Below are 144,179 nucleotides of genomic sequence, written 5' to 3'. Positions count from 1 at the left end.
TATGTATAGTATCTTATCTGAGTGGATAGCATGCAAAACAAAGCTTTTATTGTACCTTGGTACACATGACTATAATAAACTTAAATCTTTAATAACTTTACATTCAAAGTAGAGAATTCCAAAGATTCTTGCTCCCCGAGAGGAGTAAATTCCACCTTCCATCAGCTTTAAATGTTATTAATGTATTTTGAAACCATGTTCTCTCATTCTAGGTTAGCCCTCTTGGCATGAACTTTATCAGGCCGTCTCAGAACCTACCAATTCTACTATGACGTTCAACCTCCGTTATTGGTAAAGATATTATTTTCTCTTTTTTCCCTTTCAATGAATTTGATAGGCTGAAGTGTGTTTACTTCAATGTATGAAGTGTTATGGACCACTGATCAGGGAGAATGGTGTAGCTGCACTTGGAGAGGACATTCTGGAGCACTCGTCCAGTGAAGCGATGTGGTTTAGAGCCGAGAAATAAGAAAGGTGCAATTACTGTAGTCAGTTTAAAGTATATGTCTCCCAATATCCCATGGGGGATAGAGTAAAAGATACGTAGGCCTTAAAGCAACAGGTTGTTGTATTAGGTTACTTTAATTTCCCCATTATTGACCAAGATTTTCATGATGCCAGAGGCTTAGATGGAGTAGAATTTGTTAGTTGCAAACAGCAGGATTTCTTGAACCAGTATATAAATAGTCCACTCAATGTTTGAGTTTCATTGGGGAGTATTTTGGAACAGTGTAAGTTTTTGGTTAGTTATGCCTAAGGACGTGTGGATCTTGGGGAAAGAGCTAAATTGGGAGAAGGATAATTATGACAGTTTTTTCAGGAACTGGGAAGAATAGTTTATAAGCAGCTGGTATCAGGCAACTCCACGTCTGAAAAAGAAACAAGAAACTGCAGATCCTGTTTTACAAACTACTCCTCAGACTAAATCTATCTGAAGAAGGGTACCAACCCAAAATATTTCCTGTCCATGTTCTCCAGAGATACAGCCTGACCAGCTTAGTTACTCCAGCAATTTATGTATTTTTTCGACGTTTGATGTGAGAGTTATTTAAAAGCCAAGTTGTTCGAAATCTGCACCAACATCTTCCCGTGTAGAAGAAAGACCAGGATGGCAAGGTTCGAGAACCATGGATGATGAAAGTTGCAAATTTAAGCAAAAAAGAAAAAGGAAGCATATGAAAAGATTCAATATTAATTCATGGAGTTCAATCCAAACGTGTTAAGTGTTGTTCTTTAGGAGGTCGATTGCAAGGGGAAAATATATAAATAATGGCATGTCCTTTGATGTGCAGAGATTTTGGGGTCCAAGTCCATCACTCCCTGAATGTGGCAACTCAAGTAGATAGAGTGATAATGAGGGGTATGGTATCGACATCACTGGCCAGGGCAATGAGTATAAGGGTCAAGGAAGTCATGATGCATTTTTATGGGACTTTGGTGAGGAGCACTTGGAGCATTGTGTGCAGTTCTGGTTGTCCCATGCTGTGAAGGCCTTTGAAAGGTTGCAGAGGAGGTTCATTAGAATGATGCCTGGATAAGGGGATATTATCCACAGGGTGAGATTAGACAGACTTGAATTGTTTTCTCTGGCATGTGGGGAGACCAGATAGAAACGTATTAAAAAATTGAGAGGTTTAGATAGACAATCAGAACTTTTTTCTCCAGGATGAAAATATCAAATACTAGAAAGCATAGCTTTAAGGCGAGAGGGGCACAGTTTAAAGATGATGTGCAGGGCTTTTTTTTTTAGCAGAGTGTGGTGCGTGCCTGGAACGCACTGCCAGGGATGGTGGTGGAGGCAGACGCAGTTGTGACAAATAAAATACTTTTGGTTAGCATTTGAATATACAGGGAATGGGGGGGGGGGAAATGGATCATGTGCAGGCAGAGAAGCCTTTGCATCATGTTTGGCATGGATATTGTGGGCTAAAGAGCCTGTTCCTGTGCTGTACTCTTCTATGTTCTATGAAGCTGCAATTAGATGATTTAGATGATCTGATACTTATTGACAATCACTAAACTAAAAATTGCATGTTTTGGTCCTATCTAAAAGCCATATGTGTGATGTCAATAATTTTAACTTAATAGTGCTATTGTGCTATTTAATTAATTGGCTGGTTTACCTATATTCATTAAAAATATATATTTATATGATCGTAGGTTCTTATTGAATCGAAGGTGTCTGTTTTCAACAGTTTATTACAAGAGGATTTGATCATTTTGTAAACCATGCACAATTACTTTTGTAACAATTAAAAGTTTAATCAGTAATTGGAAACCTATATTGCTTTTGGATCAATAATTGAATACACTAAAAGTAAATTTTAAATCTGAGGGTTCAATTGCTGAAGTAATATGTAAATATGAGAATCGTTTTTATAAGCAGTGAATCCTATTGGATTCTGGAATATGTGGATAAGCATTAACTAAAGGTTTAAGCACTGAATGAAACATGTTAGCGGACCCATTAACCAAAAGATGATCTGTTGCGTCACTATTTTGTTAACTACTTCTCAAGTAAAATAAAAAAATAAAATGGGAATAGAATTCAACCTTTTAAATTGCTGAAAATGTATTGGAATTTGCAAGTCTGGTATTAGGCAAGCTAAGGAGTTGTCTTTTTTTTCTTTTATCATTTAGAGTTCCAACACATTGCTCTCTGGCTTCACGTGGTCATTGAACGATAAACTATTCGTGGATCAGCTACATAGTTCTGAAGTCTCAGGAGCACCCAATGACAACCTTATGCCTCATAACTATCATCGTCAGCTGCAACACAGGGCAGGTAGAGGAGAAAACACACGAATTGATGCAATGTACCAAGTTGTGCCAGGAAATCTGCCTGCAGCTCGGGAAAAACAGTCCAAAGAAGCAAAACCATTAATATGCTCTGTTTTGCTGGGTGTGTTACTGATAATTGCAGCTGTAGTTGCATGGTGCTATTATTCAGCATCGCTGAAGAAAGTAAATAGTTTTAAGATCGAAGATTTGGAGCTCTACGAGGATGGATTTATCATCAAGAAGACTGACAGTTCAGTTTTATTTGAAATGGGCTTCAGGTCTGCTCCTATTAAACTTGAGTCATGTTTTCAAGATGAGACTGGAGTTTGGATAAATTGCACAAATGCTGATAAAGAAGTGGATTTTTTTATTGAAACTTTGAAGCCCAATGGTACCATAACTTGCTACAACATCAAATGGAGAACTGTGGTACTAGACTCTGCTGTTGAACACTGCATGTATTGGGCAGGTGGATATTGGTATGGAGGAGCCGAGACTAGTTCACAGCACTGGCCTATCAAACTCTCAGGTGTAGTATATCCAAAGCCATATGTTACAGGTGATGTACATTCATTACGTGAAGGCTTTGGTGGAATTATGGAAAGATATTGGATCTCAGATAGGTCTGTAGCCATTCGAGTTAATGATTCAGTCCCTCTACACATTGGTTGGAACAGCTCAAATAGAGAAGCATTTTGTTTGCACGCTAGATACAAAGATTCTCCATTTAAACTACCAACAGGACAACAACCATTTGTAGAGCTAAGTTATCAAGTCTGTGCTGGTTCTGATATGAAAATTGTCCACCGATATATGGCCAAAAAACATTTCAAAAAGCCTGAGAATACACCTTCAGAAAGTATGTTCATGTATCCACTATGGTCAACATGGGCTTTGTATAAAGCAAAGGTTGACCAGGATAAAGTGTTGCACTATGCAGAAAAAATTAAGAAATATCAATTCAATTGCAGTCATATTGAAATAGATGATCGGTACTCCAGTACCTACGGTGAATTTGACTTTGATCCAGTGAAGTTTCCAAATGCTTTGGAAATGCTGCAGAAGCTGAGCAAAGATGGATTCCAGGTGACCTTGTGGGTCCATCCGTTTGTTAACTACAATTCACCAAGTTTTGTTAAAGGAATTGAAAGATCATATTTTGTGATGGACACCAGTGGGAGACTTCCTGGTCTTGTGGAATGGTGGAATGGGATTGCAGCTGTCTTAGACTTCACCAATCCAGAAACTAACGATTGGTTTCAGAAAAAATTGGAGCACTTGAGATCAAAGTATGGGATTGTTTCTTTTAAATTTGATGCAGGAGAGACCAGTTACCTTCCTGTAGAATTTAGCACTCAGAAGCCTTTATCTGATCCCAGCATATATAGTAAACTATATGCTGAAGTTGCATCTTCACACTGCAAACTGGGTGAGGTGAGGATAGGATATAGAACCCAGATGCTTCCTTGTTTTGTTCGTATGATCGACCGTGATTCTGTTTGGGGTTATGAGCTTGGTTTGAAGTCTCTGATTCCAACGGCCCTCACCATGAGCATCTTGGGATACCCCTTCATATTGCCGGATATGATTGGAGGAAATGTTTATCCAAATAAAACAGATGGATTTGATGAGATTCCAGACCGAGAGCTTTATATACGCTGGCTTGAGTTGTCAGCTTTTCTTCCAGCCATGCAGTTTTCAATCCCTCCTTGGCAATATGATGCTGAGGTTTTGAGGATTGCATCTAAATTTACGCAACTCCGAGAAAGAGTAGTTGGGCCTCTTATATTCCGACTAGCAGAGGAAGCCACTAAAACTGGTAATCCAATCATCAGGCCTCTATGGTGGCTAGCTCCTGAAAACAAAAAGGCACATAAGGTAGATACGCAGTTTCTGATAGGAGATGATTTTATGGTAGCCCCCATTCTAGAAAAGGGTAAACGAACAAGAGATATCTTCCTTCCAGATGGTAAATGGCAGAGTTTCAATGGAACCATTTTCGATAATACACTGGTTCTCTTAACAGACTATGCAGTTGGTCTTGATGAAGTGGCCTATTTTACCAGAATGATTTGATTTAATTTTGGTTAAAATTTGAACTAATTCAAATAGTTTTTTTTAGCAAATGCATTTTAGATCCACTGTTTGCATCTGTGTTCCGACGTATGTAATTTCAGGATTATTCACAAGCAGACATTAATATTTTGCTTGGTCTCTCTTAACTGTGAAGTTCTGTAAAATAATACTTGTACTTTGAGTTTTTAATGGGTTTTTTTTCCTGAACTGAACCAATTACTATTTTTGAGCAAAGCATTTTGCAAAGAAAATAGCTTAATTGTTCATTTTAACAAAAAAACAGATATTCATATTCTGTTAAGAATCGTATAGCTGCTGTGCGGTAATGGGAATAAAAATTAATTAGATATTCCATTTGATAAATGCAAATAATCCCAAATCTTTACACTTTTAAAAACAACTTTAAGCAAAGGACCAATAATCATTCTATGTATTTAAATAATTTGGACAAGGTTAGAGGCAGTTAAATCAAAATTTGATGTAAATTGTGAAGGCGTATCCAGCAGTTAATGGAATATAAAGATTTGGGAAATGGGAAATTGTGTGGCAAATGTAGTTTTGTGTATTTATATTTACAGCAACACTTTTGAAGAAAGATTGGTGAATCTTTCTCCTTTTGAAGACATTAGTTAAATTCACTTTCAAAAGATGTATTATACAGGTGGGGAAATGACATTTAAAAAATGTATTTTCAGGTAAATTAACATGAAATTCTGAGTCGTAAATTTGGAAATTGAATATAGAAACAAGTGAATTTAAGCAAACGTTGCTGAGGTGAAAGTACTGTAAAATCGTTTGATACTGATTTTAAACTTCATGGGAATGACAGGGGTAAAGCTGTATGAAAAGTAGGGGGAAAAAAGCATCTTTATTCACTTGATTGAGGAATCTATTCTGTGTTAAATCATGGAAAGTAGGTTGAGTGGTCTCCCTGGATTTTCAGACAGGAAATTCAGTTGCTCATTCCTGCTCTGCGATTCAGTAAGATTTTTTACCTCAGCAGTCCTTTTCTCCATTCACCCCATATGCCATGATTCCTGTAACATCTCAACATTTGTTATCCTCTCGCTTGGAAAATACTCACTAACTGAGTCTGAACAGCCCTCTTGAATAGAAAATGGTACAGCTTCATTTCCTACATAGGGAATAAATTTCCTTCTCATCTTTATCTTGTCCCAAATGGCTGACAGCTGCTTTTCAAACTGTGATTCCAGTAAAAGTTCAACTAAATGATGTCGGCAATATTCCCTGAGTTTTCCAGTTTGGTTGTGGAGTTTGAAATTTAAAATTGATCTCTGCAATCTACCAGATTATCAGCTTTTATCAAAATAGCTCAGGTACAACTTGCATTTGTATAGTGCCTTTAATTAAAAATATATATCCTGGGACATTTCTCCAGTACACGCCCAAACCCATTTGACTTCAAAATCATTCAAGATTTGAGGATCACCAACCAAAAAGGTCAATCAAAGAAGATAATTTTTGAAAAGGTTGATGATTGATTGATTTGGGGAAGCACTTGGTGATGATCATGGTGTTTAATTTGAATTAATTGTTCAGAATTCATTTTTATCTGAGGTGTTAAATTAACCATGAATGGAAATTAAGTTTTATTTGTCCTTTTTGTTTTGATTTTTAACAAAGCAATAACTTTTTAGTAAATCAATAAGTTGTTCAATTGGAATTAATAGTAAAATATTGTGAATAGGATTTTGTGTTACACATGAAAGGTATCATTAATGTTTTTACCCATGTTAATTGTGGAGTCAACATGAGGAATAATCCTGTTACATAATCTTATAACTAAATTTCAAGCAGTTAAGTTGTCAAAATCTGTGTGAGAAACCCAGTGTTACTGTAAACCAAAGATCAGTTTATGTATGTATAAAATTATTGTATCAGACTTTTTAGAAGAATACAGAAACTATTATGAAATTAATTATGGGATTGTTCTAGTATTTTCCTAACAATTACACACATTGTGAAAGTTGTAGGGTTAAATTGCAGTATGTAGTTAATAATAATCCCTTGATAAAGTGTTAGAGTTCCAGTACATTTTTCTTTCTTGCATATTTGATCAAGATTTGGAAATTCTGTTATTGGGGTAGTATTTGATTCCAAAGGTTTGTCTTTTCAGATATATAAATATTTTGGTTTTGTTTATTAGGCGTTGTGGTAGAGCTACTGCCTTACAGCGCTAAAGACCCGGGTTTAATCCAGAATACGGGTGCTTGTCTGTACAGAGTTTGTACTTTCTCCCCGTGACCTGCATGGGTTTTCTCCAAGATCTTCGGTTGCCTCCCACCCTCCAAAGACGTACAGGTTTGTAGGTTAATTGGCTTGGTATATTGTAAAATTGTCCCTAGAGTGTGTATGGTAGTGTTAATATGTGGGGATCGCTGGTCGGTGTGGGCTGAAGGGCTTGTATCTCTTTTTTTTTTTTAACTTCTTAGTCGCTGCCTCTGTATGTGTTTCCCATGTTGGGTCTTCTCCAAGCTAATTTGCGATGGATGACCAATTTTTTTCCTGATGACTGAAGAAAGGTCTCAACCCAAAACGTCACCTATTCCTTTTCTGCAGAGATGCTGTCTGTCCTGCTGAGTTACTGCAGCTTTTTGTGTCTATCTTTGGTTTAAACCAGCATCTGTCAGCACTTGTCGCAATTAGTCACTTTAGGAATCCTAGAACTCAGTTTCTCTAACTCCTTTCAGGTTCCTCAGGATGGCAGCATTGTCTCTGTTGTTAGTTCCATTAAGATCAGAGCACTGATATCCTTGGTATGGTCATGTGGAAGTATATCCAGGGTTGATCTAGTACTTGATTTTTTTGTGTGTATGGGTTTCAGTTTGGTTGCTTTGAAACTGGTAAAACATTTATTAATCTTTCCTAACCAGTTGCACATAGTAATTATGGCCTAGGTTTCATGCAGGCTACCACATACTTTTTCAGATCCCGTGTGGAAATATGGTTGGATAGGACTTTGCTTTATTGGTTATTTGATAATCTGATATCTGATGATCTTGGGGATCTGGTTTTACTCGTCTCAACTAAAATCCAACAAAGACAAGTGCAGAACAGATCATGTTAAATGTACCCCATTTGAAGGTGCACATCCATGCCTAATAATGTTGACCAGTGTTGGGGAGAGTGGGTCATCTATCTTGGTTAGAATAACCTTGATTCCAGCACGATTGTTGAAATTGTGTAAACGTCATCAATGAAGTTAAGCCTCTGATATCTCTCCTCTTAGTGAATGCTGTTGAGGACTTTATGATCACCTGAACTGAATGCATTGGCCAAATCAACAAAAGCTCTTGCTTGCTTCATGAACTTGAATTTGATCCCTGCCTCATTATCTTGTTTTACCCCTGAGTGGCTGCAATGAAGTCTTTGTGTTTAGCAGTTGAGGTTCAATGTTTCACTTAGTCTCTTTACAATGAAATTGGCTCACAGAATAAGCCCATTGGGAATTATAACACTTAAATATCCTTCAAAAGTTGATAAAACTTGAAGAACAGATATGTTCTGCTTCCACTTTAGGTATATTTGCTCAGGTGATTTGCAGGAGTAGAGTCTCCATTGTGGCCAAACTGGTCATTGTGAATGTAGCAACAGAATCGGATCGGTTTGAAGAAAGGTTCTAACCGAAAATGTCACCTATCCTTGTTCTCCAGAGATGTTGTCTGACCCACTGAGTTACTCCAACAATTTTGTGTCTTTCCTTGGCCATTGTAAATACATGAGTACATTTCTCACAATTTACCTCATTGAATAATGTGGAACATGGTCTCACCTCACACTACCTCAATGCATTGGAGTGACTTGGACATATGGTGCTTTAGGAAAGTACTCATCTGTACCTGATGACCTTCCATTCTTACATTGAATGTTCACCTTCCCCTGTAGCCCATTGTATGCCTTTATTATTCATGTTGCAACGGCTTGGTGACAAAGAGAGTAGGGTGCTGTGTATCATCTCCTTGCTTTTCTGTTTTGTGGCGTGTATTTTTTGCTAGACCTGCAGGTTGTGATGAGTGTTAACGTAACACATGACATTGTCACAGAATGTGGCTGCAAGCACTGCTGTGATGTGATATCACAACGTTTAAAAACCATTTGGACAGGTACATGGATATCGATACAAACCAAACGTAGGCAGGTGGGACCAGAGTAGGTGGGGCATGTTGATCGGTATGGGCAAGTTGGACTGAAGAGCCAGTTTCCATGCTGGGGTTACTTGCTTTGGCTTTGCGCAAACAGCAAAATTAGGTAAATAGATGCTAATCCAATCAGCTATCTTTTTTGAGAAATTCCTTTCCCCGCACAGATAAGGACTTTATTTCTTGGAGACTACTGGGTGATATTGTAGGTGTATAAAATTACGAGGGTAATAAATAGGGTGAATGCAGAGTGTCTTTTACGCAGAGTAGGGGAACCACAATCCAGAGGGCACAGGTTTAAGGTAAGAAGGGAAAGATTCACGAAGAACATGTGGTGGAACATTTTCATGCAGAGGGTGGTAGGTATATGCAATGAGCTGCTGGAGGAAGTGGTTGAAGCAGGTACAGGTATTTGGATAGGTACATGGATTGGAAAGATTAAGGGCAATGCAGGCAAATAGGACTACCTTAAATGGGGCATCTTGGTTGGCTTGGACAAATTAAGCCAAAGGGTTGGTTTCTGTGCTGTATGACTCTGCCTCTGTGACTCTGATTGAAGTTTCAATGTCACCCCCTATATTCATGGGGGGGGTTTGCTTTAGTCAATTGAAATCATTGCAGAACCCGCAAAGAATATGATTTGCTCTGACAACAAACATATCAATGTCTCCTTGGAGTCCATACCATCTACTCAAAAGCTTTGTGGAAGATGCCAGTCGTGCAACACACTGTATGGTGAGGCCTTTTTATGGAGCTCGTCTCTATCTGAAGTCTAAACCCACACCCCAGTCACAGGGCCACCGCGACAGAAAGAATCAGGAGGTTCAGGAGTAATGTCTGACCATTTACAGTAAAACTCTAATTTGCTGCCCAGCTAGACAATAGACAATAGGTGCAGGAGGAGGAGGCCATTTGGCCCTTCGAGCCAGCACCACCATTCAATGTGATCATGGCTGATCATTCTCAATCAGGTTCCTGCCTTCTCCCCATACCCCCTGACTCCACTATCCTTAAGAGCTCTATCTAGCTCTCTCTTGAATGCATTCAGAGAATTGGCCTCCACTGCCTTCTGAGGCAGAGAATTCCACAGATTCAGCTAGATGGAAACTTTGATGGTTAGGCATCTAACTTACCAGTGTTCGTTATGGTGCTCCCTTGAAGCTCTCTGGATTCACGTGAAAATTTATTCCACATTGCAACATCTTTTTTAAAAGAAAGGTGAATTAAAAGCATATTAGGGTATTTATAGGAATGCAGTGGTCTGGAGAATCCAGTCTGGAGAATGTCGTCTGGGTCCATCATAGTCCTGATTGTGCTGGAATAATATACTTTTTGTTGGAACAACCCACACCCACCTGACAGGAAAATACTGTTGTGTCTGATTGAAGATTACATAACTTCACCTTATTAGATGCATTAACTTGGTGCATGCTACTTAATATGTCTGATAAACATGCTCAAAATCATACTGCCAGACTAATTCTGCTGCAAGGATGCCAGACATTGTTGGCTGAAATCCAAATAGTCAATGCAAAAAGGACAAATCTCGGTGGACAGCCCGTTGCAATGCTGAGGTGTTCTGTATGGGAAAACTGTCATCTTTAAAATGAGTTGTTAAAACTGATGTGCCACATGGCACAATTATGAACAAGAGTTATGGAGATATCCCAGGTATCCCAGCCCAATATTTGGCACTAATAAAATGGCAATGATCACATTTGGTAGGAGAATACTATCCTTAAATGCATTAATGTGTGTTCTTCTTTGCAATGGTATCCACACCTCAATGTGATTCATTGCCTGAAAGCTGCTTTGGGATAACATGCAAGCGAAGGAGCCAAATAAATGCAAACATGTCTGTCTTTGTGTTCTGAATAGTTAAATTACTCCTGTCTGCGAACTACGAAGATTGTGGCTAATGATTGTGGAGCTGTTGATCAGTAAGTCAGTTCAAGGAAAGGCAGCAAGATAAAATGCAACATTTTCACTTAAAAGGGCAATTTTAAAACACATTATAAATTTCTCACAGAAACAAATTTTGTTATCCATAAGCACAGTATTTAATGCTGATTTAGAAACAATATGATAGTGTTTGTTTGAGTTTAGAAGATAAATAATGTCTTCCTTTTTATTAACTTACTGTAATAAAGTTACATGAACCTGTAACATTCAGTGTTTAAAACATGATATCATAGGATTCGCAGGCCTGGTAGCAAGCAATAGTGTATTAGTAGCAAATGTGTTAGATAAGCATAAATGATGGGTTTAGTGATAAGCTTTTTTGCAACAGTAAATATAAAATTTATGATTTATGTTGACTCCCTAATTTGTGTTTGTATTTAATTTGGATTAAGATACTTTTAGTACACTGATTAATAAAGTCTCAAGGTCAAATATTGTATACACTGTTCTGGTGCGTTTAGTTGTAACCACTTTGTAAGAGGTCTATTGTGATTTGTAAATATGTTCAGTGATGTGAGCAGTTGTAGAATTATCTGATTTTGTCTGATTTTGTCTGATTTTGAATCCTGATACTGTTAGCGTTTAACATGTTTCTCTTAAAATGCATTGACGAGAGTGAAGAATAACACCTGGCAGCTTAAATGTACTGCTTCTAAATGTACTGCTTCTCAAAATCCTTTTAATAGCAGTTACACTGTAGTACTAAACATTATTGCACTGCAATGATCAATGATACTTTTTTTAATTTTCACGCTGGTAGTTTAACTGAAAAGATAAAACAAAAGTTGAAACTAGCATTTAAATGCCTTAAGAGAAAAGATACTTTAAGTAACTTAAGATGTAGTTAAAAAGCACAATTCTTCATGTATTCTAAATGTATATACAAGTTTAATTGTAGTGAAAGTTGAGATTTTTCTGTGATAGGGATTTGGTTAACATGATATGTGGCTGCAATTTAGGAACAAGGAAATAGAAATTATACCTCATTGATGTCCATTTTAGAGGAATTGTCATTCATTGTTACATCACAAATGCCTAACCTAATGAGGGGTCTTGATTTGCTGGACTCATTGTTGATGAACAAGAGTGATTTGTCAGGCACAAGCTGGGTGATTGCTCTTTACAAATAAGCTTTACACTCCGCTGAAGTTGGAAGCTCTGATGGTGGAAAAATTGCCAGCACTTATCTTTTTTATAAAATTGAAACAAACCTCTGAAATCCGCAGCATGAAGTTAAATGCCAACTTCCGTAAGTTTCTCTCTGTTTTATCCCATTTCTCATTGAATGTTATTGTAGACTTTACAGATATAATCTATGAACTTCATTATTTTTTAAGCACCAGACTATCTGTAAATAAAATGTTGATTCCATTTCATTTAACCAGGTTTTAGGTTTTCATTGTATTTCATTTCAGTTAAAGATACTGCTGCATTATCATTCTGACCCTGGAGATTTTTTGAGTGCTTTCATTCCCTCTATTCAATATATTTTTAAGAACATAATTTATTTGGTTCTGTAATGAAATGGTTCAGCTTTCCACGTCATTCCATGTAAATGTCCCAAGTTTAACTTATTAATTATAAATCTGCAGTTATTTTCTGGTTTGTCTGAGGATGACAGCTTGCCGAATATCACTGATCCTGGACACTTCAGCATCCCAGTTCAAATCATCAGACTGAAAATAACATTGGAATTGGAGAAATCGATGCAGAGACTGCAAGAAATTGTCATTTGCAGCTTTCTTCAAACTCAATATTGTCCATCCACAAGGACAGCAAAATCCAGACAATTGTGTTACTCCAGAAGGAACACTCTGATTTGAAGTGCTAAGTTTGTCTGCAGTTTTCGTTGTGTATAAAGGAAAATAAACCTTGTTTTAAATTAAACGTTTGAGAATTTTTACATTTGTCAAGATTTGCGACTTTTTTAATGCGTTCAGAATTAGTTTGATTTGTCTCATGATAGTGAATCATAACGTAGTAAGTATGGCACAATCAAATCTGAGTTTCTCCCATTAGAAGGAACACAAAGCAAATGTTATACTGCCAAAATAAAGAGAACATGTAAAATCGAATTCTTATTCAAAATGTATTATTTATGGCTATATTGAGGAATTTTATGATATAAAATGACTTGCAATTTTGAGTTCATTTGCAAATGTGGTTAATTTTTAAGTTTGAGTCTAATTATTGACATATTTTTAAATTCTTATAAAAATATTGAATAATTCCCAAATTCCATTGTTAATAACATTCTCAACATGTGCATTTTGGGGTAATTTGACTGAAAATTTGTACCATCTTCGTCTCCCCTTTTCCAATACAGTTATTTATCTGTCTAGGAAAGAACTGCAGATGCTGGTTTAAATCGAATGGGTGACGTTTCATGTCGCGACCCTTCTTCAGACTGATGTCAGGGAGTGGTGGCGGGACAAAGATAGAATGTAGTCGGAGACAGGAAAACTGGTGGGAGAACTGGGAAGGGGGAGGGGATGGAGAGAGAAAGCAAGGGCTATCTGAAGTTAGAGAAGTCAATCTTCATACCGCTGGGGTGTAAACTACCCAAGTAAAATATGAGGTGTTGTTCCTCCAATTTGTGCTGGGCCTCACTCTGATAATGGAGGAGGCCCAGGACAAATGTCAGATTGGGAATGGGAGGGGGAGTTGAAGTGCAGAGCCACCGGGAGATCAGGTAGATTAAGACGGACTGAGCGGAGATGTTCAGCGAAATGATCGCCGAGCCTGCGCTTGCTCTTGCCGATGTAGAGAAGTTGACATCTGGAACAGCAGATACAGTAGATGAGGTTGGAGGAGGTGCAAGTAAACCTCTGCCTCACCTGGAAAGACTGTTTGGGTCCTTGGATGGAGTCGAGGGGGGAGGTAAAGGGACAGGTGTTGCATCTCCTGCGGTTGCAGGGGAAAGTACCTGGGAGGGGGTGGTTTGGGTGGGAACGGACGAGTTGACCAGGTAGTTTCAGAGGGAACGGTCTCTGGAAAGCAGAAAGGGGTGGAGATGGGACTATGTGGCCAGTAGTGGGATCCCGTTGGAGGTGGTGAAAATGTTGGAGGATTATATGCTGTATATGGTGTGAAAAGGAGAAGTAAAAAAACATGACTCGCAGTGCTTCCCGGCTTATCCTTGTGAGCATAGGAACGATGGAGCAGGTGGATAATGGCATCCTCCACCCCCACCTTTGATTGGTAACTGAACTGCAGGGGGTCCTTGTAGGGTTTAACCAGGAGTCGCAGGTGAATGAGTACCAGCCTCTCAAGGGACTTAAAGATGTGTGGTGGCAGCGCCACCAGTTGTAATCATTGGAGGAGCTAGGGCGTGTCCTCTTTGTTACAGGAACCAGGCATGATGTCTTCCACATCACAGAAACCCTCTCCTGGCTGCGCGAGATAACCACTTATGAGGTGTTTGCGCAGTAATCAACCAGAACCAGGCTCAGGCTGAAGATATGCTGGAGTACTCCGCACAACCTGCTGGCACATGCCTCTAACGTGTCCAACCCCTTAATAAACTTATACGTTTCGATAAGATCTTCTCTCATCCTTCTAAATTCCAGTGTATACAAGTCTAGTCGCTGCAGTCTTTCAACATATGACAGTCCCGCCATTCCGGGAATTAACCTAGCTGCACGCCCTCAATAGCAAAAATATCCTTCCTCAAATTTGGAGACCAAAACTGCACACAGTCCTCCAGGTGCGGTCTCACTAGGGCCCTGTACAATTGCAGAAGGACCTCTTTGCTCCTATAATCAACTTCTCTTGTTATGAAGGCCAACATTCCATTGACTTTCTTCACTGCCTGCTGTACCTGCATGCTTACTTTAAGTGACTGATGCACTAGGACACCCAGACCTCGTTGTACGTCCCCTTTTCCTAACTTGACACCATTCAGATAATAATCTGCCTTGCTATTCTTACCACCAAAGTGGATAACCTCACACTTATCCACATTAAACTGCATCTGCCATGCATCCGCCCACTCACACATCCTGTCCAAGTCACCCTGCAACCTCATAGCATCTTCCTCACAGCTCACACTGCCACCCAGCTTTGTATCATCTGCAAATTTGCTAATGGTACTTTTAATCCCTTCATCCAAGTCATTGATGTATATTGTAAATAGCTGCGGTCCCAGCACCGAGCCTTGCGGTACCCCACTAGTTACTGCCTGCCATTCTGAAAGGGACCCATTAATCCCCACTCTTTGCTTTCTGTCTGCCAACCAATTTTCTATCCATGTCAGTACCCTACCTCCAATACCATGCGCTCTAATTTTCCCACCAATCTCCTATGTGGGACCTTGTCGATGGCTTTCTGAAAGTCGAGGTACACCACATCCACCGGCTCTCCCCTGTCAATTTTCCTAATTACATCCTCAAAAAATTCCAGAAGATTAGTCAAGCATGATTTCCCCTTCATAAATCCATGCTGACTCGGAACGATCCTGTTACTGCTATCCAAATGTTCCGCAATTTTGTCTTTTATAATTGACTCCAGTATCTTCCCCACCACTGATGTCAGACTAACTGGTCTATAATTTCTCGTTTTCTCTCTTCCTCCTTTCTTAAAAAGTGGGATAACAGTAGCTACCCTCCAATCCACAGGAACTGGCCCTGAATCTATAGAACAGTGGAAAATGATCACCAATGCATCCACAATTTCTAGAGCCACCTCTTTAAGTACCCTGGGATGCAGCCCATCAGGCTCTGGGGATTTATCAGCCTTCAGTCCCATCAGTCTACCCAAAACTTTTTCCTGCCTAATGTGGATTTCCTCCAGTTCCTCCGTCACCCTAGGATCTCTGGCCACTAGAACATCTGGGAGATTGTTTGTATCTTCCTTAGTGAAGACAGATCCAAAGCACCGGTTCAACTCGTCTGCCATTTCCTTGTTCCCCATAATAAATTCCCCTGCTCTGACCCTGCGGGACATGACACTAAAACACCCTTCACTCTTGATTTGACTCTTGAGTATGTTGGGGAGCAGGGCCCCTCCATCAAATCTGTTTAAAAAAAAACAGATTTAGCTTGTTTAACTCAGAAAGTAGGGCAGCCTCTGTTGAAAGAAATGGATTGACAATGTTTTGAGCCTGGAACCTTCTTCATGGTCTCAGAATCAAAATTTAACATTGGAACACATTATAACCAGATATGACATGTTTATACCATTAAGTTACAATAATTTATTTTATCACATTACTGTATCCATGAATGTGAGAGATATTTGAAATCAATTTTATTAGGGTATTTGCCAAAATGCCATGAGAAATGAAATGAGTCGAAAATCATAGTGGGGAATCTGTTCTCAATATATTTCATGTCGATCGAGCACAATTACTAGAAAGCAATTTTTTTATTGATAGATCATGACTAAAATGTTTATGTGGACACGAGGGAGCAAAAGCTTTAGACATGAGGGTACTGGGTTTTTACCAGTATATGTTAGGTTTTCTTTGTTATCAAGTTATTTTACTAATAAATGCAGCTTTGTATCTTGCGGTGTTGAATTGCACCCAATTGAGTAAAACCAGTTCAATGGAAAACTAAGTCTGCAAAATTTTCAGATATTTAGATATTTTAAAATGTTATTGGAACAGAGGAAACCGAACTGCATCTTTCTCTGCTAATGTTGCTTGACAGTAATTTACTTTTTTTCTGTGTGCGGCTCCCAGTGATGAGTGATGAAGGACGAGTGGATTACAAAACGAGTTATACAAGCTAGTTTGGGCAATGTCATCCTTACAAATCAATATGAGGAAACCACCAGTGTTTTGGAGGCCAAATTGATGACAAATGTAACCTTGAATGCTTTTTAAAAACTCTCATGATTGGGCTCTGTATCAGATTTGGCAGCTTACTTATCCACCATGGGGCTGGGACATTTAGGAAAGTCTGCCTTCATCGGAGGTATCACCTAACTTTTTTAAATGGATAATTTTCCATTTTAAATAGATTCAAGGAAAGGGGTTAATTGTGTCTTTAAAATAATTTTTGGTCAATCCCATATTAGGTAGAGTAAAGGGAATGATACTGAGTGCAGGATATAGTTTCCATCATTTAGCACCAGTTCCAGGGACAAAGTCCAATATCTGCAATAGGGCAGTGGAGAACTAGATAAAACTCTAGCTTACGGAAGAACTGTTCAGTAGCCTGATGACAGGGGAAGCTGTTCCTGAGTCTGGTGGTGTGTGCTTTCGAGCTTCTGTATCTACTGCCTAATGGGAGTGGTGTGAAGAAGGAATAGCTGGGGTGGGACAAGTCTGATTATGTTGGCTGCTTTTCCAGGGCTGTGTGAAGTGTTGATCGAGTCAAAGGTGGGATGTCTGGTCTGTGTGATGGACTGCGCTAAATCTGCAATTTCTAATTGTCGTGGGCAAAGCTGTTCTCAAACCAAGCTATGCAATATTCTGACATTATACTCGCTGTGGTGCATCTGTAGAGATTCGTAAGAATCATTGGCCGAATTTCCTCAGTCTCCTTGAAGCTCTTAACCATTTCTACTGCAGCACCATTGATGCTGATTGGGTCATTTTCCACCACACTTCCTGAAGTCAATAACTAGCTTCTTTATCTTGCTGACATTTGGGATGAGGTTGTCCTGATCTAACCATATGGATACAACAGCCAAGAAAGTACACCAAAGTGTCTGCTCCCTCAGAAAGCTTGGAAAATTAGGCATGTTTCCAATGACTCTTGCCAAAATCTGCAGATGCACCATGGAAAGCATCCTATCTGGAGATATCTATCTTGGTATAACAAGTGCTCTATGAGACCACAGAAAATTGCAGAGAATTGTGAACGCATCCTAGTTTTATCACACACATAGGTTCTCTGCCTCACCCTACCATTTCTCCATCTACCCTTCACACTGTTGCGAAAGATTAATCAAGGATCACTCGTGTACCACCAGATTCGAGAATAGCTTTTTCCTCGTTGTTATTCGACTCCTGAATGGACTCTCATATGGTCGGAATGAATTTCAGAATCTTCCAATCTAACTCATTGTGACTCTTGCACTTTAAAAGAATCTGCACTTTTTCTGTAGCTGTACACTATATTGTGCACTCTTTATTTTCTCTTCTGCACTACCCGATGTACTTGTGTTTGGGATCATTTGCCTGGATAATGTGCAAATTCAGTAGATTCTACTGGTCAATAAATTATGTATCAATTAGCATTTGCATTGTTTGCTACTTTTCTTTTTGGTACCAGCATTGAACTGAACTACCATTATCAAGTTCATTTGTCACACCAAAGGAAACTAAGGTTCAGTTGGCAAGACTTACCATTTGTGAACTAATGTCGCTATACTTCGTCTTTTTTTAGTTCTCTATATTCCCTAACCTAATTTAAGGAGGGTTCTCCTAATCTCTAATTAGAACAATTCATTGTCACAGGAAAACCAACAATTTGAAGAATTGTCACTGAGGGTTTTAGAAATAAATCACTGGTTGCATTAGCCATTTCCTTAAAGCTGTGCCACGATATTACAGCCAATTTATTTTCTTCCACAAAATGGGCATCCAGTTATGTTGCAAATGATGCAAGTACTCTCCCTAATTATAGAGCTACATGGAAAAAGAGGAATTGGTGGTTCCTTGATTCCAAATGGCCCTTTAACACCTTTGTCTGTCACTTTTCAGCCTCATCAGAAATGCACAGAAAATAGTTGGTTATTTGGCCTTTAGAGGTTGCAATGCATTTTCAATACATAAAATAACTAATCCTCAATCTCCATACACCTGCTATCTCCTCAGACTTTGATACCTTTTGTATCTTGAGATGTATCTAATACATTCAGCAACTCAGCCTCCACTATCTAGTGGAAGAAAATTACCACTGCACACAGAGTTAAAAATTGTCTCTTCATCTCAGTTCTACGTGTTTACCCTAAGATTGAGGCTCCTTGTTCTATACAGCACCCTTCCCATACCAAGGGAAACAATCTGTATTGATCGGCTTTTAGATGGACAAACTGACATGCAGGGAATGGAATGATATGGATCACGTGCAGACTGTGGAGATTGTTTAACCTGGCATCACGTTCGGCACGGACATTGAGGGCCAAAGGGCTTGTTTCTGCACTGTTCTATGTTCAATGCGATTAGCCCTGTAAGAGTTTTTGTTTGTTTCAATAAGCCCGCTCTCATTTTTCTAAACTCTAGGGAATATAAATCTTATCAGCCCAATCTCTCCTTGACAGTCGACCAAAGCAAGAAATAGTCCAGTGGACTTCACGGGATTTCCTGCACGACAAATATACAGTTCATTTGCTAATAAGGTTAAGTCTGCACACAACAGTCTGGGTGTTGGCTCGTCAAGGACTTGTATAATAGTAGCAAGACATTTTGCTCCAAATAACTAAGGCCAACATACCATTTGTCCTCTTCATTGCTTGTTGTTATCATGTTTGCTTTCAGTTGCTGATACATATGTTTGCCAAGGCCTCTTTGCACATCAACATTTCCCAATCAGTCACTATTTAAATAGTATGCTGCCTTTCTGTTTCCTTTAAAAAGTGAATAACTTTGCTGGACTGCATTTGGCAGGCTGTTACCTAATCATTATAATAATACTGAAATTATATTTGTTTTGATCGGTCTATGTGTGGAGGACCTCCTACTGACTTCTGTTACCATTGACCCCACATCAGCAAATCAAACCCAGCTTCAATACCCAATTAAGCTTTCTCAGCCTCACTTTTTGAGCTTGCTGAATCACCCATATTTAAGTGATTTCAATTGACAAGTCTCTTAGTAACAGGCTTCCTAATTTTAATGAGGCAACTTATTTGTCCAACTCAGCTGGAAGTTGCAAACATGTGATTTTGAAAAATAACTTGATTTATTTAAAAGAAAATATTCTCATCTCTTCCTCGTGTTGTGAAGAGTGTGCACTGCGGACTGTTGATTTCAAACCACTCCATCATGCTTTGGAGGTTTTCCAAAGGCTTAAAGGAATCTTTGCAGAGTAATTGTGTCAGCCATGATTCGTCAATCTTCATTTTCATGCCATTTGGCATCCTTTAAGTTTTGCATCTTTCCTTCACCAGCCCCTCTCACCTGGTTATTTTACGAGTAATGTGTAGGTCATAGAACAATACAGTACAGGAACAGCTCTTTTGGCCCGCAATGCTTGTGCTGACCATGATGCCAATTTAAACTAGTCCTATCTGGCTGCACGTAATCCATATCCCTCCATCCCCTGGCTGCTCATGTGCCCATCTGAATGCCTCCTAAAAGTTGCTATCAGAATTGCTTCCACCCTGGTAGCGTATATCAAGCACCAATCGCTCTCTATGTATTCCCGGAATGGCGGGACTGTCGTATGTTGAAAGACTGGAGTGACTAGGCTTGTATACACTGGAATTTAGAAGGATGAGAGGAGATCTTATCGAAACGTATAAGATTATTAAGGGGTTGGACACGTTAGAGACAGGAAACATTTTCCCAATGTTGGGGGAGTCCAGAACAAGGGGCCACAGTTTAAGAATAAGGGGTAGGCCATTTAGAACTGAGATGAAGAAAAACTTTTTCAGTCAGAGAGGTGTGAATCTGTGGAATTCTCTGCTTAAGAAGGCAGTGGAGGCCAATTCTCTGAATGCATTCAGGGGAGAGCTATATAGAGTTCTTAAGGATAGCAGAGTCAGGGGGTATGGGGAGAAGGCAGGAACGGGGTACTGATTGAGAATGATCAGCCATGATCACATTGAATGGCGGTGCTCGCTCAAAGGGCCGAATGGCCTCCTCCTGCACCTATTGTCTATTGTCTATTGAGGCTATCTACCCTGTTCATACCTCTTACAACTTTATAAACTTTATAAACTTTATAAACTTCTATCAGGTTGCCTCTAGGTCTCTAATGTTTCAGAGAAAACAATCCCAGCCACTCCTTTTAATTAATACCCTCTAACAACATCCCAGTGAACCTCTTCTGCACCTTCTCCAAAACCTCCACATCCTTCCTGTAATATGGGTGACCAGAACTACACACAGTACTCCAAAAGTGGCATAGTTTTACACAGCTGCAACAAGATTTCCCAACTTTATACTCAATTCCCCCACCAATGATGGCAAGTACACTGTACACCTCCTTTACCACCATATATATTTGTTCTGCCATTTTCAAGGAGTTATGGGCTGGCACCACAAGATCCTTTGTAATTCAAAGTAGCCATTTAATACATAGAACAGTACAGCACAGGAATGGGCCCTTTGGCCCACAATGTTTGTGCAATCACGATGCCAAGTTAAAGTGATCTATAATGCCTGTACATGATCTATAATCCCACCCGCATTCCCTGTACTTCCAGGTGCCCATCTAAAACACATGTAAACGCCACTATTGTATCTTCCTCCACCACCACCCCAGGTAATGTGTTTCAGGCCCCCACCACTTTGTGTAGAAAAACCTGTCCCACACATCTCCATTAAACTTTCCCCCTCTTACCTTACAACTATGCCCTCTAGTTTTAATTTCAGTGATACAGTGTGGAAACAGGCCCTTCAACCCACTGAGTCCGTGCCGAACAATGATCATCCATGCACTAGTTCTATCCTGGACACTGGCGACAATTTACAGAAACCAATTAACCTATCAACCTATCAATGTGGGAGAAAACTGGAGCACCCGGAGAAAACTGGAGCACCCGGAGAAAACATGCGATCACAGGGAGAACATACAAACTCTGTACAGACAGCACCCATAGTCAGGATCAAACCCAGGACTATACGCTATAAAGCAGCAACTCTATCTCTGTACCGCCCCGTGCTGGGCATTTCCACCATGGGGAAAATGGTTCTGACTGTCTACTCTATCTATGCCTCTCATAATTTTGTATACTTCTATCAAATCTCCCCTCAACCTCTGTCATGTATATAATGTAAACTTTGCTCTTGTAATTGACTTCCCAAAATACAACTCGTACAAACAACAGAAGTCCCAGCACTGATCCCGACTGAACACCACCATCTATTCGGAATAAGACCTCCTTAATGTCACGGCGGTCACGGTGGTGCAGCGGTAGAGTTGCTGCCTTACATCAAATGCAGCGCCGGAGCCCCGGGTTCGATCCTGTCTACGGGTGCTGTCTGTGCGGAGTTTGTACGTTCTCCCCGTGACCTGCGTGGGTTTTCTCCGAGATCTTCGGTTTCCTCCCACACTCCAAAGACGTACAGGTATGTAGGTTAATTGGCTTGGTATAAATGTTAAAAAATTGTCCCTAGTGGGTGTACGATAGTGTTAATGTGCGGGGATCGCTGGTCGGCGCGGACCCGGTGGGCCGAAAGGGCCTGTTTCCGCGCTGTATCTCTAAACTAAAAAGATTAAGGCCTTAGCCTTATCCATAACCATCTGAAAACTTTACCTTAACCCAGAATGTAAAAACAAGGAACTGCAGAAGTTGGTTTATCAAGGAAAGACACAAAATATTGGAGTAAATCAGTAGGTTAGGCTGTACCCATCTCCCGCTCCTCTGCTAAGTTAGAATAAATCTCCCTGCAACGATAATGGTTCCCTTCCAGTTTAAGTACAACCTGTCCTTCTTGAAGAGAGTCCACTGATCTATGTACCTGAGGCCTCACTCTCTGCGCCAGACTCTTAGTCATGCATTCAACTGCCCCATCTTCCTATTTTGTGCCTGATGAACACGTGGCTCAGGGAGTAATGCTGAGATGACAACTCAAGAGGTCTTGTTTTGAACTTACTACCTAACTCCCTAAATTCTTTTTGCAGGACCTCATCTTCCTTCTTGCCTGGATCATCAGTGCTAATATGGACCATGACCTCCGGCAGCCCACCCTTCATCATGCTCTGAGATGTACATGATCCTGGCACCACAGAGGCAATTCCCCATCCTGGAATCTCACTGGCGGCCCTAGGAATGCCTCTCTATGCCCCAGACTCCCTTATCATATATCTATACACTGTAAACGGCTTAATTGTAATCATGTATTGTCTTTCTGCTGACTGGATAACACACAATAGCTTCTCACTGTATCTAGGTACACGGGACAATAAACTGAACTGAACTAAGTACTCCATCACTATTGCTCATTTTGTCTTTGGCCGACCCTTCTGAACAACAGCGCCAGTTGTGCTACCACGGATGTGTCGACTGTTGCAATTTTCTCCAGAGAGACCATTCTCCCCCCCACCCAATGACCCCCCCCCCTCAAGAGCATCACAAACCGTCCACCTATTGCTTGTTGAGTTGTTCCTTATCTGGTACAACACATTTTCAGTTCCATCTGGGGACAATTATTAAATACCCAAAAGACTACAGCAGTTCAAGATGCCAGACACAGGAACTGCACATACTGGAATCTTGAGCAAAACACAAAATACCGGAGTAATTCAACGGCTGGCAGTATCTGTGGAGGACATGGAGGCCGTTTACAGTCGAAGTCTGAAGAAATTACTCTTTGTAACACTTTGTGTTACTTCAAGAAGACTGTTCACCATCATCTTCTCAAAGGCGAATAGGACGTGTGATACCTAATTGTTCTCACGTTGATGAAAGACCATCGATCTGAAATATTAACTCGGTCTCTTTTACATCTGTGGAGTATATTTTTAAGACATTTTATTTATATATATTCAATTAGTGAACATGTGCCAAATCCCGTTCAACAACAGTTAATTTTGCAAAGTCCTCTTTTTTATCCTGAGAGGATCATTTTTAGTAAGAATATTATCGCAGGGGCCAAAGCAACAACCATTGATCTATGATGTTCTGATCACAATAAAAGAGTCTAGACGCGTTTGTCCACCCCTACTCCGGAATTGACTCAACCAAGCTATTCAGCAATTCTGTCCACGTTACTGTACAATGCAAGTTGCAGCACATTTATCTCCAAGAAAGTAGAACTTTACAAACAAAATCTCCCAGTTTGAGACGGAAACTAATGGCGCACCTTTACTCTGTTTCGATGAAAGTTATGGGGAGAAGTAATTGAAACCTGTTTTAATCAGTGTAATTGTTTATCAGTTGAGCAACGAAAAGATTCAATCGAGGAAAAACATTTGAGTCTTCTTTCTGCGGCATAATTGCAACAACGGGAGGTATTTGTTTCCTCAACCACAGACTTTACTCAGCAGGAAGATCCAGAGGAGCTGAGATGAGGCTTGTCACTTTGGTGCTTTTTGTCCTCTGTTTTATTAAAGTGACTTTGTTTGAAGGTAAGGCGAACTTCTCCATTAATATTTAACTTCGTGCAGGATGCGAGATTGAAATGTGGTCTTAAGGAACGCGGTTCATATCTGCTATCTGGCATCGCGTCATCTCAGCCGAATGGAGCCAGCGTTTTGGGGGAGTCGAAAACTTGAAAAGTAACCAATTGCGATAATGTAATGTGCTTGAGGTGCAGACTTTAAAAATCTATTGAAAAGGCTATCATAGTTATCTGCTGAGCTGCTTTAACTGATGATTGTTCTGGGACTTCTTTAACATTGTGGTGTTTCTTGCATCTTTTTCCCGTTTTCCAAATTAAATCACCTGACACTTACATTTTGCTAGTTATGTACAAGGCGCATTCCGCCTCGCTTATCTTTAGCTTCCGAAATTCTGCAATTTCCCTTTTCACGGTTTACTATCTTCCAAGTTACATTTCAGTTTAGTTTAGAAGTTCAGCATAGAAACAGGCCCTTCGGCCCACCGAGTCCACGCCCACCATCGATCACTCGTTCACAATAGTTCTGTGCTGTCCCACTCCCTGTACACTAGAGGCAATTTACAGAGGCCAATTGACCTACAAACTCGCATTGCTTTAGGAAATCGGAGCACCCGGAGAAAACCCACGCGGTTACATGGAGAACCTGCAAACTCCACACAAACAGCACCTGAAATTTTAAGCTCATTACAAAAATGCACGTCAGAGTAGGAGGTGGTCCTGATGCTAATATTTTGGGGGGGTGGGGGGGGGAAACGTACATTTGCCTCCAATCATGTAAACTCTTTTCTGCAATGTTCCCCATTTTAATCGCTTAGGCTTCAATGTTGCTAAATATCCATTATGCAATATTTAACCAAGTGCTAATCACAAACCAAAAATCATGAAAATGATTTTGAAATCTGAAATAAACAAACAGAAAATGTTGGGAACTTCAAACAGCATAAATGGAAGGGATAGGAACAAAGAATGTAATGTGGAGAACTTAGGTCACCCACTTCGGTAGAAATAAATTGAGGGGCATAATACTTTTAAATGGTGGGAGGTTTAACGGTAATTTGTATTTAGATGGATGTAATTATCCTTGGTGCATGAACCACCAAAACTTAACATTCAAGTACAGTGACCTCTAGACAAAGGAACTGCAGATGCTGGTTTACAAAAAAAGATTCTTACAAAGAATCTGAAGAAGGGTCCTGACTTGAAAGACATCTACCCACGGCCTCCATCCAGAAATGCTACCTGACCCAATGAGTTACTGAAGTACAGAAACCTGTTTGGAAGATAATTGATGTCTTGGATTTTATTATGAGTTAAAATACTGGATTGGGACCAGGCCACTTTTGAAGGTATTGGACAAGAGCTTGCTAACATTGATTGGAATAGGTTGTTTGTGGGCAAAGGGACATTTGGAAAGTGGGATGATTTTAAAAGTGTGACAATGAGAGTTCAGGGCATGCATGTTCCTGTTAGAGTGAGGGGCAAGGCAGGCAGAAGTAAGAAGCCTGCATGACAAGAGAAGTTGAGGCTCTGGTCAGGAAAAAGAAGGAGGCCTGGGACAGGATTAGTCAGCTGGGATGAAGTGTATCCCTGGAAGAGTTTCAGGGATTGAGGAGCACACTTAAGAAGGAAATCAAGAGGGCAAAAGATAACTCTGGCAAATAATATTAAAGAAAATCCAAAAAGATTCTATAAGTACAATAAGGGAAAGGGAGTAACTAGAGAGAGACGATGGCCCCTCTGAAACTAGCGTGGTCATCTCACGAATCTGATTAAGTTTTTTAAAGATGTGACCAAAAAGGTTAATCAAGGCAGAGTTGTAGATGTTGCATACATGGACTTCAGCAAGGCACTTGACAAGGTCCCCACATGGTGTGCTGCTCTGGAAGGTTAGATCGCATGAGATCCATGGAGTGTTAGCTGACTGGATAGAAAATTGGCTTCATGGAAGAAAGCAGTAGATGATGGTGGAAGGTTGTTTTCCAGACTGGAGGCCGGTGAGTAATGGTGTGCCTCATAGTTTGGTGCTGATCCCATTGGTGTTTGTCATCTATATCAATGATTTGGATGAGAATATACAAAGCATGATATCTAAGATTGCAAATGACACTAAAATGGGTGTAATTGTAGATAGTGAAGATGGTTGTTAAAAATTGCAGCAGGATCTTGATCAGTTGGGCAGGTTGGCTGAGGAATGGAGTTTAATATAGTTAAGTATGAGGTAGTGCATTTTGGAAAGTCTAACGAGAGCAGGACCTACACCAGTATGGCAGGGCTCTGGGGAGTGTTGCAGAGCAGAGGGACCTGGGCGTGCAAGTACATTGTTTCTTGAAGGTGCCATGACAGTTAGAGAGGGTAGTCAAAAAGGCATTTGGCACATTAACCATCAGTCAGAATATTGAGTATAGAAGTTGGGAGGTTATGTTGCAGTTGTACAAGACATATGTGAGGCTGCATTTAGAGCATTATGTTCAGTTCTGGTCACCCTGTTGTAGGAAGGATGTTGTTAAGTTGGAAAGGGTGCTTAGAAGATTTACGAGGATGGTGCCAGGTTACAAGGGCCTAAGCTATAGGGAAAGACTGAACAGGCTAGGACTGAATTCCTTGGAGCGCAGGAGGACGAGGGGTGATCTTAAAATAGTCTACAAGATCATGAGAGGAATAGATATGGTAAATGCATAGAGTCATACCCAGTTTAGGGGAATCCAGAACCAGAGGACATAGTTTTAAGATGAGGAGGGAAAGATTTAATAGGAGTGCAGCTAGGAATGGATATTGGAGGTGTTTAGTATAGAAGATAACATGGTGCAAATAGTCAAATGGTGCAATCAGATAAGAAAGGAAGGAAGAGAGTGTGGAACCAGAGGTGGGGTGGGTGAGTCCAGGGGGGGGAGACAAATGGCGGACACAGGGGTGAGTGATGAGAAGATGGGGAGGTAGTGGAGCAGAAAGGAACTGTGTGGCAGGGGTGGGAAGTAGTGGAATAGACAGCATACACCAGAGGCAGGATGGAAGGTGAAGCAGGGTAGATGAGATGGAGGGGGCATGCTTTACCTGGGATTGCAGAATTCAAGTCAGACAGAGGTTTACGTGCACCTCCTCCAGCAAGCCTAGGGGGGTGACATGGTAATGCATTGGTTGAGGTGCTGCCTTACAGCGCCAGAGTCCTGTGTTTGATCTTGACTATGGGTGCTGTCCATATGGAATTTGTACATTCTCCCTGTGACTGCTTGGTTTTCTCTGGGTGCTCCATGTTCCTCCCACACTCCAAGGACGTACAGGTTTGTGTATTAATTGGCTTTGGTAAAATTGTAAATTGTCCCTAGTGTGTAGGATAGTGCTAGTGTATGAGGTGATTGCTGGTTGTCGTGGACTCGGTGGGCTGATGTTTCTGTTTCTAAAATCAATGTTCATCCTGTTGGATTGTAAGCTACACAGGTGGAATGTGAGGTGCTGATCCTTCTGTTTGTGTGTGCATTGGGGGAGGCTGAGGTCACACAGTTTGATGTGGGAATATGAAGGGGAATTGAAGTGGCTTGCAACTGGGAGCTCCAATTGGCCCTGGCAGACAGAGTGCAAAAGTTCAGCAAAAAGGTCGTCTGATCTTCGCATGGTCTCGCGAATGTGCAGGAGGTCACATCAAGAGCACGGATTGCATGAGACGAGGCTGGAGGAGGTGCAAGTGAACCTCTGTCCGACTCTTGAAGGGCTGGGTCCCTGAATGGAGGTAAAGAAGGAATTGTAGGAACAAGTGTTGCACCTCCAGCAGTGGAGGTTGGGAAAGAGCCTGAGGAGGGAGAGGGGTGGGTATGGAGTGAAAAACAAAGAGTCACAGATCCAAAATCCAAACCAAAATCACATTATTTAAATACATTTTTGGAATTGTAAACTGGTTTATTCGGGCATGATTATTTAATAATGGCAAAAATAAATTGATTTTTAATCTCTAAGTTTAGGATGAACATAAAATACAACATTTGATAAAGTCATTCACATCCTTCAGAATGTTCGTACATTGTTATGTAACCAAAAGCATAATAGTAATTGAGCATGGACATAGATGTATATCGTTATTAGTTATATGTGCAAATTGTACAGTTTCATGTAAGGAACAAATGGACCATAAATCTCCAATGATATCTGTCCATGTTACACTAATAAATATGTTTGTCTATTTTGTCACATCAGTGTATCACACTTTTAAATATTATTCTTATCAGAGATTCCAGGATTCAACATCAAGAATGTTCGGCTGGATAAATGTATCCATGCAAATAGTCAGAACAATCGAGTGTCTCTCACTGAATGTAATGAAAATTCCAAACAGCAGCTTTGGAGATGGGAGTCCCGCCTAAAATATATTGTCAGCCTCAAAACCAACCAGTGTCTGACTGTTCATAAACCCAATGAACTTGGAGCTGTGAAATTGGAACCCTGTGATGGTCGCCACCTTCAGGAGTGGACATGCAGCAAACGGGGTCATTTAACTCTTGAAGGCTACAGTTTGCACCTTAGTGTAAAGCACAAGACAGACAAAGTGCATGTTTCACAGGAAAAAGGCAAATTAAACAAGTGGCGTACCTTGAAAGATGAAATCATCTGTACAAAGACGGATCAAGTTTTGCAACGTGAAGGTACTCCAAATATTTTGGTTTTACAATCAATTATAGTGGCAACTAAGATTTAGACATTGGCAGAATTGACCTCAATCATAAGAGTATTATCGAAAATATTTCAGCCATCATCCTAGAGATCTCTAACATATGTTCAAATTAATGTTAAGATTATCAGCAAACAAAAGACCTGACGACATTCAAAATGTTTTCTGTTCTCTGGAAAAGTCTTAATATTTTATGGATTGATACCATTTCTAGTTTTATTTCATTTTAGAAGAACTTTAACTGGGATTAAAATATGATTTAAATTTGTGGATAGGTATTCTGTGAGTAATTATGTTGGCCTCTGATTTACAGAGAGAGATAAGTTTCCGAACTTTGCCTTAGTAAAAATTGTTACTTTCATGTAAATAAAATTTGTTAAATCAAACATTTATAGAATTGTAGAAAATTTGTGACACACATGACCATTCAGCCCATCATATTTAAGCCAATCAAATAGGAACTTTCCAGACATAGTCCCAATTTTTAGCCATAATTTGTTTTCATTTTCATGATCCTAATAAAAAAAATAGCTCTTGCATGTAAAAAAAATAACTGCACGAGAAGGAACTTAAATATATCCTTCCAAAATGTTCTTGTTGTAACAACATGTTTAACATCATAGTGTGGCTCAAAGAAAGCCTCTTGGACCACAACCCATTCAGAAAAGCTATTTCTTGGACGTTCCCCACATTGGAATTTTCTATCATTCAGGGCCTGGTGGTATGTTGGAGTCATATTATTCCAACTCTGGTTTGGGGTTTCTGAAAATAGAGCTATAAGCATAATTGCTTCAAAAATATATTGCATTTTAAGCCTGTTTTCATATTATATGCACATATTAATTTTATGTGAGATTGTCGACTTTATATACTGATGCATTCCTATCTTCTTCTTGCGTTTGAGGCAGCAGAAATTATGTAACGCCCTCCAGGTGCTGTAGCCAGTGCAATGTGCTGTTGTCGAGGGCCATGAGGTCTACCCCTCCACCAGGGGGACGGAGGACAGTGCAGTCGAAGATGACGTGCTGCGCTGTTTGCTGGTCTGCTCCACACACGCAGGTGGCTGATGAACGCAACCCCCAACGATGCATGTTGGCGTTGAACCGGCCGACCCCTGTACGGAGCCGGTTCAGGGCGACCCACTCTTTGCGGGGCATGTCCGAGCCGGGTGGGGCTGTGGTGTTCGATGTGACAGTGAATTGAGGAGGTCGCGATGTCTGTTCCCAGTTGGTTCTCCATGCTCCTAGTATGTTGAAACCGGAGCCACAGAGGGTCGCGCTATGACGGGAGAAAGGGTGACGAGATGACAGGCGTTGAGGTCCCAGTTGCATTGAATCCTGGGCGAGGTGGTGCAAAAGGTGTTTGGCGTCCGATGGGGCCTTGCACACCAGCCTATGAGTGAAGACCTCTCTGTGAAGCTTGGCGGGTGCGATACCTGCGAGCACCGGCAGGAGATCCATCGGAGTTGGGTTAGGCAGCCAGTGATGATCCGCATGGTGTCATTGAGGGTGGCGTCTAGCTTGCTAGTATGAGCGCTGCGGCATCATGCTGGGGCGGCATATTCAGCGGCGCTGTGCACGAGTGCAAGAGCACTGGTTCGAAGAGTAGATGTCCTGGCGCCCCATGACGATCCAGCCAAGCAACGCAGGAGGTTGTTCCGTGCCGAGACTTTAGCACGGAGAGCTTCAAGGTGTTGCTTGTAGGTCAGCTGCCGATCTAGATACACACCAAGGTATGTAGGAAATGGGTTGTAGGGTACGGGTGACCCATTGAGGGTGACGGTTAGCTGGCGTTGAGCTTCCTTGTTGTTCAGGTGAAAGGGGTGGTTTTTGCCATACTCAGTTTTAGTCTCCAGGTCTTAAGGTAGCCCGCGACAAGTTCCATATCCGCCGAGATCACATCCTCAACATTTGACCAACTCTTGTCCGAGTGCAGTAGGGCCAAGTCATCTGCATATCCATACTGGCGCGAGGTCGTGCGTGGCAGATCGCTGATATAGAGGTTGAAGAGCATGGGGGCCAGTACCGAGCCTTGGAGGACTCCGTTTCTTAGGCGTCGCAGTCGGCTAGATTGTCCGTCGCTGGTCTTGAGTACAAAACTGCGGTTGGCAAGGATGTTAGCAAGGAACCGCACTAAATGACGGTCAGGGATGGTTCGGAGGAGCTTCAAGATCAGGCCCTGGTGCCACACTGTATCATAGGCGGCGGGGGAGGTCCACCAGTGTGATGCCCACCTTGTGACCCTTTTCGAAACTGTCTTCGATGTCATTGGTCAGCTTGACTATTTGGTGGGTGGTGCAGCGTCCACGACGAAATCTGGCTTGTTCAGCGGGTAGTTGAAGGTCAACGATTGGATTGAGCCGGGCCAGGAGAAGCTGTTCGAGGAGCTTGTATGGGACACAGAGGAGTGAGATGGGCCGATAGTTCCTTGGGTCGTCTGCAGGCTTGTTTGGTTTTGGTAGCGCAATGACGGTGGTTTTCCGCCAGATCTTCGGAATGGACTGAATGGACCGTTCAATGCATTCCTATGTATACAAGCTACTCTTGTTTTTATTCTGTGGTACAGAAATATTTTAGATCGGACTTCAAATGAAGAGGTTTTTAAAGTTAAAGGCTTAGCATAGCAGGTGGCATTTGTCGAGGGAGAAACATGGTGAATGTTTTGGACCAAAAACCTTTTATCAGAACTGGTAAAATATAATGATGAACAAATTTGAAGATGCAGAGAAGAGATGAGAACAACATTCTTTATCATTGGCCTCTCTCTGCTGACCAACAATAAAGTTCTCTAACCCTGTGATAGTTGGACCAGTGCTTTTTCTCTCCTTCCTTGGAAGACCCTCGATGTTTATCAGAAGAGCAAATTGCAGAGGATGCTATAAATAAGAAATAAAACTGAAAATATTGAAAATGGCAGCAATTAATGTAATTTTCTTGAAATATTAACCATAATCAAAAACTAGGAAAAATGGTGAATACATTTGTAGGATTCTGCACATTTCTGACCATCTGCTTTCTTTGTTTCTTTTCTCCAGCAGTCCTAGTATTGTATTTTTGTCACAAACCTCTTGTGTGTTGTTCTTGATGATAGCAGATATGCCTTACATAGTCTCATGGCTTTGGAGTTAACATGATGTTACCTTTCAATATTTGAATTGGTCCTTCCGTAAGAGCCATACAAATGGAAAAGAAGAGGCAAAAATGGTGTATGCATGTAGTTAGATTTGTCCTTGCCTTCAAGATGTTATATATTTTGAGCGAGACTTTGCTGAAATCGAGTCTGAAGAAAGGTCTCGACCCAAAACGTCACCCATCCCTTCTCTCCAGAGATGCTGCCTATCCCGCTGAGTTACTCCAGCTTTTTGTGTCTGTCTTCAGTTTAAACCAGCATCTACAGTTCCTTCTTACCCAGTACTGCTACAAATGGCAGTGCCATCTAGGACCTGATGAAATAAGATGATCAACTATGCACTCTTTTACCAATCATATTGAAAGATTGCAAGATAGACAGATTAAGATTCAGATTACTGTAGTTTATTGTAGTATACACCAGGGTACAATAAAGTCGCTTGTTTACATGAGTTCACAGAGTAAACAGTATATATGCAGTAATGATAAATACTACAATAAATATGATTGAGTGCAAAATAGCAGAATAGAGCTAGGTTGTAATGCAAAATCCAAGTAGTCCAAAAAACAATTTTGAAGTACAATAATAGATACAGATTAGTTTATTGGCACATCGAAACATAGAAAATAGGTGCAGGAGGAGGCCATTTGGCCCTTCGAGCCAGCACCGCCATTCATTGTGATCATGGCTGATCATCCACAATCAGTAACCTGTGCCTAACTTCTCCCCATATCCCTTGATTCCACTAGCCCCCAGAGCTCTATATACACAAATGATGTGGAATTAAGAGTAAGAATACTTGGCAGCACCTGAGTGAAGGAGGTGTAAAAGAGATGATTAGTTCAGGAGTCTGATAGCAGTTGGAAAGAAGTTGTTCTTAAGTCTGGATTTCTGAACTTTCCAGCTCCTGTAGCTCTCCAAGAAGGCGAAAGAGAGAAAAGTAAAATGGCCAGCGTGAAACGCAACTTTGGTGATACTTCCAGCCTTCCTGATACAATGCACCGTGAGGATGGACTGGGCTGTGTTCAGACAGTCAAGGGATGGGCAGTCGCTATACCAGGCTGAGTTGCATCCCATCAGAATATTTTCTACAGCACATCTGTAGAGGTTTGACAGAATTCCTATCAGATGCTGATGTGTTTTTGATCATTGCATCAGTATGAAGATGCCAGGTTCGGTTGCTGGAGATAGGATGATGGTCTACGAAAGTGAAGCTACCGATCATCTCTACAGTCGCTCCATTCGTGAAGATGGGGCTATGCTCACTCTTTTGCTTCCTGATGTTTAGGTTGTTGTCCTGACACCATGACACAAGGTTCTTGATCTTCCTGTATTTCGTTTCACTGTCGTTGCTGAGCTGTAGTCAATGAATGCCCTACATAAGTGCTATTATTATCAAAGTGATCTAGAGCTGAATATAGTGCAAGCGAGCTGGGGTCCTCCACAGATCTATTTTACCTGTACACAAATTGCAAGGGATCTATATTGTCTGGAAGACTGGCACAGATATGGGTCATCAGCAACCTTTCTTTGCACTTCATTATTGGCGACGAGAGAGCCCTCCAATGCGAGAGCAGTGGTTATTGAGATGGCTTCTTTTATTTTTCTTGGGGACTGGAATGCTGGAGGTTTCCTTGATGCAGATGGGGACAGTAGAACGTTGAAGTGAGTGGTTGATGATGTTGGCAAAGACATTGGCCAGTTGACTGGTGCACAATTTCAGAACCCGTGCAGGGACTCCATGCAGGCTGGCAACTTCTTGAGAGTTTACCCGCGTGAAAGCAGATCTGACTTATGCCACAGAGATGTAAGGCACAGAATCAACAGGGGATGGGAGGAAATACCTTGGTGGAACTTTGTTTCTTGTTCAAAAAAGACATAAAAGGCATTGAGTTCACCCGGTAGAGATGCATTGTTGCCAGGAACCTCCCTCAATTTTGGCTTGTGGTCTTTGATGGTATTCAGCATCTGCCACAGTTGCCTGGTGTTAGTTTGATTGAATTGAACCTCCAGCTTGCTTTGGAAGTTTCACTTGGTTTCCCTGATTGGCCTGTGACGATTATATTTGGCCTTCTTGTATGATGTGAAATCATTCTCCTTGAAGCCTTGGATATGGACTTGAACAGGGAGTGAATCTCCCTGTTCATCCAAGGTTTCCGGTTAGGTAAAACACCTGGATTTTCTTTGATAGAACACAGTCATTGACGCATTTCTTGATGAAGCTGGTGACGACTGTTCACCTCAAGGCAGTTCTAAAGTAGATCCACGGCTTCTTTGGACCACTGCTGTATTGCTGTTTACATCGGTGCCTCATGCTTCAATATCTGCTTGTAAGCTGGCAGGAGCAGCACTGACAGATGATCAGACTGGCCAAAGTAAGAGTGAGCGACATAACAATAAGTGTACTTGATGGTTGTGTAGCAGTGGTCAAGAGCGTTAACACCCTGTTTGAATCAAGAGACATGCTGATGATAATTGGGGAGTACATTCCTGACATTAGCTAGATTTAGGTCATTGGCAATGATGAACAAATGTTCACTGTTTCCAGTGAGTTGATCACCATATACCTTGTCCAGTGCCACCATGGCATTGGCTTGGAGTTGTACGTAGACCGCCAACAAGATGGTAAAGGTAGACACAAAATGCTGGAGTAACTCAGCAGGTCAGGCAGCATCTCTGGAGAGGAGGAATGGCTGCCTGACCCGCTGAGTTACTCCAGCACTTTGTGTCTACCTTCGATTTAAACCAGCACCTGCAGTTTTGTTTCCTAAACAAGATAGTAAAGGTTAATTCCGTGGGTAGATTAAAAATACGATATTGTACAAGACAATAATGGAGAAGGTAGGCAAGTTATAGGGGAAATTGATTATCAAGCTGGGTGCAGAAACAGAAATAAAAAGCCAAGGACTGGAAAAAACACTTTAAATTTCAAAATTTTCAATTTCCAATAACTAAGAACTGGAGGAATTAAACCCCATTTTTGTTAATTTTCGATGCTTCAAGGTTGATTGGCACCGGTTAATGTTTATCACATTGAACTGGATATGACATTATAGTCTAGACTTTATAGAGTCTTAGAGTCATACAGCATGGAAACAGGCTCTTCGGTCCAGCTTGCCCATGTCAACTAACCTGTCCCATCTACGCTGGTCCCACCTGCCTGTATTTGGCCTATATCCGACTAAATCTTTCATATCTATGTACCCGTCCAAATGCCTTTTAAAGGTTTTATAGTTTCTGCCTTAACTATCTGCACCGGCAGCTCATTCCATATACCCACCACCTTCTGTGTGAAAAATTCCTATTAAATCTTTCCCCTCTCAACTTAAATTTATGTCCACTGTTTGTGATTCCCCTACACCGAAACATAGAAACATAGAAATATAGAAAATAGGTGCAGGAGGAGGCCATTCGGCCCTTCGAGCCAGCACCGCCATTCATTGTGATCATGGCTGATTGTCCCCAATCAATAACCCGTGCCTGCCTTCTCCCCATATCCCTTGATTCCACTAGCCCCTAGAGCTCTATCTAACTCTCTCTTAAATCCATCCAGTGATTTGGCTTCCACTGCCCTCTGTGGCAGAGAATTCCACAAATTCACAACTCTGGGTGAAAAAGTTTTTTCTCACCTGAGTTTTAAATGGCCTCCCCTTTATTCTAAGACTGTGGCCCCTGCTTCTGGACTCGACCAACATTGGGAACATTTTTCCTGCATCTAGCTTGTCCTGTCCTTTTATAATTTTATGTTTCTATAAGATCCCCTCTCATCCTTCTAAACTCCAGTGAATACAAGCCTAGTCTTTTCAATCTTTCCTCATATGTCAGTCCTGCTGGGTGAAAGACTCTGTGCATCCACCCTATCTATTCCCCTCATGATCTTGTACACCTCTATAAGATCACCTCTTATCATGCCCAACCTCTCCCTATAGCTCATGTCCTCAAGTGCTACCAACATCCTCATAAATCGTCTCTGCACTCTTTCCAGCTTAACAACATCTTTCCTATAAGAGGGTGACCAAAACTGTACACTGTACTCCAACTGTGGCCTCACCAATGCCTGTTACAGCTGTGACATAACATCCCAACTTCTATACTGAAAACCCTGACTGTTGAAGGCCAATGGTGCCGAAAGCCTTCTTGACCACCCTATTTATCTGCGACACCACTTTCAAGGAATTGTGTACCTGCATTCCTAGATCTCCCTTCTCTACAACACCCCACAGAGACCTGCCATTTACAGTGATGGTCCTGCCCAGGCTAGACTTCCCAAAATGCAAAACCTCACATTTCTCTGCATTAAACTCCACTAAGCATTCCTCTGCCCACTTGCCCAATTTATCAAGATCCCGCTGTAACCTTTGATAATCATCTTCACTATCTATAATACCACCCACTTTAGTGTAATCTGCAAACTTACTAATCATGCCTTATACTTTCTCATCCAAATTATTGACATAGATGACAAACACCAAAGTACAAGGCGTGATTAGTAAGTTTGCAGATGACACTGAAGTGGGTGGTATTATAGATAGTGTGATATCATGAGAGGTAGAGTCGTAGAGGGAGATACATTTCCTCCCGGTGGATGCAACAAGGACTACAAACCATCATGGCTGCCAGCAAAAGACTACAAAACCCATAGTCAGCAGGGCTGCCTGCCCTGCTGACACTGATCGCTGCTGACACTGATCGCTGCTGACACTGATTGCTGCTGAGACTGATTGCTGCTGAGACTGATTGCTGCTGACACTGATTGCTGCTGACACTGATTGCTGCTGGCACTGATTGCTGCTGACACTGATTGCTGCCCAGCTGAACCAGATGAGCTGATTGCCTCAGTGAGAGAGCTAAAAGGGAAGGGAATCAGTGTATTTAAAAAGAGAGACAACGACTGGAGCAGAGAGAAGCAGTGTTTGAGTTATATTTTGTAAGAAGGCAGCAAGCTACAGCTTTGATTTAACTACCTGTTTTGGTTTTGTGTACCTGTCTGCAAACAATTAAGTTTACCTGTTTTTGGAAAAGACTAAATATATGGAATTTAAGTTTGAAAACAAGAACTTTTCTGTCTTCATTTCCGGCACCCACACCTCCCAACCTTCAAGAGAAAAGCTCCCGACCTCTCAAGGCATCACAATAGTGAAGATGATTATTTGGACTGGAGGCCCAGCACTAATCTATGAGGCACACCAATAGTCGCAGGCCTCCAGTCCAAAAAACAAATACACATCATCACCCTCTGCTACCTTCCATGAAGCCAATTTTCGATCCAGTCAGCTAGCTCTCCTTGGATCTAAATGATCTAACCTTCCAGAGCAGCCTACCAGGCGGAGCCTTGTCAGGTGTCTTGCTGAAATCCATATATATACTTCTACAGCTCTGCCCTTATCCACTCTTTTGGTTACATCTTCAAAAAACTCAATCAGAATCATGAGACACTGTCTCCCATGTACAAAACCATTCTGACAATCTGTAATCAGCCCTTGTCTATCTAAATGCACGTATATCTTATCCCTCAGAATACTCTGTGATAACTTTCCAACCACAAGTGTTAGACTCACTAGTTATATTTCCCAAGCTTTTCCTTGCAGCCCTTCTTAAATAGAGGCACAACATTTGCCACCCTCCAGTCTTCTGGCACCACACCCGTATTTAATCATGACTCATAAATCTCAGCCAGGGCACCTGACCACTTTCTGTGCAATTTGTGGTCTATTACTACTTCACAAATACCCCAACTCCATGCCGTTTAGTTTCTTCCAGTGTGAAGTGGAAGGCAGGATGTTGTTGTGACACATTGGTGATCACACCCAAGATATTTTTGTTTTAAATCTAAAGTTGATGAATAATTTCTACTTGCATCAGAGTGATCCTTATCAGCCTCGACATTTAATTCAAGCAAAATTGGATCAATTTTAGAGATTCAGCATTGCCAGTTCTGAGAGAAGCAGATTATTTACAACTTGTGTTATATTTCCTATTTTTGTAAGTTTAGATTTTGTCGCTGTTGGAATTTGTTGCTAGTGCAACCAAATCTCCTTAAGATGAAGAACAAATGGTCTGAAGATGGTTCTGTTTATTTAGTGGGCTACAAAAGCGAGTTCTGCTTTATTAGACCTGCTACGGTCAGGCAAACGTCTCCGCTGTCACGCTGTGAAAACAGAGAGGATGAGACGGAGTTTCTTCCCACAGGCCATCAGGACTGTTAACTCTTATATCACCAGGGACTAATTTACTGTATTCATTTATTTTTTTGTGTTGTGTCTTTTAAAAAAAAAAAATCTATTCTGTTTGGTAGTTTTAGCACAATCCGCAGGCATTGCCACTTTCATTTCACTGCACATCTTGTATGTGTATGTGACAAATAAAGTAGACTTGACTTGACTTGACTCACTTTGTTCTACTTGTTGTTGCTATGGCGAAAGCACATTCTCACAAAGCCATGCTCAATGATCACCCTCTGTTGATTCAAGACAAAGTTCTCTTTAACTCGATGACGGTTCCACTGCGGTTTCTAAAATAAACAGAATTCTTTCATTATCTTATTTTGAAATAAATTGCTCTTTATAATCTTTGGAAACAGTGAACCAGGGATTAACTGTTAGATATTATAACCAATAGAAAAACTGAAAAATAATTGTATTTTCAACAGAAACCATGCTTGATTTGTAATGAGAAATAACTTATTAGTTAAGATATTACTTGGTTAAATGTGACTGGCTGCTATTTCATAGTCAAAGACAGATATAGCATGGAAACATGATCATCAGACCACTGAATCCATGTGATCATCAAATACCTACTTACACTAATGTACGTTACTCCCATTCTCCTTGCATACTATCAAGCATACCAAGTTTCCACCCTTCACTTACACATCAGGCCTAGATTACAGTGTAAAATTAACATTCCAATTGCATATCCTTGGAACATGGGAGGAAACCGGAGCACCTAGAGGAAACCCACACAGTTACAGGGAGAACATGCAAAAGTTAGTTTTGCATATGTGGCAAATTAACATAACTGCATCTACAACATAGCTTGCTGAATTGCTTTCATAATAGATAGTTTTCACAATACTTAATGTAGACTGATATTAATTTAACTGAAATTCAACTTTTTAACTGTCATGGAGACACAAGGAACTGCAGATGCTGGAATCTTGCAGGAGAACACAAAGTGCTGGAGTAACTCAGTGGGTCAGGCACCATCTATGGAGGACGTGGAAGGACAATGTATTGGGTCGCAACCCTTCTGGTGCCGACATGAAAGGTCACTTATCCATGTCTTCCAGAGATGCTGCTTGGCCCACTGAGTTACTCCAGCACTCCGTGTTTTTAACTGTCATATTTGTTAAATGTGATTTGTTTCTAAACCCTTCAGTTATTTTCCAAGATTTTATGTGAATAGTTGCTCAAATTGTTCCTTTCCTAATAGTGTTCTCAGGATACTTCAACCAGCATTAGCAATTCACAACGTCCAAATCTGCAATGAAAAATTAATCTCATGTCAAGAACTAAATCGGAAATGATTAAAAGAATAACATGATGCAATCAGTTCCACATCACAATGGGAGTATAAAAAGTCAGATGATATAAATGCACACTTACCCCCTACATTTACATTTTCATTATCTTAAAACCATCTTTGAAAATGAAATCCATTTTGACAGGATTCATGTTCTAATATCAAGGAACAGCTGCAATATCTTTTTGAATTAATGTATCTGAATTGAGAAAAGACCATTTGGATCCCTTTGGCTGGATTTGTTAGTCAATTTTGTGTGTGTACTTCACTTCACTTCCGGGGGTAAAAAAAAACTTATGAATAGTCTTTAGAAATGAGCTCCAGATGGATGAACTGGCAAGTCCAAGGAGATTTTGCACATGCCCAGTTATTTGACTCTTGCATTTTTAATATTTCAAAATAAACTTTATTCATAAGTAAAACAAGAAATATTTAAAAACGTGCAAGGCATTTTATACATTTACAGTGTTGTTCCATCTATGCATTCATAGTGTTATTGGATCTATACATTTGCAGTGTGAGCACCTTTTGTAGATAGACCATCATTGTCACCAGTATGACCCCTTTTGGCAAAACTAAACTTCTCATGTTTGACAGGCTTTTATAAAAGACTTGGCCCTCAATGTTGATGGCAGAAAGAACTTGGACTGCAACCCTTCCCCACAAAGCGTTTCTGTTGCTGCACCAAGTTTCAGTGCATCCCATAGCACGTGCTCCTGCAACCTGGATTATGCCAGTTGGCAGCATTCCTTTCGGACCTCTCGTTGTATTGGAAGACCAACAAGTTTGGTGTAGACCAAAGTGTATCAGTCAGACTGAGTGCACTTTGAGTTCAAATGTAGAGCAAATTGTCTTCAATTCTGCTGTTTAAATGCCTCAAAGCCAGAATATGAGCGGCACAGCGGTAGAGTTGCTGCCTTACAGCGCCAGATCCTGACTATGCGTGCTGTCTGTATAGAATTTTTACGTTCTCCCCATGACTGTGTGGGTTTTCCCCAGTTGCTCTGGTTTCCTCCAACACTCCAAAGACGTACAAGTTTGTCGTTTAATTGGCTTCGGTAAAAATGGTAAATTGTCCCAAGTGTGGAGGATAATACTAGCGTACAGGGATTGCTGGTCGGCACAGACTCAATGGGCAGAGGGCCTTTTTTCCTAATTGTATCTTTAAACTAAACTAAACTAAACTAAACTAAAAGTTTGAATTTTCTAGTTAAAGTGAGTCACATTTGACAAAATGGGCCACAGTTTAAGAATAAGGGGTAGGCCATTTAGAACTGAGATGAGGAAAAACTTTTTCAGTCAGAGAGTTGTGAATCTGTGGAATTCTCTGCCTCAGAAGGCAGTGGAGGCCAATTCTCTGAATGCATTCAAGAGAGAGCTGGATAGAGCTCTTAAGGATAGCGGAGTCAGGGGGTATGGGGAGAAGGCAGGAACGGGGTACTGATTGAGAATGATCAGCCATGATCACATTGAATGGCGGTGCTGGCTCGAAGGGCCGAATGGCCTCCTCCTGCACCTATTGTCTATTGTCTAAAATGTTTGAGCTCATATTTTTTAAAAAGCGCTGAGATGGCACTGCACAGACCAGTGCCAGTAATGCATGATTTTTCTGGACACATGTCATGTAAGCACTTGGCCCTGGAGACATCAATTGTGATACTTACAGCTGGTAGAGTTGCCGCTTCACAATGCTATTGACCCGAGTTTAATCCTAACCTCGGATGCTGTCTGTGAGGAGTTTGCATGTCCCCCCTGTGACTGTGTGGATTTCTTCCACGTGCTCCGATTTCCTCTCACATCCCAAAGAAGTGCAGGTTTGTAGGCTAATTAGCCTCAGTAAAACAAAATAAATTGCTCCTAATGTGTAGGGAGTGGATGACAAAGTAGGATACATAGAACGCATGTGAATGAGTGATCAATGGTTAGTGTGGACCGGAGAGCCAGTTTCCATGCTGTATCTCTAAACTAAGCTAAATCATCACATTAAACATGAGGTTTTTCTTTGTTTGTTTATGTAATGTGGATGTCTGCGACAAGGTCAGTATTTATCGAAGGTATTTATTCACAAAATGCTGGAGTAACTCAGCAGGTCAGGCAGCATCTAGGAGAGAAGGAATGGGTGACATTTCGGGTCGAGATCCTTCTTCAGACTGATGTAGAGTAGGAGGGCAGGAGGAATCACAGAGGGGGAGAAGCAAGAAAGCATGTTGCTAAACTATCGTCGAAGTGAGGAGGAGAACTTCTTCAAAGTAGACATACCTTGAGGAGAAATCACAGTGGAGCAGCAAGTTGTGTAGGAAAATAACTGCAGATGCTAGTACAAATCAAAGGTATCACAAAATGCTGGAGTAACCCAGCAGGTCAGGCAACATCTAGGAGAGAAGGAATGGGTGAAGTTTCGGGTCGAGAGGTCGGGAAGTTGGAGAGAGGACAACCATTGGCTGAAAGTTGATCATTTAAGTGTGAAGTCTGGTAAATTGGACAATCAGGCAATTTAATTGGTGATATAAGCAAGACTTGCAAAAGGGTGCAGCCCTGTCCGGGTGCAGCCCAGTGAGGGAAGTGCCCTGTGAGAAAAGTGCGAGTCTTTGGCTGTGAGAAAAGTGCGAGTCTTTGGCTGTGAGAAAAGTGCGAGTCTTTGGCTGTGAGAAAAGTGCGAGTCTTTGGCTGTGAGAAAAGTGCGAGTCTTTGGCTGTGAGAAAAGTGCGAGTCTTTGGCTGTGAGAAAAGTGCGAGTCTTTGGCTGTGAGAAAAGTGCGAGTCTTTGGCTGTGAGAAAAGTGCGAGTCTTTGGCTGTGAGAAAAGTGCGAGTCTTTGGCTGTGAGAAAAGTGCGAGTCTTTGGCTGTGAGAAAAGTGCGAGTCTTTGGCTGTGAGAAAAGTGCGAGTCTTTGGCTGTGAGAAAAGTGCGAGTCTTTGGCTGTGAGAAAAGTGCGAGTCTTTGGCTGTGAGAAAAGTGCGAGTCTTTGGCTGTGAGAAAAGTGCGAGTCTTTGGCTGTGAGAAAAGTGCGAGTCTTTGGCTGGGAGAAAAGTGCGAGTCTTTGGCTGCGAGAAAAGTGCGAGTCTTTGGCTGCGAGAAAAGTGCGAGTCTTTGGCTGGGAGAAAAGTGCGAGTCTTTGGCTGCGAGAAAAGTGCGAGTCTTTGGCTGCGAGAAAAGTGCGAGTCTTTGGCTGCGAGAAAAGTGCGAGTCTTTGGCTGCGAGTCTTTGGCTGCGAGTCTTTGGCTGCGAGTCTTTGGCTGCGAGTCTTTGGCTGCGAGTCTTTGGCTGCGAGTCTTTGGCTGCGAGTCTTTGGCTGCGAGTCTTTGGCTGCGAGTCTTTGGCTGCGAGTCTTTGGCTGCGAGTCTTTGGCTGCGAGTCTTCGGTGAGGAGGGTACAATTGTTTTAAGCCAGACACAAGGTAATGGCGGAAAAGTTGGTGCAGTGTGTTTCCTGCAGGATGTGGGAAGACAGGGATGTCGCTGGAGCTTCTGGGAGCTACACCTGCAAGAACTGTGTCCAGGTGCAGCTCCTGAAGGGACGTGTGGTGAAGTTGGAGAGGCAGTTGGATGACCTCAGGGCCATCCGGGAATGCGAGAGTTTCCTCGACAGGACCTATTGTGAGGCTGTCACGCCAAGGGTCCAGGTCGAGCGAAGGTGGGAGACTGTTTCAGGGGAGAGTGGACGAAGACTGCAGGAGACCCCAGTGGCTGTGCCTATTGCAAATAGGTATACCCTCTTGGGAACTGTCGGGGCAGAAGACGATTCCAGTCCGAGTGGCGGACCTGTTGGCAAGGATACTCGACAGGGGAGACCGAAGTCAGGAAGAGCCGTAGTGGTCGGTGACTCCATCGTCCGAGGGACGGACAGAAGATTCTGTGGCAGCAGGAGGGACTTGAGGATGGTCTGTTGCCTCCCTGGTGCCAGGGTTCAACACATCACGGACCGGCTTCAGAAAATCCTAGTGAGGGAAGGCGATCAACCTGAAGTCGTTGTGCATGTGGACACGAATGACGTCGGGCGGAAGAGGAAGGAGGTGCTACAGCGGGAGTTTAGAGAGTTGGGAAAAACACTGAGAAGTAGGACGTCGAAGGTGGTTATCTCTGGACTGCTACCGGTACCTCGTGCTGGTGAGGCCAGGAACAGAGAGATAGAGGGTATGAATATATGGCTGAGGGGCTGGTGCAGAGAGCAGGGATTTAGATTTCTGGACCACTGGGATCTCTTCTGGGCTAGGGGTGACTTGTACAAAAGAGACGGGTTACATCTTAACAGCAGGGGGACAAACATTCTGGCAGGCAGGTTTGCTAGTGTGACACCTGTGGCTTTAAACTAAGTAGTGGGGGGGAGGGGTTGACAAATTGTGAATATGAAGATGAGGTAAAAAAAGGGAATACAGGAGATATTGCAAAAGACTCTCGGAAGAATGGGAACAGAAGTTCTAGAGGGGAAAAGAAATTAAGGGCAGGGCCAATTGTGACCGATGTGAGAGGGGAGGTGAATACAGGAGTTAAAGTGTTGTACTTAAATGCGCGTAGTATAAAAAATAAAGTGGATGAGCTTGAGGCTCAGTTAGTCATGGGCAAGTATGATGTTGTAGGGATCACTGAGACATGCTACAAGAGGACCAGGGCTGGGAACTGAATATTCAGGGGTACACAACGTATAGAAAAGACAGACAGGTGGCCAGAGGGGGTGGGGTTGCTCTGATGGTAAGGAATGATATTCATTCCCTTGCAAGGGGTGACATAGAATCAGGAGATGTTGAATCAGTATGGATAGAAATGAGAAATTGTAAGGGTAAAAAGACCCTAATGGGAGTTATCTATAGGCCCCCAAACAGTAGCCTCGACATAGGGTGCAAGTTGAATCAGGAGATAAAATTGGCGTGTCACAAATGTAATGCTACGGTGGTTATGGGAGATTTCAACATGCAGGTAGACTGGGAAAATCAGGTTGGAAATGGACCCCAGGAAAGAGAGTTTGTAGAATGCCTTTGAGATGGATTCTTAGAACAGCTTGTACTGGAGCCTACCAGGGAGAAGGCAATTCTGGATTTAGTGTTGTGTAATGATCCTGATCTGATAAGGGGACTAGAGGTAAAAGAGCCATTAGGAGGCAGTGATCACAACATGATACGTTTTACTCTGCAAATGGAAAGGCAGAAGGGAAAATCGGAAGTGTCGGTATTACAGTATAGCAAAGAGGATTACAGAGGCATGAGGCAGGAGCTGGCCAAAATTGACTGGAAGGAGGCCCTAGCAGGGAAGACGGTAGAGCAGCAATGGCAGGTATTCCTGGGAATAATGCAGAGGTTGCAGGATCAATTTATTCCAAAGAAGCGGAAAGACTCTAAGGGGAGTAAGAGACACCTGTGGCTGACAAGGGAAGTCAGGGACAGCATAAAAATTAAGCAGAGGAAGTATAACATAGCAAAGAAGAGTGGGAAGACAGAGGATTGGGACTCTTTTAAAGAGCAACAAAAGTTAACTAAAAAGGCAATACGGGGAGAAAAGATGAGGTACGAGGGTAAACTAGCCAATAATATAAAGGAGGATAGCAAAAGTTTTTTTAGGTACGTGAAGAGGAAAAATATAGTCAAGGCAAATGTGGGTCCCTTGAAGACAAAACAGGGGAATTTATTATGGGGAACAAAGAAATGGCAGACGAGTTAAACCGTTACTTTGGATCTGTCTTCACTGAGGAAGATACACACAATCTCCCAAATGTTCTAGGGGCCGGAGAACCTAGGGTGATGGAGGAACTGAAGGAAATCCACATTAGGCAGGAAATGGTTTTGGGTAGACTGATGGGACTGTAGGCTGATAAATCCCCAGGGCCTGATGGTCTGCATCCCAGGGTACTTAAGGAGGTGGCTCTAGAAATAGTGGAAGCATTGGAGATCATTTTTCAATGTTCTATAGATTCAGGATCAGTTCCGGTGGATTGGAGGATAGCAAATGTTACCCCACTTTTTAAGAAAGGAGGGAGAGAGAAAACGGGTAATTATAGACCAGTTAGTCTGACATCAGTGGTGGGGAAGATGCTTGAGTCAATTATAAAAGACGAAATTGCTGAGCATTTGGATAACAGTAACGGGATCATTCCGAGTCAGCATGGATTTACGAAGGGGAAATCATGCTTGACAAATCTACTGGAATTTTTTGAGGATGTAACTAGGAAAATTGACAGGGGAGAGTCAGTGGATGTGGTGTACCTCGACTTTCAGAAAGCCTTCGACAAGGTCCCACACAGGAGATTAGTGGGCAAAATTAGGGCACATGGTATTGGGGGTAGGGTATTGACATGGATAGAAAATTGGTTGACAGACAGAAAGCAAAGAGTGGGGATAAATGGGTCCCTTTCGGAATGGGAGGCAGTGACCAGTGGGGTACCGCAAGGTTCGGTGCTGGGACCCCAGCTATTTACGATATACATTAATGACTTAGACGAAGGGATTAAAAGTACCATTAGCAAATTTGCAGATGATACTAAGCTGGGGGGTAGTGTGAATTGTGAGGAAGATGCAATAAGGCTGCAGGGTGACTTGGACAGGTTGTGTGAGTGGGCGGATACATGGCAGATGCAGTTTAATGTAGATAAGTGTGAGGTTATTCACTTTGGAAGTAAGAATAGAAAGGCAGATTATTATCTGAATGGTGTCAAGTTAGGAGGAGGGGGAGTTCAACGAGATCTGGGTGTCCTAGTGCATCAGTCAATGAAAGGAAGCATGCAGGTACAGCAGGCAGTGAAGAAAGCCAATGGAATGTTGGCCTTCGTAACAAGAGGAGTTGAGTATAGGAGCAAAGAGGTCCTTCTACAGTTGTACCGGGCCCTGGTGAGACCGCACCTGGAGTACTGTGTGTAGTTTTGGTCTCCAAATTTGAGGAAGGATATTCTTGCTATGGAGGGCGTGCAGCGTAGGTTCACTAGGTTAATTCCCGGAATGGCGGGACTGTCGTATGTTGAAAGGCTGGAGCGATTGGGCTTGTATACACTGGAATTTAGAAGGATGAGGGGGGATCTTATTGAAACATATAAGATAATTAGGGGATTGGGCACATTAGAGGCAGGAAACATGTTCCCAATGTTGGGGGAGTCCAGAACAAGGGGCCACAGTTTAAGAATAAGGGGTAGGCCATTTAGAACAGAGATGAGGAAGAACTTTTTCAGTCAGAGAGTGGTGAAGGTGTGGAATTCTCTGCCTCAGAAGGCAGTGGAGGCCAGTTCGTTGGATGCTTTCAAGAGAGAGCTGGATAGAGCTCTTAAGGATAGCGGAGTGAGGGGGTATGGGGAGAAGGCAGGAACGGGGTACTGATGGAGAGTGATCAGCCATGATCGCATTGAATGGCGGTGCTGGCTCGAAGGGCTGAATGGCCTACTCCTGCACCTATTGTCTATTGTCTATTGTCTATTGAGACCCTTCTTCAGACTGATGAAGAATTTCCAGGCCAGGCCAAGAAAGGCCAGTATTTATTGTTTGTCCTTAATGAGTTGCTGCCTTTAATCACTACACTCCTTCTGGTGCAGGCACCGCCACAGGCTGTTTAGTAGAGAGTTCCAGAATAAACTGATCTGAATCTGAAAGTGAATCATGATGCGGGAGTACTTTCACCTGAAACAATAATGTTCTCGTTAATATATTGCAGCAGGATTCTAGGTCATAATTGATACTCCACTGCACCCTTGATCATCCCTGGGTTGTGTCCACCAGAGAACTGAATGTCGACTGGCCCAACAATGGCCATTAAATGCTTTGAAAGTATTGAAGATAAAGCTTTAAAATTAGGAACTACTGATGCTGGAAATTAAAGCAGCAAGCTATCTGCCAACTAATGCGAGTTAAGCAGCATTTGTGGGAGGGAAGGAATTGTCAATGTTTTGGGTCAAAACTATGTATCAAGACTAAAGGTGGAGACGGAAGATAGCTAGTATAAAGAGGAGAGGGGAATGGTGACAGGGGTTAGGGGCTTTTAAATTATTTTGCTGATTAAAAAGAATTGCAAACGTGTGCTTTCCCCAAATTATTGTTCCCATTAACCTTTATTATTCCCAGTGTGTCTGCCTGCTGGGTTGCAGGGAGGAAACATTGAATTTCATTTCTGAAAATGAATAAAATGCTGAAAATCTGAAACCAGATTTGAAAATGTTGGGAAAACTCAGAGGATGAGGCAGCCCCTGAGTAAAGAGAAACAGTCAACAATTCGAGTCTGCAATCCTTTGTAAGAATAGTTTGCTCAGATTTTCTGGCCTTTTCTGTTTGTGTTTTGGATTTTATCCCCTGCACTGCCTATAGTTTGAGCAATCTATCAAGGGCCCGTGCTCAACATGCTGTTCCCAGGGACATTGAGACAAACATTGATTGGCGCTGGAAGATTATCAACTCATTCTCAAACACACTTCGGTCTGCCTCAGAAGTTGTCCTCAACTGAATGTTGCAGGTTGCCACATTCCACAATGCGGAACTACGTGGGTAAGGGACACAATGAAGTTCAGTACAGCCACCACAAAGGCACTGTGGGGGGAAGGCACAACATGGGACCCTTCCTCTAATGCACACTGAAGGGCTGGAACATACGTAAAAATCTTCAATTGCTCTTGAAATAGAAAATAAATTGGTGGTGGTCTGACACAATGGAATAATGTCGTGCTGTCAATACTGGTGTAGGAATGACTATATATTAGCAAACGTTAGGAATAAAGGTTGGTGAAAAAATCTGTTGCTGTTACCATTTAAGTATAATGACAATCTAATCACCAAAACCAGTCTGCCTTATTGACAATGGCATCTATAATCGGGCAGCTGTATGAAAATTAAAAATCACTTTCCACATACAGTGCCTATAAAACAAAAAGATAAAGATGATTTTAAAACATTGTGCTGGAGTCATTGGCAGTTCTGAAGGGAACCACCAGCAATTATCTATTTAAACAGTTGTATATCCAGAGATTATAGTTGTTATTATAGAGTCATAAAGTCATAAATTGATACAGTGTGGAAAAAGGCCCTTCAGCCCAACTCGCCCACACCAGCCAACAATGTCCCACCTACCCTTGTCCCACTTCCCTGCGCTTGGTCCAAACCTGTCCTATCCATATACCTGTCCAACTGTTTCTTAAACGATGGGATAGTCCCAGCCTCAACTACCTCCTCTGGCACCTTGTTCCATACACCCACCACTCTCTGTGTGAAAAGGTTACTCTGTGGCGCGTCGGTAGAGGCCCGAAATAAAGGCAAGGAGCCAGGTATTTTGGGGGCCTTATGGTTTATTACACGGTTATCAGACGGGTCGAGTCTGCCGGAATGGCTTCGCGCCCAAAACCTTGTCCTTATATATGTAGTACCGGACCACCCCCCTGGACTGGTCCATTTCCGTGCCGAGGGGTCGGTAGTGGTATGGCCCGACCCTTGGGAGCCGCCACAACCCCTCGGAATCCTATTAAATCTTTTCCCCTTCACCTTGAACCTATGTCCTCTGGTCCTCGATTCCCCTACTCTGGGTAAAAGACTGTGCATCTACCCAATCTATTCCTCTTTGTCACTGGATTCCACATGCTGAGAAATAAGATGGATTCAAAACCGTTTAACACAGAGCAATTGTCCTTCAGATCCTACACAAAGGATTTGAGACCCCATTCATTTTACTGGGGATTTGGTAATAAGGCAAAGAGGATCGTAAGTTGCATTGTAAAACTTATTTTGATACGTATAATGTCTTCAATTGTGTGCTTTAGGTTATTTTACAATTTTTAAAAAGTTTTAATTATCTACTTCAAATGTAATAGTTTAAATGTTTTTGAATATTAGAGACTTTTAAAGAAATCAAAAGTCCTTCAAGATGGCAGAGGTGGGGTAAGGCTTCGCCAGCTTACAAAACAATTAGATTGCTTTGGGGTGGGACTTCCACAGTGCGCCATTAAAGGCTTTGGTACACTTAGACCTTGCGGCTGGAGTCTTGGATGCTCTGGTCCAGCAAGATCGGCCTTCTGATGCAGATTAGGTAAGGCCTTGTGTGGGGAGACTGATGGTAACAATTCCCATAGGTTGGCCAGTAAGATGTACCCCAATATACAAATATTGGCACAAAGACACAGCTGGTAGAGCTACTGTCTCACTGTGCCAGTGGTCCGGGTTCAATCCTGGCCTTGGGTGCTGTCAATGTGGAGTTCGTATGTTCTCCCTATGACCGTGTAGGTTTCCTCTGGCGTTTTGATTTCCTCCTAAATCCCACAGACATGCGGGTTTGTAAGTTAATTGGCCTTTGTAAATTGTCCTGAATGTGAGTGGATGAGAAAGTGGGATAACATAGATTCAGTATGAATGGGTGATCAATGGTTGGCATGTACTTAGTGGGCTGAAGGGCATGTTTCCGTTCTGCATTTCCAAAAAAGCTCCTTCAGTGCCTCTTCCTCCATCAGTTTCTCCTCTGCCAGTAGTTAAACTGAATTTTAAAAAGTGCTCCAGCTCTGTGAGGAACAGTCACTTTGTCCGATACTTAGGAAAAACTATGTTTTTTGTTTAATCTTTCAGGAATGGTGCAAAAAGCACTTCGGCTCAGTGCAGTATGTGACATTTTCAGGCAGGACGATATAGCAATAATGTAACGAGCCTGATTGTCCGTGAATAACCTTATTCCCTAACCTACATTGATCCCTGTGATGCAAAGAAATAGGTCTGTGTGCCAGGAGGCAAAGTTTCTCACTTTTAATAGAATTTGACATTTGCTATCTTCTTTTCAGATGATCATATTCAAGTTTTGGAAACTCAGACAGCAAGAGTTGAAAAATCAACAACAATCCCTGTGACTAATTTTGCCACAGAGACTTTCTATTCTATATTTGAAAACTTCACATACGCTAAAGAAAATGATAAAACAGTGACATTTAAGTATGCTGATGGTAAGACAAATAATCTCGTTTTTTTTAAAGTGCTTTCAGGAGATGGCTTAAAGTTTAGTTACAATAGCCTTGAAAATCTGTGACCTAGGCAGAATAATTCTGCTGTACATTGGCTAAGGGAGCAGAAAAAAAGTTTAAAAATCAGCTGTGGCCTGATTCTGTAGAGATAACAAAATTTAGTCAAGACCAGTTTGGGTAAAACTATCTTTCACCTCAAGCACGTGAGAGAGAATTGCTTGAACTTGGAGCTGGGGATTTCCTCAGCTCCTATCTCTCCAATGTTGAGCCATTGCGACAGACCTTGTGCACAAATCGTGTCAATGATGAATGGATTGCCAAGCAAGGCCTCCCCCTTAGTGACTAATATTAGATATAATTCCCTCATATCAGATACAAATGAAGTCAGTAGCAAAGGTTACCATTGCACTCCGTGTCAACAGGAAGCCAGGGCAGTGTATTTATGGCTTTTGTAAATTGTGTGTATATAAACATAGCACAAAAAGTAAGGAAATTTGTGTTTGGTAGATTATTTCTTTGTTGTAACAATGCTTCTTGGCAATAAATCTTATACCGTTGGAAAGCCTGTTTATTTCCCTTTTAAATGGTGCCACATTTGTAAGGAACATGCATTTGTGGGATGAGCAGCAGAGCCGAGTATATGGGTTGCGCCCATGAAAAATCTGCCAAATCTTCTCTGCCAATGCCAAACAGCTTATTCTGCTGTTGCTATTGACTCATGTTTTGTGCTTCTGGTACCCCCAGGTGCTGACAATCAGGTGCCTGATTAGCACCTGATTGGCAGCATCTGTGAGCATGGGCCCTGCTACAGTGGTCAGTAGGTGTCTGCTCCAAGAATCGGCATGCCACGTTTGACTGATCTGGATAGGGCCCGTGCGATAGGGCAACTTCAAGCTGGTGTTCCGCAAAACCAAGTTGCGGCATTATTTGGAGTGAGCCCTACTACCATCTCCAAAGTGAAGGCCAAGTTCCAAATAACGGGGGATGTCAGAGACAGACAGCGAAGTGGGTGTCCCAAGAAGACGACACCCGAAGAAGACCGTTTCCTCATCCTGTCAGCACTTAGGAACCATAGGCTGTCTTCTACAGATTTGCAGTCAAGGTTTGCAGGACGATATGGCCGACGGCTCTCTGCCCAGACAATTCGGAACAGACTGCACGCAGCCGATCTCCGATCTCATAGGGCTGCCAGGAGGCCTGCCATGACTGCCCTTCACCGTCAGGCCCGTTTGCGCTGGTGTCTCCCTCACTGGAAAAACGAGGCTTGTCATCATTGGAGGAAATCTCAATGCAGAGAGATATCGAGATGAGATTCTGCAACCAGTGGCAATCCCATATCTCCACAGTCTGGGACCGAACTCTATCTTCCAAGATGACAATGCTCGCCCCCACAGAGCAGGGTTTCTCAGAGACTACCTCCAGAATTTGGGAGTGGAGAGGATGGAATGGCCTGCCAGCAGTCCTGACCTCAGCCCCATTGAACACTTGTGGGATCAGCTTGGGCGTGCTGTTCGTGCCAGAGTGACCAACACAACCACGTTGGCTGACTTGCGACAAATGCTGGTTGAAGAATGGGATGCCATCCCACAACAGTGTGTGACCAGGCTGGTGACCAGCATGAGGAGGAGGTGCCAGGCTGTTGTGGCTGTGTATGGTTCTTCCACACGCTACTGAGGCTCCTGTTTATTAAATGAATAAATTGTTAAATTGCCAATATGTCTTGTTTCTTCAGACTTCAATCATCCATCCACCAAACAACACCGAACAAGAGTCAATGGCAGAATAAGCTGTTCGGCATTGGCAGAGAAGATTTGGCAGATTTTTCATGGGCGCAACCCACATACTCAGCTCTGCTGCTCATCCCACAAATGCATGTTCCTTACAAATGTGGCACCATTTAAAAGGGAAATAAACAGGCTTTCCAACGGTATAAGATTTATTGCCAAGAAGCATTGTTACAACAAAGAAATAATCTACCAAACACAAATTTCCTTACTTTTTGTGCTATGTTTAGTTCATAGAACATGGTACAGCATAGGAACAGGCCCTTCAGCCCACAATATCCCTGGTGGACATGATGCCAAGTTAAACTAATCTCATCTGCCTGCACATGATCACTATCCTCCCATTTCTTGCATATCCATGTTACTTTACAAAAGCCTCTGAAATGCCATTATCGTATTTGACTCCACCACCATTCTGGCAGCGAGTTCCAGGCACTCATTGCTCTCTGTGTAAAAAGACTTGTCCCACATGTCTGTTTCAAATGTTTCCCTTCTTACCTTAAAGCTATTCCTCTTGTCTTTACATTCCACTCTGAGAAAAAGGTTCTGACGGTTTATCCTATCTATGCTTCTCATAGCTTTATTTACTTCTATCTGGTCAACCTTTGACGCTACAGAGAAAACAATTCAAGTTTGTCCAACCACTCCTTATAGCTAATATCTCTCCAAAGCCTCCTCATCTGTATAATTGTAGAAACAGAATTAATCTCAATATTTCTACTGTTACTAATGCTCCAGATCAACCTGACATACTATAGTCTCTTGCTTCCTGGATTTTAAAAAAAACTTAGATGTGGGAAATCAGAAAAAACTGGAAACATTCTACAAGTTGAGCAGCATCTGTGGAAAGAGAAACAGAATTAATGTGTAGGAATGAACTGCAGATGCTGGTTTAAATCGAAGACAGACACAAAAAGCTGGAGTAACTCAGCGGCTTAGACAGCATCTCTGGAGAAAAGGAATAGGTGACGTTTCAGGTTGAGACCCTTCTTCAGAATTTCAGAGTTAATATTTCAGATTGAAGATGTTGATGAGAACATAGCAAGATTTTAAGTTATAGAAAAATGGAGGAGGAATGGGTAGGACGAAAGGAATAGCCACGATAGGGTAAGAAGAGGATTGAAGTGCAGAACAATAGTGGTTAATGATTTAATGTAGACAGTGGAGAGTGATATTACAAGCAAAGGCGTGTGAAATACAGGTCTGTCAGTCAGACCCATAACCTATTGATATTATTGGAATGTTTTCTCTCTCGCTCCATTAACATAGTCTGATGTTAATGATTGTTAATGTTTACCGTGCCAATTCGATATTACATGTTATGCGTTTTGTGGTATTTTAGTTTTAAATACAAAAGCTGGAGGGAGCAGGAGCAGGCCATTCAGTCCCTTGAGCAGCCTGTTACATTATTTAATAAGAACATGGCTGATTGCAATTTGAACTCTCCATTCCTACCTATCTGCAATAACCATTCCCTCCTCAGCTTATCAAGAATGAATCTACTTCTGCATTTAATATATGTGAAGTGTCTGCTTCCAATGTCCTTTGAGGAAGAACGTTCCAAAAACCCCTTCAATGCTCTTTGTAAATAAATTCACCTCATCTCTGTCTTAAGTGGATGACCCTTTATTTTTAAACAGTGAACCTTAGTTCTCTATTCTCCAACATGAGGAAACTTCCTGTCCATGCGGTGCTGGCTCAAAGGGCCGAATGGCCTCCTCCTGCGCCTATTTTCTATGTTTCTACATCCTTTTTGTCAAGACCCATGGACAATCTTCAACTGGATGGTGTATACTCCTGATAGAGATTGTTTGATCTACACATGTTATTTTCCATAGATTACATAGGTACAGTTAACATAATTGTCTCTATCCTTGAAGGAATGACTTGGAAAATTGTCATGGTGATTCTTGGCGGGATAACATTTAGTCTGGGAATAATTGTACTGATTCTGAATATCATTCATGACAAGTAAGTGTGATAATATTAATGCTATTGGTGAGTATTCATTGCATTGTGCAAAAAGTTGATTTGAATTAATGATGGATTGAATGTGCCACTGATTTGACTACCAATAGTTTTGTGTCTCAAGCAATGCTCCAGCCCCTCAAGAAGAGGTGGGTGCAGTCTCTCTTCAATTCTTTCAGTTTACGGGGCAACTTGACAGCGACATTTTCATAAGTTCATAAGTGATAGGAGCAGAATCAGGCCATTCGGTGCTAAACAGTGTATATCCATGGAGAGTAAAGTAGCCTTTGGTGGGCAAAGGTTGAAAAATTAGCTTCTGTGTTTTCAAATCTTCCATTTATGTTTCTGAGCCATTCTCTGGTGGATTCGGTCCCTGAACAATGGAAGATCTAGCTTTGGGGGGCCACTTTGAGAGGGGGGGGGGGAAACAATGGAGGACCCAGCATGGGGGGGACCGCCATGAGGATGGCGAGGAGAACAAAGGAGGGGGGGGGAGAACAAAGGATGAGCCGGTGCGGGATACTTTGTAACTTTGTTAGTGCTGTTTATGTGGTGACTATTTGCATACCATAGGTATGCAAGCAAAGGATTTCACTGTGCCTTGTCACATGTGACAATAAAGAATTCAATTCCATTCCATTCCATGCAAATCTCAGCAAATTAATTCTGATGTCCACACAAAATGTTAATGTGCACTAATGTATGTATTCTGGAATTCCCATGAAAATAAAAGGATGGACGGTAGAATAAGAATGAGAAAATAGAATTCTCCCCATGGATTAACCAGTATTTGTCCCTCAAACAGCATCATTAAAACTGGCCGTTTATTTCTGTCTGCGATTTTGCTTAGCGTATATTGAATGTTGCATTTTCCGATGGCAACTTCAAAAACAATTCAGTAGCAGTAAGGTTTTCTTTTTTAATGTTTCAGGGGTACTTTTATATTATATTTTAAAAATGCTTAATAATAGATAAATACAGTGAAGTTTTCTGATGCATTTTTAGGTTGGTTCCAAACATACAGGGAACCACAGCATAAACCTGGCCCTAATTAGAGAGCCCATGACAATTAGAGAGGGGGGTTATCTTCTGGCTTTGCACTCTTGACAATGGGCATAATCACTAAAAGAGTACAATAAATTGTAACTGTACCATGCATGTGGTTTTTGAACATTATGTGCATGCATACTTGCATATCTTACAAATGATATGTAATTTGTAATTATAATTTTCTGTTGAAGCCTTGAGCTTCTCCTGTGTGGATTCCATAACACTGGTACAGACCGTATATTTACTGGTACAGACCGTAAATTTACACTTCAATGGAAAATTATGAAATCCACATCCAAATTCCTGATGCACCTCTCCTCCCAGAAATCTCTACCAGGAACATGGATAGATAAATCCTCCAATTCTCGAACACTGAGGTTTGTGCAGAATTTCCAACTTAAAAGGTCTTTGTAAAGGCACAGGATGCATTTTGGTGCTTGATGCATTTCGTACAAAGGAACAAATCATTTCTATTCCAGTCACTCCGTCTAAGAACTGGAAATCTGCCACTTGTGCAGAATAAAATTTTAGTTCTTCACAAACAGAATAGACGGAGGGGGGGAAGAAATGGCTCAATCAGCACTTTACCAAGCTGAGTGGAGAGGTCATGTGGCTCTGTGGAGTCTGGAGACTGGTCACATGTAAACTTTGTTTACTCAGTATATGTTCTCCTGCCTACTTGAAAACTGAACAAAAAAATTGGCACAAACTATTAGTAATCATTATAAAAATGGGAACTAAATGAAAGGAATATGACACATTTTAAAAATGTGCATTTGGTTTGAATTGTATTATTGTCTCCTTTTATTTCTCCATTACTGGAAAATCACACTCGATTAATGTTGATGCGTAACACTTTGATTATCAGTGGAATAAAGTGACACTCGTATTTTGGTAAATTGAATTATGTTATATTTACTTTTTTTTTCTTTTTTTTTCAAAAATCATGATGTTTAAATAGGAGTGATTAATACTGAGCATAATGGACCAGAAAGATTCTTGTTGCCTGTGTGATGAAAAACTGCTGGTACAGCATTTAAATAGCTGCAGTAAGTTATCCAACCTCATGCCCTCCTGACAATTGCAAAGGCCATCATAATCCCCACAGGACTAGCCTTCATAACCATAGATGTTTTGTCCTTTTTTATCTACGGGCCAAGCACCTGTTACAGGCTTTACAGCAGAGTTTATTTGGAACTATCAAGCAGATCCTGGCCTCAGGTTTCACTCTGGATACCTCTACATATTTTAAATAGATGCTTCAGTACAGCATTGAGCATCTGTCACATTGTTCACAAAGGTCTCTTAAAGATGAAACATTGATCCGTGTTCCAGATTGACACTCCAGGTAGTTGTAAATAATCCAATGAGGTGAAACGCAACAAAAATCTGAAGTAAGTGATGTACAAAGGCCCAGTAAAGCAGCAATCTAATGAATTGGGAGATGCACAAAAGCCACAATGGAATATCAGAATATTCCACCTGAAAAAATAAATAAAATCAATGAACTGCAAAAAATGACAAAACTTGCAAGCAAGGTAAAGGCTAATAGTAAAGTTTTAAACCTATATATATATATATATATATATATATATATATATATATATATATATATATATATATACATATAGGAGAATACACACATATATATATATACTGTATAGGATACACATAACATCCCAGAAATACCTGTGAATCAAAGGGGCGGAGGAACTTCAGAAAATGACTGAATAGTACAAATTGGTCCATTGGAATGGGTGACGTTTTGGGTCTTGACCCATTGACCCCAAACGTCACCCATTCCTTCTCTCCAGAGATGCTGCCTGTCCTGCTGAGTTACTCCAGCATTTTGTGTCTATCTTTGGTTTAAACCAGCATCTGCAGTTCCTGCAGTTCCTACACACTAAAACTAGAGGAATTTGATTTAAGCTGAGAGGGTAAAGACTTAAAAGTTCATGTTCATAAGACATAAGAGCAGAATTACGCCCGTTGAGTCTACTCCACCATTTAATCATGGCTATCTTACCCTCTCAACCCCATGCTCCTGCCTTCTCCCCATAACCTTTGACATCCTTACTAATCAGTCAATCTCCACTTTAAAAATACCCAAAGACTTGCCTCCATATCTGTTTGCAATGATGAATTCCACAGATTTACCACCCTCAAATTCCTCCTCTTCTCCTTTCTAAAGGTACATCCTTTTATTCTGTGATGTTTGGAGCTTGAGGGGCAACATTTATGGAGTATGGAGGGTATGGAACCAGTTACCAGAGGACGCTGTAGAGGGAGCTCCAATTGCAATGTTTAAATGACATTTGGACAACTACAAGCATAATATTCAGAAGGGTCTGAAGAAGAGTCTCGACCCAAAACGTCACACATTCCTTCTCTCCAGAGATGCTGCCTGCCCTGCTGTTTCTCCAGCATTTTGTATCTATACTCTAGTTTCAGACTCCCCATCCCGAGAAAAAGAGTAGGAAAAATTCACATAATCGATGATCGTTGCAACCTTGTATATCTCTATAATGACTCCCTTCAACATCATGTAGACTTAAGGAACTGCAGGTGCTGGAATCTTACATAGAACACAATGTGCTGCAGTAACTCACTGAGTCAGGTGGCGTCTCTGGAGGACCTGGATAGATTTGGGTTGGAACCCTGAACATGAATATACAACGTTTCGGGTCAGGACTCTTCTTGGTCAATTATATGGTGTGTTATTATAAATATTAAGATGGCAACCTGTTTTTAACTTCATAATTTCAATCAGTTTAATTATAGATTTTAAGACCAGTGGTAGAACTTAATGTTCATAACACAATCCATATGTTTCATTGATACTTTAAATATGTATTTCTTGACTTCTCTGAACAGTAAGAAATTAAAGGCTGGAATTGTCGCTGACGCAGATGAGAAAACGTCTTTGACAACTGGACTCAAACTCCAACATGATGTTTCTCGTTCCCCATCATTAAAACACGGAGAAATACTGATTGAATGGAAAGATGGCAAGATAACATCCCTTTTTGATCACAATTGAGATAATAACTATTAGCTTAATTAGAATCAGAGAAAGTTATTGCATGTATTTGAATGAGACAGATGGAGCAATGGAGTAATGCCTTATACTACAGAATCTTTATTTAATGCAAATGTATCCTGCCCTTACTGTCTGATTGATAGTGCTGAACAATGCCATTATTTAAATTTTGTGGTGGGGAGACGGATATGGAAAGAATTTTAAATCTTCAAGGTACTTGACTGGTGTCACTGACTTTTAATTCTTTACAATGTAGCTCTGCATTTTGACTGCTACTGCAACTGTCTTGCCTAGCCTGAAGTGTGGGGGAAATATTAACCCTAGTATTAGTGAAACCATCAATGATAAGTTATAAATGAAAAAATAAACAAAATCCCACAAAGGCACAGTGAGTTACAGGATGAACACTGAAGCCACATTAACCAAAAGGTGCTAAGTTGCATTTGTTTGAATCATTTGAGTGGTAATAATCATCCCTTTGTCTCAATTTCAAGGAGGTTACAGTGGCCCACAGTTTCTGCAACTGACAAATTTTCAGTAATCCATACTATAAATGTGTGTTTAGCTGTTAGTTGAGGGTAAGATTATGTTTCATTACAATACTTTACTTAATTTGCGTGCACTTGTTGTCAAGCCTCACAAATCAACAAAGACCATTTGATTGAAACATCAAATGATGCCTTTTATCAGTGATTTTGGAAGGGCAGAAAATAGTCAATATCTCTCAGCGGGTCGGGGTAGGTGTGGTAGAGTTAAAGAATACAGTACAAGAATACAATAAAATACAAATTTTAACTAGTATTTTTAATTCCTAGATTTATGCTGAAGAAATTAATGCTGCCTCTTCCTGATGATATAGATCATAAGCAACTGGAGACAAAGCCAGTGAAACTAGCCAGTTTCTCAAGGCTTGATCCCCATGCTCCTCCACATAGATCTTTCGGAATGAACAAGTTCAATTAGCTTACTTTGTTGCTGGCTGAATGTGCTTCAGGGGGCCAGGATCTTGTGTAAGAGCATCGGTTCTTTTTTTATATTGGAACTTTCCCACTGTACATTCAAGTACTAAACTTCTATCTGGATTAGCCCTTGCACAAATGATACATCTGCAGAAATGTTCATGTTAACTCCAAAATTAATTTTAATTATAAATGCCTGGCATTAGCTCGTCTTTTGACATTGACAGCATAGAGTCATAGAATCATACAGTGTGGAAACTGGCCCTTCGGCCTAACAAGCCCACATTTGCTAACAATGTCCCAGCTACATTAGTTCCACTTGCCTGCGCTTGGGCCATATCCCTCCAAACCTGTCCTATCCATGTTTATCTATGTTAAATTATATTCTTCAGATACATCCCCATCAGAAGGTGATCACATAGTCTTTCTTTTCCTTTGGGATTACTAACACAACAGAAACCTTAGTGATGACTTGTAGATCTTGAATGATAAATGGTCCTAATGTGGATCTTTTTGAGATTGCATTCAGCAGAGACATTTCTGTTAATAATATCTCTTTGACTTTGATAACTGAAACTATCCAAACCTCTTACAGAACTCTATCTTGTTAAATAATCTGTCATGATGGACCAGTATTATAATCTCTGCTCTACTGTACTCCATTTGTCTTAATGCAGTAAATTAATTTTCAACTTTGATTTTAGGAAAGAACTTGCAGGAAAAGCTTTTTTGTTACATCTGACATTCTAGCTAATATTGTATTTTATCTATAAAATGTTTTAATATCTGCATCACATGCATGTTAAGTGAAAGGAAAGTTGAAGGAGTTGATTATTATTAGTATATACATTGAGAAATATTCAATAAATTTGAAATATGACAATAATACAATATGAAAATAACAAAGATTCCTTGATATCTGTAACATCAATTATTTAATGTGCAAGAAGTTACTTCATTTTATGAGCAGTATGTTCCTGGCACCCATGCAGTTCACCAAGAAAGCAAAATCATTTGTTCATTCCTTGCTGGAATATGGGTCTTTGTGCTTGTGCAGAACTAAATGTTCTGCCTGGTCCACAGTTTACCTATCCTGAGCACAATTTTCATTTATTTTGCACTTTATTATTTTGTCTTGCTGATATGGATGATTTGAAATATGGATAAAGCTGTTAGTGCTTCACTGCTTGGAGTGAAGACTGAGATGAGTGGCAGTAATATAAAGCTTAAATAAACAAATCTGATTCTGTGCAGACTGTTACGGAAGCTCCATCTAAACCATGTAAATGCTCCCAATCAGTTAAGGAGGAATGTTTAGTAGTTGCTGGAAAGCCTGCCTGCCTCAGTGTAAATCTAGTTGTAATAAGAGATAATCCAGACTGATTGTATAGTGGTAATACTCTTTTGCCAACATATTCTCGAGTGCTAACAGTCCCAGGAACCCAGGGCGTTCATTTAAGCTTGCTGCAGTTTACACATTTCCTTCAAGAGTCAAGAGTGTTTTATTGCCATACGTCCTGAAATGAAACAGTGACATTCTTTCTTGCAGCAGCACAACAGATATGCAAACATAGTTCACTGTAACCACCATAATAAACAACAAAATGCTCATTTCAGGAGGATTTGCATTTATTTGAACCTATGATAACCTGAAGCATCATCAAGCTAAGAGCAGCTCTCACTACCACACATGCTGGCCTTATCTGCAGAGAACAAAGGGACCTTGCATATTTAGAACCTGCTTCAATAACTAGCCTTCCACTGCACCCTGGCCAGAAATAGCATAAATCTGAATTTTGGATGCTCAGTTTCAATGTGTAAACTGCGTCCTGAATGTTTCTCTAATATCTTTTCATCGACGTCATTTATTCCATCAACTTCTTTGCCTTTGGAAGTTGGGAGGAGCAAATTAAGTGCTTGTTTTTCCATTTAGTAATCAAGACATGCAAGCACTTTCGATTTCGATCTCGATTTTTTTTTAGATTTAGAGATACAGCGCTGAAACAGGCCCTTCGGCCCACTGAGTCCGTGCCGCCCAGCGATCCCCGCACATTAAGACTATCTTACACACACTAGGGACAATTTTTACATTTGCCCAGCCAATTAACCTACAGACCTGTACATCTTTCACCAGTTGTTTCCTATTTTCTATGCTGAGAAAGATCATAGTGAGACTGTGATAATGGGATTAGCACACATAAGTGGTAATTCGTGTGGGAAAACTGGTAGGGGAAAAAATAAATTACAGCTGAAGTTAGTTCTACCCTATATCTGGTCATATTCTTTTCAAAAAGGAAAGGGAAACACCTGCAGTTTTGGATTGGGAGAAATTGGATCCTCTTCTCTTGGAGCTGGCTTGGAGCTGGCTCGAAGGGCCAAATGGCCTCCTCCTGCACCTATTTTCTATGTTTCTATCTCAAGCAGCAGCGCAGAACATGGCTGAACCAAGAATCCCCCCCCTGGATAACAGTCTGTGACACAGGCTGAACTTACTTGAGAGGCTAGGAATTCATTTACATCTTTAACAAGACACATTTGAATTGCTAAACAGGTATTTTTTTTAATCCATTTTTGTAACAAAAAAGTATCTTCTAAACAAAGCGATGATCTTACCCATTGGACTGTGATACACTTTAATAATAATAATAATAAATTTAATAATACATTTTATTTGTCTTATGTAGGTTGGCACAGGGTCAACAGTACAATGAAATGTATTTGACAAGACAACGGGTCACCTCGGCAGTAATATTCCAATATTTAAAAAATGACATTAGTAAGGTAAAAAGACAATATTAAAAATAGGTAAAAAGACAATATTAAAAATAATCAACATATATGATTTGAAATGTGTTTATGAGTTCAGAAGCCTGATGGCCTGATGGTAGAGACTGTTCTTAAGTCTGGTGGTACGTGCAGCCATACTCCTGTATCGTCTGCCTGACGGTAACAAGGAGAACAGCCTGCGAGCTGGGTGGCTGTGGTCCTTGATGATGCTGCGTGCCTTCCGCAGGCACCGCCGGTAGAAAATGTCCTGAATGGCCGGGAGACAGTTGCCAGTGATGTGCTGTGCCGTCTTCACCACTCTCTGTAGTGATTTGTGGCTGTGGGCAGAACAGTTCCCGTACCAGACTGTAATGCAGCCCGTCAGCAGGCTCTCGGTAATCCATGGTAAAGATGAGGGAGTGGGGCCTGGGAACCGGAAGTTATCGAGGAGATGGAGAGCGTGTGAGGTGTCTTGGGCGTAGGTGGGGAGGGATTTAACCAGGGGGGATAGGATGGAGTCGACGTAGGTGGAAATAAGTTCGGTGGGACATGAGCAGGCAGAGACAATGGGTCTGCCGGGACAGTTCTGTTTATGGATTTTGGGTAGGAGGTAGAATCGGGCCTTGCGGGGCTGGGGAATGATAAGTTTGGAGGCATTGGAGGGTAGATTGCCGGAAATGGTGAGGTCCGTGATGGTGCTGATGATAAAGGTCTGGTGTTTGTCGGTGGGGTCATGGTCCAGGAATAAGTAGGAAGAGGTGTCTGAGAGTTGTGGTCTGGCCTCGGTCCGGTAGAGGTCAGCACGCCAGACTACCACAGCACCTTCCTTGTCAGAGGGTTTGATGATTAAGTCCGGGTTGTTGCAGAGTGAGTGGAGGGCTGCACGTTCAGGAGGTAGAGTTTGGGGATGGGGCCGGTGTACTCCCGGAAAAGGGATATCATGATCACATTGAATGGCGGTGCTGGCTTGAAGGGCCGAATGGCCTACTCCTGCACCTATTGTCTATCCTACACACACCAGGAACAATTTTACATTTTTATACCAAAAAATGAACCTACAAATCTGTAGGTCTTTGGAGTGTGGGAGGAAACCGAAAATCTCAGAAAACCCATGTGGTCACGGGGAGAACATACAAAAACTCTGTACAGATGGCACCCATAGTCAGGATCGATACCCAGTTCTCTAGCGCTGTAAAGCAGCGACTCCACCGCTGTGCCACCACGGCTTTTTATCTGGATATTCATTTCATCTTAAAGCACTGTTTACTTCCAACTTGTGTAAATTTAGACACCGACAAACGCTCCCTAAACATTCTTTATTACGATTTTTTGAACGGATATCACCATTTATTGTTTAACCTCAGTGGGGGATCCATTGGTTCTGCCCCTTCCCCCTTTAACCAGGTGGCCCCAGCTACCCCCCACCCATGCAATAGTCTTCATGCCTCCCACCTCTCTGAACACCCACCATCCCTCCACCAGACATTGCCTCAGCTACCATCTACTCACCTGTCTTCCTCCGACCACAACCCCCATCCTTGCCGTTGGCTCACCATCCCCTCTGACCTTCCCCATTCTGACAATAGACAATAGACAATAGGTGCAGGAGTAGGCCATTCAGCCCTTCGAGCCAGCACCGCCATTCAATGCGATCATGGCTGATCACTCTCAATCCGTACCCCGTTCCTGCCTTCTCCCCATACCCCCTCACTCCGCTATCCTTAAGAGATCTATCCAGCTCTCTCTTGAAAGCATCCAACGAACTGGCCTCCACTGCCTTCTGAGGCAGAGAATTCCACACCTTCACCACTCTCTGACTGAAAAAGTTCTTCCTCATCTCCGTTCTAAATGGCCTACCCCTTATTCTTAAACTGTGATACAGAACAGTCTGTCCTCAGCAGAGGCCTCACCTTTGTCCCCCTCTGCCTCCTTCTCAACGAGTTCCGCCATGATGTAGAGCTCTTCTTCCGTCACCTCCGCCTCCATGCCTTTTTCAATGGGAGGAAGTGCTCACCACCCAGTGATGACCCCTTCTCCCGTCTCCACCCTCTTGGATTCCCCCGGATGGCCATCTGCCTTCTTTAGACCTTTTCATTTCCAATCAACTGCCTCAACATTTCCACTCCCCTTACTTACTCTGACCTCTTCCTGTACAGCCCTCCACACACTCTGCAACAACCCCGACTTGATAATCAAACCCCCGACAAGGGAGGTGCCGTGGTAGTCTGGCAAGCTGACCTCTACCAGGCTGAGGCCAGGCGACAACTCTCAGACACCTCCTCCTACTTATCCTTGGACCATGACTCCACAGACGAGAACCAGACTTTAATATCACACACCATTTCTGATTTTATTACTTCCGGCTCTCTGCCCTCTAAAGCCTCCAACTTTATCGTTCCCCAGCCCCGCACGGCCCGATTTTATCTTCTCCCCAAAATGCAGAAACAGAAATGTCCTGGAGGATGCATTGTTTCTGCTTGTTCATGTCCCACCAAATTAATTTCCACATACCTCGGCTCCATCATATCCCCCTTAGTCCAATCCCTCCCTACCTGTATCCAAGACATCTCACACACTCTTTGTCTCTTGAATGACTTCCGTTTTCCAGGCCCCAATTCCTTCATCTTTACCATGGATGTCCAGTCACTATACACCTCCATCCCCCACCAGAAAGGTCTTAAAGCCTCCGTTTCTTCCTCAACCAAAGAACCAGCCAATTTCCATCTCCTAATACTCTCCTCTGCCGAGCAGAGCTGGTTCTTACCCTCAACAACTTCTCCTTCGGCTCCTCCCACTTCCTCCAAATCCAAGGCGCAGCTATGGGAACTCACATGGGCCCCAGCTATGTAAGCCTCTTTGTAGGGTACGTCGAACAATCACTGTTCCAAGCGTACACTGGCCCTATCCCCGAACTCTACCTCTGCTACATTGATGACTGCATCGGTGCACCCATGCAGCACTCACTGACTTCATCAACTTCACAATTAATTTCCATCCTGCACACAAATTCACTTGGACCATCTCCGACATCTCTCTAGCGTTTCTGGATCTCACCGTCTCCATCACAGGAGTCAGACTATTGACTGACATTTACTACAAACCTACTGACTCCCACACCTATCTAGACTACACATCTTCCCACCCTGCTTCCTGTAAAGACTCTATCTCCTACTCCCAATTCCTCTGTCTACGTCGCATCTGCACCCAGGATGGGGTTTTCCATACTAGATCATCGGAGATGTCCTCATTCTTTAGGAAAAGGGGGTTCCCCTCTTCCATTATAGATGAGGCTCTCACTAGGGTCTCCTCGATATCCCGCAGCTCTGCTCTTGCTCCCCCTCCCCCCATTCGCAACAAGGACAGAGTCCCCCTTACCCTCACCTTCCACCCCATCAGCCGTCGCATACAGCATATAATCCTCCCAACACTTTCGCCACTTTCAACGGGATCCCACTACAGGCCACATCTTCCCATCTCCACCCCTTTCTGCTTTCTGCAGAGACCGTTCCCTCTGCAACTACCTGGTCAACTCGTCCCTTCCCACCCAAACCAACCCTCCCCAGGTACTTTCCCCTGAAACCGCAGGAGATGCAACACCTGTCCCTTTACCTCCCCCCTCGACTCCATCCAAGGACCCCGACAGTCTTTTCAGGTGAGGCAGAGGTTCACATGCACCTCTTCCAACCTCATTTACTATATCCGCTGTTCCAGGTGTCAAATTCTGTACATGGGCAAGACCAAGTGCAGGCTCGGCGACCGTTTCACTGAACACCTCCGCTCAGTCCGCCTTAACCTACCTGATCTCCCGGTTGCTCAGCACTTTAACTCCCCCTCCCATTCTCAATCTGACCTTTCTGTCCTGGGCCTCTTCCATTGTCAGAGTGAGGCCCAGCGCAAATTGGAGGAACAGCACCTCATATTTTGTTTGGGTAGCTTACACCCCAGCGGTATGAACATTGACTTCTCTAATTTCAAATAGCCCTTGCTTTCCCTCTCTATCCATCCCCTTCCCCTTCCCAGTTCTCCCATCAGTCTTACTGTCTCTGATTACATTCTATCTTTGTCCTGCCCACTCCCCTTACATCAGTCTGAAGAAGGGTCTCGACCCGAAACGTCACCCATTCCTTCTCTCCAGAGATGCTGCCTGTCCCGCTGAGTTATCCCAGCATTTTGTGACTACCTTCGATTTAAACCAGCATCTGCAGTTCTTTTCTACACACATCACTATTTATTGTTCCAGAATTCATATTGTAAATTAAATAAAGACAAATTACTCATTTCTATAGACTAAATTCAGTTTTATTGCTAGACTTTACAGGAAACTATATTTTTCAGTGTTAATCTGATCTATTTTATAAAAATGTAAAACAATTTTAGATTTCCATATGCAGCAATATGTTTAAAAGAACAATTTTCTAATTCTGTATGTCTGGTTTACAACATTCCTTATAACATCTTTACATAAGGCGCCTAAAGCCTCACTGATCCTCAACACAGGCACACCACAGGGCTGTGTGCTCAGTCCTCTCCTGTACTCCCTGTTCACGCACGACTGTACTGCTAAGCACAGCTCAAACAGCATCCTAAAGTTTGCTGACGACACGACCATCTTGGGCCTCATCACAGACAACAATGAGATGGCCTACAGAGAGGAGGTAAAGGCACTAAACAGCTGATGCCAGGAAAATAACCTCTCTCTCAATGTCAGCAAAACTAAAGAGATGATCGTGGACTACAGGAGACAGTGGGGGAGTGGACACCTCCCCATCCACATCGGTGATGCTGAGGTTGAAAGGGTCAGCAGCTTTAAGTTCCTCGGTGTGCACATCACTGAGGACCTTTCCTGGACACTGCACATGGACACAATAACAAAGAAGGCCCACCAGCGGCTCTTTTTCCTGAGAAGTCTGTGGAAGCTTGGCATGAACACCAGCATCCTCACAAATGTCTACAGATGCACCTTGAGAGCCTGCTGACGGGCTGCATTACAGTCTGGTACGGGAACTGTTCTGCCCACAGCCACAAATCAGTTTGAAAAGTCCGGGAGCAGAGCAAGGACGCCCGTTGGCTGAGCAGTAAAGTAAGTGCTAATCACAGTTCAACAGGCAGTTTAAAAAGAGCGCCAAAAGGAAGTAGTAGTCAGTTTGAAAAGTCCGGGAGCAGAGCAAGGACGCCCGTTGGCTGAGCAGTAAAGTAAGTGCTAATCACAGTTCAACAGGCAGTTTAAAAAGAGCGCCAAAAGGAAGTAGTAGTCAGTTTGAAAAGTCCGGGAGCAGAGCAAGGACGCCCGTTGGCTGAGCAGTAAAGTAAGTGCTAATCACAGTTCAACAGGCAGTTTAAAAAGAGCGCCAAAAGGAAGTAGTAGTCAGTTTGAAAAGTCCGGGAGCAGAGCAAGGACGCCCGTTGGCTGAGCAGTAAAGTAAGTGCTAATCACAGTTCAACAGGCAGTTTAAGTGAGAAGTCAGGTAAATTGGACAATCAGGCAATTTAAATTGGTGATATAAGCAAGGCTCACAAAAGGGTGCAGCCCTGTTCAGGTGCAGCCCAGTGAGAAAAGTGCCCAGTGAGAAAAGTGCCCAGTGAGAAAAGTGCCCAGTGAGAAAAGTGCCCAGTGAGAAAAGTGCCCAGTGAGAAAAGTGCCCAGTGAGAAAAGTGCCCAGTGAGAAAAGTGCCCAGTGAGAAAAGTGCCCAGTGAGAAAAGTGCCCAGTGAGAAAAGTGCCCAGTGAGAAAAGTGCCCAGTGAGAAAAGTGCCCAGTGAGAAAAGTGCCCAGTGAGAAAAGTGCCCAGTGAGAAAAGTGCCCAGTGAGAAAAGTGCCCAGTGAGAAAAGTGCCCAGTGAGAAAAGTGCCCAGTGAGAAAAGTGCCCAGTGAGAAAAGTGCCCAGTGAGAAAAGTGCCCAGTGAGAAAAGTGCCCAGTGAGAAAAGTGCCCAGTGAGAAAAGTGCCCAGTGAGAAAAGTGCCCAGTGAGAAAAGTGCCCAGTGAGAAAAGTGCCCAGTGAGAAAAGTGCGAGTCTTTGGCGAGGAGGCTGAGGTGAGGAGGATACCATTGTTTTAAGCCAGAGCTGGTTATAGGCACAAGGTGATGGCGGAAAAGTTGGTGCGGTGTGTTTCCTGCAGGATGTGGGAAGACAGGGACGTCGCGGGAGCTTCTGGGAGCTACACCTGCAAGAACTGTGTCCAGGTGCAGCTCCTGAAGGGACGTGTGGTGGAGTTGGAGAGGCAGTTGGATGACCTCAGGGCCATCCGGGAATGCGAGAGTTTCCTCGACAGGACCTATTGTGAGGCTGTCACGCCAAGGGTCCAGGTCGAGCGAAGGTGGGAGACTGTTTCCGGAGGGAGTGGACGTGGACTACAGGAGACCCCAGTGGCTGTGCCTATTGCAAATAGGTATACCCTCTTGGGAACTGTCGGGGCAGAAGACGTTTCCAGTCCGAGTGGCGGACCTGTTGGCAAGGATACACGACGGGGGAGACCGAAGTCTGGAAGAGCCGTAGTGGTCGGTGACTCCATAGTCCGAGGGACGGATAGAAGATTCTGTGGCAGCAGGAGGGACTTGAGGATGGTCTGTTGCCTCCCTGGTGCCAGGGTTCAACACATCACAGACCGGCTTCAGAAAATCCTAGCGAGGGAAGGCGATCAACCTGAAGTCGTTGTGCACGTGGGCACGAATGACGTCGGGCGGAAGAGGAAGGAGGTGCTACAGCGGGGGTTTAGAGAGTTGGGAAAAACGCTGAGAAGTAGGACGTCGAAGGTGGTTATCTCTGGACTGCTACCGGTACCTCATGCTGGTGAGGCCAGGAACAGAGAGATAGAGGGTATGAATTTATGGCTGAGGGACTGGTGCAGAGAGCAGGGATTTAGATTTCTGGACCACTGGGATCTCTTCTGGGCTAGGGGTGACTTGTACAAAAGGGACGGGTTGCATCTTAACAGCAGGGGGACAAACATTCTGGCAGGCAGGTTTGCTAGTGTGACACCTGTGGCTTTAAACTAAGTAGTGGGGGGGAGGGGTTAACAAATTGTGAATATGAAGATGAGGTAAAAGGGAATACAGGAGATATTGCAAAAGACTCTAGGAAGAATGGGAACAGAAGTTCCAGAGCGGAAAAGAAATTAAGGGCAGGGCCAATTGTGAACGATGTGAGAGGGGAGGTAAATACAGAAGTTAAAGTGTTGTACTTAAATGCGCGTAGTATAAAAAATAAAGTGGATGAGCTTGAGGCTCAGTTAGTCATGGGCAAGTATGATGTTGTAGGGATCACTGAGACATGGCTACAAGAGGACCAGGGCTGGGAACTGAATATTCAGGGGTACACAACGTATAGAAAAGACAGACAGGTGGGCAGAGGGGGTGGGGTTGCTCTGATGGTAAGGAATGATATTCATTCCCTTGCAAGGGGTGACATAGAATCAGGAGATGTTGAATCAGTATGGATAGAAATGAGAAATTGTAAGGGTAAAAAGACCCTAATGGGAGTTATCTATAGGCCCCCAAACAGTAGCCTCGACTTAGGGTGCAAGTTAAATCAGGAGATAAAATTGGCGTGTCAAAAATGTAATGCTACGGTGGTTATGGGAGATTTCAACATGCAGGTAGACTGGGAAAATCAGGTTGGAAATGGACCCCAGGAAAGAGAGTTTGTAGAGTGCCTTCGAGATGGATTCTTAGAACAGCTTGTACTGGAGCCTACCAGGGAGAAGGCAATTCTGGATTTAGTGTTGTGTAATGATCCTGATCTGGTAAGGGGACTAGAGGTAAAAGAGCCATTAGGAGGCAGTGATCACAACATGATAAGTTTTACTCTGCAAATGGAAAGGCAGAAGGGAAAATCGGAAGTGTCGGTATTGCAGTATAGCAAAGGGGATTACAGAGGCATGAGGCGGGAGCTGGCCAAAATTGATTGGAAGGAGGCCCTAGCAGGGAAGACGGTAGAACAGCAATGGCAGGTATTCCTGGGAATAATGCAGAGGTTGCAGGATCAATTTATTCCAAAGAGGTGGAAAGACTCTAAGGGGAGTAAGAGACACCTGTGGCTGACAAGGGAAGTCAGGGACAGCATAAAAATTAAGGAGAGGAAGTATAACATAGCAAAGAAGAGTGGGAAGACAGAGGATTGGGACTCTTTTAAAGAGCAACAAAAGTTAACTAAAAAGGCAATACGAGGAGAAAAGATGAGGTACGAGGGTAAACTAGCCAATAATATAAAGGAGGATAGCAAAAGTTTTTTTAGGTACGTGAAGAGGAAAAAAATAGTCAAGGCAAATGTGGGTCCCTTGAAGACAGAAGCAGGGGAATTTATTATGGGGAACAAAGAAATGGCAGACGAGTTAAACCGTTACTTTGGATCTGTCTTCACTGAGGAAGATACACACAATCTCCCAAATGTTCTAGGGGCTGGAGAACCTAGGGTGATGGAGGAACTGAAGGAAATCCACATTAGGCAGGAAATGGTTTTGGGTAGACTGATGGGACTGAAGGCTGATAAATCCCCAGGGCCTGATGGTCTGCATCCCAGAGTACTTAAGGAGGTGGCTCTAGAAATAGTGGAAGCATTGGAGATCATTTTTCAATGTTCTATAGATTCAGGATCAGTTCCTGTGGATTGGAGGATAGCAAATGTTATCCCACTTTTTAAGAAAGGAGGGAGAGAGAAAACGGGTAATTATAGACCAGTTAGTCTGACATCAGTGGTGGGGAAAATGCTGGAGTCAATTATAAAAGACGAAATTGCTGAGCATTTGGATAGCAGTAACGGGATCGTTCCGAGTCAGCATGGATTTACGAAGGGGAAATCATGCTTGACAAATCTACTGGAATTTTTTGAGGATGTAACTAGGAAAATTGACAAGGGAGAGTCAGTGGATGTGGTGTACCTCGACTTTCAGAAAGCCTTCGACAAGGTCCCACATAGGAGATTAGTGGGCAAAATTAGGGCACATGGTATTGGGGGTAGGGTACTGACATGGATAGAAAATTGGTTAACAGACAGAAAGCAAAGAGTGGGGATAAATGGGTCCCTTTCGGAATGGCAGGCAGTGACCAGTGGGGTACCGCAAGGTTCGGTGCTGGGACCCCAGCTATTTACGATATACATTAATGACTTAGACGAAGGGATTAAAAGTACCATTAGCAAATTTGCAGATGATACTAAGTTGGGGGGTAGTGTGAATTGTGAGGAAGATGCAATAAGGCTGCAGGGTGACCTGGACAGGTTGTGTGAGTGGGCGGATACATGGCAGATGCAGTTTAATGTAGATAAGTGTGAGGTTATTCACTTTGGAAGTAAGAATAGAAAGGCAGATTATTATCTGAATGGTGTCAAGTTAGGAGGAGGGGGAGTTCAACGAGATCTGGGTGTCCTAGTGCATCAGTCAATGAAAGGAAGCATGCAGGTTCAGCAGGCAGTGAAGAAAGCCAATGGAATGTTGGCCTTCGTAACAAGAGGAGTTGAGTATAGGAGCAAAGAGGTCCTTCTACAGTTGTACCGGGCCCTGGTGAGACCGCACCTGGAGTACTGTGTGCAGTTTTGGTCTCCAAATTTGAGGAAGGATATTCTTGCTATGGAGGGCGTGCAGCGTAGGTTCACTAGATTAATTCCCGGAATGGCGGGACTGTCGTATGTTGAAAGGCTGGAGCGATTGGGCTTGTATACACTGGAATTTAGAAGGATGAGGGGGGATCTTATTGAAACATATAAGATAATTAGGGGATTGGACACATTAGAGGCAGATAACATGTTCCCAATGTTGGGGGAGTCCAGAACAAGGGGCCACAGTTTGAGAATAAGGGGTAGGCCATTTAGAACGGAGATGAGGAAGAACTTTTTCAGTCAGAGGGTGGTGAAGGTGTGGAATTCTCTGCCTCAGAAGGCAGTGGAGGCCAGTTCGTTGGATGCTTTCAAGAGAGAGCTGGATAGAGCTCTTAAGGATAGCGGAGTGAGGGGGTATGGGGAGAAGGCAGGAACGGGGTACTGATTGATAGTGATCAGCCATGATCGCATTGAATGGCGGTGCTGGCTCGAAGGGCTGAATGGCCTACTCCTGCACCTATTGTCTATTGTCTATTGTCTATAGTACAGAGAGTGGTGAAGACGGCACAGCACATCACTGGCAACTGTCTCCCAGTCACTCTACACTTCCATCCCCCACAAGGATGGTCTCGAAGCCCTCCGTTTCTTCCTCGACCGTAGAACCAGCCAATCCCCATCTACCAACGCTCTCCTCCGCCTAGCAGAGCTGGTTCTTACCCTTAACAACTTCTCCTTTGACTCCTCCCACTTCCTCCAAACCAGAGGCATAGCTATGGGCACTCGCAAGGGCCCTAGCTACGCCTGCCTCTTTGTCGGGTACGTCGAACAATCCCTGTTCCGGGCGTACACCGGCCCCATCCCCGAACTCTACCTCCGCTACATCTACGACTGCATTGGTCCTACCTCTTGTACCCCTGCAGAACTCACTGACTTCATACACTTCACTTCCAATTTCCATCCTGCCCTTAAATATACTTGGACTATCTCCGACATCTCCCTCTCGTTTCTGGACCTCACCATCTCCTTCACAGGAGACAGACTAGTGACGGACATTTACTATAAACCCACTGACTCGCACAGCTATCTGGACTACATCACGTGGCGGCGCCTAACGGCAGCGGCTGACTAGCAGTCTGTCCGTCTTTTTTTTGTTGAGTGTCGGTGTTGGGATGATTTTTATATATATATTTTTGGTTGTGTATGTGTGGGAGGGGGTGGTGGTGTGTGGGGGGTGGGTGTGGGTGGGTGGGTGTGGGGAACTTTTCTCTTCCTCACGGCGCGGGGTGCGGCTCGGCTGCGGGGCCTAACATCCCCCGGTGCGGCTCGGCCGCTGGACTTTACATCCCGGTGCGGCTCGGCTGCGGGGCTTAACACCGCCCGGTGCAGCTCGGCTGCGGGGCTTAACACCGCCCGGTGCAACTCGGCTGCGGGACTTAACACCGCCCGGTGCAGCTCGGCTGCGGGGCTTAATACCGCCCGGTGCAGCTCGGCTGCGGGGCTTAATACCGCCCGGTGCAACTCGGCTGCGGGGCTTAACACCACCCGGTGCAGCTCGGCTGCGGGGCTTAACACCGCCCGGTGCAGCTCGGCTGCGGGGCTTAACACCGCCCGGTGCAGCTCGGCTGCGGGGCTTAACACCGCCCGGTGCAGCTCGGCTGCGGGGCTTAACACCGCCCGGTGCAGCTCGGCTGCGGGGCTTAACACCGCCCGGTGCAGCTCGGCTGCGGGGCTTAACACCGCCCGGTGCAGCTCGGCTGCGGGGCTTAACACCGCCCGGTGCAGCTCGGCTGCGGGACTTAACACCGCCCGGTGCGGCTCGGCTGCGGGACTTTTCACCGCTGGTGCGGCTCGGCTGCGGGACTTAGCTGCGCAAGGCTTGGTCGCGGGCCTTTCATCGCCCGGTTCGGCCACGAGACGTTTCAGCGCCCGGTGCGGGGACTGTGCGGGTCGGTCGGGGACGAGCTGTCTGTTCGTGGGCGTGGGGAAGAGAGGGGAAGTTTTGTTGCCTCCATCACAGTGAGGGGGTGTTTGGAGTCACTGTGATGGACGTTTGTGTTGGGGTTATGTGTCTTGTGTTCTTTTTTTTTTTCCATGACTGCTATGTAGTTTCGTTCGGTACTTCGGTACCGAACGACAAATAAAGCTCTGTTATACCTGTTATGTTATACTTCTTCCCACCCGGTCCCCTGCAAAAAGTCTATCCCCTACTCCCAATTCCTTCGTCAACGCCGCATCTGCACCCGGGATGAGGTGTTTCACACAAGGGCGTCAGAGATGTCCTCATTCTTCAGGAAACAGGGCTTCCCCTCCTCCATTATAGATGTGGCTCTCACTAGGGTCTCTTCTACATCCCGCAGCTCCGCTCTTGCTCCCTCTCCCCCCACTCGCAACAAGGACAGAATCCCCCTCGTTCTCACCTTCCACCCCACCAGCCAGCGGATCCAACAAATCATCCGCCAACATTTCCGTCACCTACAGCGGGACCCCACCACCGGCCATATCTTCCCATCCCCTCCCCTCTCTGCATTCCGCAGAGACCGTTCCCTCCGTAACTCCCTGGTCCACTCGTCCCTTCCTACCCAAACCACCCCATCCCTGGGCACTTTCCCCTGCAACCGCACGAGATGCAACACCTGTCCCTTTACCTCCCCCCTCAACTCCATCCAAGGACCCAGTCTTTCCAGGTGAGACAAAGGTTCACCTGCACCTCCTCCAAACTCATCTATTGCATCCGCTGCTCTAGATGTCAACTTATTTACATCGGCGAAACCAAGCGCAGGCTCGGCGAATGCTTCGCTCAACACCTGCGCTCGGTCCGCATTGACCAAACTGATCTCCCGGTGGCCGAGCACTTCAACTCCCCCTCCCATTCCCAGTCTGACCTTTCTGTCATGGGCCTCCTCCAGTGCCCTAGTGAGGCCCACTGGAAATTGGAGGAACAGCACCTCATATTTCACCTGGGCAGCTTGCAGCCCAGTGGTATGAACATCGACGTCTCCAACTTTAGGTAGTTCCTCTGTCCCTCTCTTCCCCTCCTCCTTCCCAGATCTCCCTCTACCTTCCTGTCTCCACCTATATCCTTCCTTTGTCCCGCCCTTGTCCTGACATCAGTCTGAAGAAGGGTCTCGACCCGAAACGTCACCCATTCCTTCTCTCCCGAGATGCTGCCTGACCTGCTGAGTTACTCCAGCATTTTGTGAATAAATACCTTCGATTTGTACTAGCATCTGCAGTTATTTTCTTATACTTTCTGTCCTGGGTCTCCTCCATTGTCAGAGTGAGGCCAAACGCAAATTGGAGGAACAGCACCTCATATTTTGCATGGCCAGCTTACAACCCAGCGGTATATTGATTTCTCTAACTTCATAACCCTTGCATCCCCTCTCTCCCCCACCCTAGTCGTCGTATTAGTTTCACTGTTGACCTGTTGAGTATCACTGTATGTGTAGCTCGTCATCACCTAGCCCACAGCCAACAATGGACCATTGTGGGCTCCACCTTTCCTTGATCATTGCTACCTTTTACTCATTACCCTTTCCCGATTCTCAGTCTGAAGTGTTTCCACCCGAAACGTAACCTATTCCTTTTCTACAGAGATGCTGCCTGACCTGCTGAATTACTCCAGCTTTTTGTATCTATGTTGGGTTTAAACAGCATTTGCAGTTCCTTCCTACACTTTTTAAATTTATAAGCTCTAACCTGTTGTACTCGTGTATCTGCCAGGATGGCACGCAAAACCAGGTTTTTCATTTACCTTGGTACACATGACAACAATAAATTAATACCAACCACACTGCCTCATTTGAGTTACTTTTCCAGGGCTCTGACATCTGAACAGTCACCATAGAGAGAGGTCTGCACATCTAATGATGACCACAATGAATATGAAGTACAAAATACATAAAGGATGGGAAACACTTTGGGATGTCGTATTAATAAAATATAATTCATGAATTTGACAACCGCTTTCCTAAGACATTCCTAGTTCGCTAGTTTAGCAATAGTCATGTTGAAAAATGTATGTGGAAATTTGGCAAAATTGTTTCTTTCTGTCATCTTTGTTATGTGCCAAGATTTGAAGAGTAGCTAAAGCAACATAATGAAGATTTGGTGACACCTGTAAAATTGTACCGGTGCCTTGAAGTAACTTTGTAATTAAGTAACAAAATAGTAAGAAATGCCTGCAAAGCAGCAGTAAAATAACTCAAGGTCTTTTATTTATTTTCACTGGTCTTGGTACAGATGAACTGGTGAGCTTCTCTCAGTGCTTCCTGCATTTCTTGATATTGAGCAAGTTTACAAGCTTCATCTACATTTAACCAGCGGAATGCCTGGTGCTCATCCGAAAGTTTTATTTCTACATTACTGTCCTTTAGTTCTGCTAACCAATAGATAACAATTTTGGGTACATTTTTCACGTTGTATTTCATTTCTTTTTTGTACCCTTCAAGCAAATTGAAATCGTTGCTTTTTAGTCCTGCTTCTTCTTCGGTTTCACGAAGTGCCGTTTGAAGGTCATCCTCACCCTGATCAACGTGCCCTAGGTAAGAAACAAGACATATTACACTTCGTTCGCACTGCTCACCAAATTGTTTATCAATACAGCTTCATTTTATTTTACATTAAAACAAATAATTCTGGAAATGCTCAACAGGTCAAGTGACATCTGTAATGAAGGAAACAGAGCGAATATTAAAGGTTAACACCTTTGTTTGGACAGTTCTGCAACAAGCTGGATTGAAATTGATGGGTTTAATGTTGAATCCCGAGGTTTCTAATGTAGCTTAGTTGTAATGTGCTGTTTCTCAACCTCGGCATTAAATGTAATAATGCCCGTGAGAATAATTGCAAAAGGGCAACATAAATTTCAACTTGTTTGAGTAAACAAACATGAGATAAGTGTAAATAAACAGAACTGTGAGCACTGAAGACTTTGCTGCAGATAGCTCAGATTTTTCATGAATGGGAAAGAGTGACATGACACTTACCTGTCCCCAAACTTCCATCAACATTGTGAAGATACTTATATCATCTGATATCTTTGAATTTGATGCCATCTACTATGAACCATTGGTGTCCATGGACAAGAATAGCGAGGCTCATCAATCAATTGAAGAAACCTCAAGGTTCACAGCAGAGAGCAAAGCAAGCAAGATAAATTATACCATCTATTTTTAAATATGAGGATACAGGTCAATGAACCCAAATTCATATTTGTACTAATCTCTGGTCAGATTTGATGGCAAGGATTTCAGCAACAGGAGAAAAAATGGATAATTTTCAGATTGGCAATCTATAACCATTGAGGTGCAACAAAGATTTGTGCTGGAACTTCAGCTATGTGCAAATTATAATAATGACGGGTGAAGGGATTGGTGTTGTTGCTGGCAGTTCAAAGATAGGTTGGAAAGCAAGTAGTGTGAAAGACGCAACAAAAATGGATTAAACAAGTGGGTAAAAAGAATTGGCAGATGGCATATATGGAGAAACAGGAGCTTATCAAATTTTGTAGGAAGAAAATCAGAATCCTGTTTCATTGCAATGCAGCAATACATTGGTTTCTGGTTGCCCTCAGACATGAAGCACAGATTAGCATTCAAGAATAGCAAATAACTAGGAAGATAAATGGGATATTTGCTTTCATTGCAAAGTATAAAAGGTAGAGGTCTATATGCGGCTGTTGAGACCACATCTGGAATACTGCATCCAGTTCAGTTTCCCATGCTACCACTAGAGGGAGCTTGTCGAAGAAGAGTACTTTTGTTACTCGGTGCTATTATCTGGAATTTATGCTGTACTGAATAGAATATAATAATAAGTTCTGAAATATATTCTATTATATAGAATATAATAATAAGTTCTGAAATATCTGACCAATTTAACACCAAAATCTAGAAGTTTCTGTCAGTGATGATTTTCTGTAGTTCCAAGGGTTGCATTATTGAACCTTAATCAACAAATTGATGATGCAGTTTCTTGCCCAGAGTAAGGGAATCGAGGACCTGAGGACATAGGTTCAAGGTGAAGGGGAAAAGATTTAATAGGAATCCTGGGAGTAACTTTTTCCACACAAAGGGTGGTGGGTGTATGGAACAAGCTGCCAGAGGAGGTAGTTGAGGCTGAGACTCATTTAAGAATCAGTTAGACAGATAAATGGATAGGACAGATTTGGAGCGATATGGGCCAAGCGCAGGCAGGTGGTACTGGTATAGCTGGGACATGTTGGCCAGTGTGGGCAAGTTGGGCCGAAGGGCCTGTTTCCACACTGTATCACTCTATGACTCTATGATAGGTACATTAACAATGTGCCACTCATCTGGCCAGTAAACCCCAATGAAAATATTCAATCTTGTTGAATGACACAAAGCTGCAACTGTTGCTTGAACTCACTGACCCTAATAAACAAAATTCACAATTGGGGTATCAAGATTGTCCACTCTTTCAAAGTTTTACGGTCTGTAAGATAATAAATACATGCCATCAGTGACGGTCTGTCTGTCTATTTTGTTATTTTTAGTGCGTTTTAAAAATCTGTGTTAATGTTCTCCGGTTTGTTTCATGTGGGGGGTGGGGGAGGGGGTCGGGGGAAACTTTTTTTCAATCTCTTACCTTGCCGGAGATGCGATTGTTTTCCGGATCGTATCTCCGGTCACTCTGCGGCCTAATATCATGGAACCGGTGGCCTTGCTCGAGACTGACTTTAAGCCCCATCGAGGGGCAGTGGACTTACCATCGGAGTCTGCGATCCCTTGCCTGGGATCGATGCTCCAACCGCAGCCTGTGGACTTCAAAATCGATGAGCTCGCAGTCTCGGGTAGAGACCGATGTCAGGAAGCTTGTGTGTTCTGTTGCTTTTTATTGGTATGACTGCATGGCCAATCAAATGCCTCGTATGTTGCAAAACATACTTGGCTAATAAAGTATGATTATGATTATTAAATCTTGATGGTTTTTCTATTTCTGTGTTGACCTAATTTTAATTGTTCATTCTGTAGTTTGTAAATATCTTATCTATTAAAAAGTAAAAGTCTTTGCTTTCTGGCTAATAAAGATTTCAAACCAAAAATCAAGTTCATGGTCTACCAAGCAGCAGTGAGCCCTCTACTCTATGCGTTTGAGTAATGGACAATCTACAGTTGCCCCCACAAATCGTTGGAGGATTACCATGAAAGCAGTTGTTGTAAACCCCCCCACCCCTCCCATTGGTAGAATGGGTAAAACTAATGTCATTATCTTCTCTCTGGCCAACACCAAGGGTACAACCAGTTCTCTTGTGGACAGGTCACTTAGCTCTGCCTGATGTCAGACACCCAAGATAAGCACTCCACTCTGTCATGGCAAGGGATCCCAGGACAAAGAAACACTTCATGAATGTAGAGATCTGAGAAAACTGAAAATATAACATTACGATAGAATTCTATAAATCCTTAGAATGTAACAATTCAAAATGGGGATGAAACGCAAATTCAGGATGGTACCGAGCATCTCAGGTCTCCACAACAAGGCTTGCATTTATTTCAAGAGGGCTAGAATACAAAAATAGGTTGATAATGCTGAGGCTCTATAAGACAATGGTCAGGCTGCATTTGGAGTATTGTGAGCAATTTGGGCACCATATCTGAGGAAGGATGTACTGGCTCTGGAGAGGGTCCAGAGGTTTACAAGAATGATCCCAGGAATGAGTGGGTTAACTTATGATGAGCATTTGACAGCACTGGACCTGTACTCACTGGAGTTTAGATGAGGGGGGATCTCATTGAAACTTACTGAATAGTTAAAGGCTTGGATAGAGTGGATGTGGAGAGGATGTTTCCCTAGTGTGAGAGTCTAAGACCAGATGTCATAGGCTCAGAATTAAAGGACATTACTTTAGGAAGGAGATGGGGAGGAATTTCTTTAGTCAGAGGGTAACCTTATGCAGAGGCCATGGTCAAACAGCAGGAAAAGAAAACACACAAGCATGAGGTGTAATACCTGCCCCTTCTTTCTTGACTGTGCAAGGAACTAAACAACCCAATCGTCTTAGCATTGAATTTTCCAATTTCAGGTAACCCACGCTCCCTAGTCCTCTTCTTCCACACTCACCTGTCTACCTAGAGTTCTTCTCCCTCTGTTCACCTTTCTCATCCGTGCTTCTCCTCTCACCAAGCTCCTATAAATCCCTCAACTGGCTCCAGCCTCCATCTCCAATTCTACTCCTATCTTTTATGATCTCACCCCTCCCACGCACTGTTTTGTGCTGGTAATCCTTCGTCTCCCGCCTCGGCCCATTCTTTTGCCTCCATTCTGCTTTTTTGTTTTGTTCCAGATTTCAGCCTCTTTTCTCATCACACAGATCCCCACCTGCCCGCTCAAGCAGCCTCATCTGTGGCAGAACTTGACTTCACGTGTTGTTTCAGGACCTACAGAACTGGAGTGGGGACTGAAGTAAGTGAAGAGTTAGATGTGGCCCCTTGTGGCTAAAGGGATCAGGAGGGGGGGGGGGGGTATGGAGAGAAGGCAGGTACGGGATACTGAGTTGGATGATCAGCCATGATCATATTGAATGGCGGTGCAGGCTCGAAGGGCCGAATGGCCTACTCCTGCACCTATTTTCTATGTCTATGTTTCTATCCCCGAACACACAGGACTGTCCAAGTAAGAACAGCGCCCCAGTCCCACCTTTAGGTGGCGTCCAATGATGTCGCCCGTAAGAAGTTTGCAAGAGTAGGAACTCGATTGCTTCGGTTTTGGAAGAGCAGGAACTCGATTGCTTCCGGTATAACCTCCTGAATATGATCAATCCACAGGCCCTGAGAGTCATGACTGATGCCCCCCGGGTCTCCTTCAACACGCAGGGTGATTAGCAGCGGCAGCGATCAATGAGCCACTAAAAGAGTCAACCCTCCACTTCTTTGCGTCACGATGCGGATGCAACGGAACCCCCCATTGGATTCAAAGTTAGCATCCCTGAGCTTTGACTATAAAGCCTCTGGTTTACGGATATCTTTCTCCTTCAGGCACCATTGGCCCACTTTCCCAAACGCTCACTGTCTTTGTCAAACGGAAGGTAGACACAAAGTGCCGGAGTAACTCAAAGCGGACGGGCAGTGTCTCTGGAGAGAAGGAATGGGCGACCCTTCGCCTTCGGGTCGAGAACCTTCAGACGGGCATCGTTCCTGGCCCATCCTGTTATAAAAGCTCTGATTGGCCGGCGCTAACTGCCGGGCAACGTGATTGGCTGATGATCGGATGTCCGCCGATCGCTCCGCGTTGATTGGTCACAAGGGGCGGGAGGGTGCGGCCTCACCGCTCTCGCCGCTGATTGGCCAGTGAATGCGCGGCAGATAGCGCGGGCGCTGGGTGCGTGGCTTTGAAACGGTCTGCGGCGTTGCCATGGGTTTCAGTGGCGCCCCGGCCCCGGCGGGACAAGGCAGGATGAGAGGCTGCTCTGAGGCCGGTATGTCGTGCTCGCTAAAGTCACCGAATACCGATTCAACTTAGAGTTTCTGTGATAGCTACGATATTGTGTAAGATTTTGTGACCGAATGAGTCTCAAATTATAGTTGAAGGAACATTTGTTCCAAATGTCATTGTTATCTTTTAACCCTGCTTATTTGTATCTCAATGTAAATATATTGCGTTTTTAAAAAAAGTTTTAATTTTTTTAACTTCTGGTTTGTTTATTATATTCCCCGTTGAGTGATGTGTTTGCAAACCTGCTATGCTGCTGCAGCAAATAAGAATTTAAGTGTTCCATTTCAGAACATGACAATAAAACGTTCTTGATAGTACACTCAAAATAATATAAATATTAGATTCGATGTATCAAGCGGGTTCAAATTCGATATGTGCATTAACATAGAAAATGTCCTTCGAGCCAGCATTGTGATCATGGTTGATCATCCACAATCAGTAACCTGTGCCTGCCTTCTCCCCATATCCCCCGATTCCACTAGCCCCTAGAGCTCCATCTAACTTTCTTTTAAATTCATTCAGCGAATTGGCCTCCACTGCCCTCAGTGGCAGAGAATTCCACAAATTCACAACTCTGGGTGCAAACGTTTTTTTTCACCTCAGTTTTAAATGGCTTCCCCTTTATTCTTAGACTGTGGACCCTGGTTCGAGACTCCCCCAACATTGGGAATATTTTTCCTGCATCTAGTTTGTCCAGTCCTTTCATAATTTTATATGACTCTATAAGATCCCCTCTCATCCTTCCAAACTCCAGTGAATACAAGCCCAGTCTTTACAATCTTTCCTCCTATGACAGTCCTGCCATCCTGGGAATTAATCTTGTGAACCTACGCTGCTCTGCCTCAATAGCAAGGATGTCCTTCCTCAAATTAGGAGACCAAAACTGCACACAATACTCCGGATGTGGTCTCACCAGGGCCTTATACAACTGCAGAAGGAGTGTAAGAAAATAACTGCAGATGAGGAGAAATAACAGAGGGGGAGCATCCTCTTGTTATGAAGGTACAGCTTTCTTCACTGCCTACCGTACCTGCACGCTTACTTTCAGTGACTGGTGTACAAGGACACCTGGGTCTCGTTGCATTTCCCCATTACCTAATCTGACACCATTGAGATAATAATCTACCTCCCTGTTTTTGCCGCCAAAGTGGATAACCTCACATTTATCTACATTTTACTGCATCTGCCATGCATCTGCCCACTCGCTCAACTTGTCCAAGTCACTCTGCAACCTCCTAACATCCTCTTCGCGGTTCACACTGCCACCCAGCTTTGTGTCATCTGCAAACTTGCTAGTATTACTTCTGATTCCATCCTCCAAATCATTAATATATATTGTAAATAGTTGCGCCCCCAGCACCGAGCCTCGCGGCACTCCACTCACAACTGCCTGGCCATTCTGGAAAGGACCTGTTTATTCCTACTCTGCTTCCTGTCTGCCAACCAATTTTCTATCCATGTCAATACCCTACCCCCAATACCATGTGCTCTAATTTTGCCCACCAATCTCCTGTGTGGGACCTTCACAAAGGCTTTCTGATAGTCCAGATAAACTACATCCACTGGCTCTCCTTCATCCATTTTACTTGTCACATCCTCAAAAAATTCCAGAAGATTAGTCAAGCAGGATTTCCCCTTCATAAATCCATGTTGACTTGGACCAATCCTTTTACTGCTATCCAAATGTGCCGTTATTACCTCTTTAATAATTGACTCCAGCATCATCCCCACCACCGATGTCAGGCTAACTTGTCTATAATTCCCTGTTTTCTCTCTCACTCCTTTCTTGAAAAGTGGAATAACATTAGCTACCCTCCAAATCACAGGAGCTGATCCTAAATCTTTCGAACATTGGAAAATGATCTCCAATGCATACACAATTTCTAGAGCCACCTCCTTTAGTACCCTGGGATGCAGACCATCAGCCCTGGGGATTTATCAGCCTTCAGTCCTATCAGTCTACCCAATACTATTTCTCGCCTAATGCAAATTTCTTTCAGTTCCTCTGTCCTCTAGTACATCTGGGAGATTGTTTGTGTCTTCCTTAGTGAAGACAGATCGGAAATACCTGTTCAACTCTTCTGCCATTTCCTTGTTACCCATAATAATTTCACCTGTTTCTGCCTTCAAGAGACCCACATTTGTCTTTACTTGAATAAAGTTGATACACAAAACAATACCGAACAAACTGTTTACTCACTATTCCTCTTTGCAGTTGTATCAGACGTTGGTGAGACTGCATTTAGAATATTGCGTTCAGTTCTGGGCACCATCTTATAGGAAAGATATTGTCAAGCTTGAAAGGGTTCAGAAAAGATTTATGATATTGCCAGGACCAGAGGGTGTGAGCTATAGGGAGAGGTTGAGTAGGCTGGGTCTCTATTCCATGGAGCGCAGGAGGATGAGGGGAGATCTTATAGAGGTGTACAAAATCATGAGAGGAATAGATCGGGTAGATGCACAGAGTCTTTTGCCCAGAGTAGGGGAATCAAGGACCAGAGGACATAGGTTCAAGGTGAAGGGGAAAAGATTTAATAGGAATCCGAGGGGTAACCTTTCCACACAAAGGGTGGTGGGTATATGGAACAAGCTGCCAGAGCAGGAAGTTGAGGCTGGGACTTTCCCTTTGTTTAAGAAAGAATTAGACAGGTACATGGATAGGGCAGGTTTGGAGGGATATGGCCCAAGCGCAGGCAAGTAGGACCAGTGTAGCTGGGACATTGTTGGCGAGTTGGGCCGAAAGGCCTATTTCCACACTGTATCACTCTATAACTCTATGACTCTTTAGTATTTAAACTAAATTGAACTGTGATATTTGGAAGTTTTCTTCCAATATGTTATCTTCCAATTATCACATATTTTCAAGAGAGAGTTAAATTTAGCTGTGAGGGCTAAATGAATCAAGAGATATGGGGAAAAAACAGGAACGGAGTATTGATTTTAGACGATCAACCATGATCATATTGAATGGCGGTGCTGGCTCGAAGGGCTGAATACCTTACGCCTGCACCTATTTTGCTATAAATGTAAATTAAGAAACTTAAATCTGTAAAAAAGTGATTTGTTTTACAAAAAAGTTTACATTTTAGCAAGATTACACAGCTGGCTAATATGTGATTTCAGCCTAAGAAATAAGTTGTTTGTACTTAAGTGATTCAGTTTTATAAAATGCAGTCAACAAATTTTATGTACAGTTAGTTATTCACAAAATGCTGGAGTAACTCAGCGGGTCAGGCAGCATCTCAGAGAAGGAATGGGTGACGTTTCGGGTCGAGACCCTTCTTCAGACTGATGTCAGGGGGGCGGGACAAAGGAAGGATATAGGTGGAGACAGGAAGATAGAGGGAGATCTGGGAAGGAGGAGGGGAAGAGAGGGACAGAGGAACTATCTAAAGTTGGAGAAGTCGATGTTCATACCACTGGGCTGCAAGCTGCCCAGGCGAAATATGAGGTGCTGTTCCTCCAATTTCCAGTGGGCCTCACTATGGCACTGGAGGAGGCCCATGACAGAAAGGTCAGACTGGGATTGGGAGGGGTTGAAGTGCTCAGCCACCGGGAGATCAATCTTTCCAGGTGAGACAGAGGTTCACCTGCACCTCCTCCAACCTCATCTATTGCATCCGCTGCTCGAGATGTCAACTTATTTACATCAGCGAAACCAAACGCATGCTCGGCGATCGTTTCGCTCAATGCCTTCGCTCAGTCCGCCTTAACCAACCTGATCTCCCAGTGGCTGAGCATTTCAACTGATGCTGCCTGACCTGCTGAGTTACTCCAGCATTATGTGATGCTGATTTGTGGTGTTTCCTTTATCTTTAGAAGTTCAGAACCGTTGCATTTGATCCTCTCCTGTTGTGCTGTTTGCAAAATATTGCCGCAGTTGGCACCATTTTTGTGACATGAGAGACTTTATCAAATTCCTCATTAAAATCCATGTATAACATCCACTGTTCTACCCTCATCAATCACCTTTATCACCTCCTCCAAAAATTCAATCAAGTCTAAGACTTGCGGATGATGCCATGCTGGCGATCCCTAATTAGCCCATACTCTTCTAAATGTGAGTAAATCCTATCCCAAAGAATCCTCCCTGGGATTAAAATAAATGACTATTGCACTCTACTTTTTTCGGGATATTTTAATTGTTTGTGATGTGATTGAATATGAAGTTCATTGATCTAACTAATTTTTATTTATCCAGCAGTACTATAAATTTGTGATGATGTCTTCATGTCTCTACGAATGCCTGCGTGAAGCAAGACTGCAACAGTATTACACTAATTTTACTGCAATGGGTATTTTTAAGTCTCAGGAGCTGGCTAAACTAACCATAAATGATTATTCTTTGTTCGGGATTCACAACCTGCAGGATCAAAAACGTTTGTTCCAGCTCATTCAAATCATTAAAGCTGTACAGGAAGAGGAGCATGATCATATTGCAAATATGGAACACACTCAAGCAGGCTCACGTAACTTTTGTGTGGAGAAGGTTAAGCCTGGTCCTCGACGACATTTGGACTTTGATTCCTCGACTGGTATCAGTGGGGCTCCTAGCTCCAGCGGTAATCCAAAGTTATCATCCGCTGCTAGTCAGTGTTCAGCTTCTGGATTATTGAAAACTCCTTCACCTGTTAACCAACTATCTGCCAGATCAGATCTAAAGGAAATACAATCGCTTCCTGAGGGAGGAGCAAAGGATTGTAGCAAGGATGAGACCCAAAACACACACATGATTTTGCACATTTCAGGATATAATTATGGACTGCCTTGTGCTGCCTTAAGGTATTTCAATGAATATTTCAACATTACATCATGTGCTTGTTAGTTTTTAAGAACTTTCACAAAATATAGTGAAGCCAAAATGCAATTATAAATATAATATTGCGGGGAAAAATAATGTATTGAAATACTGACTGCTTCATTGCAGATATGTTTTGAATTGAATCTAAGTATGATCGATGTTTATGGTCTGGTGGTACTGTTTAAAATAAGTGACTGCGATTTGAGAACAAATTCTACGGGCACGGTCCTCAGGTGTGTACTTTGAGTAAGACAATTAGTTTTTTTTATAGTTTATTAGTTAAATCGAGTTAATTTACTTCAACATTCACTTTAGATTTCAGTTCAGGTGATAAACAAGCAAACTTGTGTGGGGGAGAGCGATATTTGTGGTGCGGAGGAGAGTGGTATTTGGTGAGCCTGTTGCTATCAGTGGCTCAATAATTTAAGTCGGGTAATTTGACTGATGGCACTTGAGGGTGTGAATGTAGATTCCAAGAGCTTGCTGGTCTTAAGTATGTGCAGTCATAGTAACGAGCAATGTAATACTGGCATTGGATTGAAAATATCATACCACAGTTCAAAATCGACATCCGTAGAAAGCATGTAGCTGATTTGGAAAATATTTTAAGTTAAGTTTCTGCTTAAAAATGTCTCTAAAGGTGAGAAAATGCAACATAGCTGAGAGGATTGTGCATCCTGTGCCATGTGAGAAATTATGGATACTTCCAGTGAACTTGACAACCACGTGCAAGAAATGTCTCCATTTGCAGCAACTTGAATGTTGGGTTTTGACATGTGAGCAGCAAGTTTGAATCACGGTGATGCATCAATGAGCTTGACAACTTTGGGATAGCTCGTTTATGGAGGAAGACTCGTGTGCAGACAGAGGGGAGCAGAGCAAGCATCCATTGTGTTACTTTTGCTCTAACAGGTTTTTATTTCCTTCTGTGTTTTGGATTCCAGTGAGGGTAATGTACAGAAATGTGAATGTGGCACTGAGCATGTCAGCTGCACACGAGGAGAAGAACAACAAGAGTGCAATAGTTCTTTGAGATTCGGTAGATGTGGTCAGAGGTGGGGTTTCATGCTCGTAAATTGCCTGCCTGGTACCAGGCTTGGAGATGGCTTTCGTCATGAAGTATTGTCATAGTGGAGTTTGTTGGTGAGTCGGGGACGAAGGTGGATGGGAGCCAGAGAGGAGAGTTAGGAGGAATCGAAACAGAGCTGGAAGAGGAACATGCAAATATAATAAACAAAATAGATAAATAGTTAAAATATTCAAGCAGAAAAATTTGTCTAGAATATAAATAAAAACATTAAAAGGCCGACATGGAAAGATAGAAACATAGAAAATAGGTGCGGGAGTAGGCCATTCAGCCCTTCGAGCCAGCACCGCCATTCAATATGATCATGGCTGATCATCCAAAATCAGTACCCTGTTCTGGCTTTTTCCCCATATCCCTTGATTCCCTTAGCCCTCGGAGCTAAATCTAACTCTCTCTTGAAAACATCCAGTGAATTAGCCTCCACTGCCTTCTGTGGCAGAGAATTCCACAGATACAACTCTCTGGGTGAAAATGTTTTTCCTCGTCTCAGTCCTAAATGACCTACCCCTTATTCTTAAACTGTGACCCCTGGTTTTGGACTCCCCCAACATCGGGAACATTTTTCCTGCATCTACCATGTCCAATCCTCTAAGAATTTTACATATTTCTATAAGATCCCTTCTCATCCTTCTAAATTTCAGTGAATACAAGCCAAGTCAACCCATTCATTAAAGGCAATGTGTCTAAGTGCATGTTGTATTTGCAACATGGTGGATGATTTAACAGCACAAGTAGTCAGAAATGAATATAATAATAATAATGATAATAATGCATTACATTTATATAGCGCTTTTCATATACTCAAAGACGCTTTACAGGGATTTAGAGAACATAGGGAAGTGAATAAATAGATAAATAAGTAAACGAACAGAGAAAAGAGACAGAAGGTGAGGTGACCTTCAGTGGTTGAAGGCAGTACTGAACAGGTGAGACTTCAGTGATGTTTTGAATGTGGTGAGTGAGGAGGGGTCTCTGACGGTTTGGGGTAGTGAGTTCCATAGGGTGGGAGCAGCGATGGAGAAAGCCCTGTCCCCCCAGGATCTGAGTTTGGTCCGGATGTGGGGGGATAGGAGATTGGCAGCAGCAGAGCGGAGGGTGCAGGTGGGAGTGTGCCTGTGGAGGAGGTCGGTCAGGTAGGATGGGGCCAGGTTATAGAGGGCTTTGTAGGTCATGAGGAGGATTTTGTACTGGATTCTCTGGGGGATGGGGAGCCAGTGGAGTTTGTAAAGGACGGGGGTGATATGGTCACGGATCGGGGTGTGGGTGAGTAGACGGGCAGCGGAGTTTTGAATGTATTGAAGTTTACTGATGATTTTTGAGGGTGCGCCATAGAGGAGGCTGTTGCAGTAGTCCAGACGGGAGGTGATGAAGGCGTGGATGAGGGTTTCTGCAGCTGTGGAGGAGAGGGATGGACGGAGACGGGCAATGTTTTTGAGGTGGAAGAAGGCTGTCTTTGTGATGTGTTTGATGTGTTTGTCGAAGGAGAGGGTTTGATCAAAGATGATTCCAAGATTCCGGATGTGAGGGGAGGCGGATACTGGGAGACCATCAATATTGAGGATGAAGTTTTGGGTGGATTTGGTGAGCGTTTTTGGACCAATCATGATGATTTCAGATTTGTTGCAGTTGAGTTTGAGGAAGTTTGATTAAAGCCAAGATTTTATTTCAGTGATGCAGTTTGTCAGTGTAGAGTGTGTGGTGGTGGAGATTGACTTGGTGGAGATGAGGAGCTGGATATCATCGGCGATGTATGATGTAACTGCTATTGCACAATTGTGGCTGCGTGGTGACTGATACTGGCAACTCAATATTCCAGGGCACTTGGAAGTACAGGCATAAAGAAAAAGGATGTGGGATAACATACTGTACTGAAGCCATCTCTTTTAATAAGGAATGACCAGTACAGTATTTAGAAAGGCATGGCAGTTAATAATATAGAATTACATCAGTTTGTGTGGAGCTAAACAACAGCCGGAAACAGAAAATATTGATGGGAATTGCATTTATTGTGATGAAGGACACAGTATAAAGGAATTTAGAGGTTCGTGATCTGGGGTAACAAGGGCTTTCATTCACATTTAGGCTGGGCAAATCAAATGAGTGCTACAATATAGAAGATAAATTTGACAATTCCTAGAATGCATGAAGGATGGATTTAAAAATGTGATGTGTGGAGGACCAAGTAACGAATAGTCTATTTTAGATTTGGTACTATGAAAAATGATTGTACTGGATAAAGACTAGACAAGAGACTGAAGGTACTGCAGTCTGGAACAAAAACCAAACTGATAGGTTAGGTTTAACGTTACTTATTATTGTCAAGTGCACAGTGAAAACCTTCGGTTTGCATGCTATCCAATCCAAAATCAGATAATATTATACATAAATACAATCAAGTCAAACTCAAGTACAATAGGTAGAGTGAAAGGAAAGATACAGAATTTCGTTCTCAACATTGTAATGCACCAGTTCCACAAACAAAGTCCAATGTCCACAATGGAGTAGAGATAAATTGGACAGTACCCTAGCTTATTCAGGATGATTCAGAAGGCTGATAAAAGAAGGGAAGAAGTTGTCCCTGAGACTGGTGGTGCCATTCTCAAGCTTCTGTATCTTCTGCCCAACAGGTGTGGAGAGGGGAAGGAATGACTAAGGTGGGAAAGGTCTTTGATTATGTTTGGTGCTTTCCTGTGAAGTGCAGGAGTCAACAGGTGGACGTCTGGCCTGTGTGATGAACTGAGCAGAATCTGTAACTCTCTGCAATTTCTTGTTGACTTGACTTGTTTGCAAATTAAGCTTTGGTTGATATTAAGGATGTAACTAGGAAAATTGACAGGGGAGAGCCGGTGAATGTGGTGTACCTCGACTTTCAGAAAGCCTTCGCCAAGGTCCCACATAGGAGATTAGAGCACATGGTATTGGGGGTAGGGTACTGACATGGATAGAAAATTGGTTGACAGACAGAAAGCAAAGAGTGGGGATAAATGGGTCCCTTTCAGAATGGCAGGCAGTGACTAGTGGGGTACCGCAAGGCTCGGTGCTGGGACCGCAGCTATTTACAATATACATTAATGACTTGGATGAAGGGATTAAAAGTACCATTAGCAAATTTGCAGATGATACAAAGCTGGATGGTAGTGTGAGCTGTGAGGAAGATGCTATGAGGTTGCAGGGCGACTTGGACAGGTTGTGTGAGTGGGCGGATGCATGGCAGATGCAGTTTAATGTGGAAAAGTGTGAGGTTATCCACTTTGGTGGTAAGAATAAGAAGGCAGATTATTATCTGAATGGTGTCAAGTTAGGAAAAGGGGACATACAACGAAATGTTGGTGTCCTAGTGCATCAGTCACTGAAAGGAAGCATGCAGGTACAGCAGGCAGTGAAGAAAGCCAATGGAATGTTGGCCTTCATAACAAGAGGAGTTGAGTATAGGAGCAAAGAGGTCCTTCTGGAGTTGTATAGGGCCCTAGTGAGATCGCACCTGGAGTACTGTGTGCAGTTTTGGTCTTCAAATTTGAGAAAGGATATTCTTGTTATTGAGGGCGTGCAGCATAGGTTTACTAGGTTAATTCCCGGAATGACAGGACTGTCATTTGTTGAAAGACTGGAGCGGCTAGGCGTCTTTACACAGGAATTTAGAAGGATGAGAGGGGATCTTATCGAAACATATAAGATTATTAAGGGGTTGGACACGTTAGAGGCAGGAAACATGTTCCCAATGTTGGGGGAGCCCAGAACCAGGGGCCACAGTTTAAGAATAAGGAGCAGGCCATTTAGAACAGAGATGAGGAAAAACGTTTTCAGTCAGAGTTGTAAATCTGTGGAATACACTGCCTCAGAAGGCAATGGAGTCCAATTCTCTGACTGCATTCAAGAGAGAGCTAGATAGAGGGCTTAAGGATAGCAGAGTCAGGGGGTATGGGGAGAAGTCAGGAACGTGGTACTGATTGAGAATGATCAGCCATGATCACATTGAATGGTGGTGTTGGCTCGAAGGGCCGAATGGCCTGCTCCTGCACTTATTGTCTATTGATATTAATATTACCAACGATCTGAAGTTGGGGACTAACCACATTGATGCAACAGCCATGAAGGCACACCAACACCTCTGCTTCCCTTGGGGACTGTAGTTTACCATGTCTCCAATGACTCAAACTTCTACAGATGCACCATAGAAAGCATACTGTTGGGTTACATCGGGGGCTTGTGGCATTGGGAACAGCTGTGCCCAAAACCACAAGAAATCGCAGAAAGTTGTGGATGTAGCCCAGTGCATCACACAGACCAGACTTTCCACCATTGACTCCATCTACACTTCACACTGCCTCGGAAAAGCAGCCAAAATAATTAAAGACTTGACCCATCCTGGCCATTTCTTCTCCCTGCTCTCTTCCGGCAGAAGGTACAAAAACATGAAAACGTACACAACCAGACTCGGGAACTATTTCCTCTGAAGATAGACACAAAATGCTGGAGTGACTCAGCGGGTCAGGCAGCATCTCTGGAGAAAAGGAATAGGTGACGTTTCGGGTCGAAACTGTTCTTCAGACTGAGTCGGGGAGAGGGAAACTAGTGGTATGAAAAGGTACTCTTTAATATTTGTAAATAAGCTGACAATACAATACACTATTGTTATTCAAATACAATTTGTTTTTAACTTGTGTATTACTCCATATCTTTCCAAATGCAAGTTCATTTTATCTCGGGAGATTGTCTCTAAGATTCTGACAATGAATTAACATACCTGTAGTCACCAGTTTTATACCTGTCTATTTTTGGACAGTAATTTTGGCCATTTTCCTGCCCTCTATATTCCTATTCATGAGGGATTAACAGATTGTAGATTAAACCTCCAGCACCTTCACCCTTATGCCCTTCACGCTATGGATGCACATCTATCATATGTGCTAGTTTTTGTTTATTCCTGGTGCCATTTAAGTACCTCATCTTTATCTATGAGTATCTGGTATCTTGTGTCTTGTGTTTATAATAAGCTTCCATTTTTTTGTTTCACTTTGATGCCTCAGTTTAGCTATTAGTTACTTATTTTTGGCTACCTTTTTGTTTTCAACTTGTTAAAATGTGCTAAACTATCTTCTCTGAAATTTTGTCATTCCTCGTTTATTATTCCACTTGCAACCCTTGATTCCTGTTCACTTGGATGAGATCACCTTTTATTCTACAGGAATTAGCTTCTCTCCACTTGAGTATTTTATTTAAAGAAGAGAACTTTGCTTGGTTAGCCACGGAGGGAGCAGGAAATCATTTGGGATTGAATGCACTGGAGCTTGCGAATGGCAGAATTTTCATTTTCAATGTATAGCCATTGATGTCAGAGCACGTAGTGCGTGTTCCACATTGGGAATTATATTTAAACAAACATCGCCATGTTCCAGATGAACTACTGGTAAATCACTGATGTCTGAAACCCTGAATTTTTATGTGGGAAGAAGAAACAGTGTGCCTTGAAATAGAAGTATTTTTTGTCTATGTTGTTCTTGAGGTATTGACAGTGATTCTCCTATGTAGCCCATAATATTTAACATAATTTAGAAATCTGAAATAAAACCAGAAATTATTCAAAATACTCACTATTAGCTTGTATCTGTGGGAAAAGTAGCCAGAGTTAACTTTATAGATCAACAACTTCTCATCAGAGGCTTTCAGAAGACTGTTCTTCGAACTAATACATTTGGCCTGTGTTATTTTAATGCTGCCTAATTTGCTGAGTACATGTGCTTTCTGCTTTAGAACAAGACAGCTTTTTATGGCCTTTTTATAGATAATGAAATGCTTTTTTCAAGTATAGTCACTATTGTAATGAATTTTCTTTTCCTAGCAATGTAATATTTTTGGTCATTGTTCAAAGGCATATCAATCCTGCGAAGGAACAGACTTGGACTGAGACTGAGAAAATTCGCGTGTGTGTAAGAAAGCGACCACTGGGAGCACGAGAAGTGCGACGTGGTGAAGTTGATGTTGCAAAAGTAGAAGAAGGAAAGTCTATCCTTGTTTGTGAAAAAAAGGAAGCAGTTGATTTGACACATTATCTCCAACAAGTAGGATTTAAAAAAATTCTCCTAACCTTCTTTTCTGCTTTAAATGTTGATGACTTCACATACAGTAAATGTATTTTGTCAAATTGTAACATCAATAGTTCGATTTATTTAAAATCAAATGCCTAAATGTTTATTTGTGGGTAAGGAGTATTAGAAGGCAGTAAACAATGGATGATAAGATATTTGAGTTATTCTGCCTTTCAAGTGCATTGCCACTGTTCTTTATATTATTATCGGGAACATACATCTGTATTTCCACACGATCAAATATTTATATTATGTTATACACTCTACATATTTCTCACCCCTCTGTATTAGCTACCTCTTTGACAATGGAACCTTTTTTAAAGATAATTTTTCCCCCAAAGGTCTCCTTTGAAAATGATGCCAGTTATTTTCCCTCTTGTGGTTATGTGGTTACCAAGGTTCAAAGAATAGTTTTGTTGTGGAACAATAACAAAGCAAACTATTTCATGCTGCTCAGAACAATGTTTCCATCTAAAAGAAACCACTTTTAAATACCATTTGCTACCTATGTGATCCTCATTACTAATTGGTTATTACAAAATTGACTTAATTTAGAGTTAAACAAATAAAACTGTGGATGCTGAAATCTGAAATAAAACATGCCAGCCTCTGTGGGAAGAGAAATCCGTATGTTTCAAGTCAGCGACCCTTCCTTGGTACTTTTGTTTCAATACAGCGTTATGTTGGTACCCAAAATTCAGTTGATGAAAGTTTAAAAACAGGATTTGGCAGCTTATTTCATTTTACTATAGTATAGAAGTTGGGAGGTCATGTTGCAGTTGTACAAGATGTTGGTGAGACTGCATTTAGAATATTGTGTTCAGTTCTGGGCACCATGTTATAGGAAAGATATTGTCAAGCTTGAAAAGGTTCAGAGAAGATTTACGAGGATGGTGCCAGGACTAGAGGGTGTGAGCTGTAGGGAGAGTTTGAGTAGGCTGGGTCTCTATTCCTTGAAGCCCAGGAGGATGAGGGGTGATCTTATAGAGGTGTACAAAACCATGAGAGGAATAGATTGGGTAGATGCACAGAGTCTCTTGCACAGAGTAGGGGAATTGAGGACAGAGGGTCAAGGTGAAGGGGAAAAGATTTAATAGGAATATGTGGGGTACCTTTTTCACACAAAGGGTGGTGGGTGTATGGAACAAGCTGCCAGATGAGGTAGTTGTGGCTGGGACTGTCCCAACGTTTAAGAAACAGTTAGACAGATATGGACAGGTTTGGAGGGCTATGGACCAAGCGCAGGCAAGTGGGACAAGTGTTGCTGGGACATGTTAGACAGTGTGGGCAAGTTGGGCTGAAGGGCCTTTTTCCACAATACATCACTCTATGACTATGACTCTGACTTCCTATGTATATGATAGTCTCACTTAGTTAGGGTCTTCAAATGTTGTTTGTTTATTGTTGCATGCACATGTATGGTGAGGTGATATGTAGAATGAAAGATCTTGCTTGCCGTAGCATCGCAGGTAAATGGACGAACACACATAAAACAACTTACACATATTATAAACCAATCACACAAAATTGTAAAATAAAGAAGGCAGCAAAAAAAAAAGACATTAATGCAAAAACATAATTAGAAAAAAAGTTCATGGTAGTGCAATAGGAGGACTGTCTAGTGAACTGTTGTTGAGGTAAGATTAGGTTGGTTTGACAATCTGATAGTTGCAGGAAATTAGATGTTCCTAAACCCGGTAGTGTGAAACTAGGCTTCTGTACCTCGTACCAATGGTAGCAGTGAGAAGAGGGTATGTCCTGGATGGTGGGGATCTTTGATGATGGATGCCATCTCCTTGAGGAAGTTCCTCATGTAGATGGTTTTGATGTAGGGGAGTGCTGTGCCTGTCATGGACCACTCTCTGCAGCCTCTTGTGTTCATGTGCATTAGTATAGTCATGTCAGGCCATGATGCAGCAGTTATGATGCTTTCTACAGTACATCTGCAAACGTTTGTTAGAATAATCAGAGACATGCTGAATCTCTTGAACTTCTAAGAAAGAAGAGGTGTTGGGAATCATTTTAGAACCTGAAACAACTTCTAAAATTACTATTGTCTCAATATTCTATCTACTCTATGCACTTTAATGTGATGCTAAGGAATGGGAGTTCTGTTACATTTAAAGTTATTTAGAAAGGCTATAGATCATTATTTAACGTATTTTATGATGCAGTTACTCGCCCGAATTTCTGAACCTCTTTAACCTTGTTTTTACTATTTGAGATGATATATGGCTGTATAGTTAGCAGATTGTAATTTTGAAGACCAGTAATCATGAAAATCAAATTAATCATTTGCATGCATTTGAGAAACAATATTGTTTTAGCAGATTGTTATCTGAAGCTGGCATTCCAAACACCTCTGCTTCTCCACACTAGATAAATCCATTTAAAAAAACTAAGTTTCTCATTTAAACTCTCAGTCATCTACTCTAAGATGTTTCCCTTGCGTAGTTCCCCATTTCTCAAAAATAAAATCAATGCATGTTTTGGATGGCTGCTAAAGCAATGTGATGTGTTTTAGGTAGACTACAAATTGCACCAATCATTCTGCTGTCATCAATATATAATTATCTCTTCATAAAACTCAACTAATCTATTGAGATGGGATGTCTCACCAACAAATCCATGCTGACAAATCAATTTATTTCCTGTGCAAATGAGTACTTTACCTCAGAATCTGTTCTGCCAATTGCCCTATCATTTATTTTTAACTAAATGGACCTGTAATTGCCTGCTTTAGCCTTGCTCATATATAGGTACCACATTTACTGTCTTCCAGTCGTCTCGCACCTCATTTGCTGCCAGTGAAAATTTAATTATCTTCATCAGGCCCCAGCAGTTGACTACCTTGTGCGGCTGTGTTTATGGTAGATAAATGCTGTACGGTGCAAATTAGAGGTGAACTATGAATGCCAAAGCAATGATAAACATAAAGGGAATTGTGTCTGATGTGAAGGCAAAGTGAAACCTTTTTTTTAAATGCTTTGTAGTTTGTGAGAAATTACTTGTGTCAGTGGTTGGTGTGAGGTGGTGAATGTCTTGGGAATTGATCATAAACAGTATGTTTTGAGTGGTGTAGAAGGGCTGAAGTAACTGTTGAAAAGTATTATTGAGAAATTACTCAACTATGTAGTTCTTGTGATCATCAAAACACTTGGTACTTTGAGCCAGGTCTGCGATTGATAGTAGTTCAGACCTGCTTTGTCCTGGACTTGAGGGTGTAATCACAGTTTTTGTTCTGAAAAGATGGCTGCTTCTTGTAATTAATTCCTTCATTAGTCAGAGAGACCTCTAAGCTGCCTTGATGCCATGTGGATCAGCAATCCTGCCAAAAAAAAATCTGTATTTGTTCAACGAAAAATACAAACAAGAAATGTTTTTATTTACTATTGCATATTCGCCCGACATCAATATTTTGCTGTCACCATTGTCCATAAACTCGCTGGACTAGGCATAGTACTGTGCCTACAAGAGCAAGTCATAAGCTGAGTATACTGTGGTGAGTGTAATCCTCATGACACCCAAAGTCTCTCAACCTTCTGCAAGACCGAAGCTTGTGATAATATACTCTCAAGAAGCATGACACCATCCAGGACAAAGCATCCAGCTTCATTAGCTCCATCATCCTAAACATTCATTCCCTCCATTACTGCTACACAGTGGCTGGAGTGTGTGCCATCCATAAAAGGGGTTGGAATTAGTCACCCAGGACAGGATCCTCCAACAGCACTTCCCAAATTCATGCTGTTCATCACCTGAAAGGATAATGGTAAAAGGCACCAGGGAACCCACCATCTGCAGTTTACCCTCCAAGTCGCACACTATCTTGATTTGGAAATGTGTTGTCAGTCTTTCATTATTGCATGGTCTAAATTCTAGAATTTTCTAGCCAAAGTACTGTGTGAGTACTGTCACAAGAAGGTCTATAGCAGTTGAAGAAGCCAACGGCATCACCTTATAGGCAATGAGGAATGAGCAATAAATGCTGGCTTTGTCAGTGGAACTCGAATCTCAGAAAAATGAATAAATGTCAAACTAAACTTTTGCTAAAGATTTGGCCCCAGGGCTTCATGCTGGTGGAATTGATGAGTGGACAAATTCTGTACAGAATTAGACACAAAAAGCTGGAGTAACTCAGCGGGACAGGCAGCATCTCTGGAGAGAAGGAATGGGTGACGTTTCAATAGACAATAGACAATAGGTGCAGGAGTAGGCCATTCGGCCATTCGAGCCAGCACCCCCATCCAATGTGATCATGGCTGATCATTCTCAATCAGTACCCCGTTCCTGCCTTCTCCCCATACCCCCTGACTCCGCTATCCTTAAGAGCTCTATCTAGTTCTCTCTTGAATGCATTCAGAAACTTGGCCTCCACTGCATTCTGAGGCAGTGAATTCCACAGATTTACAACTCTCTGACTGAAAAAGTTTTTCATTATCTCCGTTCTAAATGGCTTACCCCTTATTCTTAAACTGTGGCCCCTGTTTCTGGACTCCCCCAACATTGGCAACATGTTTCCTGCCTCTAACATGTCCAACCCCTTAATAATCTTATATGTTTCGATAAGATCCCCTCTCATCCTTCTAAATTCCAGTGTATACAAGCCTAGCCGCTCCAGTCTTTCAACATACGACAGTCCTGCCATTCCGGGAATTAACCTAGTAAACCTATGCTGCATGCCCTCAATAGCAAGAATATCCTTCCTCAAATTTGGAGACCAAAACTTCACACAGTACTCCGGGTGCGGTCTCACTAGGGCCCTATACAACTGCAGAATGACCTCTTTGCTCCTGTACTCAACTCCTCTTGTTATGAAGGCCAACATTCCATTGGCTTTCTTCACTGCCTGCTGTACCTGCATGCTTCCTTTCAGTGACTGATGCACTAGGACACCAAGATCTCGTTGTACGTCCCCTTTTCCTAACTTCACACCATTCAGATAATAATCTGCCTTCTTATTCTTACCACCAAAGTGGATAACCTCACACTTATCCACATTAAACTGCATCTGCCATGCATCTGCCCACTCACACAACCTGTCCAAGTCACCCTGCAACCTCATAGCATCTTCCTCACAGCTCACACTACCACCCAGCTTTGTATCATCTGCAAATTTGCTAATGGCACTTTTAATTCCTTCATCCAAGTCATTAATGTATATTGTAAATAGCTGCGGTCCCAGCACCGAGCCTTGCGGTACCCCACTAGTCACTGCCTGCCATTCTGAAAGGGACCCATTTATCCACACTCTTTGCTTTCTGTCTGTCAACCAATTTTCTATCCATGTCAGTACCCTACCCCCAATACCATGTACTCTAATTTTGCCCACTAATCTCCAATGTGGGACCTTGTCGAAGGCTTTCTGAAAGTTGAGGTACACCACATCCACCGGCTCTCCCCCGTCAATTTTCCTAGTTACATCCTCAAAAAATTCCAGTAGATTAGTCGAGCATGATTTCCCCTTTGTAAATCCATGCTGGCTCGGAACGATCCTGTTACTGTTATCCAAATGCTCTGCAATTTCGTCTTTTAGAATTGACTCCAGCATCTTCCCCACCACTGATGTCAGACGAATTGGTCTAATTTCCCGTTTTCTCTCTCCCTCCTTTCTTAAAAAGTGGGATAACATTAGCTACCCTCCAATCTGGATCCTGAAATGATCCTGAATCTATAGAACATTGGAAAATGGTCACCAATGCGTCCACTATTTCTAGAGTCATGCCTTAAGTACCCTGGGATGCAGACCATCAGGCCCTGGGGATTTATCAGCCTTCAGTCCCATCAGTCTACCCAACACCATTTCCTGCCTAATGTGAATCTCCTTCAGTTCCTCTGTCACCCTAGGATCTCTGGCCACTAGAACATCTGGGAGATTGTTTGTATCTTCCTTAGTGAAGACAGATCCAAAGTACCGGTTCAACGCGTCTGCCATTTCCTTGTTCCCCATAATAAATTCCCCTGCTTCTGACTTCAAGGGACCCACATTTGCCTTGACTATTTTTTTTCTCTTCACATACCTAAAAAAGCTTTTACTATCCTCCTTTATATTATTGGCTAGCTTACCCTCATACCTCAGCTTTTCTCCCCGTATTGCCTTTTTAGTTATCTTCTGTTGCTCTTTAAAAGATTCCCAATCCTCTGGCTTCCCACTCTTCTTTGCTATGATATACTTCTTCTCTTTTATTTTTATGCTGTCCTTGACTGCCTTTGTCAGCCACGGGTGCCTCTTACTCCCCTTAGAATCTTTCCTCCTCTTTGGGATAAATTGATCCTGCAACTTCTGCATTGTTCCCAGGAATACCTGCCATTGCTGTTCCACCGTCTTCCCTGCTAGGGCCTCCTTCCAGTCAAATCTGGCCAGCTCCTGCCTCATGCCTCTGTAATCCCCTTTGTTATACTGTAATACCGACACTTCCGATTTTCCCTTCTCCCTCTCAGTTTGTAGAGTAAAACTTATCATATTGTGATCACTGCATCCTAATGGCTCTTTTACCTTGAGTCCCCTTATCAGATCAGGTTCATTGCACAACACTAAATCCAGAATTGCCTTCTCCCTGGTAAGCTGTTTCGGGTCAAGACACTTCTTCAGACTGTAATTCTGTACAGAATTGTTCTCTGTCAAATTTGGTTTATTCCAAGCGGTCCTTGGAGTATAAAAGTTAAAACCAAGAATTGCAGATGCTGGTTAACCAAAAAGGACACAATGTGCTGGAGTAACCCAATGGAAAAGGCAGCATCTCTAGAGAACATGGATAGGCGATGCTTCGGGTCATGACCCTTCTTCAGGTCTTTGATTTTGAGTCTATTGGTAACATTCTAGTTGGTTAAAGTCAGCATATTTTGTTTCAGTAAGTATATATTAGAATTTTATTTTATAAAATAGTTGATAATATCCATTGGTGTAAAGAATAATGCTTATTTAATTGAGAAATAACTTGGCATGAAAAAAGGCCTTTTCCCAAGTCTTTTTTTACTAACTGAATTTGGTATCGATAAATTTGCTACGGAAATACTAATCCCTTACAATAGTTATTATTCTGAAATTGAACTTCACTATAACCATTTGTTCACCATTCTTAATCATTTTTATTTTTTTAATTAAATTCAGTATGTGATTCATTTGCAGCATGTTTTTTATTTTGATGAAGTATTTGAGGAGGCTTGTACCAATCATGATGTGTACGTGAAGACTGCTTATCCCCTCATCCAGCATGTTTTCAGTGGGTATGTTACTTTACTTCATCGCTGTTATCATATGAACTCTCATTGTGCTCACATTACTCATATTGGGTCATTCTGCTATTTTACACTGATGTATCAGGTCAAAAGTTGTTTTGGTGATTGAATAATTCAGATAAGATTTTTATCTTATCCTTGTAGAAGAATACAGAACTGATTTTATTGGGGCGTCACAGTGGCGCAGCGGTAGAGTTGCTGCCTTACAGCGATTGAGACCCGGGTTCGACCCTGACCACGGGCGCTGTATGTATGTTCTCTCTGGGACTGCGTGGGTTTTCTCCGGTGCTTTGGTTTCCTCCTGCAAAGACGTACAGGTTTGTAGGTTAATTGGCTTTTGTAAATTGTTCCTAATGTGTGTAGGATAGTGTTAATGTGTGGGGATCGCTGGTTGGCGTGGACTCGGTGGGCCAAAGGACCTGTTTCTGCGCTGTATCTCTAAAATCTTTAAGTTTGTCATACTAATAAAAAATTGTGACCATTTTTAAAAGTTTGAGATGATGAATACATTTTCATTGAAATTTTGTATCTGTGACCTTTTATTATATCATTCACAGCATGTATTAAATCTCACGTTTTCCTTTTTCTTAGAACAGGAAGGAGGGGGAAGATGGTATATGTTGTATGTAAATTGGTAGCATTGGGAATAAATGGAACATTATGTGGGTAATGTGCATCTAAGGAATTGAAGCAGTCTGAGATTTCTGCAGGGAGGGAAGAACACAGAGGCTAGTTAATACCTGAGGGCATTGGGGAAATAAGGTACCAGATATTAGACCTATAGAAAATAATTGGAATACAGTGTTTGAATTTTCTTGTGGCTTTTTGAAATGCACTCGTATTGAGAGGGTTGTGAAAAACTGAAATGCCACATTTCACACCAGAAAAGTAGTAGTTGGATCTTACTAAATGTGCAATGCACAATTTTAAAGAATAGTATCAGTCTGTTGGGGTAAAATTATAGCGAATACAGTATTTGTATTAAAAAAAGTTTTCTGGGAAGAAACAACAAATGGCAAAGGGGAAGACAACAGTGGAACTTTGATCCTGGCTAGTGGTGTGGAGGAAAAAAAACATTTTATGGAAATGGGTTGAATTGGGTCAGTTGATAAGTGATTGGCAACCATAACAATTTGGGCATGGGAAGAAGAATATCAGCACCTGAAAGCAGCCTATAAGTATCAAGGGGCTAGCTTTTAAGGCCTGCCCTAATTTTCCTATAGTGCACTAAAATATGACTCCCCTTGAACGTTTTTCTTTACCGGTGATCAGATGATCTGGGAGTGACAACAATCAATAGAAAGAAAAGGAAAATAACACAGAAAATTATTTGCTACTCTAGGAATGTAATCAGTTCATATACTCAGGACCAATTAACCACAAGGCCTCCCTTATTTTGACTACCATTTGGAAACTTCGAGTTTGGAAGAATGATTTTATTGAAACATAAGATCCTGAGAGAACTTTCACAGGATAGATACTGAGAGGATTTTACTCCTTGTTGGAGAATGCAGAACTTGGATAGGGTGGGGGTGGCATAGTTTTAGAATAAGGAGTCACCCACAGAACAAGAAGAGCATGGGGACAAGTTTCTTCTGAGGCTTGTGAATCTTTGAAATTGCTTACCCAAGAGAGCTATGGAGCCTGAATCATAGAGTGTATTTAAGATATAAATATACATGTTTTCCATAGGAGTTGAGAGTTATGGAAACAGGCAGGAAAATGGGAATGGTGAAAATAGTTGGAGTAGCCTCAGACTACCAAATTTCTGCTCCTATTTCTTATGCTTTTATGACATAAATTGATTCTGCACATGTAACTTATTTATTTGCATGCCCTCTCTTATTCCCAAACATCACTAGAGATCTTGTGCGTCATTATCGGGAGTGATGTCAATTCTGACATGTATCAGAGGGTTACAGAGTGGAAGGAGGACATTGGGCCTTTTGTTCTGTGCTGGTTCTGTGCAAAAGCAATTAATCCCTTGACCTCTTCCCATAGCTATGCTGCTCAAAACTTAAGTAACGTGTTCAAACCTGACGTTTGGTGCTGTGTGTGCAATGTTGTTCCGGTGGCTGTGAGAGTTTCTCCACAATGATTGAGTTTCCACATCCTGGTTATTTAGCTGATGTAAAGTTATTCCACAATGCTCCTTCCACATTAATTTCTCTTCGCATTCCGACCACCTCAACCCCCCTCACCTGATTCCACTGCTCACCGAGACACTAGGAACAAGTTACAGTCGTCAATTAACCTGCACTTCTTAGGGATGCGGGATGAAACCAGGCCTCACGGAAAGAGTCCACCTGGATGAACACAGCACCAGAGGTCAGATTTGTATCTGGGCCGCTGGATTGTGAGGCAACAGCTCTACTGGCTGCACCACTGTATCCACATCGGATCAAGTGAGGAACAAAAACCTTCAATTATTAATTTATAAATTGAATATTTTTATGCCTCAATACATAAACATACCCTACTTTTTAATATTATTCTGATTCATTGTGACTTCATATCATCACCTAACATACTAGGTATATGGTAGAGAGCAAATTGACTGGTTGCATCACGGCCAGGTTCAGCAACTCGAACACTGGGGAATGTAGGAGATTACAAAAAGTGGTGGACCCCCAGCCGGTCCATCACAAGTACTGACCTCCCCACCATTGATAGGATGCACTGCCTCAGAAAGGCAGTTAGCATCATCAAGGACCCACACCACCCTGGTCATGCTCTCATTACACTCCTACCATCGGAAAGACAGTGTAGAATAGAATAGAATAGAATAGTTCCTTTATTGTCATTGTAACATGAGCCATGTACAACGAAATTGTAAAATGTCAGCCAGTCAGTGCACCATTCAAACATTTCTAAAAGCTAACGATACATACAAGGTAAAATATTTTAAAAAAGATAAACAACTAAAATAAATATCATGAAAATAGCACGCATAAACACCCAACCCTACATCCTTCTGTCGATTTCACAGTCTCTTATTATGTATCGCCCCTGCGTTCCTTGGCGGCTACATTTAGTGCCTTTATAGCAGTGGGGTAAAAACTATTTTTAAGTCTGTTTGTCCTTGTCCTTGTAGATCTGTACCGTCTGCCTGACGGTAACAGTTCAAACAGGGAGTGTCCGGGGTGGGAAATGTCCTTTATAATACTCTGGGATTTTTTGATGCAGCGGGAACTGTGTAAGTCCTCCAAGGTAAGTAGAGGGCAGCCGACAATCCTCTGGGCGTTGTCAATGGCCCTCTGGAGCGCTTTCCTCTGAGCCGCTGTGCAGCTGGTGTACCATACGCATACACAGTATGTTAGGATGCTCTCAATGTAGCACCGATAAAAGGACAACAGCAGTCTCTGAGTGATGTTATTCTTCCTGAGCACCCTCAGGAAGTGCAGTCTCTGCTGGACCTTTTTCAGCAGCGCAGAGGTGTTCACGCTCCACGTCAGGTCCTCCTCAATATGGATTCCCAGGAAGCGGAAATCCGCCACCCTCTCCACACAGTCCCCTCTGATAGTTAATGGTACCATGTCCGTTTTATTCTTTCTGAAGTCTATTATTATTTCCTTTGTCTTTAAGGTGTTGAGGAGCAGGTTATTTTCTCCACACCACACTGTCAGCTGCTCCGCCTCATCCCGGTAGGCGTACTCGTCCCCCCCGGTGATGAGTCCCACCACCGTAGTGTCATCCGCAAATTTGACAATGGTGTTGCTGTGGTGGGCGGGGGTGCAGTCATGTGTATAGATGGTGTAGAGCAGGGGGCTCAGCACGCAGCCCTGTGGAGAGCCGGTACTGAGGCTAAGGGCCGTGGATGTGTGATGGCCCACTCTGACTCTCTGGCTGCGAGCTGACAGGAAGCTATTTATCCACATGCAGGTGGAGTGTGGAAGTCCCAAGTCCCCCAGTTTGTCCACCAGTTTATGGGGAAGGATGGTATTAAAGGCAGAGCTGTAGTCCACAAAGAGCATCCGCACGTAGCTCCCCGGCTGCTCCAGGTGGAACAGTGCAGCATGGAGGGCTGTGGCTATAGCGGCCTCTGTGGATCTATTCGCTCTGTACGCAAACTGGTGGGGGTCAAAGCTTCGGGGCAGGAGTGATGTGATATGACCCCGGACCAGTTTTTCAAAACACTTCATCACCACTGGTGTGAGTGCGACTGGCCGGTAGTCGTTGAGGCTGGAAATGTGGGGTTTTTTGGGCAAGGGGACTATGATTGCGGACTTCAGACAGGATGGAACAGTGGACTGGGCCAGAGACTGGTTGAAAATCCTCGTACAGACTCCAGCCAGCTGGTCAGCGCAGTCCTTCAGCACGCGTCCAGAGACGCCGTCGGGTCCAGTAGCCTTCCTTGGATTGATGGCCCGCAGCGTGCGCCTCACCTCATGCTCCTCTATCTTGAGGGTTAGGCTGCTGTGGACCATGTGGTGTGATATGGCTGTCTCGGGTGGCTCCACTTCAAAGCGAGCAAAGAAGAGGTTCAGCTCCTCTGCCAACGAGGCGTCACCTTCAGCAGCTCCAAGGTTGGTCTTATAGTTGGTTAGATACTGGATCCCCTGCCACACCTGCCTGCTGTTGTTACTGTCCAGGTGGTCCTCTATCTTCCTCCTGTAGTCTAATTTGGCCTCTCTAGGAGTCCAAAAACCATTACCTCCAGGTTCAGGAACAGCTTCTTCCCAACAACCATCAGGTTCTTGAACACTAATACTAGCTATGAACAATGAACTTTCTTGGTTGCACTAGGCCTTTGAGCTTTTTGCACTAATGTTGGTTTCTAAATTACTGATATTTTTATGTTTATTATGTTACCTATGAATAAGTACTCTTTACAGGTCTGTAATGTTGCTGCACATAAGTATTTCATTGTTCCATTGTTGGTATACACCGATCAGCCAAAACATTATGACCACCTGCCTCAGCCTAATATGCTGTTGGTCCTCCGTGAGCTGCCAAAACAGCGCCGACCCGCCGAGGCATGGACTCTACATGACCCCTGAAGGTGTCCTGTGGATCTGGCACCAAAACATTAGCAGCCGATCCTTCAAGTCCTGTAAGTTGCGATGTGGTGCCGCCGTGGATCAGACTTGTCGATCTAGCACATTCCACAGATGCTCAATCGGATTGAGATCTGGAGAATTTGGAGCCCAGGCAACACCGTGAACACTTCATGTTCCTCAAACCATTCCCGAACAATGTGTGCAGTGTGGCAGGGCGCATTATGCTGCGGAAAGAGGCCACTACCACCGGGGAATACCATTGCCATGAAGGGGTGTACCTGGTCTTCAAAAATGTTTAGGTAGGTGACACGTGTCAAATTGATGTCCACATGAATGGCTGGACCCAGGGTTTCCCAGCAGAACATTGCCCAGAGCATCACACTCCCACCACCGGCTTGTTGTCTTCCCACAGTCGGTTTGGACCAGATGGGATAGCCTTTGTTGCCCTCGCGCATCGATGAGCCTTGGGCGCCCAACACCCTGTCGCCGGTTTGTGTTTTGTCCCTCCTCGGACCACTGTTGGTAGGTACTCACCACTGCTGACCGGGAGCACCCCAGAAGCTTTGCCGTTTCAGAGATGCTCTGACCCAGTCGTCCGGCCATAACAATTTGGCCCTTGTCAAAGTCGCTCAGGTCTTTACTCCTGCCCATTTCTCCTGCATCCAACACATCAACTTCAAGAACTGGCTGTTCACTTGCTGCCTAATATATCCCACCCCTTGACAGGTGCCATTGTAACAAGATAATCAATGTTATTCACCGCCTGTCAGTGGTCATAATGTTTTGGATGATCAGTGTATATTACAATTAAACATGCTTGAGTCTTGAATGATTAAAAAATTTAGAAGAATTTTACTAAAATTCTGGTTGATGAAGCTGCAAAATCCTGGTTGATGAAGTTCTTTAACTAGGTATGTTTGAGAGGTAAGTTTTTGTGTTGTTGTACCAAGTGATAATCCTACCTTTTGGCTCCAATCATCAGTGCAGGTCACAATTCAGTTGCTCTGTAGACACATTGTCTTCCTTGTGGAAGAAACAGAAAAGAATATCAGCATCTATAAGATTGAGTTGGCTCTGAATGATATGGGCTTGGGTAAGTTGAGTGATCATAAGGGGAGAATGTATGGTCCACACAACTATTTGAGTAAATTCATAATTTTTGCCTTTTTGTTTATGCAAATGTAATCTTCGAAGTGGAAAGGCAACTTGTTTTGCATATGGGCAGACTGGAGCTGGAAAAACTCATACCATGATTGGAACTCATCAAAATCCAGGCTTATATGCACTTGCTGCTGAGGACATCTTTGTGCATCTTCAAACATCAGAATCAGCCACAGCACTTTTCATCTGGATAAGCTTCTACGAGATATATTGTGGCCAACTGTATGACCTGCTCAATGGTCGAAAAAGGTACGAAAATGCAAAGTTAGATTTAGTAGACAGTGACAAAATTTGCAATTAATTAATTGGTGAAGATATGGTAGTGGAAATATTTTAGAATAAGGCAGTTGGTGTTTTTTGTAATTAATTTAGTGTTTTAGTGATTCAATCTAATCCAAAATTGTTTTTTTGTGGTGTTTTCTGAGATTAACTGAAAAAATAAACAGTCTTTTGGCTAACATTTTTCCAATTGATAACCAGAGAGCCACGCAGTCATTGTACATAACAGGACTGTTTTGCAGATAAAGTTAAATGTGTCTTTTTTTTTTTACCATCAAAAATGTATTTAATTCCCATTTGAAAGCGACAGTTGAATCTGCATCTACTGCACTTCCAGGTAGTGCTTTCCCTATCATCGCCTACTACTTAAAATGTTTTTCCTCACTGAGAAAAGGGGAGAAGAAAATATACATTATCATGTTTTGAAATAATTTGCAGAACTGAAAGAAAAGTGGAGAAGGGACTGTGATTTAATGGCATATCTAAGTTTCTGAAAAATATCAAAAGTTTAATATTGAGACTATTTTCCAATGCTATATGCACATTAATGGCATGCAATGGGGAAAGCAGCTTGTTTCAACCAGTAAAATGTAGAGAATATGTTGGCATATCTGAAAATCAGTAAACACGTGTAAGTCCATCTGGGAATCTCCAAGAAAGGAAATGCTAGTAAGTAATTAGAACATAGTTAAAAAATATTCACCAAAGACTTATTATTTCCAAGACATATTTGACCAAAATAAAGTTCTAAAGCAACTGGATAAATAAATAAACTGGATGAAGTCTCGCTACATCAAATTGTTTGAAGAGGTATCTTAAAAAAAAAAAAGCCAAGAACAGTTAATAGTGATTGTGTTAGACACAAAAAACTTGAGTAACTCAGCAGGTCAGCCAGCATATCTGGAGAAAGGGAATAGGTAACCTTTCGGGTGGAAACCCTTCAGACTGAGAGTCAGGGGAAAGGGAAACGAGAGATATAGACGGTGATGTAGAGAGATATAGAACAATTGAATAAATGCTATGCAAAAAAGTAACGATGATAAAGGAAACAGGCCATTGTTAGTTGTGCGTTAGGTGAGAATGAATCGTTTTCTACTCTTGGTCTAGATCTCTTCGGCCCAACTCGTCCATGACGACCAAAATGCCCCATCTAAGCTACTTCCATTTACTTACGTTTTGTAAATATCTCTCTAAATGTTTTCTATCCATGTACCTGTCTAAATGTCTTTTAAATGTTGTTATTGTACCTGCCACAGCTGCTTCCTCTTGCAGCTTGTTCCATGTACCCACAGCCTCTATGTGGAAAATGTTGCCCTTCTGGTTCCTTAAACTTACGCCCTTCAGTTTTTGATTCCCCTACCGTGGGAAAAAGATTCTGTACAATCATCCGATTTATTTCTTCATGATTTTATATAGATAACCCCTGACTTTCCTAGTACTCCATGGAATAGACAATAGACAATAGACAATAGGTGCAGGAGTAGGCCATTCAGCCCTTCGAGCCAGCACCGCCATTCAATGCGATCATGGCTGATCACTCTCAATCAGTACCCCGTTCCTGCCTTCTCCCCATACCCTCTCACTCCGCTATCCTTAAGAGCTCTATCCAGCTCTCTTGAAAGCATCCAACGAACTGGCCTCCACTGCCTTCTGAGGCAGAGAATTCCACACCTTCACCACTCTCTGACTGAAAAAGTTCTTCCTCATCTCTGTTCTAAATGGCCTACCCCTTATTCTTAAACTGTGGCCCCTTGTTCTGGACTCCCCCAACATTGGGAACATGTTTCCTGCCTCTAATGTGTCCAATCCCCTAATTATCTTATATGTTTCAATAAGATCCCCCCTCATCCTTCTAAATTCCAGTGTATACAAGCCTAATTGCTCCAGCCTTTCAACATACGACAGTCCCGCCATTCCGGGAATTAACCTAGTGAACCTACGCTGCACGCCCTCAATAGCAAGAATATCCTTCCTCAAATTTGGAGACCAAAACTGCACACAGTACTCCAGGTGCGGTCTCACCAGGGCCCGGTACAACTGTAGAAGGACCTCTTTGCTCCTATACTCAACTCCTCTTGTTATGAAGGCCAACATTCCATTGGCTTTCTTCACTGCCTGCTGTACCTGCATGCTTCCTTTCAGTGACTGATGCATTAGGACACCCAGATCTCGTTGAACATCCCCTCTTCCTAACTTGACACCATTCAGATAATAATCTGCCTTTCTATTCTTACTTCCAAAGTGAATAACCTCACACTTATCTACATTAAACTGCATCTGCCATGTATCCGCCCACTCACACAACCTGTCCAAGTCACCCTGCAGCCTTATTGCATCTTCCTCACAATTCACACTACCCCCCAGCTTAGTATCATCTGCAAATTTGCTAATGGTACTTTTAATCCCTTTATCCAAGTCATTAATGTATATCGTAAATAGCTGGGGCCCCAGCACCGAACCTTGCGGTACCCCACTGGTCACTGCCTGCCATTCCGAAAGGGACCCATTTATCCCCACTCTTTGCTTTCTGTCTGTCAACCAATTTTCTATCCATGTCAGTACCCTACCCCCAATACCATGTGCTCTAATTTTGCCCACTAATCTCCTATGTGGGAGATAGAATAGAATCCAATCCTCCCCATTCACTCCCTATAGCCCAGGCCCTTGAGTTCAGGCAACATCCTCTTAAAACCTCTCTGCACACTCTCCAGCATGGCATCTTTCCTGTTGCCGGTTGACTAAAACTAGACACACTATTCAAGTGCAGCTTCATCAAAGTCTTGTACAACTGTTACAAAACATCCCAACATCTGTACTCAATTCCCTGACTGATGAAGGTCAAAATGCCCAAAGCCTTCTTCACCACCTGTCTATCTGCAATGTCACTTTCAGGGAACTCTGTATTTGTACTCTTACATGCCTCTACTCTACGACTTCTCAGGGTCTTACTATTTACTGTTAAGATCCTGCCCTGGATTGACTTCCCAAACTGTAATAATCTGCAGTTCCTTCCTACACAATTCGTCTGCTCCACTGCGAATCCTCCTCGAGGTATGCTTACTTTGAAGAAGTTCTCCTCCTCTCTCCGACGAGAGTTCTGCAACATCCTCCCTTGCTGCTATTTTACATTTTCTTGAACAGCATCCCCTTTGATGTCTCATTTTCACACCTTACACTTATCCCTGTCTCCTCTCCTGACTCTTGGTCTGAAGAAGTTTCTCGACCTGAAACATCACCCATTCCTTCTATCCAGAGATGCTGCCTGTTCTGCTGAGTTACTCCAGCATTTTGTGTCTACCTCTCACTTATCCGCATTAAGCTCCATTTGCTATTCCTCTCTGCCTATTTGCCCAGCTGATCAAGAAGAAGCGTCTTCAGACTGAAGAACAGTCTCAACCCGAAACGTCACCTGTTCCTTTTCTCCAGAGATACTACCTGACACACTGAGTTACTCCAGCTTTTTGTGTCGATCTTTGCCCCAATTTAAATGTTTGACTTGTGGGCTAGCCCTGTTTTTATTCATAACTATGTAAAGCTAATAGAACTGCGATCGTTGGACCTGAAAATGATCACCCATAGACAGTTCAGTCACTTTTAATCTGCACATTGCACTCATTTTCCTTGACTCTGGACACTGGTAAATAAGACTGTTTTGCTCTAGATACATGTTCATGCCATTTTATGTTTTTATTTCCAGATTATTTGCCAGAGAAGATGGCAACCATGAAGTGCAAATTGTGGGGTTGCGTGAAATTCGTGTAGATGGAGTTAAGTCTTTATTAGAGGTAATTTTAAAAGAAGAAAAGAATTGTGTTACGCATCGTAAATCTAACAGTCGTTTCCATAGAAGATGCAGGCAGTATTTTCTATTTGGATATTACAAGCTGTGGTTTGGTACCATCTTTACAATGCTTTCGAGTTCTGTTAATACCATGTGTTACAATAGTGGGTGATTAGCCAATTTATATTCCTGAAACAAATTTATGCCTTCTAAAATAAAGCATTTCATTTTATGCAGCACCTTTCACAACTTTAAAGGACTTTGCAATAAATAAAATGCTTTTGAACACCAGTCACTGTTATAATGTAGATCAGAAGTGCTTTTGAAAATCTGGAAGAGATCTGTTAGCACAAACTTGACACTGTGAACTACAGTATAAGCACAGCAGAAATAAATACCCTCACAGGTTAACACAAAGGCCTGGCATATCCACCACAACATGACAATCAAAACGGGGATCAATCCATTTTCAACTCGTGTTTATTGTCATATGCCCAAGTACGGTAAGCAGAAATGTATGTTAGCAGAAGCGTTGAATATACATAAAAATGAGTAGCCAATCTGGGGAAGTTGCGACACAGGATTACACCTATGCTAGCAGCCAAAATCAGAATGCATAGGACAGAGCAAAGTGACAGCACAATTAACAATTCAGATCAAAACTCTGCAGTCCTGCACTATCTCCTCGTGAATATTGGTGCTCAGTTAAACAACTAAGAGTAGGCAGCTCCATGAACATTGCTATAAATGCTGTGTGGTACCACCATTAAACCGAACAAGTTTTACAGTGAGAGAGCCCAGCAGGTGATTGCCAATGACAATACTAAAACATTTGCAATCACTTTCAACCAAAGTGGCGCAATGGTAGAGTTGCTGCCTTGCAGCTGGAGACGCGTGTTCGATCCTGGCTATGGGTGCTGTGTGTACGGAGTTTGCATGTTCTTTCCGCGACTGCGTGGGTTTTCTCCGATATCTTCAGTTTTCTCCCACACTCCAAAGACCTACAGATTTGTAGGTTAATTGTCTTGGTGCATGTGTAAATTGTCTCTAGTGTGTGTAGGATAGTGTTAATGTGTCGGGTGATTGCAGGTCGGTGGGCCGAAGGGCCTAGTTCCGCGCTGTATCTCTGAACTAAACTAAAACTAAACGGCTGAGAGCACTGGGATACAATAAAGATTACCAGACTGGACGAATCCCATGTGTGGCACTGAACTCGAATTGGCTGTGCTTCTTGTCAAGCAGTTCCAGTACAGTAACAATACTGGAATCCAGAGAACAATATAAAAGGTCTTGACCCGAAATGTCACTCATTCCTTCTCTCCAGGGATGCTGCCTGTCCCCCTGAGTTACTCCAACATTTTGTGTCTATCTTCAATATGAAAGTTTATCTGAGTATGTTTTAACCATATGAGCATGGCAAATCCAATCTATCTAATTGCAACCCAGTCAGTTTTAATTATTCTTTTTTTTGTTTTAGATTGTAATCCCAAATAGACCTTGAGGTTGTGATGATAAACCCAGCTTGATGAACCTCTGTTGACTTTCTGGTGAAGTTACTCCCAACAATATTAGTGGGCAGGGAATTAAAGTAATGAACAGTGATTTATAGTTAGAGTCTGAAGAAGGGTCTCGACCCAAAACGTCACCCATTCCTTCTCTCCAGAGATGCTGCCTGACCCACTAAGTTACTCCAGCTTTTTGTGTCTATCTTTGGTTTAAGCCAGTATCTGCAGTTCCTTCTTACACATTATGGTTACAGGTGTGATTTGAATGGAGTCTGTAACTAGCGATGTTCTCGTATGCCTACTGCCCTTGTACTGGGTGGTAAAAGTCATGGTCGAAGGTGTAATTAACAGTGTTCTCATGAGGCAATTTTTCACCAACAATTTGCTTCACTGATTTTTTCATTGCTCGGACCACATAATTCCACTCCTCATCACAACCTTTGTCCAAACATGAACCAAAGAGAAATATACCTGAGGTGAGACTGAAAGACACTGCCCTTTATATCAATGAGGCATTTTATCAAATGTGGCAATAAGGAACTCTTTGTAAAACTGGCCACTGAACATCAAGGGGAAAGCATTCCAATGATTAGAGTTGCACTTGACACCCTAAACTCCCTCCATTATCTTCAATACAAATGCCAGACGCATAATAGGATACCATGCACTTGATTTTATGCATGCAGCTCCAACTGTAAAAGAGCTTTATACCAGGCTGAACTAAGTTGCCTGCTATCAATAAAACAACCATTTTTTAACTCATCTGCAAACTTATTAATCATACTACTTACATTTTCATATTCAAATCTTTGTGTGTTACATATATTAAGGTTCCAACACCAATCTTTGACCATAGGCTCTCAATCAACAAAAACAAACATTCTATTGTCACTGCCACCCATTAACAAGCCAATTTTTGATCCAATTTGTCAACTTGCCCATGCACTCTAACCTTTGGGCCATGTGAGACCAGGGGTTCACTGCCATCTGGGGGGGGAAAAAATCTTATCTCTATGCTGAATGGTGACCTATTTTGTTACTGCATCACATGGCTCTATTTGTCCCTGCCAGAGGAAACACAATCCTGATATCTACTCTGTTACATCCCATAGGATGTTTGTTCATTTCTGTGAGATTGCCTCTGTCTGCTAAATCCAACAGAGTACAGCTTCAGTCTGCCTAAATGCTCCTCATCTGACAAACTTGCCATCCCAGATAATTATTTATTGAATCTTTGCTGTAATCCCCCTTTTGCAAGTATATTCTTCGTCAAGTAAGGAGATCCACCATATACAGGATTATTGAGATGTGGTTTCACCATGGCTTACATAATTGGAGCAAGATATCTCGTTCTTAAATTTTAAGCAATTTTACATTTGCTTTCTTAACAGCTAGCTGAATCTGCATGTAAAATTTTAGTCTGAGTATATAAGAATACTTGGGTCCCTCAAAACGAAAATGCTTTCGAATCTCTAAAAGAAAATAACTTGCCTGATTATTCTCATAAATCCATGTTGATTTTTTTCATCTTATTGTTATTTTCTAAATACCATGTTACCACTTAGAGTATACAGCGTCTTTAAATGTACTTACCTCAACTACCTCCTCTGGCGGTTCATTCCATATATCCGCCATCCTCTGTGTGCAAAGTTGCCCTTTTGATTCCTATTAAATCTTTCCTGTGTCTTTTTAAACCTATGTTCTCTAGTTCTTGATTTCCCTGCCCTGGGGAAAAGTCTGTGCATTTAACCCTATTTATTCATAGAAACATAGAAAATAGGTGCAGGAGTAGGCCATTCGGCCCTTCGAGCCTGCACCGCCATTCAATATGATCATGGCTGATCATCCAACTCAGTTTCCCGTACCTGCCTTCTCTCCATACCCCCTGATCCCTTTAGCCACAAGGGCCACATTTAACTCCCTCTTAAATATAGCCAATGAAGTGGACTCAACTACCTTCTGTGGCAGAGAATTCCACAGATTCACCACTCTCTGTGTGAAAAAAAACTTTCTCATCTCGGTCCTAAAAGACTTCCCCCTTATCCTTAAACTGTGACCCCTTGTTCTGGACTTCCCCAACATCGGGAACAATCTTCCTGCATCTAGCCTGTCCAGCCCCTTAAGAATTTTGTAAGTTTCTATAAGATCCCCCCTCAATCTTCTAAATTCCAGTGAATACAAGCCGAGTCTATCCAGTCTATCTTCATATGAAAGTCCTGCCATCCCAGGAATCAATCTGGTGAACCTTCTCTGTATTCCCTCTATGGCAAGAATGTCTTTCCTCAGATTAGGAGACCAAAACTGTATGCAATACTCCAGGTGTGGTCTCACCAATGCCCTGTACAACTGCAGCAGAACCTCCCTGCTCCTATACTCAAATCCCCTCGCTATGAATGCCAACATACCATTCGCTTTCTTCACTGCCTGCTGCACCTGCATGCCTACTTTCAATGACTGGTGTACCATGACACCCAGGTCTCGTTGCATCTCCCCTTCTCCTAATCAGCCACCATTCAGGTAATAGTCTGCTTTCCTGTTCTTGCCACCAAAGTGGATAACCTCACATTGCACCCAAGTCACGTTGCAGCCTCCTAGCATCCTCCTCACAGCTAACAGCCCCCCAGCTTCGTGTCATCCGCAAACTTGGGGATGTTGCATTCAATTCCCTCGTCCAAATCATTAATATATATTGTAAATAGCTGGGGTCCCAGCACTGAGCCTTACGGTACCCCACTAGTCACTGCCTGCCATTCTGAAAAGGACCCGTTTATTCCTACTCTTTGCTTCCTGTCTACCAGCCAGTTCTCTATCCACATCAATACTGAACCCACAATACCATGTGCTTTAAGTTTGCATACTAATCTCTTATGTGGGACCTTGTCGAAAGCCTTCTGGAAGTCCAGATATAACATCCACTGGTTCTCCCTTATCCACTCTACTAGTTACATCCTCGAAAAATTCTATAAGTTTCGTCAGACATGATTTACCTTTCATAAATCCATGCTGACTTTGTCCAATGATTTCACCACTTTCCAAATGTGCTGCTATCCCATCTTTAATAACTGACTCTAGCATTTTCCCCACTTCCCTTCATGATTTTATACACCATTGTAAGATCATCACTTAGCTTCTTGCACTCAAAGGAATAAGGTCCTACCCTATCCAACCTTGCCCTATGGCTCACTTTCTCATGTCCTGGCAACATTCTGGTAAATCTTCTCTGCACTTTCCAGTTTAATGACCTCTTTCCTAGAGCAGTGTGACCAAAACTGAACAGTCCAAATGTGGCCTAACCAGTGTCTTGGCAACTGTAACTAACACAACTTCTCTAGTCAATACCCTGACTGATGAAGGCCAATGTACCCAAAGCCATCTTTACCACCTTATCTACCTGTAACACTGCTTTCGGGGAACTATATACTTGTACTCTGAAATCCATCTGTTCTACAGCACTTCCCAAGCCCCTACCACTTCCTTAATAAATTCTAGCATTTCCCATTCTACTGATATCAAGTTAACTGATGTATAATTCCCTGTTTTCTCCCTTGCTCCTTAGTGGAGGTATGTTTCCAGCCTTCTGATCCATGAGAACAATTATAGAATTGGGGAATATTGGAAGATGATAAACCATCTCCATGGCTGCCACCTTGAAATTCCTATAATCATTTTGGTCCCATTAATTTCCCTAATATTTTGTACAACTGCTCGTTTCTTTGAGCTCATTTACTCTGGACCTATTTAAAAGGTTTTAGTTTTTATGAAGAAAGACACAAAATATTTGGTTAATTTCTCTTCATTTTTCATACATTCCAGTATTTTTCCTGTTTCAATTCAGGCATTAAGTTTTCCCTTCTACATAGGTAGAGAAATGTCTAATGTTACTTGCTAACCTACTCTTGTATTTTACTTTTCCTTTTCTTATTAATGTATTTGTTCCCCTTTGCAGAATTCTGAATTTTTATCAATCCCAATCCTTGATTTTCCAGGCAGTATTCTAATCACATTTTATTTTCCATCTATTTTCTCATCTGCAGATATCATTTCTACACTCGATAACTATATATTTTTTATTCTGATATTCTTCCAGACTATGCGTCTGATGGATGCCAACTGTTCTACTTTGTTCATTAAAATGTATTCAAGAGTCAAGAGCGTTTAATTGTCATGTGTACCCACAACAGAACAATGAAATTCTTATTTAAAATAGCTTTTGAGCTATGAGATTACTAAACTGTTACGATTATTAGACTCCAATCAATGTGAAAAGCACCAAAGAAAATACTAAACCGTCACACTAATGTAATACATTAACCAAAAAGCTAAACATATATCTGAAATGTATTCTTGCATGTTTTTTGCCTGAATGTCAACAAGAGGCAAACTTCTTGATGACTTCAGCTTTTTGGATTTTCTTTCAGGTCATTTCTTGGGGCAGTAAAGCTAGGAGCACAGGGGCTTCTGGGATAAATTCAGATTCCTCACGTTCACATGCTATTATTCAAATCCAGCTTAAGGATCCAGTTGAAGCAATTGTTGGAAGGTAAAATAATTGTATTTATAAAATTTAAAATTAAAAGATTTTTATATATGAGATACAGTAAGCAGTTTGGTCTTGTTTTAATAATAGAATTGATAAGTTTTAAAGTGGATAAATAATTTGTTTCTTTGAAGAGTGATGTTCATCAGAATACCATCTCAATTATCATATCATATCATATATATACAGCCGGAAACAGGCCTTTTCGGCCCTCCAAGTCCGTGCCGCCCAGTGATCCCCGTACATTAACACTATCCTACACCCACTAGGGACAATTTTTACATTTACCCAGCCAATTAACCTACATACAATATTTTGCATTATGGGAATACTATTGTTAGAATAATAAGAGTAATGTTTTGTGAACTGAGCAAATGTAATACAAGTTTAAAAATTGGGGATATTATGAAGGTACTAAGCTTTGCTATTGGTATGATATTGCAATTTTTTAGGACAGGTAGAGTTAGACTTCATAATTGTACAATTGAGTTCAACAAATCCTGCCAATTTATGACTTGACATAATTTATTTTAAAGAAACCTAAAAATTTACAACTTCATTTGTTTGAAAAGCTGTCTTCGAGGTAAATGGAGTTTGCACACCTTCGCTTCAGTTACACACACGTCTTTATTCTTAAACTCCTCTGAGGTAGTCATGAAAACCAGCAGGACTGTCAAGCAATTAGGTGATGGCTGGGGTGGGGTGGGGAGGGTGGGGGTGAGGGGGATAGGTTGAGGGGAGATGAAAGGAGAGAAACTTTTCTAACCATATCCCAAAAACAAACTAGAAAAGATTTTAAGAAATGTTGATCTTCTTTGCAAAACAAATCAATACCATGTTTACGAATATTATTCCCGTGTCTTATGCTGATTCTCCACCCAGGATTTCTTTCATTGATCTCGCTGGGAGTGAGAGGGCTGCTGATGCCAAAGATTCCGACAAGCAAACTAAATTAGAAGGAGCAGAAATAAATCAGAGTTTGTTAGCCGTAAGTTGATTTTGAACAGATAATCTTTTCTAGTGAAGACAAAATGTTTTGTATTTGAATTTATGAGGTACATTTGGGTAGTAGAAATACTCAAGGTTCTTCATTATGGAATAGTTATAAAGGACATGATTGTCCCACAAAGGAAGTTAGGGAATGACTACCTGATATTCTCTAAAGCCTTGCTGGTTATAAATATCGGTCTCATTTGCACTTCTTTAGCTAGCTATGTGTTTTGAGGCTAACGAAGTCTGCCTGTACTGAGGTAATCAGAGGAGTGATTGAAATTGGGGCTATATTTATCAATAGAAACTTAGTGTTGACAGGGTAAATTAACTGGACATCAGGATTCAGATTAGTATATTGTTATATACACCAGGATGCAATGAAATCCTTTGTTCCCATGAAACTCACAGAGTAAACATTATGTGCAATTGTGACTGCAAAATATCAGAATTGTCTAAATTTATATCTGAGTAGTGCAAAAGAATATTAAAAGTACAATAATGGAATAATCAAATGAGGTAGAATGTAGAGTAAGGTTTGGTTTAAGTATCTTTGGTTTAAACCAGCATCTGCAGTTCCTTCCTACATGTCGAGTAAGAGTACGTGGCAGCACCTCTTAGAATGAGATAGAAAAATAGGTGCAGGAGTAGGCCATTCGGCCCTTCGAGCAAGCACCGCCATTCAATATGATCAGGCTGATCATCTAAAATCAGTACCCTGTTCCTGCTTTTTCCCCATATCCACCCCACCTCCTCTTCTGTCTATCCGTCCTGAATATTGAATACCCCTGCATGTTTAGCTCCCAGCCTTGGTCACCCTGCAGCCATGTCTCCAGGATGTGAAAGAGATGATTGGTTCAGGAGTCTAATAGCAGTAGGCAAATGTGAAATTGGAGGAGTTATAGCCAACATGGTTACCAAAGTCCGATTTTAGTTATATCGTGAAGGAAATTGTGATTTATCATATCATATCATATATATACAGCCAGAAACAGGCCTTCTCGGCCCTCCAAGTCCGTGCCGCCCAGTGATCCCCGTACATTAACACTATCCTACACCCACTAGGGACAATTTTTACATTTACCCAGCCAATTAACCTACATACCTGTATGTCTTTCCTTTCTTTTCTCTTCTGATGTAATTATCTGCAGAGTTACTACCATTATTAAGACAAAGTTGGCAGATAGGAATACAGGTTTTGTAGCTGGTGTGTAAATATAATTTACAGTGAGGAATTGTTAAGTTGGCGCCATTAATTTGACTTGGGGGGGGTGGGGGAGGGGGAGGAGTGGATTCTTTATTATAAAAACCATGATCCTTCATATATCAATTGTACATTGTATATTCTGCAAGAAAATTGTTCTTAATTACATTTTAGCTTAAAGAATGTATTCGTGCTCTTGACCAGGAACATGCTCATACACCGTTCAGACAAAGCAAGCTTACCCTGGTAAGATTTTTGTTTTCTTACAATGTTTTATACTGACTTTTCTTCATAAAAGCCTTGCACGGGGGCGTGTCCAATGCTTGGCTGAGTAGACATAACTTTTCAGCACTCCCGAAAACAAAGCCCTAAACTGCTAAAAAAAGACAAACTAAAGGAATCAAGTACTTTAAATTAAATCAGAAAGAATACAGAACGTATGGATGCCTTCCAAGAAAGTAAAAGGAGGAGTACAACTGCCACAGAAGCAAGCAAAGGAATCAAGAAAAAAAATCGAAGGTAGGCCCACAGCTCTGATGGAGCAGGGGACTAGATTTGGTGACCCCTCGGCAGGCGGTGGGTCTGGGGAGGGCTCCGGTATGAAGCTGGAGTCTACTACTCCCAGCAAGCGCTCTTTGACTCGGGTCAAAATACGAGGGAGTCGCCGTGAGTTACCAAAAAGGCCCACTGTTTGCCGAGAGGCTGCTGATGTTTTGTCTGGAGTTTCGGACTCGAGTGACGATGAGGTAACGGGAGACTCCACTAGCAGTGGAAGTGGAAATGAGGAAGAAGAAGAAAAGCAAGAAGATACAGAGACTAATATGAAAACGATGCTTCAAGAAATTATTAACAGGCTCAAGAAAATTGAAGGAGATAACAAATTAATGAGGAGAGATAACAAGAAATTTCGTAAGACTTTGAAAAAAATGGAGGAGAAATTTCAAACAGTGACAAATAAAGTGGATAATATGCAAATGGAAAATGAAATGTTAAAATCTAGAGTGGAAAAAAATGAAGACAGTATTACTGCAGCAGCAATTGAAAGCAAAAAGACGGCGGAGAAGTTGGATGCCTTGGAAAACAATAGCAGGAGAAATAATGTTAAAATTGTTGGTTTGCCAGAGGGAGTGGAGGGGGAAGACCCAATTAACTTTTTTCAAGATTGGATAGTGACCACTCTGGGAATAGATAAACAAGGTCCGATGGAAATAGAAAGAGCACATAGGGCTCTAAGACCGAAACCCTCGGCTAATCAAAAGCCAAGATCTGTGTTGATTAAATTTTTAGGATACCAAGATCGAGAATTGGTTTTCAAAACAGTCGGGAATAATATAAGAGAGGGAAAACCAATAGAACATGAAGGCACTAAAATAATCTTTTACCCAGACATCAGTAATGCCTTGTTGAGCAGAAAAAAAGAATTTAATAAGGCAAAAAATATTCTATGGAAGAAAGGCTATAGGTTTATTTTACTGCATCCGGCTACTTTGAAGATTATGATCAACACTGGAGAAAATAAAAAATTTAAAGACTTTGTCAAAGCAGAAGAGTATGCGGAAGAATTGCCATCGAGAAATGCTTAAGAAGATTCATGAATGATTGATTATTAATAATATCTGTATACTATAGAGGGGATTAACTGTATTAAGGATTGTTAATTTTTAGAAGTACTTGATATATCGGGGGGGTTGGAGAATGTGGATGCTCCACCATAATCATGGGCACAAGTGTGGTGCGGACCACACCTCGTATAATAGAGGGGGGGTAATGTTGCTAATCTATTTATTAACAACATTAGAGGGAGGGTCTATTTCTCTATCTTTCTTATTTCTTTTCTGTTTTTATACCTGGACTATGGAGGGGAGCACACTGAAATACGGCACAATGTAAATACCGGAAGAGGTATCAAGGTAAGGAAAAAGGAAAAAAAAAAGCAAAAGGGAAAAAAAAAAAAAAAAAAAGGAATGAATGAATGGATAACACATTAAATTTTTTAAGCTATAATGTGAATGGGTTAAATGGACCGATAAAAAGGAAGAGAATTTTAACACAGATGAAAAAATTGGAAGTAGATATAGCTTTCTTGCAAGAAACACATCTAACGGAAAAAGAGCATCAAAAGTTAAAGAGAGATTGGGTAGGAAGTATGGTCGCATCTTCTTTTAACTCAAAAGCAAGAGGGGTTGCTATCCTATTTAAGAAAACGCTACCAATTAAGATACAAAATATTGTAAGTGACCCAGTAGGTAGATTTGTAATGGTACATTGTCAAATTTTCTCAGAATTGTGGACCTTAATGAATATATATGCACCAAATATAGATGATGAGAAGTTTGTGCAGGGTACCTTTTTCAATCTGGCGGAAGCACATGAAAATATATTGATAGGGGGAGATTTCAATTTTTGTTTAGATCCAGTAATAGATAGATCATCAAGGACAACGACAAGGACAAGAGCAGCGAAGACAACCTTGAATTTAATGGAAAATTTAAATTTAATAGATGCTTGGAGGAAAAGCCATCCCAGGGAAAGAGACTACTCCTTCTATTCCAATAGACATGATACATATTCTAGAATAGATCTATTTTTGATTTCAGCTCAATTAAGGGGTAGAATAATACAAATAGATCGGATCACTCACCATTATTAATGAAAATTACGATGCCAGATAAAGAACAGTCAGTCTATAGATGGAGACTCAACTCTTTACTATTGAAAAGGCAAGACTTTTGTGATTTTATTCGAGGACAAATTGAATTATTTTTGGAAACAAATTTAAATTCAGTTGATGATAAATTTATTGTATGGGATGCAATGAAGGCTTATTTGAGAGGCCAAATTATAAGCTACTCATCTAAGATAAAGAAAGACTATAGGAAGGAATCTGAAAGATTAGAAAAAGAAATCACCGTATTAGAAAAAGACTTACAGAAGACTTCTTCAGATTCGAAAAAAACACAACTTGCAAATAAAAAATTTCAATACAATACTTTACATACTTACAGAACAGAAAAACTAATATTACGAACTAACCAAAGATATTCTGAATTAGGAGAAAGAGCGCACAAGGTATTGGCATGGCAACTGAAAGAAGAACAAATATCAAGAACAATAAATTCAATTAGAACAGATCAAAACATTATTACTTATAAACCTAGAGAAATCAATGAGGTATTTAAGCAATTCTACACTAATCTGTACCATTCTGAATCTGAAAAGGATGAAATTAAGATAAATAATTTTTTATCCAAGATACAATTACCAACAATCTCTAATGAGGAGCAGATGGGACTAAATGCCTCCTTTACTTTGAGAGAGGTGGAGGAAGTATTATATTCTTTACCAAGTAATAAATCTCATGGGGAAGATGGTTTCCCGCCTGAGTTCTATAAAAAATTTAAAGATTTGTTGTTACCAGTATTTATGGAAGTGATACATCAAGCGGAAAAAACTTCTACATTACCAGAATCCTTCTCACTGGCAATTATAACCGTAATTCAAAAAAAAGGGAAAGACCCTTTAAATGCATCTTCTTATAGACCAATATCATTGTTGAATGCAGATTATAAAATAGTTGCTAAACTTTTGGCAAGGAGATTGGCAGAATATTTACCGAAGCTGGTTAAAGAGGACCAAACTGGATTTGTCAAAAAAAGGAAAATATCTGATAATGTAGCAAGATTTATAAGTATTTTACATTTAGCACAGAAAAGAAAGGAATTGAGCGTAGCAGTTGCTTTAGATGCTGAAAAGGCGTTTGACAGGTTAGAATGGGATTTTTTATTTAAAGTATTAGAGAAGTACGGATTAGGAAATGGTTTCATTAACTGGGTAAAAGCTCTTTATAAACAACCTAAAGCCAAAGTGGTGACAAATGGCCAATCTTCTCTTTTTGGAACAATTGATGAATAAGACCATACCATTGGATTCAAGGTTGTTTTTATTGGGAGATACTAAAGGAATATTACCAAGATTAATTTTAGATAAATATCAGGAAAGATTTCTCAAAATAGCAATAGCAATAGCAAAAAAATGTGTGGCGGTCACTTGGAAAGATCACAATGAAATAAGAATTGCAAGATGGTATGCAGAAATGCGTAGTTGTATCCCATTAGAAAAAGCTACTTATAATCTGAGAAATAAATATGATTTCTTTTTGAAACTTTGGAACCCATTCACTTTAAAACTAGGATTAAGAATTGGAAATATTTAATTTCAGGATTGTTTTGATACCCCTAAAAAGAATTTAATAAGAAATTAGCCGGAAGTGTTTCCTTCTTGTCTCCAGGTTGCCTTCTTTCTTCTTTCTTTCTTTCTTTCCTTTTTTAAATTTTTTATTTCTTTATAACATATAACATATAACATATAACAACTACAGCATGGAAACAGGCCTGTCCGGCCCTACCAGTCCACGCCGACCATTCTCCCTGACCTAGTCTCATCTACCTGCACTCAGACCATAACCCTCCAATCCCCTCCTATCCATATACCTATCCAATTTACTCTTAAATAATAAAATCGAGCCAGCCTCCACCACTTCCACCGGAAGCCCATTCCATACAGCCACAACCCTCTGAGTAAAGAAGTTCCCCCTCATGTTACCCCTAAACCTTTGTCCCTCAATTCTGAAGCTATGTCCCCTTGTTGGAATCTTCCCCACTCTCAAAGGGAAAAGCCTACCCACATCAACTCTGTCCGTCCCTCTCAAAATTTTAAAAACCTCTATCGTCCCCCCTCAACCTTCTACGCTCCAAAGAATAAAGACCCAACCTGTTCAACCTCTCTCTGTAGCCTAAGTGCTGAAACCCAGGCAACATTCTAGTAAATCTCCTCTGTACCCTCTCCATTTTGTCGACATCCCTCCTATAATTTGGCGACCAGAACTGCACACCATACTCCAGATTTGGCCTCACCAATGCCCTGTACAATTTCAACATTACATCCCAACTTCTATACTCGATGCTCTGATTTATAAAGGCAAGCATACCAAACGCCTTCTTCACCACCCTATCCACATGAGATTCCACCTTCAGGGAACAATGCACAGTTATTCCCAGATCCCTCTGTTCCACTGCATTCCTCAATTCCCTACCATTTACCCTGTACGTCCTATTTTGATTTGTCCTACCAAAATGCAGCACCTCACACTTATCAGCATTAAACTCCATCTGCCATCTTTCAGCCCACCCTTCCAAAAGGCCCAAGTCTCTCTGTAGACTTTGAAAATCTACCTCACTATCAACTACTCCACCTATCTTAGTATCATCTGCATATTTACTAATCCAATTTGCCACACCATCATCCAGATCATTAATGTAAATGACAAACAACAGTGGACCCAACACAGATCCTTGGGGCACTCCACTAGACACTGGCCTCCAACCTGACATACAATTGTCAACCGTTACCCTCTGGTATCTCCCATTCAGCCATTGTTGAATCCATCTTGCAACCTCACTATTAATACCCAACGATTTAACCTTCTTGATCAACCTTCCATGTGGAACCTTGTCAAATGCCTTACTGAAGTCCATATAGACAACATCCACAGCCTTGCCCTTATCAATTTCCCTGGTAACCTCTTCAAAAAATTCAAGAAGATTAGTCAAACATGACCTTCCAGGCACAAATCCATGTTGACTGTTTCTAATCAGGCCTTGATTATCCAAATAATTATATATATTGTCCCTAAGTATCTTTTCCATTAATTTTCCCACCACAGACGTCAAACTAATAGGTCTATAATTGCTAGGTTTACTTTTAGAACCTTTTTTAAACAAAGGCACAACATGCGCAATGCGCCAATCTTCCGGCACCATCCCTGTTTCTAATGACGTTTGAAATATTTCCGTCATAGCCCCTGCTATTTCTGCACTAACTTCCCTCAATGTCCTAGGGAATATCCTATCAGGACCTGGAGACTTATCCACTTTTATATTCTTCAAAAGTGTCCGTACCTCCTCTTCTTTAATCCTCCTAATTTCCATCACTACTCTACTTGTTTCGCTTACCTCACATAATTCAATATCCTTCTCCTCGGTAAATACCGAAGAAAAGAAATTGTTTAATATCTTCCCCCATTTCTTCCGGCTCAGCACATAGCTGTCCACTCTGACTCTCTAATGGACCAATTTTATCCCTCACTATCCTTTTGCTATTGACATATCTGTAGAACCCCTTGGGGTTTACTTTTACATTACTTGCCAAAGCAGCCTCATATCTTTTTTTTCGCTTTCTTTATCTTTCTTCTTCTCCTTTTTCCTCTTTTTTCTAACTGGGGGGTGGGGGGAGGGGGGTTGTGGGTGGGGAGATAATACAGAACAATACAGGTATAATCGAATTTAAATGTATAATCGAATTTATAATGTAGGTACCATCGCGTACTATGAGTTCATACATGTATTTGTTTTGTTTTGTTAAAATTTAAATAAAATTTTAAAAATAAAAGCCTTGCACATGGGTTTTGTTTAAGAAGAGCAAAATGTTTACAAAGTGAACCTCATATTTTCAGAAACTTTCACAACTTGCTCACATCTGCGGTCATGCTCTCATGCAGAGACAACAATCCTCATGACTATTACTTTGAGAACATAACAAGTAAAAATTAGACTTCTGCAAACTAGTTTAAATTGATAAATTCTATGGTGGCAGGGCAAAAGCAGACCTTGGGGTGGAATCTTACATTTATGATGATCCTATTACATAAAGCTTCAGTGCGAAAGTTGTAGCCTCTTTAATCTACATGTGATTTACCTGAGCAAATAATACTGCATAACAAACTCAGCTTTATATTAAAGGAAACCTGGTAACTTAAAGTGAAACAGTCACATTTCTCAATGACAACATGTAGCCAGCTGTCTTGTAACTTGGGGTACAGGGAAGTTCATTTTGAATTAATTTAAGGTGAAGTTATCACCTAGTCAAGAAGTTATAGCGTCACACAGCATGGAAACAGACCCTTTGGCTCACCTTGTCTTTGCCGACCAAGATGCCTCATCTAAGCTGGTCCCATTTGCCTATATTTGGTCCATTCCATCTAAACCTTTCCATAGAAAACAGAAAATAGGTGCAGGAGGAGGCCATTCGGCCCTTCGAGACGGCAACGCCATTCATTGTGATCATGGCTGATCGTTCACAATCAATAACCCGTGCCGGCCTTCTCCCTGGATCTTTACGATCCACCTACCTGTCCAAATGTCTTTTAAATGTTGTTATGCATGTGCTGCATCCTTTGACGATTTGTTTGCTCAGTGTTTTTGATGCCCAACAAAAATTTGGTTGAACATTGAGTCATAAAGCATGGAAATGGTGCATTGTACCAAAATACAGTACTGACTATCAAGCATCCATGTTCAAAACTATTCCAATCCTCACCCATTTTATTCTTTCCATATTCCCATCAACTACTTCCTCGTTCCTCCCCACCACCTTCCTACTACCACTACTCCAAGCTTTAAATCTACCATTCACCTGCACACTTGGTACAATCTGCACCGGCCAATTAATCTGCCAACTTGCACATATTTCAGATGTGGAAGAAAATCAAATCAACTTGACCAAACCCATGCAGTCACAGGACAAATGTTACAAACTCCACACCTCACCAGAGGTCAGGATTGAGTCAAGGTTGCTGGAACTGTGAAATAGTAGTCTTACCAAGTGCACCATTGAGCTTCCAAGTTTTTACTTGTAATGTAAATATTGAACAGTATTTGTAATGGACATGGAAAGTATGCTTATTTATAGTATATATAGAACTTCATGTACTTTTTAAACTGCATGTGCAGCAATATGCTGAAAATGAGCCACTCTGGTTTATCAAAGGAGGATTCAATGAGGAAACTTACCCTGCCACATGTTGTCTTTGCTTGCACTATGGACTTTGGTTTTTGCACTACTATAGTTACCTAGTATTATGGTTATTAATTTATTGTATTTTTTGAATATCATTGGTAGTTTGTTTATATGACAATTGGACACCCTTAATACAATTTTAAAATGCACTCTTTCTGCCTAGCCATATGAGAAAAGAATAGTTTAAATCGATACATGCAAAGTGTTGCATTTTGCTGAGACAAACCAGGGAGGACTTGCACAGTAAATGTTGTAGAACAGAGAGACCTAGGGCGTAGGTATTTAGTTCCATGAAGGTGTCACAGATAGAGAGGATGGTAAATATGTCATTTGGCATGCTTGCCTTCATCAGTTAGGTTGTTGAGTGCAGAAGTTGGGACATTCTGTTAGGGCTGTACAAGGCATTTATTAGGCCATATTTGGGGTACTGTGTATAGTTCTGGATGTGCAGCTATAGGAAGGATCTCATTCAGCCAAAAGGGTACAAAAAAAAGATTTACATGGATATTAGTGGGAAAACTTTGGCCTAAGGGCATATTTCTATGCTACATGATTCGATAACTGGAGGGTTTGTATTACAAGGAAAGGCTGGGTCTTTTTTCCCCGGTACTTAGGAGGCTGAGTGGTGACCTTGTGGAGGTTAATAAAATCATGAGGGACATAAATCGGGTAGATAGTCGCAGTATTTTCCCCTGGGTGGAGTGAAATGTGATAGCAACCATGCTGTTTACTGTTGCCATTTGATCTCTTTGGTCTTTATCAATGTTTATGGTCAAAATATCTCTTCCCATCCATCCTTCATTTTAATCACCAGAGCTTCATATTGGTTTTTCCCTCGTATCTTAAATTTCCTGTTCAAAGTTACAGGGAATGAATCAACTAGGATCACTTTTTTCATTGTGTATTAAAATTCATACTATTATTATTAATGTTATAATGTAGATATACAGTCTGATTTTTGTTTCCCATTATTTAATTTGTTGTTTCTTGTTTGAATGTTGTGATGTCGGTTTAGCAAGGCTATAATGACTTGTAATGGCAACAGTACACAAATATCTTGCCCTTTGTTGGATGTAAAGAATGCTGGATTGCTACCATAAACAGTTTATCCAGATTATATTATGACTTCCAGAGAACATTTCAACCAAGCAAGTCTTTTTGAAAAGTTATTGTGCTTGCACCACAGAATTTCCACTCCTCAAAATGGCAAGTTATTTTTTGTGTTTGACGTAATTTCTCATCTTCCTCCTCTCTTGCAATCTTAATGTCTCATTTCTGTGGGAACACCCTTATCCTTCATATAGTCCCTGCCTCAGTACAAGCAACACATTTTTAACATTGCATATTACTTCCACCCTCGCACAATAAATTATTTAGCTCATTAAGAATTAATCTTCACTTTTTTCCTGTTCCCCATCTGTTTTTTATTGTGCTTCTTCCGTAAGCATAAGATCAGCTTTCTAAAGCATGATCACACTGACAACCACCTGCCCTGTCTCCTAAAGAGACCAAGGCTGGCATTTTGCTCTCATATTTGACATGAATTGTAGATAATCCAAAATTCTGTCTGATTGAGCATTACAAAAACCAAAACTGAAGCTTTCAGCCACTGGCAAAATCGCCATGTTAGTTACTTGTCATTTTCAACACTGTCTTAAACAAAACTCTGCTGCCAACTCATTCAGCAATATATCAGAGATTTCTCTTTTTTCAAAATTACCTGCTACCAAGTCTATCTCATTAAAACTAATATATATCTTCAAATTCTGCAATATTTTCGTTTCAGGTTTTGTGACATCAACCCTTCATAAAATCCAAAATAATATTACTTATATTATGTTCTGCACTTGATTGACCAACATTGGCTGCTTGTCCTGAATGATTCCTTAATTTTACCTTTAAAATACCTCACAAACATTGCTTCAGCCTACTTCTACAGATCTACCACAGCTTATGAGATCTGACCCCAGACTCTTATGCATTCTGTCTTTTTCGTTGTGCGGGACAGAATGTTTAGGTGTAAAATTTTACTGTTTAGGGTATTTTTTCTAACATTTTAACATTACTTTTTTTTAACTTGTTTACCTGTATTTAATTTACCATAATTTTCTTAGGACTAGAAAATTCAATATTTGTTTATTCTGATTGTCTGACAGAACATGAGAATGGGTATCTGATAACTAACTACCTAGGAAATTGGAAGAGAAATAGAAACGATGAGGAGATGTCAAAAAGATAGGAGAATGAAATGAAGGATGAGTAGATGAATGGGCATCAATGAGTATGTAACAATACAAGTCAATTTGTATTGCAGTGACTTGAGTACAAAATTACACTTCCCTTCTTTTAAACATCATCAGCCCTAGCAGCAACCCAAATTTATAATATCTATTAGTGGCACAAGAGACTGCAGACGTTTGAATCTGTAGCAAAAAAAGGAGAGCAGCTAGAGGAACTCACTGGGTAAGGTAGCATCTGTGGAGGGAAATGCGCAAATGAAGTTTCACGGTTTGAGACCCTTCATCTAGATTGAAAAAGTAGAGAGGGCCAATATAAAGATGTGGGGGAGGGCTGAGCAAAAGCTAACAAGTGACCGGTGGATACAGGCAAGGATGGATTGACTGTCAGAGAACAGCCTGGTGGGGGAGGGAAGGTTGGAGATCACAACGAAAGCTAGGCAGTGATGTGAAGAATAAAAGGCTGCCAATTTTGGAAGCTGATAGGAAAGGAATGTGGAATTGAAAGAGGAGTGGTGGCAGACGCAGTCGCTAGCGAGGGGATGAGCGGAATGGGGGAAAAGAAACAGTGACAGGAGGATGGAGGGTAAAGTGGGAAGAAGTGTGTGTGTGATTGGACCTAGGCAGCTGGGCGCAGAGGGAAAGGGACAGAGGAAATAAGAGTTACCTGAAATCGGAGAATCGTAGACTCTCCAGGTGAAATATAAGCTGCTGTTCTTCAAGTTTGCATTTGAACCTATTATATCTATGCGAAGCATGCATGTCGTGAATGCCTTAAAAATACAATCTTAATAATTTGACATTTTTATTGAGGTAAAAAAAATGTCAAATGATTTGATTATACAAATTATACTTTCCTTAATTATTTTCTAATAGTAAGTGCAAACATTGGTCATCCTTGCATGTGTACAGTATATGTTTTTTTGTATATATGTGTAAAATTTACTTTTGTTTTTGAGGTATTGAAAGACTCTTTTATTGGGAATTCCAAGACCTGTATGATTGCTAATATTTCACCTAGCCACGTGGCCACAGAACACACGCTGAATACCTTGCGCTATGCAGACCGGTGAGCAACAAATTGCTTATTTTACAGTAAATGTTATATTAAGATGATGGGGAAATTTTGAACCGTGGGATCTCTGGAATTGTAGCTAAGTATAATGACAAAGGTTGTTTGTAGATGATTGATGAGGGAAGCCAGTGGATGTTATCTACATGAACTTTCGTAAAACATTCAACAAAGTCCGATGGTCTGATTTGGAAGATTAAGGCGTATGGGATCTATGGTGACTTGGCAGATTAGCTTAAAAATTAGCTTGGTTATAGAAGATGGAGGTGAGTGGTGGAGGGGTGTTATTCTAATTGAAGGTCTGACCAGTGGTGTTCTGCAGGGATCAGTGCTGGAACCTTTGTTATTTATTTATACATCTAAACGATTTGGATGAAAATGGAAACTAATTGGTAATTTTGCAGTTGACAAAAAATTGGCAGAGTTGTGCATGGTGAGGAAGGTTGTCAAAGGAGGATCTAGATCAGTTGGACATGTGGGTTAAGAAATGGCAGATGGCCTTTAATCCGGACAAGTGTGAGGTGCTGCACTCTGGGAGGTCAAAGTTGAGAGAACAATATGCAGTAAATAACAGAACCTACATTGTAACCTATAGCATTGTACAGATGCCAGTCCATAGCTCCCTGAAAGTGGCAACAGAAGTGGATAGGACAATAAAGAAGGCATATGGCATGCCTGCCTTCATCGGTCATGGCATTTGTGTATAAAAATTGGGAAGTAATGTTGGAGCTGTACAAAAGTTCAGTTAGTCGACATTGGGAGTATGGTGTGCTATTCTGGTCATCACACTACAGGAAGCATGTGGAGGACTTGGAGAAGAGGATAACCAAGATGTTTAGGAAAATAACTGCAGATGCTGGTATAAATCGAAGGTATCACAAAATGCTGGAGTAACTCAGCGGGTCAGGCAGCATCTCAGGAGAGAAGGAATGGGTGACGTTTCGGGTCGAGACCCTTCTTCAGGCTGATGTCAAGGGGGCGGGACAAAGGAAGGATAAATGGATACCTGGTTGAACCCACATGGATTCAACAGGTCAATTCTGGTTGTCCCTTTGTGAAGAAAAAATAAACATCAAACTTAAACTTGGAACAATAGCTTTGCTGTTATATTAAGCCTTAATCCCAATGATCCTGTGGAATGTTAAGTTAATACAAATATAATAATGTAACCTCCCCTAATCAGCAGCATACCATTGTAGTCGTGCGTGATCACAGCCAATGAAGCCACATTTGTTGCGGCATGTCCCCAACAACCGTCTCTTTCATTCAGGAATGACAGTAACTGATGAGGAGTCATTCTCTGGTCTCAGTTGCTTTGAACCAAATGGAGCATTATAACTGTCCTCAATACATTAGGGGAGAAAGAAAATGTATTTAGAGATATTTCACATCTCTATTCAGTGACTTGAAAACCAGATCCTGACTGATTGGGCTGTGGTTTTTGGGATGCAACTCCAACAGTGTAGTATTCCACCAGTTACTCTTCTGAAGAGATGGTCTAGATTTTTTGTTTGTTCAAATCTCTGAAGTACATCGTAATTCTACTGCCTTCTGTTTTGAATGTGACAGTCCTACCAACTGATCCATGCTGACAGTTGACTGAATTGGCTTGACTCAAGTTAGGATGTGGAAATTGTTCCGTTAAATGAAGAAAGGGGACATTCTAATTAAGAGCAGTAATCTAAATCTTCCCAACTTGCATGTTCTCCTCCATGTCACAGTGTTCCATGATCGCCGCCCACACACTAACACTATCCTACGCACTGGGGACAATTTACAATTTTACCAAGCCAATTAACCAACAAACCTAGTGTGGGAGGAAACTGGGGATCCCGGAGAAACCCCACACAGGTCACAGGGAGAACGTACAAACTCGATACTGGCAAGCACCTGTAGTCAGGATTAAACCCGGGTCTCTGGAGCTGTGAGGCAGCAACTCTACCGCTGCTCCACCACGCACAATGGACTGTCTGCATTCTGTCCAGTGTGCTGATGCAGATTTGGAGCTAATTTCCCCATCTTCTGTGCTGTTACTATTCTACAATTTATACATCATTGAGACTTTTTGTTGTTCTTTTGTTATTGCTGGGTCAAAATTATAGAAATCCTGCCTCTAAGCACTATAGTACAATACTTGTTTGTACAATAAAGTATCATTATCATATCATATCATATCATATATATACAGCCGGAAACAGGCCTTTTCGGCCCTCCAAGTCCGTGCCGCCCAGTGATCCCCGTACATTAACACTATCCTACACCCACTAGGGACAATTTTTACAATTAAAAAAATTTTTTTTTTAACATTTACCCAGCCAATGAACCACGTGCTATGAATAAATAAAAATATTTACAAAAAGATTATTACATTTTTCACTGACAAAATTATATAAATGTATGTATGGAATCAAATTTTTAAAAAAAATTAAGATAATACCTTTTCAGCTAATCTTACTGTTATTATCTTCAGGGTGAAAGAAATAAAGCGAGGAACCAAAGCATTCAGCACAATCTTGTCTAGATATCATGGAGGTAGAAGTCCATCTCCAAAACAAACCAAAACATGGGGAGACAAATCTGTACCAAAGAAAATGAAGGCAAAAAGTGACCAATACTCAAATCAAAATGCAACTGTGCACAAATTATCATCAGCTGCTTTGTGTCCATCTGATCTTCCCTCTTCCAGCCCAAAAATAGTAGATAAAAATATCCTTTCCCCTGCTTCCTCAAAGATCACATGGCAAACTTGTCCTACTCCCCTGAAGGGTATGTTTAACAAAAATCCCAGAGATGTGAGCAAAAATACAAAGGATGAAAGGTTGACTGAGAAGACCATTGTTACAAAAGAGGTGTTTCTGAATAACTCCAAATCTGCAGCATCCAGAAGAATGCAATCTGAGCAAAGGAATTCTCCAGGTACAACTAGAAATGTGAAAGTTCAAACAGTTCATCCTATTCAAAAAGAAGTAATTCCCAGAAATGGACTTCACTTTACTGGACAGATGAAAAATTACTCGACCAATAAAGCAAAAGTATTTGAAAATGAACATCAAAAGAGTCCTAAGTCACTAAAGAACGATTTTTTTGTGCAGAAGGAACGGGAAAACCACTTGCGTCTTTATCATCAGCAGCTCCAACAACTTCAGCAGCCACCATTATTGCAGAAGAAGCTAAGTTATCAACCCTTGAAGGAGCTCCTCAGCCAATTTTTTCAACCTCAAGTTGAAATGAGCAATGAGAATAATGAACACATTTCCTCACTGCATTCTCCGATCAAAACGTCAGAGGTTCAGATTGAATGCAGCAGTAGTAGTTATACCCATCCTAACTGCCAAAGCATGAATGATAAACAGAATCAAATCTGTAATCAAGATTCCTTGTTTGAAATAGAAAGAGAGGAAGGAAAGAATGGACGAAACAATGTACATGTTTGCCGCTTCTCTCAAGATCAAAACTGTTACTCAAGGATAGAAGACCACAGCGTATGTGCATCACAAAGGAGTACAGGAGAAGAGTGTGCAGTTCACTGTTCATCAGGAGGTAACTTCACGGAAATGTTGCAATCTCCAAATAGTATTGATTGTGGTCAAATGAAGCCAAGCTACTTATCGTTCGATTCTAAAAACAGTTTGCAGAATGTAAACAAAGACAATTTTTCAATTGATAATCAAGATGATAACTGTCCCATTTCAAACATTTCACAAATGGACAGTAGTTTTACTGTTGCTACAGATTTGAAAAGTGTGAAAACTGGAGCTAGCACTTTGTGTCACCCGAGGAAAAAAACTGATTTCCAATTGAATTCAATAATAAATGTAGAAAAAGATAACCAAGTGTGCAGTACTACCAATAATATAATTCCATCTAATGACTATATTTCTACAGATTTAACAAATGTTTCTGATAACCTTTCTGTGGAGAGGCCACTGTCTCAAGATGCACGAGCTGGAGCTCATAGACGGACAATCTCATGTAACCACCGCTCTGCTGAAATGGAGGTATCACCAAGTGGTTCTGATGTTTTATCATCACAGACCAATCAGTTTGAAAAGTGGATGAATCTATCACCTGACCATCTTGGTAAAAATCAGAAAGTTTCATCAGATATTTTACTCAACTTGAAAAACACTATTCATGAAACACACCTTATTTTGAAAGATGGAATTGAAATGGAGATAGCTGCAAAAGATGAAATTGGCCATTCTTCAATTACTAACCATGTAGAGACTTCTCATAACGATGCCAATATTTTGACAACCAGTAGACCTGATTTGTCATCAAATGATTGTGCATGCTCTCCAATTCCACCAAAGCAGGACATGAGGCAGGGAGAATTGTGTGATGCCTTATTATGTGGAAATCTGTCCTCTGAATACAACAGCCAGACAATTCAATGTCGCCATTGTAAAGGCTCTAAAAGTGAACCTAATGATGTTGATACTGAAGAAAATGTAATCAATTCTTCAATTGTACACTTGCATCATCATGTAGCTTACACTATTGAAGATGAACTTGTAGCAGATAAATATCTTTCAGATGCTGGAAACCAGAGCTCAACAGGTCTACATCTTGGGCAGGAAGGCATTTCTACTCCTGTAATTCCACACAACAAAACAACAGAACTGATTTGCAGATCCGAGATTAAAGAATCACAGCAAGAAACACAAGATTTGGTGGCTGGAGGCTGTACCAAAACAATGCAAAATAACCACCATGAAGACTGGTTTCAGTCTTGTGGCAAGTCGCTTGATAAGGATTTGATCAACATAAATAGAGAAAAGTTACAAGAAAATACTTCAGTTCCATTTAATCATTTAAATGCGGAGAACAATTCAATTCCCACCGAAGTGTGTGTCTACCACAAAAACAATAAGGAAGCATGTGGACTTCAGGCAGATGGCAACCAATCTGAACATTTATCTGCCCAGCACCTTGAAGCAATGGAGAAAACAAAGTAAGAATGAAAAGCAGCACATTTTAAAGATTTTCCTCGTGTAATAGTTGAGCTACCCTGTGATAATATTTTAATTAGATCAATGTTTATAACTGAAATTATTTATTGACTTCCAATCAACTCCAAAACATGATTTTCTTTTGTTATTTGAGAGGCAAAATGAATTCGTCTCTGGAAAATGTGTGTCATTTAAAATTATTTGAATACACAAGTTTTAGGCCACATTCATGGAACATTCCCCTTTGCAATCTTTGATGTTTATTTGGATAGTTTTGCTGTGGGTGGAGGGGAGTGTTGGTTACAGGGAGATGGGAAAGGTAATAAATGGTCAGTGTGAATCCTCTGTGCTGTGTAATGTGAAGAGTAACATTTATTTCATTTTAGGTGTTTTTGACAAGGACTGTATCAATGTTTAAAATTCATGACCAGATAAATTACTTGCCTTCCTATGTTTTAGTTCAAATTCTGCCACATTACCTCTAGAACGTGTCTGTGAATCACAAATCTAAGCTTCTAAATTTCTAATGCAAGTAGCAGTAAAGTCCAAGGGAGACGGATAGAGGGGATTCCTGCACTATCTGCCTGTGGCTTCCAGTCTGCCTACAAGTTACCTATTCCCTCTCTGCCTGCATACTTAAGCTAAGCTGGGATCACATCTATAAATATGTTATCTACTAAGCTCTTAGCTTCATAAATGCATCACAGGGACTCCAACCACTACTCCAGATCTGAAAACATTTTCCTGCATGTATAGTTGCCTAGGTCACTGGGACTTTCCACCTAGCTCAGGGTATGCATTGCATTTGGCCGATATACACTGCCATTCTTTACGTTTATTAACAAAGCAGAGACAGAACAGTAAAAAACAGACATCACCTTGTTATTGATCCGCTGCTTTCTGCCATGTCACTTCTGGAACCTGATATCCCACTCTTTCCTCATTGGGCCTGCCTCAGCAATCTCCACTGAATTCCACTGAATCTCAAAGGTTGTTGGTTAGCTTCTTATTTAGTTTAGTTTAGTTTAACTTTAGCTAAGAGATGCAGCACAGACACAGGCCCTTCGGCCCACCAAGTCTGTGTCGACCAGCGATCCTCGCACATTAACATTATCCTACACACACTAAAATTTACTATTTTACCAAACCTATTAACCTACAAACCTGTACGTCTTTGGAATGTGAGAGGAAACCGGTACCCAGGGGGAAAACCCACGCAGGTCATGGGGAGAACATACAAACTCCGTAAAGACAAGCAGCCACAGTCAGGATCGCACCCAGGTCTCTGGCGCTGCAGGGTAGCAACTCTACTGCTGTGCCACTGTGCCGCCCATTTGTTGGTGTTGGGTCATAGCCCACTATCTTTGTGGTACAAACATCACTTGTCGCTTAGCAGCCCATTTATGCTTCATTTGCTGAATAGTTTTGAATGGATTTGAACATGGTATAGTCGTCAGCAAACGTGACCATATGACTGAAGGGTATATAACAAGCTGTTCAAAGATGTGGAAAGGAGAAACACAAAACTTGATGCAAAATATTGAATGCATTGGAGAGAAAAAATAAAATAAGCCAAAAAACAAATCTGACTGCTGAATAGGATATAATTAAATCCAAGGAGTAGTAAAAAAAGGTAAATGAATTGAGGATACAGATAGAATGGAAATAATTGTTTGAGAGTAAAGTCGTGTCTGAGCAGTTGAAGGCTTTTGATTAGGGGTTCAGGTTGATCAGGCCCACATGGTGCTGCCATATCTGGAGCCTTCCCAATAATTGGGAATCGGGAGTCGGATAATGCAGACTAAGGTAGCCGATGTGGAACGCCGATAGTCTAATCCATCAAAGGGACTATAAGAGTTTTTTAAAAGATGTGAGAGTGATGTTAAAAAGGAAATTAGAAAATCAAGACGATATTAAAAATATTAGCAAATAAAATCAAAGAAAATCTAAAAGTGTTTCATGTTAGTTTATAAAGAGATGTACGGCATTGTCAATGCCAAAAGGATAACCTGAGCATGGTGTGAAGCATTTGGGTACGTTTTTTACTGAATATTTTGCAACAGTCTTCATAGGAGGACGATGTTAATGTTGTGGAGCTCTTGCATGAGAAGAGATCAGGTGGACGGAGAGTAAGAGGGTCTAATGGAGATCCGCCAGTATGCTCGGTCCATCAAAGCCTGTTGGATTCTTGATTGCGAATCATTTTAACTCCCCTTCCCATTCCCATACTGACCCTTTTGGCCTGGGCCTCCTCCATTGCCAGAGTGAGGCCACACACAAACTGGAGTAACAGCACCTCATAGTCCACAACCGAACATTATGAACATTTTAGGTAACTACCTTAAAAACAATCCCCTCCTCCTCTCCCTTGTGCCCCACCTGAACTCGCGCACATATCACCCCCACCTCTCCCCTTCCACCAATATTCCTTCCACTGGTTTCATAATTCGTACCTCTTCCATCCTTATGTCACACTTGTAGTCTTTTCATCTCTGGTCTTTGTCCAACCCTATGCCAATCTACCTATTACCCACCTCTTTTCCAGCTTTCTCCCCCTCCTCCCCAACAATCAGTCTGAAGAAGGGTCCCAACATCAATGGTCACCTGTCCATGTTCTCCAGAGATACTGCCTGACCCATGGAGTTACACCAGCATTTTGTGTCACTGCTATAAAGTAATTGGCAGAGGGTCAGAAGGGAAATGAAGAAACCTGTTCAGGTTGTGGGAGTCTGGGATTTGGTCTAAAAACAGGTAATATTCTAAACCTTTCTCCAGAATTGGTTACTTCCAGCACAAATTGGAAAAGATCATTTTCTAAAATTGTTGGAAATATTGCTGTGTTATGAAGGCTGCAACATGCATGTTAAGAGGATGATATTCTGTTTCTCAAGCCTACTTTGAGTTTTGTTGTAAATTCAAACTGTTTTGTTCTTTGCACTCTAGGAAACTTGTTGTCCAAGCCCACTGTGAGCAGCTAGAAGAAATGTTAGCTCTTTTTGAAAAGGAAGAATATTTGCTCAACAAATTAATAATTTTGGTAAGATCTTAATTTTAAAATGTATTGAGCAGAGGAAGTGTATGAAAGGAACAGTGTTTGTGTTTTGGATAAAAATATTCTTGAACACAGGTATTGATTTACAAAGGGATTACATTCCAGATTAGTTGATGTCATAGAGTTTGGAAACAGGCCCTTTGGTCCAACTTGTCTACATGTCCCGGTTACACTAGTCTCACCTGCCCGCGTTTGGTCAATATCCCACCAAACCTGTCTAATTGCTTCTTAAACGTTGGGATAGTCCCTGACTTAACTACTTGTTCCATACACCCACCACCGTTTGCGTGAAAAGATTACCCCTCAGATTCCAATTAAATCTTTTCCCCTTCACCTTAAACCTATGACCTCAGGTCCTTGATTCACCTACTCTGCAAGAAACTCTGTGCATCTACTCGATCTATTCCTATCATGATTTTATGCACCTCTATAAGATCACCCCTCATCCTCCTGCGCTCCAGGGAATAGAGTCCCAGCCTATTTAACCTCTCCCTTTAGCTCAGACCCTCTAGTCCTGGCAACATCCTTTGTAAATCTTCTCTGTACCCTTTCCAGCTTGACAACATCTTTCCTATAACGTGGTGCCCAGAATTGAACACAATACTCCAAATTCGGCCTCACCAATGTCTTGTACAACTGCAACATGACCTCCCAATTTCTGTATTTAATACTCTGACTGATGAAGGCCAATGTGCCAAAAGCCTTTTTGATCACCCTATCTACCTGCGACTCCACCTTCAAGGAACCATGCACCTCCACTCCTAGATCCCTCTGCTCTACAACACAGAGCCCTACCATTCTGTGTAAGTCCTGCCCATGTTAGACTTTCCAAAATGCAGCACCTCAGATTTCTCTGTATTAAATTCCATCAACCATTCCTCAGTCTACCTGGCCAATCGATCACGATCCAGCTGCAATTTTTCACAACCATCTTCGCTTTCTGCAAAACCACCCACTTTTGTATCATCTGCAAACTTTCTAATCTTGCGATGTATGTTCTCATCCAAATCATTGACATAAATAACAAACAGTAAAGGGACCAGCACCGAACCCTGAGGCACACCACTAGTCACATGCCTCCAGTCTGAGATGCAACCTTCCACCATCACCCTCTACTTCCTTCCAAAAAGGCCAATTTTCTATACATTTAGCTATCTCTCAGCCATGAGATCTAACCTTCCAGAGCAGCCTACCATGCGGAACCTTGTTGAATGCTTGCTGAAGTCCAAACATCTCCAAGTTTGCGAATGGCACAAAAACATCTCCAAGTTTGCGAATGACACAAAGCTGGGTGGCAGTGTGAGCTGTGAGGAGGATGCTATGAGGCTGCAGGATGACTTGGATAGGCTGAGTGAGTGGGCAGATGCATGGCAGATGCAATATAATGCGGATAAATGTGATGTTATCCACTTGGGTGGCAAGAACAGGAAGGCAGATTATTATCTGAATGGTGTCAGATTAGAAAAAGGGGAAGTGCAACGAGACCTGGGTGTGCTTGTACATCAATCACTGAAAGTAAGCATGCAGGTATAGCAGGCAGTGAGGAAAGTTAATGGCATATTGGCCATTGCGAGAGGATTAGGACCAAGGAGGTCCTACTGCAGTTGTACAGGGCCCTGGTGAGACCGCACCTGGAGTATTGGTCTCCTAATTTGAGGAAGAACATTATTGCTATTGAGGGAGTGCAGCGTAGGTTCACCAGGTTAATACCCGGGATGGCGGGACTGACATATGATGAAAGAATGGGTCAACTGGGCTTGTATTCACTGGAATTTGGAAGGATGAGAGGGAATCTTATCGAAACGTATAAAATTCTTAAAGGATTGGACAGCCTAGATGCTGGAAAAATGTCCAGAACTAGGGGTCACAGTTTAAGAGTAAGGGGTAGGCCATTTAGGACTGAGATGAGGAAAAACTTTTTCACCCGCAGAGTTGTGAATCTGTGGAATTCTCTGCCACGGAAGGAAGTGGAGGCCAATTCACTGGATGTTTTCAAAAGAGAGTTAGATTTAGCTCTTGAGGCTAAAGGAATCAAGGGATATGGGGGAAAAAGCAGGAACTGGGTACTGATTTTAGATGATCAGCCACGATCATATTGAATGGCGGTGCTGGCTCGAAGGGCCAAATGGCCTACTCCTGCACCTATCTTTCTGTTTCAATACTTCTACATCTCTGCCCTCAGATGATGTGAAATAGCATTTCCTTTACTTTCAATGTGAAAACAAGGTTGTATTTCAGAACTGAAGTATTTTGTTCAAAAACAAACAAAAGGTGAAAATGAATGTATCTGACAATAAAATATCACTTTGTGAACAATCATCTTAAAATGAGATGATAAAAACAAGATATAAGAATGTAACTCTCTCTGGCCATCCCTCTCCATGGCAATTGCTTTCCTGACACTTACCATCTCTTTTCCCTGCTGAACCCGGCACCACGACCATCTCTTCCCACCTCCCTCCCCCTCTCTCTTACACAGCATCTAAATCATCGCTTAATTGTAGTTGTTAACATTAAGTAATGTTCATTATTTCGTAAAAGCCTTGCAGATAGAAGTACCCTGAAGAATCCAAAGATATGAGTATATGTAAATTGAGAGACAAGTAAAAGAAGTAGATCTGTGTAATCACAAACTGACAACAACCTGGTGAACTCCAGAGTTTTTTTCATTGTGCATTTAAAAGATTCAGGGTGGGGACAAAGTGGACCTCTTTAAAGTGAGTGGCTGTGCCGTTTGCGATTAGGAAGTATTGTGAACCTATTTTTCACTGGCGGCGAGATGTTGGGACCTTGCATTTTCAGCTGGTGGGAGGAAGGGGTTGAGGCTGGAGTCATTGTGAGCAGATACTGTCTGTGGGAAGGGTTGGAGATATAGGGACAGAGAAACTTTGTCATATCACAATTATGGTGTGAGGGGAGGATTTGGGAGAGAAATATGGAGCGGAATGGGGGAAAGGAAGAGGCATATGAAGATCCTACACTGTCACTCATGGGGTGGGCGTGGGGGTAGAAGTGAGTTGTTAGGTCACTCTTGTTGGTGTAGGTTGGGGTTTGGGAAATTCGCTCACAAAGCTGCTTCATTGACAAAGTTAGGAAAGGTTTATTTATTTACTTAATTCCCTTTAAATTTGGTTAGTAATTATCAGACTAACATAAAATATATATTTACTGTAATAGTCCTCGATGAAAAGAACCCCTTCAACTTCTGTACTGTGTCCTCTTCTTTCTGAGCCTCATGAGCTCCTTGTGCTGGTTCTTCTCGACTAAACATGATCCCAGAAAGGTCTCCTTTATCTTCTCTCTTAACCATGCATAGAGAGTGAAATCACAATCAGAGTCATGCACATCATACATCCTCATGATTTTCATTTGATCTGTCAATGGTAGATTGAGAAAGACTTGTTTTTTTGTGTTTATGAGAACTGCACCTAGTGTGTACAGATATTGTCTATTGGTTTCTACACTCACCATTATTTTATCATCCTGTTAACAAGTGTGTGCTTGCTTCAGGGTGCCTGCATTGTTAGTTTACATAATCAAATCAAAGTTTTCTTTCAAGGATTGTTATTTTATCTGATGGAGGCAGATTTAAAAGCTCAACATTAATTTCCATTATCTTTCTCATTAATTGCCCCTAGTGGTGAGTGACAAGATCTGGGAGAGTGCATCACTGGTTGGGGAGAAGGCAGTGGATTAGTACAGCATTAATGTAAATGGATGCCTGTTAGTTGGTGCAGGTTTCAGTGGGATGAAGAGCTTATTTCTGTGCTGTGTCATTCTGAATCAATGTGGAGTTGGATATATAATAATAACTATATAAGTCACAGACTGTAGCCAAATTTATTACTTTGGATATTGAAGAAGCCTACAGATGATCAGCAATGAGTAGATACATACTATTAATTAATTCTATTCTTTTTTTCTATTTATTATATTCTATAATACTATTAATTCCCTTTGTTCCATTAGAAAATATTTTAATATCTTGTAATAATATCTGAATAATGTGTAGTATTATCTAAATAATAAATAAATATAATCTTTTCAGTGATGTCTTTAGTTAATGTATTAGGACTTCTTCCCTCATCCAAATGCTATAATGTATCAGTATCAAATATATTAGAATTCATGTACTTGTATGAATACGACAAGCAATTATTTTCAGCATTTGAAAAAGTGCCTGAACAAAAGCATTGTGTTTCTTGGCAGGACTTCAAGGATTATGTAACGCAACTAGAAAAGATCCTGATGCGAAAAGCTGAAAGCATCCAGCACTTGCAAAGCGAGATCCATAAGTTTCAAATTCATCCTGGAACAATGTGACAATTTAATAATCCTGAATCTTAGCTTCAGTGTAAATTATAGTGGAAGAAAAAGAGATGAACAGAGCATGCATTTGACCCTTCTATAATTTTCAGAGTGACTGTTCTTATTTAAATGCAACAAACAAAAATAAATCTTTACACATATATGTGATCTATTTTGTAAACTTTTTATCTAGATGTGGTCAAATATAAATTGAAGATTGCATTTTCCCTCTCATTGCTTTTCTCTGGATCCTATCCAAATGCTCAATCATCTACCAACATTTTTTTTTTGTGAAGGAAGTATATGGCACATTTCACGATCATTGGATAACAAACTTGATGCGTATTTAAAAGCATTTCTGTGCAACAATAAATAAACCAATAGATTAGGTTCAAGAGTAGGTTATTCAGCCTTGGGAGGCTGTTATGCTGCTGAGACCATGGATGAATACCATGGAAGATGTGATGTATACATGCAACAATATGGTAAAGCTGCCCTGCGCATTTGCTAAAAATACACAGAGTTAAAATGGCGATCTTGTGTCCAGACGTGTCCTGTTTTGGTCTCCAACTTAATGCGTGCTTTTGAGAATGATGCTGAGTAGAACGTATCATTAATTGGCGACGAGGATAAACTTGTTTTGAAGTTTCGCCTGGTGACTTGCTGTTGTGGCTACCATGGCTACTTTTGGCTCAATATGGGGAATTTGACGTTGCACAGGGCGACTGGGTGCAGTATGCCGAGCGCATTGAACATTACTTCCTAGCAAACGACATTACAGATGCGGGAAAGAAGAGGGCCATCTTGCTTTCCGTGTGTGGAGGACCAACGTACAGACTCATCTCGAGTTTACTTGCTCCACAGAAATCTGGGCAAGTCGAATATTCTGAGATTGTGTCAACAGTCACGAATCACAAGGTCCCGAAACCATCGGTCATCGTCCAGCGTTACAAATTCAACTCTCGTCATCATCAACCGGGTGAGTCAGTCGCTGATTATGTGGCCGAGTTACGTCACCTCGCTGAACATTGTGCTTATGGTTCAAATCTCAATGAAATGTTACGTGATCGTTTGGTGTGTGGAATTGATGATGACCGCATTCAGCGTCGATTATTGTCGGAAGCCACGCTGGATTTCGACAAGGCACTCAGTATCACCACCACTATGGAAACGTCACGCAGACCAGATTCTGAAATGCAAAATCGACTCTCCCACAACCAACGAAACGGGAGATTCGATAGATTTCGACATGGGTACGCCCACAGTGCGCGATGAAGACGTCAACGAAAGAAGCGTTGCACATGAAAACTTTGACGAAAGCAACCATGATGACACCGTCGAGGACGCGACATCAGAGCGCAACGAAGAAAGCAATTCAGGGGGTAAGCAGTACCCAAACGAAATAGAAAGCGACCGGATTACTAAGGATTCTGAAAACGGACGATTTTGACAACGGACTTGACTATATGGACTCGGTTACATGGACAATGTAAACGCAACGAAAATTTGGTTATCATTAATGGAAAGGATTGTAGCATGAATATTCTTATTCGGCATCTTGGGTTGGTTAGGTTATTTATAGACAATAGACAATAGGTGCAGGAATAGGCCATTCAGCCCTTCGAGCCAGCACCGCCATTCAATGCAATCATGGCTAATCACTCTCAATCAGTACCCCGTACCTGCCTTCTCCCCATACCCCCTCACTCCGCTATCCTTAAGAGCTCTATCCAGCTCTCTCTTGAAAGCATCCAACAAACTGGCCTCCACTGCCTTCTGAGGCAGAGAATTCCACACCTTCACCACTCTCTGACTGAAAAAGTTCTTCCTCATCTCAGTTCTAAATGGCCTACCCCTTATTCTTAAACTGTGGCCCCTTGTTCTGGACTCCCCCAACATTGGGAACATGTTTCCTGCCTCTAATATGTCCAATCCCCTAATTATCTTATATGTTTCAATAAGATCCCCCCTCATCCTTCTAAATTCCAGTGTATACAAGCCTAATTGCTCCAGCCTTTCAACATATACGACAGTCCCGCCATTCCGGGAATTTACCTAGTGAACCTACGCTGCACGCCCTCAATAGCAAGAATATCCTTCCTCAAATTTGGAGACCAA

General features: G+C 41.8%; 4 protein-coding genes across 6 annotated transcripts in view; 3 read left to right on the top strand and 1 right to left on the bottom strand.

Moving 5' to 3' along the window:
* myorg (myogenesis regulating glycosidase) overlaps nt 1-12,869 on the top strand; it is a 19,280-nt gene extending 6,411 nt beyond the window's left edge. For both annotated transcript variants that reach the window (XM_078432087.1, XM_078432123.1), the window contains 2 exons: nt 213-291; nt 2,641-12,869. In XM_078432087.1, coding sequence (XP_078288213.1) covers nt 2,746-4,857 — 2,112 coding nt within the window. In that variant the 5' untranslated portion in view covers nt 213-291; nt 2,641-2,745 and the 3' untranslated portion in view covers nt 4,858-12,869. The remainder of the gene's footprint in view (nt 1-212; nt 292-2,640) is intronic.
* Nucleotides 12,870-23,481: 10,612 nt separating this feature from the next.
* On the top strand, nt 23,482-61,794 carry LOC144612332 (uncharacterized). 2 transcript variants are annotated; one of them, XM_078431943.1, is made up of 6 exons: nt 23,482-24,169; nt 28,380-28,793; nt 50,187-50,345; nt 54,028-54,118; nt 55,357-55,542; nt 58,040-61,794. In XM_078431943.1, exons 1-6 carry the CDS (start codon nt 24,109-24,111, stop codon nt 58,203-58,205), a joined length of 1,077 nt encoding a protein of 358 aa, XP_078288069.1. In that variant the 5' UTR covers nt 23,482-24,108; the 3' UTR covers nt 58,206-61,794. The 2 variants fall into 2 exon arrangements, with proteins under 2 accessions (XP_078288069.1, XP_078288153.1); XM_078432027.1 differs by lacking the exon at nt 55,357-55,542 and having other exon boundaries at nt 23,493-24,169; nt 58,040-61,792.
* A 13,880-nt stretch (nt 61,795-75,674) lies between these two features.
* On the bottom strand, nt 75,675-80,616 carry nudt2 (nudix (nucleoside diphosphate linked moiety X)-type motif 2). Its single transcript, XM_078409785.1, has 2 exons — nt 80,122-80,616; nt 75,675-76,000 (listed from the first exon to the last, which is right to left on the bottom strand). The coding sequence occupies exons 1-2, from the start codon at nt 80,261-80,263 to the stop codon at nt 75,675-75,677; spliced, it is 468 nt and encodes a 155-aa protein (XP_078265911.1). The 5' UTR covers nt 80,264-80,616.
* A 200-nt stretch (nt 80,617-80,816) lies between these two features.
* LOC144599048 (kinesin-like protein KIF24) lies at nt 80,817-142,163 on the top strand. Its single transcript, XM_078409774.1, has 13 exons — nt 80,817-80,899; nt 85,121-85,698; nt 92,674-92,863; nt 100,020-100,117; nt 106,324-106,539; nt 110,267-110,354; nt 116,274-116,395; nt 117,275-117,380; nt 118,761-118,832; nt 129,637-129,746; nt 132,220-134,703; nt 137,645-137,738; nt 141,963-142,163. Exons 2-13 carry the CDS (start codon nt 85,136-85,138, stop codon nt 142,074-142,076), a joined length of 4,257 nt encoding a protein of 1,418 aa, XP_078265900.1. The 5' UTR covers nt 80,817-80,899; nt 85,121-85,135; the 3' UTR covers nt 142,077-142,163.
* Nucleotides 142,164-144,179: the final 2,016 nt, after the last annotated feature.

This window comes from Rhinoraja longicauda, chromosome 1 (genome assembly GCF_053455715.1).
Source record: "Rhinoraja longicauda isolate Sanriku21f chromosome 1, sRhiLon1.1, whole genome shotgun sequence".
In the NCBI taxonomy this organism is placed as follows: Eukaryota; Metazoa; Chordata; class Chondrichthyes; order Rajiformes; family Arhynchobatidae; genus Rhinoraja; species Rhinoraja longicauda.
The sequence above is the reverse complement of the archived record's forward strand: the minus strand, read 5'-3'. Positions and strand labels throughout refer to the sequence as shown.

Excerpts from the sequence above, each read along its gene's own strand:
- LOC144599048 (XM_078409774.1), top strand. The coding sequence starts at position 85,136 with ATGATGTCTTCATGTCTCTACGAATGCCTGCGTGAAGCAAGACTGCAA. Across the intron at positions 106,540-110,266 it reads CTGCTCAATGGTCGAAAAAG|ATTATTTGCCAGAGAAGATG; the intron begins GTACGAAAATGC and ends TTTTATTTCCAG. Across the intron at positions 117,381-118,760 it reads TAAATCAGAGTTTGTTAGCC|CTTAAAGAATGTATTCGTGC; the intron begins GTAAGTTGATTT and ends ATTACATTTTAG.
- LOC144612332 (XM_078431943.1), top strand. The coding sequence starts at position 24,109 with ATGAGGCTTGTCACTTTGGTGCTTTTTGTCCTCTGTTTTATTAAAGTG. Across the intron at positions 24,170-28,379 it reads TAAAGTGACTTTGTTTGAAG|AGATTCCAGGATTCAACATC; the intron begins GTAAGGCGAACT and ends TATTCTTATCAG. Across the intron at positions 55,543-58,039 it reads TCCAATTCTCGAACACTGAG|TAAGAAATTAAAGGCTGGAA; the intron begins GTTTGTGCAGAA and ends TTCTCTGAACAG.
- nudt2 (XM_078409785.1), bottom strand. The coding sequence starts at position 80,263 with ATGACTCTCAGGGCCTGTGGATTGATCATATTCAGGAGGTTATACCGG. Across the intron at positions 76,001-80,121 it reads TCATTGGACGCCACCTAAAG|GGCACGTTGATCAGGGTGAG; the intron begins GTGGGACTGGGG and ends TTTCTTACCTAG.